Raw genomic sequence first — 144179 nt, 5'->3', positions numbered from 1 at the left:
AGCTCGTGTTCTTGGAGCCAACCAGGGGCATATGAGCTCTGGGCTGTTCCAACACCACAGCAAGAGTGATGGAAAGTGTGACCCTCAGCAGAAGATCATCTGCGACTCCATGGTTGACGTCACCAATGGGAAGCCATCGGTAAAAATTCAGGACACACGCACTCCAAGCATGTGTGCGGCGGAGAACTCATTCGAGGTTTGGCTCACGGAGCGTGGTGAGCACTGGGAAAGAGATCATCAACTCGAGCGTGTGGAGCTTGGTGAGTTCGAGCTGCTGGAGAGAGCGGCAGATGAGTTCTCCTTCTCCAGTAACTCCTCCTTCATCAACAATCTCCTGTGCAGAGATCAAAGACGCCTCTCCTCCACACCAGTCAAGCCACCACAGCGGCCTGTGTTACTGGGCCACCATCACGATGTCACAGCTAGCCCAATGCAGCCAAGGGATGAGAAGGCTCACAGTCCAGCAGTCCCTCCTGGAGGCACAGTGGCAGAGATCACAAAGTCTGCTGGAGTGACAAGCGAGTGCTCTGAAGATGAGGAGGATAAGAGGAGGGAGGAGTCTAATGCTTCATTTTGTAGCAGCGCAGAAATCCAGTGTCCTGTTGCCAGACCAAATCAACCCTTCAGACACTGCTTCCAAGTGCCTGCACCCCCCTATGATAAACACTCTTACCAGGACAGAGAGAGAGCTGGCAGTTCAGAGGGAGAAGAGGAAAACGATGAATCTCATACACTAGTGGGTATCAGAGGTCAGGTGGAGTTTGATGATGACGACACATGGAATGAGCCCGAGGATTTGACCTGCAGTTCGTCCAAGATGGACAGTCAGCCAGACAGGGCCCTGAACAGGAAAGTTGCAGGATCAAAGGGGACAGATTCTGACAGTTCCTCAGCCAGCCCAACAGCCCATGTGCCAGAAGCTCCACCCACATGCCAGTTGGTAGCCAAGCTGTTTCCAGCTCTGAAGCCTAAACCCTGCCCTCGTCCCCCTGTAGTGCAAGAAGCAGAGGACATGCACAGTGAAGAAGGAGCAGGTAGTAGTTTTTTTCTGAAATGTAAACAATCTTTCTTTATTAATAATAGCAATAATATTAATAGTCTATATAGTATTTTTAAACAAGGTTTACACAGTGCTTTACAGATAGTCAAGATGCAATGAAATGGAATAATTTAAAACTGAAGATGGTGTAAAACTAAATTAGAATAAAAATAAAGATTAAAATGCAAGACCAGCAGAAGACGGACATCCTTAATTATATTGTTAACATTTTAAACAAATCTGGGCACATATTTATAAACACAAGTTCCTGCTGTGCTGATCAGTACTCCAACTGACGCAAGGACACCTGTTAAATTAATTGATTCCTTTCCATGTCTGTGACACATAATCCAGTCCGGTCAAGGTTACTCCGTGAGCGGTTGGTGGAGCTGGAGACTGAGATTGAACGGTTCCGGAGAGAAAATGCAGCCTTGATCCGCCTCAGACAGGAAAACCAGGATGTCAGAGAAACCTTACAGTATGAAACAAACTAAAGTCTTAAGCAACAGCCCTAGTGATCAGATTTACCACCATTTGAAATGAGGAGGTGACCTTTTTCCCCTTTAGAAAGGAAAGGGCCGAGTTCCAGCAGAAAATGGCGGATGAGACTGCGGAGTGGGAGGAGCTTAAGCGCGAGGAAGGGCGGAAGCTGCAGCGCGACAAAAAGCTGTTTGAGAAACATGCTGCAGCTGTCAGGGCCAGGCCTGATAAACATGAGCGAGATGAGATACAGGTTCCCATCTCTTCCATTCCTCTCATCACTTTACAACTGAGATGATTTCCACTTATTTTAACCCTCATCTGATACTGTACATCAGTATAGGGCCTAACCTGTGAGTTTTAACTGATGGTGACTGTGCTTTAGTCTCTAAAGCAGCAGCTGAATGCTGTGCGTGAGGATTTAAGAAAACGGGAGGCTCGGTGGTCCAGCACCCACAGCCGCCTTAGGCAGCAGTTAGACGCCCTCAGCGCAGAGAATGCTACTCTCCGAGACCAGGTGCGCATGCTTGAGAAACTTCGCCTGAGCGCTTGGAAAACTGCAGAGAAGGAGAGGGGATGCTCCAACTCAGCTCCTAGGACAAAATCGAAGGTACAAAAACTTTCAATACATAAATGACTGTTACAATAAGAGTGAAGATGATGTTTAGCGCTTTTCTTTCTAGAGTCCTCTTTTCAGTAATCAGAACAGTGTACCTCAGAGCGACAGCAGCAGGAGAGAAAATCCAGAAGTTCAAAGTAAGTCCTCAAATGATTCTCTAGATTTGTAATTGGGTGGCAGTGATATTTTGTTATAGGGTAATGCTTTTGATGCAGATATCACAGTTATTTTTCCTCTAGCTTCCGTCTTGAAGAACGACTGCCCAAAGGAGCTATGCCCAGTGGCCACTCCATACCATGTGACCGATAAACTGACTCGTCCTGAGGCGAGCACCCATGATTCTCAGCTAATCAAAAGCTCTACCCACTTCTCAGTGAGTAAAAATATTGGTGCATGGGAGAGAGAAAAAATATCCCCCTCTTTAACCAGTTGTATTTAAAGGCTGAAATCTTAGTGAACCTATCCTGAAACCCTACTAAATTAGCACACCTTTTAATATGCCATCTTATTGTCCTGTTCATATTTGCTTATTTGTGACAGGAATTGCACAGTGCAGGGGTTGTTACAGAGCAGGCAGAGATGGAGCAGGAAGAGGTCACACACACAGATGGCAAGGTGAAAGAGTAAAAAAAAAAAAAAAAAAAAAACCTTTCTACTTTGCTGGCTGGGTCACTTATACTTAATATAAAACTTTCCTGCCCGTCAGATTGAGAAGGTGCTTCCAGATGGAGGTCGACTCATTGTTTTCCCAAACGGCACGCGCAAAGAGCTGTCTGCTGACGGACTCTCAGTCAGTGTCACTTTTTTCAACGGAGATATCAAACACATCATGCCGGATCAAAGAGTGGTGAGACAAACCCCTTAGCGAATTTTAAAAAATAATAAAAATAGCATCATCTCTGGTCATGTTGAATTGATTTGAAAAATTGTGTGGATGGATGGATGGACGAACAAGTATTTTAAATAGTCAACAATTTCCTGCTGCCTTGTAGATTTATTACCATGCAAGTGCTCAGACCACACACACCACATACCCTGATGGTATGGAAGTGCTGCAGTTCCCAAACAACCAAATAGGTAATAGATCATTTCAGAAACTGCTTGGGAGAACAGATAGGACATATTTCTGAAGCCTTACATCCTTCTGGTTCTATATTTCAGAAAAACACTTCCCTGACGGACATAAGGAAATCACGTTCCCTGATCAGACGGTTAAGAATCTCTACCCTGACGGGAGAGAGGAGAGTGTCCTAACAGATGGCACAATAATACAGCAAAACCCGTAAGTACTACTGTAGCACTAAATGTCAATTACCCTGACCTCGTGCGTGAGATTAGCAGTGTACCACACAAACTGTCCAATTTGGTGTCTTTCAACAAATTAATACAGATTTGGTGTGTATTGTTAACGTTGACTGGTATCAGTATGAAATGGTATACACCAAGAAGCGAGCGAAGAAGGGCAGCGGTCAGATGAGGAGTAGGAATCTATCACATCCTGTCGTCCTGTTTCTTAGAGATGGCAGCAAGCAGATCCAGTTCAACACAGGCCAGCGGGAGCTGCACACCGCAGACTTTAAAAGACGTCACTATCCAGATGGTACTGTTAAAACGGTTTACTCAGACGGACGACAGGAGACGCGCTACCCCACTGGCCGTGTGCGACTCAAAGATCCACAAGGACATGTCGTTATGGACACCAAGGCCTGAGCAATCATGGACCTTTTTGGGCAAACGGTGTAGTGGCTGCGTCTTGTATGTTTAGCTGTGAGCATGTCCATGTGTATATTATTTACATGTGAATGTCAAGTATTTATTTTTGAATGTACATTTTTGTAAAATAAATATTTTTGAGACTTAGTGGGAATGTTTGAGTCTTGGAATCAAGCATTTACTTGTTCTGTACCCATCATACAGAGAAGCAGACTGAAATCTGAGCTTTAGCACAGTTAACATAAGTACTATTGTTTAAGTTACTGTAATGAGTCCACACTAAACAAGTACTGTGAACTTAGAACATCAACCTGTGGTCTAATAAGACAAAAATGCCACTCTTCCTGGAGCAAACAAAACGTGGAAAATATTACTTTGCAGGCATTTAAAAGCCTCCTTCAGTTTACAAAAACAACATTGCGCAATAACAAAACAGACCCATTAAACGGGCAAGTCTCGTAGTTTGCTGTATGGTTATACTCTTATTCAGTATCAGGTCAGTCATATTCAGCAAGGCCTTTCTCCACCAGGGGCACATGCACCAACGTCCCATCTGCGTTGTACAAGTACACGATCAGCTGTGGCTCCACTGCCTGCAACAAGATCGTTCCTCACAGGTGAGGGGTTCCGGAAAGCTCTTATTTTATAGTGGGTCTCACTGGGCTTTGTGCAGGGAAGTCATTAAACACCAACAGTGCAAGTATTTACAATTTACATATCCTTGTTGCCTCTAATAATTCCCTTGGCCATTTGTAATACTTGGATAAAATTTGCAGCTTTTCTTCCCACAATTTCTTTAATAATCTAATCTATCCCTAAACTACTAGTTCCTAAGTACATCCAATAATATCACCATGTGTAGAGATTTACAGTTACAACTGGATCAATACTGTTAAAGCACAACGCTGTTTTTGAAATCCTTAGAGAATGATGCAGCGTTGCAGCCTACCGTCACCATGGCACTAAGGCAACCATGCAGCAGGTCGATCATCTCTAGCATGGCCCGCATGCTCCACTCTGGCCGGTAGGAGACGCGCTCCAACTCCACACACGCGCACTGCGGCTTGAAGCCCGCCAGCCACACACAGACCGCCCCACATGGGAAACGGAGGAGCGAGGAGGGAAGACAGCGCAGCCTGCCAGACACACGCACTCCAGTACATCACCCCGCACCTCCAAACATTTCTTAGATGCACGTAGGATTACAGTATACTATAATTCTTTCCTTTTGACATCAACATCCCTGGCATTTATTTATTTATTTATTTATACTAAAGTCTTGCAAGCTATTGCTGTACTCCTGTTGCAGCACGAGGTCCTAACTTGCAGCCTGCCACTTGCTGAAGTTGTGGTTGTGCATGAGCATCTGTTGGTGTGGGCCCTTACTCATATGGCAGTAGGATGTCATCTGAGCCAAAGTCCACATGTCTCACGAGAAGCCTGACACTGGGGCTGAGCTCGGCAAAACCCAACAGCTTTGCACGGTAATATTTGCCATCTCTGTACTGAGCTAGACATGGGCCCTCTGAACACACACAAAAAAAATGCAATTTTATCTTACTCGTTTAATATCTTGGAAGGGTGCAATTTAAAAGGCGGGGTGGCGCAACGACGACGTTACCGATGGGGAAGTCTGTGAGCTGGGCCAGAGAGGCAGCATCACTGTTCACTCGCTCCAGAGCTTCCTCCAGAGTCTCCCCCTCACACTCCTGTGTGTCCAACAAACTCAGGAACACCTGCCAACATGCCCAAATACAAGGACAGGGCCTTGAAAGCATGAAAATTGTTAAATTATGTTTACTTTTAGATTTCAAATGTGCATATTTTCTACGAGTATCTTGGTGCAGTACCTCGTTGGGGGCTCGAATGTGCTTAATCTGGACCTGGAATAGTTTGCCTTTATCAGGAAGTTTGGGGTTACTATACACCCCTAAAATAGCCGAGGGATCCTCCAAGCCCTGATGAAACAACAACAACTCACTAGTCAAAGGTTAATTGGTTAATTAGGTCTTTAGCACACTAGGTGATCACCCCACGAGTTGTCACATTGAATTACATCATGCAAGAGCTTCGTCATGATTTAATTTTTAGTAGACTAAATCATGACTGCCCCTTTGTGTTAGTGAGAAGGGAAGAGGCAGGCAGTATAAACTGAGCCCCATAAACAGTCCTGACTACCCACATATTACTCTTTGGAGCAGAAACAACCCACACCACTCAGGGGATCTACGATTAAAAGAGCGGAAGCATCAAATTGTATAAATGCACAAGTTCTTCATTTGGCATGAATGATTTGTAAAGACTTAATAGATTGTAGCAGAAAAGTAGTTTCACCTCTATGGTTATATCCCAGTCATCCAAATCTGGCACTGGAGCCTTCACCACGTAATCCTGGACACACACTTAGCATCAGATAAGGCTGGACCCAGCAATGACCATTCTGCCCCACACACACACACACACACACACACCTCAAGGCTGCTGCTGCCAGGGACAGCAGTGGCATGCTGGTGATACACCATGAGTCTGCTCAGCGGCATCCCATCCAACATTATCTCCACGGTAACCAAGCCTCGTGGGTCCTCCGGCAGTTCCTGGGAAAGACAGAAGTGAGGTGATGCGGGACTACACATCTGCCATGTGAGCCTGTCTGTGCACGTGAACCGCGTGTATTTCACTTTACCACGACCTGCACGTCAAAAGTACGGCCAAGCAATAACTCCTTCATCAGGGCCACTGCATCCCACTGCCACATTGTCCCTACCTGCACCCCACACACACACACACACACACACACACACACACACACACACACACACACACACACACACACACACACACACACACAGGGTGATGAGAAGGGTCTTTCACAGTGAAAGAAAGCTGATGGACAGTCAGTTATGTGCTCACCGGAATCACGCCATTTATCTGACAAGGCACGCAGAGCTGAGGAACAGTCTCACAAAGCACCTTGGGATAGACGTGGCATACGGGAATGTTCTCCACTATGCCCTGATCCACGTACTGCACCTGGAAAACACACACACACCATATCAAACGTGAGAACTACAGAGAGGCACACTGAGGCTAACTTCTGCAAGCCTAAATGCCAATAACGCAGTATGCTGAGTCAATGACTCAACGGGGTTAAGCTCTGCAGCATGCACTCGGACCTTCACATGACCGCCAATGACCTCCTGGACCTGCCCACGGTACCACAACATGTCGGAGCCCATGACAGCACAGCCCAGCACTTTCTTCCAGTTGTAGGACTTCTGGCGGGGAAGGGTCTTAATGTGCTGCTGCAGAGACTCCTGCAAGCGCTCAAATTCACACTCTACACACACACACACACACAGGAAGAATTTACAGGCACAGGGTAATTTTGGATCTGGACTCCTTATTAAAAAGCCAAACAAAAGCTGAATGCCATGACATTTCTATTGTAAGATGTTCTCTTACACACCAGTCTGTGGGGTCATGGTGTAGATGACCCCGTTGTCAGACACAGCGCAGATGCTCATGCGCGTGAGTCTGTGTGGCGGCAACTCGGGGGGCAGATAGGCCTGCGTCCTCACTGCTGGGGGAGAGGTTGGGGATGGGGCATGTTTGGGTGGAGAGGTGCACCACTGCTGGCTACGCTGATCACCGTCTTCACGCACGATGTCTTCCAAGGTCGAGACACACTCATCCTGACCTGCCAAAATGCCCTCTGGTGGACAGCTGATTTCCTCAGACAGGGTAGGGTCTGGTTTGCGTTGGGCAGCAGCTCTGAAACACAAACTCAAGTGAGGAACAGTAAAACACCTCTCCCTCTCTCTCTGACAGTAGGACACTGAAGTACTTGACACTTCTCTCTCTCAGGGCGAGTCCCTCGCTGATGAGGAAGTCTGCGATACTAACGTCCTGGCCTGCTCGGTTGGAGCAGTACAGAGAGATCGGCATTGGTCTGGCAACAGAGGGATCCTGCAGAGCACGCCCGCACACACACACACACACACACACACACACACAAGAATTGACAGAGGAAGAGATAGAAGGTGCAAGGTGTAATACCACATTAAAATACATGGTGTATAAAATGCTCTTGGTCACCTTAATGGTCATTATGGCCAAGGCTCCAGTCAGATAGTAGGAGATGAATTCACAAGCTGTGGCTGTCCAGGTGGAGCAACCACCAGCAGGTCTGATCAGTGAGGAGCAGGAGGGGGGTGGAGAGAGAAAGAAATCAAACAAACAGTCTAAATGACAAACGTCCCAACAACGAAGAAACCCCCTTGGAGCTCGTTTTACCTTACGTCACTGAGACAACACTCCAGCAGCAGGGAGCCAATCAGCTCAGGGACGAGTGGCCTCAGGTTACTGGTGTGGAGTTTAACCATATTCCCAAAGTCACAACGCAGCACCTGTAGACACACATTCACACTAAACACATATCGCAAAACTCTGTTCCTTTCCAACAAAGCTAGTACAGGTTCTAATGTTTTTTTGGTTTTTTTTATAAATAGATGGTTGATGTCATTTACAAGTTGCATGTTTATATCATAATATTGGTAAATATAGCATTTTTGAAGCTCAGACCCAAGGTTTGTATGCGCAAGTGTATGTACCTCTGCGAGACTGCCCGAAGACACACTGTACACCTTTCCTCTCTCCCACACTCCGTTGACATTGGCAGCACATGTCATCTCAGCTTTCCAGTTGACCTCTTTTGGCTCAGACTTTAAATACTCTCTACTGAGCAAGTCATGAATCCTAACATACACAAGCAGCACCTACAGTTATGACCGCAAAATACCTGAAGACCTACCACCTATTCATGGAGTGAGGCAACATTAAGATCACAATGACAGCCTGACAAAATTATTTTGGAAGAAAAGCCCTTTACAAGACCACCTTCCTCAGTACAACACTGCACTGGTCCTAAGGGAGTTGCAGGGGGTCAGTACCTCTTCAGCTGGGCATCAGACTGCAGTAGCTGCACACAGATGTTTCCAGGAGAGGTCACATGGGTGACCCTGACCCTCAGGTCCTTAAGGGAGGTTGGCAGGGTCAAGTTGGGCTGTACCTCCGACGGGTCAGGAATAAGGGGCACCGGCTCACCTGCAGCCAGCGGGCTCTCATCCAACGGGGGATCCCACACTACAGTCTCGAGCAGGGGAGGTTCTGTCACCAGGACTCTACAAGAAGCCAAAGCGGGAATGAACAGAAGCGGGTGCATGTACTGTGAGAGCCCGAGAGAGAGAGAGAAGCAAAAACTATATTGCACTTACTGTTTGCATAATGAGGCCAACCCTTTTCTGGCCAGGATCTCTCCAATACTGGCTAGATGTTCAGAAGAATGCTCGCGGACCTCACACACACACACAGGAATTGCTGTGTACTGGGACACATGCTCTGCCACACACGCACACAATAGAAAAAGGGGTAATGCAGGATTTGTATGCCAGCTCATTCATAGAACACAGGTACACAAATCCATTTGCGCTCACTTGTTGCCACTACAGTGACCAACTTGTTTTCTGTCAGTTCACGGAATACTCTGATGCTCTCATCGCTCCAGGTGTGTTCCAAACTCACAACATCTGCCAGAGAACACCAAAGCGCCTGAGGAAGAGATGGTCAGGTTTCAGTGCAGTTACAGGTCTACAGTACAGAGGGAACGAGGGCTTGCAGGACTCTCACCATAGCTGGCAGCGCAAAGAACTCATCCTTTATCTGTCTAAGGTTTGTAACGGGCAGAGTTGTTTTGTTGCCAAAGTCTACATACCGCACCTCCACCAGCTGTCCACCAGAAAAACCTGACACACACACACACACACACACACACACACACACACACACACACACACACACACACAGCTGTCTGTGATATACAGCCCAACAATACAACAGACTGTGGAATACATACACACCTGTACATACTGTGCAAGGACACACACCCCCACACACACACACACACACACACACCTGTAACCTGAGCCCTGCACCAGTCTTTGCTGTTGTAGAGGGCGATGCAGGCCTGGGCCAGAACAGGGCAGTAGATCTGCAGCTTACTCTCAGCTCCAGGAGACCCGTAATGGTTCTGCAGCTTTGTGTTCAGCAGCAGGAAATCACTACTGTCCACCTGCAGGACACAATCCTCACCATTAATATCAACAGAGGGGGCCAGATTTGTGGAGCTTAAACTTGACTCTCGACAAACCAAAACAAGTTCTCAGAATTAAACTAGTGCGCAGATGCATAAATGAAATATTAATGTCCCTTTAGTGGATGAAGCCATATGAAAAGGATCTGGGAAAATAATCCCTTTGCCAGACAACCCAACAGTCTCCAATTTTAAATGACCTGCAGTAGCATGAGAACACAGTAAAATTATTTACTAGTTGCACGTAGAAGTCTGACGGTGTGTTGACGTGGGAGACCACAGCGTTGAGCTCCATGTTCAGTCTGGGATGCACAGGAGGATAAAACTGCAGAGGCTTACTACCTCCAGAGATGGCAAGAGGGGAATAGAACCTGCTTACACACACACACACACCCTAAATTTCAAAGCTGTACACATTTAGAAGCCAGATGTATAAATTGTTCAGTGTTGGTGGCATGTCTTGCCTGGCCAGTTCCATGAACACGAGGTGCTCTCTCAGAGAGAGAGGGGTGTTCTTGGTGTTGTCTGTGGACACCTTCTTCAAATCCACCAGCAGGGTGTCTCCATCCTGATCAAACACTTGCATCTCCACAGCGTTTGAACCAATCACATGCTTCATCTCCTGACATGCCTCCTCGCTCCAACCCTTTACCTGCCCACCACACACACACACACACACACACACACACAAACACACACCTTTCATACATTAAAACATACTTCCGATGGCCCTGGGCAAGGCTAATATACTCAAACATAACATTGTTTAGGAATAAACCCATAATGCTTCTGGAGCCACTGGACAATGTGGGATAACACCTTTAATTTACATATTACCGCTAGTTAAAATGCTGAATCACTGATCAAAAATGGTAACATAAGACTAGTCCCAAACTGAAGATGCCCTTCAAACAACCACTGAATCATTCCAGCATAAAGGACAGTCTGTTCACAGTTTAAGCAGCAGTTTCGTGTGCTCTCACCAGGTCTGAAGGAATAATGTCTTTGAGTGAACACCTAATAGCCAGAGGAGCCCAGTGATGCAAATCTGACTGGGCAATCAGATCAGCTCTACGAAGACACCTATTCAGCTCGCTCAGATCTTCATCACTGAGAGAGAGAGGGGGGAGAATTATGACTCAGAGAAGGACATTCACATTTCAAAACAGCATCTTCAATCTTATTCACAGCGTGCATAAGGTAGGAGGACACTAATTTTTGTCCAGCCAAAATGTGAAAATCAGAAACTTTCAGAGATCTCGTCAGAGGATGAACACGCGCATGCATAAGGGATGTCTGTGTCCGATTTAGTGCCCGAGGACAGAGAGGAGACAGACACTAATTTTAGTCACTCAGTTGAGTGAACTTGGACCACTCTCTAGGTGTTAACTACATTTATCTATTTCTCCATGTGCTGCTCTACCTGTTCTGTTAGTTCATGTGGTGCCATGCATCACAAACACAGAGCCATCTCTCCTTACCCTGAGATGGTGAGCCCCTTGGAGAAGCCATAATCCTGGAAGAATACTTGTAGGCGAGCGACCTCAGAGATGGGGCACTGGGAAACACTCTCCAGACAGCCCTTTTGGAAGAGCTCACAAACCAGGGCCCTGCACCACACCTCTTCTTTCGACCTCACAAACACCATCATACCTGCGCGCGCGCACAAATGATTACCTATGAAAACTTGGCTAGTCTTCTGAACTGCATTACAGTCCTTACAGCAATTCCCCTTGATTTGCGGCTTTAACACAGCCACCAAGTAGACATTGAAAAATTCAGGTATTGGTAACTGTTACACCCATCTGACAGGCTTGTAAAACGTCCACATGTAGTCCAATACAAAAACCACAAATGCAGCAGCATATGGATTTGGATGATCCATGATGGTCAAGACTTCTCAAGTTTATAGGGGCACAGCTCTACTGATCGTTTAAAAATAGCTGGAAAGAGTCACACTTGTATATATTTTATGAGAAGTCGGAATTTGTTTATGATTGACTGACACACTGAAAGCACAGTGAGGCATGTCCCAGCCTGCTAAGTGAAATGCAGTTTGTAGCAATATATAAAATCCTGTTCAGAAAGGAGGATTTAAGTGTAGTCAAGTTTCTCAAATCTTACAATGCCAAATAATTCTCTGTGTATACCTGTGCTGAGTTGGTCTCTGACAACGAAGTGGCTACGTGCGTCAGAGCAGAACCTGTTAATCTTCCTGGCCAGCGCAACTCCTGCTTTCCGCTCCGTCATGTACCGCACATAGAAATGTGTTGGGTTGATTAAATGGCTTAGCACAACCCATACCTGCAATGCTGTGCACGCACGCACGCACACACACACACACACACACACACACACACACACACACACACAATATGGATAAATGGAAGATACTCAACTAAAAAAAAAAAAAAAAGGGGGGGGGGGGGGAGTCCAAGAAAATCCAGGCAAATCCAGGAAATCAGACTGAGCGCAGATACATTGGTTACCTTTCTGGTGGGATCCAGGCGTCCTGTCATGCAACACCTTATGGTTTCTCCTCTGCACTTTCTGTCCCTCCCTGTTCTTGGGCTCTAGGATTCAAGGTAACAAAAACATGACTCATCAGTGTGCAAGGCAAACAACCAGTGACCATCACATCCATCCCCCCCCCACACCCACACCGCACCTACCCATTCCATCTCTCTCTGCACCATTGTCTGCTTCCTCAATGATTTCCTCTATAATAAAACTGGGCAGGAGGTCAGTGTTGTGTCCATCAGCAGGGTCTACAGGGGTCCGGGTGTGCAGGTCTTCCTGTGCCATCTCGGGAGACGCAGATAGACCAGAGCTGCCTTGCCCTGTCCTCCTCTTCCCTGACCCCCCATTCCTCATCGGCTGACTGGGGTCCAGCTGTGCTGGTTCAGATGCCCTGAATTGGGGGGGGGGTGGGAGACGACAAAAACTGGCAGTGTCCCCATACGTACACAAAATTATTTCCCAGGTTCTGTGACATGTAGAAGGGAGCAGAGATGGCGATCTGAGTCACTCCTGATGCATTTTGAAAGACTCTGGAATCGACTCGGACTTTTGCTAAACTAACTCATGACTTACATTTAAGTGTAGGGGGAAAATAAAGAATATAACCATTAATTTGAATAAATCTAAACTCACGTGAGTGCTTTGCCTGTCAGTTCTGACACTGTCAAGCCCAATGGCCACAAAGTGAGCAGAAAACGTGTACGTGTTCCAGTTTATGGTTCTCCGAGTCTCACCCTTGCACTGCATCATCTTAAAATATTTCTAAATATTTTAGTGGTTAAAATAGTATTGTTGGGTACAAATCAGCTACAGCAATAATGTACCTGCAACTAGGCTTCCTTTCTAACAGAAAGCAGATTCTAGTCAGAGAAACTGCACACACTCCCATGGTCTCTTCCTCTCTTGTAGCAGGTCGATTCAATTCTTATGCACCAAGACAGGCCACTTACGTCAAAGGTCTCATTAATTTAACAAAATAGGTTTTTATATGATTGTTAGATAAACCAGAAGCTACACTGTAGACTTCTGTAGCTTACTCACAGATTAACCTTGCGGTCCATGATCTTCAGGCAGTTCCCCACACTCTCTGTCAGACTGTCCACATGGAGAACGCAGCTATACACAAACAACAATCTACAATCAAAACCACAGCTGCCCAGAATGTGTCGAGTTGAAAAGTGAAAAAGGGTCCCCAAGAAATAAGGTTAATAACCTTCCTCATCCAAGTAAATTTATTCTTACACCTACTTCAGAAAAACTTTTGAAATGTAAACTCCATTTAAATGTTTCACAACAACTGTGCAACTGGATAACACCATCAGAATGTCCTAAAACACCCCAAACATTTAACTTTGGAATGCTTGAAAACAGAAAAATGGCCTTTGTTAACTAATGCGATTAATCTTAACTGAGGTGGTCTATTAGCAGTAATCATACCTGAGTCCTGAACACAAGGTCAGGCAACTCCTGTCGAATGAGTCAGCATCAACAGGTTCCTGCAGAGTCTCCAGAATCTTAAAATTATACACACACAGTCAACCACTATGCAACAGCAGAACAGTAAATGAGAACAAGTTAAACTACATACACAAACATGCTGTACAAACACTTTTCCACATCATATACACTAAACATCTGGTAACAGACTTTTGCATGAATTAATGATTATTTTTCATCTCTTTGGATCTTTTCCAGTGCTCACCCAGTATTCCAATTTGCATCTCCTGATCATCGACAGAGAGTACATATTCTCATAGTTTGTCCAGATAATGTAATATTTGCAAAATAGATAAGTAAGGATTAGATACCGTCTCTGCATTGTGAAGTAGCAAGAACCTGACAAACCTTTGGGTCATTGATTATGACATCCGTTGTCTTTCATATTAATCATTTTAAAACAGCAAAATGTGTACTCATCAAGACCAAGAATACATAGCATATACTGAGTGATTAAGTGTCTACTTCATAACATAGGTGTATGGATGCCACAGGGTTCCTCTGAACGTTGGTCAAGTTTGTGTCATGATTTTAGAATATGTCTGTGTAAAAGAAAATAATAATAAAAATAAATAAATACATTAAAAATATATTATTATTATTATTTAATAATAATAAAAAATATTTCTCTCTCCCTAATTTAATTGTGGAGCCAACACCCAGTGTCTGTACCTGAGCTAAATGGCAGCAAGTCCTCAGTGAGGGCACCTGACGGATGTGTCGTGCTTTCTGCATGACCGTGAACAGCTCCTTGCGTCTTGCCTCCACCCTCCGACACTCCTCGCGGCCAGTGGAGAACAGCTGCTCCACCTGGTTCAGCTCAGACAGCAGCACACCACGTCTGCAAGCACACAGACCTCATGTGGCATATTATTAAAAAACAAGCCTTCTAAATTACACTTTAAATGTTCGCGCATACACACACACACACACAACCTTCTGTGCAATATGCCAGTTGCCTTGTCAATGCAGTCCTCAATTTCCTTGGTGATTCGAGTCTTTTCCCTTTTCAGCTCAGTCTGTATGCCTTGAACTACACTCTTGGGGAGAAAAAAAAAAAAATTTTTTGGGGAACAATTTGAGGCACCACCCAACTGTGTTAGACAGACGGGACAAAGTTTGGAAGATGCATCAATGAGTTGTAACCTGTGCATCTTACCTGGTGCAGGCTGTCAAGGGTATTAAGGTTTTCTGTTGCCTTACACAGAGCTTCATCCAGAACTTTCACCAAATCTTGATCCTACACAAATATACACAGACACTGCCAAATCCAGTATGAGATGATTATGTCTAGATTACAGCAGAGTAGTAGGCCAAGATTATGCCATAAATCAACCTGCCAAGAGAATTTTTATAGTGATTAGTTGTGAATCTCGCATGTACCGTTCCAGCATTCTGTGTTGGATGGGCAGGTGGAGGTGAGGGAAGACTCCCAACTCGTCGACCCCTCCATCTGTGTCTTCCATGGCAACTGTGAAGTGTGTAGTCCAGTGTGTGAAAAACCACATTTCTTCATTTAATTATGGACAAATATTTATATATAAGGGTATATAATTTACTTGTTAAGTGATGCAAAAAAATGTCCAAATACCTTCTCTTGGAGTTCATCTTGGCGGTATAAATGAGTCCAATGATCCTGCTATCCACCTGCAACCCATCCACCCCTTCTTCATCAACTTTGGTGCCCATCTGCAATAGATGTCTAATGTGACTGCAAATACAGACTTGGTCAACCACCCCCCCCAATATCAAGAAGAGTAATTAAATCATCAAGAAGGTTAAAGAGCACCATTTTTAGATACATAATAGAAAGCACAAATATTAGGAGAGCTTTAAAACTGCCTGTCCACAGGAATTAAAATCTTACAAACAATTTCTGCATTTTCTTGAAAGATAATAGGCTACTCCTTTCAATTTCATATAGCCTCACCAAGTCACAACTATACTGACGTATGCAACCGAACATAAAGAAAGGACGCGCAAACCTCACATGAAGAAAACCGTAAAACAGGTTAGAGGACACAAGTTATTCCTTTTAAAACAACGCAAAATTATATTTTAATCAAGACCAGCATGTAACTTATTTCCACTGAGTGTATGTAGAGTAACACAACACATACGATCACGTTAAGCTGCTGTTGTGAAACTCCTAGCCAACATTAACTTCGTTCACCTGGCAATCCGGGCACGTGATGACGCCCTGCGGAGATACCAGCGCGCGAAGGCACGGCACGCAGAATATGTGACCGCACAGGAGCACGTGCGGGAGGTTTCCCACAACTTCGTCTTCTGTTCAGTCACAGACGTCAGAAAGAATAAGTATAACTTTGCATCGGCTACATAATCTTAGAAGCACAAATTCAGAAAGACAAAGGAAACTGACCTACGTTGGTTATGCATTTTGTATACAGTTTGGACACAAACATTAACTTTCGTAGCTAGCTAGGTTAGCTTAGCTAGCCACATAGTCTTATCCGATCTTAGCGTTACCAACCTACGTAGGAGCTAGCTCCCCACACGGCAAACATGTCAGGTTCTCCTCTAGAAAGACATCATCATAGATAACAAATTTCTCAAGTTTACCTGGTAAGGTATATGGCGAGCCACAAACATTACAAGTCATCGCGGAGTCCGTCATGAGGCTTTTCCACCGGGGTGCACGCGCTAGATGAACGCGTGCGTTCGATTAATAAATTCGCCCAATCAGAGCTCTTCTCTAGGCTGTCTAATCAGTTTCCCGCCACAAAAAGACATTCAAGAGTTTTCGCTAGTATAAATAAATATAAACCTAATTTGCCTTACAGCTTTGTGTTTTTACAGCTATTTTATGTCTACTAATGATTATATGGGACTAAATAGCTTGGAACTAAAGAGCTTGTATGCATGCCAACTTGCATAAACCTTGTTACACAAGCTTCCCTTAAGCACAGAGCAAACAGATTAAGGTCATCTACACTGAAACACCACAGCGCCTTTAACACCTGAATATGCTGTCCTAACAAAAATTTGACTTGTATTGTGTGCTATATGTTTGGGTTTTTCCCCTTTGTTTATGTTGTCTTGGGATGGGGGTGAAGTGCAAAATATGATTTCATAATGCAGACCCTCTGAAGATGTAGCTGTGATCCATGTGCACTGCAAAGCATCCTGAGCAGAGCAAAGCTGCAGAGCATTGACTTCAGCATGTCTATTTGGTAGGTTTTAGTAGAACAGATGATGAGGGGTGATGGAATATGTATTTGCATATGTATTTGTATATGTGTGATATGCATTTCTCAATTACACTGATCATACTGTCTTAGATTTGATAAAGATTAATATTATCTCACCAGCATAATCATCTCAGACCACAGCAGTGCCTCTTGCCTCGTCCCACACATGCAGCACACATGTTCACTCTCTGTGAAATACATAAGAATGGAAACCAAGATATGTCTCATTTAGACTTCTCTGCCCACAAGGTTTACTTTTCTCTTTTGATTTCCCTGTCCCTCCTATTCTATTCTATTTGTGTGTGTGTGTGTGTGTGTCTTGGTGAACATGGACCTTGATGTGTTAACAATAATTTGTAGCCAAAGATTAATAAGCAAACATTTTAGAATGAATTACATGCATAAAGTACTGTGAAAACTGAATTATACAGGTTACAACTTATGCAAGATTGTAAACTTTAAAGGAATGATAATTAAATAAAGTAAGTTTCAATCAGGTGTCTCATGGTTACCTTTGCTCTCAGTGCCATGCAATTATAAATATATTTCTTAAAGGACCAAGCTCTTTACAACACTGATCAGTTTTTACTCCTGTAGTTCTTTAAAAAGTTCTTTTTTAACTACCCTAATGAATGTAGTGCAGCCTGTCCAGTTGTATTTCACATACTGATAGAGCTGCAGTGAGCACACACAGTCAGTTGCAATACTGCAGATTGGGACGTGATTCTGGATCTTGATTCTGAGAGGTTATAGTGAAAAAGAACAGAAAGCAGTGCAGTGTGACTGGAGTCAGTTGAAAGTTTCAGCTGTGTGAAAAGTTAAGTGTTGCCTTCGCATTGTTGCCAAGGAAGAAAAGAGGGACAGGTGTTTAACAATACTCAAGAAAACTGGAGACCCTAGAGAAAGGAAAGACACCAAAGTGGAGAATGACTCATATGTACTGCTTGTGTGCAGCCATCTGGTGCTTTCCACTACTGCAGGTTTATGAGTGTTTGGAGATTTTAGGAGGACTGATTTTGTTATCAGTCTACTAGGTCATATGGAACCCAGGATGCATTTTAACAGCTTTTCTAAAATTATTTGTCTGCAGGCTGAGACACGCTAAAGAGTTATATTTAGTTCATCCCTAATTTTGAGGAATGTTGGCATGGATTGTTACGAATTAGTATTAAGATGACAACCCTGTTCATTTTTTAACTTTAATGTATTACAACTCAAATGTCTGTAGAACTTAGGAAAAAGTCATTGTGATTTGCATTACTTTACACAGTGAGGTGGCTATGTACACTAAGGAGATTGGTTGGACTTGGGTCCTCTTTTGTAAGCTAAGCTAAAGACTGAAGTGCACACACTTAAAACAACATGGTAGCTGCACAGCCGTATATAGTGCAGAGAGATGGCTGTCTGCCCATCTCTCATTCTCAGTAAGGCGCTTCCCAAGACTAGCTACTGCACTCGGAGTTTTCGGTCCATGTCAAAAGGTGTCATAGCTGTTAACCTTGCTATATCAGTTTTAAGTCTATATTAGTTTTATGTCTTTGGCCTCTCTTTGGTAAGTTCACACACATTACAAGGTGTGTTAGAGTGAGTGACTGAGTGTTTGGGAAAGGGAGAGAGAGTGACCATCTATGTCTGTGAACCTCTTAAAGATGCATTGTTTTTGGTCAGAGTCTGATCCTCCAACAGTTTCTTCTTGGCTTTGAGTCTAGTCCTGCCAAGGGAGTTTTCCTTGCTGCTTTCACTTGTGGCATGCTCATTAGAGGCCTAGGCTTGGTTCCTGTAATCCTGTAAAGCTCCTTTGAGACAACATTTATTGTTAAAAGCATTATATAAATAAATCTGAAGTGAGCTGTCTGAATTAATCAATGTGAAAAATCAGACTTCACAGCACTTGATTAATTAAAACGAATAAACTTGTAGTTCTTTGGCTCAATATTGCAAGTCTTTACAGGACAAACATTGATCAGGAGAATGTTTGTGTGTGGGTGTACACTTATGTGTATGCATGTTGGTATGTGTGTGTAGCAGTGATTGTGGGTCTCACATTAGCCCAGACTCCTGCGCCCAGGTGCGGTCCCTGCTTGGTTCCAAGATGTGTGAAGACTTACCACAAGGTGGCACTGTTGCTCGATGACACCCCATGTTAGTTCATCCTACGGCCTTGTAATATAAATTCCATGCACCAATTTGCAGGTGAGAACACAATGAATGCAATACAATGTAATACAATCTCTTTAACAATTTAATAATTTAGTTTTCTAAATTTCTATTTAATATTCAACTGTTCTGCAATAACCAAACAAATGACCAACAACTTAAGTACACAGACGGAGTGCATATCTGAGCACCCATACTCTTTCTGTCTGGTTCTCTCTCCATCTGTTTCTTTTTGTTCTTCACTGAGATGAACACAAGGGCAAGAGAAAGATGCTGTTTAGATGGACATTTAGAAGCAACTCAGTGGCAGAAGTTCATGACCAACTACAGTCATCAGATTTTCCTGACCATGCTGAGTCACTGAGTGATATAGTTGTGGACCACTCCCTCCCTGCTCTCATTGAAGTTAGAAGCAAGAAATGTGTTATTTAAGAAATTGTCTATATATTAGCTCTTTATACAGTACTACATTAATTGTTCTGGTATTCATCTAATTGTTTCTATGTGCATCCTCAAGGGAAACTACTAGTAAATCAACAGGTCTGGATACCATAGTATAAAAAACAAATAAATAATTTTGTGTCTCTGTTTGCTATATAGGACTTGCTGGTGTACTTGTATAATAAGGGGCCTGCATCTCATGCAATGTTCCTGCACTCAGCAGGGGTAAAGGCTTGCTGGGAGTGAAAAATAGATTCCATTGACCATTGCACCTCACTAAATAGAGAGCCTATATATGTTACTGCTGCAGTTTTTAAGGTACCCCGTGGTGTATATGTTGGGGGAATGGGGACTTTTTCAATCAAATTATTAAGATGATATGAACATGAGGAACACACACACACAAACAAAGTGCTGCCCCTACTTTGACCATCTGTGCTGTGGCAAATGTTCTGAGAGTTTAGTTCCAAGCCTAATGTAACACAACTAATCCAGTTAATCAAGTCCTTCAGTAGCATCTTAGTATCAGTCTGTGTTTCTGTGCTAACTCAAGTTTAGATCAGTTTAAAACGGTAAGCAAGTACTTTCGGTCCATCAAGATGTCCACTACCTCATAAAAAGTTCTTGCAGAATATTCCAGGCAGTTTGTAAAGACCTCAAAGCAGTTCTGCTAAAGGCAGAGCAAGGTGAGGGCCTGGACAAAGACAGACAGGGAGAGTAGAACAGGGTACAGGCAGTGGAGCAGTGAGGTCAACACATCCAGTTGTGTGCGTAATGGAGATGATGGTGCCTGTGTCCGCAGCAGTAAGATGAAAGCCATGTTATGTGCCTCATGCTCATGCTGGTCCAGCATTTGCTTGAGGAGAAGTATCTTCTGCTGGGACACGTGGCTACACTGCTACACTACATCCAGAGCCACACCCACCTCCTCTAACTCGGCTGTGTGCATCGCACCTAGTCTCTTCTATCGAAGAGGCAGCATAAGTAGTCACACTCGTAGTCACATGACCAACCATATAGCTAAACCTACTGCACACATGGCTAGAGTTACAGGTCTATAATTCGTGATTAACAGACAGGACCTTTTTGTATCTCTCTCTCTCATTATTTATATATATATATATATATATATATATATATATATATATATATATATAAAAAAGGATCAGAATCCCAACATGACTTGTGTAAATAGCTCTCACTGAAATCTAAAGGAGAGCACTAACCAGAGAGAAGAAAGGGAGTGAGCACTTTCACTAGTTCAAGCGAATGGAGTACAGACATCTTCACAACAACGTTTTAAATCACATATTAAAAATCTGGAAAATTATACTCTGTTACACTGGTTCCACTTCATCACTGGTTTAGAGATTAAGATGACAATAAGAAAAGCAAATGGCAGAGACTCTGTTTGCAGTTTTTATTCAGCCCTTACTTTATTTCAGTATCTTTTTGGTGTAGTAATTAAATGTTTCAGCACATATTTCCAGTAGAAGATTGGAGACCCTTGCAGATTTGGTGGATTTAGTAGATTTTTTCCAATCTTGAAAGGGGATGCTGAGAGATGGTGGTAATTGAAAGTCCTTTTGCTAAAAGTGCTCCTTTGTTTGCCTCAATCTCCCTTTTTTTTTTTCATTTTTCTCTTTCACTATCTCTGGTGGGGTCTTTACAGCGGATCTCAGACTCGTGTTATTAGAGTCCTGAGAATGACGGTGCATGCGCACGAAAATAGGTCTTAAACGTGCAAACTCCTGAGCAGAAACAGGGATTTAGAAAGAAGTACTTGGCGGGAAATTGAACCCATATTTCTGGAAGCTCTGACCCAAGCATAAAGCCATAGGCAACGCTTATAGAGAGTGGGAAATGACGACACCCTGGGGTAAAGTAGGTAACTACATCAATATGCTCAAATCACACTTGCATGTAACAGTCCAAATTAAATTATGCAGACTGCTATACCAGCAAGAATAAATCTGCAAGCTCTCCCCCACAGTTCCACAGGCTCTCTTCTGCAGTTACATTCTTACATTCACTTCCTTGCATCAATTTTCTGACCACATTTTTTTTTTACCTCACATTGTGCAAACTTCCTATTTTTTGCCATTGTCACCACTATCTCAGACAATATTAAATGGGTCATCCCACATTTAAGTATTCATAAGTACTGCTGAGATAATTGGCATTAACCATTAAGTAGGTTGTAACAAGGATTAAGATTAAGATTTATAAAGAGGAAATGGCGTGCAAATGTGCATACTTGAGTTTTTGTAAATCTGATTTTTGTGGCGTACACCATTTCCTGGTATATGGAAACTTTCAGTCTGGAAACCTTTATAAATGAGGCCCCTGGATTCTTATTATCAGGGGCCAGCAAAACCAGAATCCACATGAGTGACTGGGACCTTGTCCAATTGCACCCTTGGAAATGGAGCCCTCCAATTACTTTGTGATTGTAAGGCATCGTTTGGACATGCCCCTTCCCTCTAAGATGTAATGGACTGAAATATATGAAGGGAAGTCTTTCTATCAGCACCATGCTAACAACGAAGATAGATGAGGACGATAAAGATGATGGCTTCCTGGAACATCTGAAGAGGCTGGACTCAGTCAGCAGAACCACAGAAATTATACTCCTTCTTCTTAACTGCAGTTTGTCATCCTCAGCAACTTTTCTCTGACAGCCTCATCTAGGAGCTCACTGGGCAGAGAATAATTATGCTTCTAAATAACTCCAGTCGCTGCATGTGTCTGACAAGATGCATCAGTTGGAGTTGTTTGGACTATTTTTTAGTGCTCCTTTTTATGTGTGCATAAAGCACAGGGCATATTAAAATGCCGAAAGTTGGCGAAGAGAGGAAAGGCAGGGAGCATGAGCATACTTCTGTCTAGAACCAATCAACCACTCAACATCGTTAAGCCGTCCCAGCCGTATGGTTCTACGGCTCTGAGCACGGCTAGCTAGCCGTGCTCAGAAAACCATGCTGAGCATGTTTTATAAGTGCCAAAATATGTTTGTGTGGAAATGCGGCTGGAACGGTCGCTGTGCGTACACAGAACAGTTCGGCCTTACAGTGGAAAAGAGGCTATTGCTTATGCCCAATTACCTGAATTAAGTGGAATCTTTCGCAACATCCAGACAGCAACAAGTTCACGCATCATGCCTCAAAAGGCATTTCTGAAACGCCAGCACAGTGGCCACTGGAGGGAACCCCGGTCTACTCAGCTCTCTTTGAAGCTGAGGGCCAAGAACTGCAGCACAGATCAGGACCATTGGACAGTTTATTACCTCACAGTGTGTTTTAGATATAGTTATCCATGCTTCTGTACTGGCAGGACAGAGAACTCCATTTATAGTCTTCCACCAGAAAAAAACAAAAACAAAACCATGGCCAGGACTATTTTATAGAGGTTGTCTTGGACAGACTAGAAGTGAGGAGGGGGACAGGAGGAAGTGGTAGGGGCAGTGAGCCAGTGCCTACCTGGAGCCAGGATTTCCTGCAAACAGGTCTTATGTTTGAAGAGGGTAATAAACACATACATTGTACCTTCCCAAAGACATCAACAAAAACTTTCGCTATTAGCCAAAAGTCTGAATGTTCCTTTCTCTGCAGTAGTATTCTATGTATAAAAGTACATTTTGACACCTTACTTTAAAGCACTCTTGGAGGTTACATAAAAAATGTATTGTGTGAATGAAATATAATGTGTATTTCGCAATATTTAATTTAGTCTTATCACTGTTATGCCCACCTGTGTGTCTGTCTCCCCCTGTGTTCCAGGGTTCGCCTCTGACTCTCCAGTGTTACCCATCCCGATCCACACCAGGGTTTCCAGTGAGTAAAGGACCATATAAAAGGAAGAGGATGAGAAGATGGGCTCAGCTTAGGGATAGTTAGAGAAGATGTTGCTGTTACCCATTTTTTTAACTTGTTTCTGTATTTTGTTGTCGTGATTGCTTGGATTTGTGTGTATGACTTTGGATTCTGCCCTTGAGTTACGGTCTGATTTGTCCTTTACTGGTTTGGTTGCTGGATAATATGTCTCTTGTATCTTGAATATATTGTCCTGTATATAGTAGTTACACATTGGTGGTAGAGAGTGACTGCCATTTATTTGGGGTGTGGGTTTATCTCTGTTAATACCATTGTAGTCAGTGTAGTCATTGTATGTTTCATTTTGTTAGCTTAGTCAGTTGTCTTTTTGTTTCTAGTGTGGTTTTTGTTTGTTGCGTTGGCCTGGGCCACACCTGATGCTATTGCACCAGTTTCTTGTATCCGAACACCAAAACTTGTAAATACACTTGACCTTTGCTATCAACCTATTTGTCTAGTTTGCATTCTATTATTAATTATTACTGCTGTTACACTCAAACCCTATGTTACGGCCTCCCAGCCTAGACAGGGTCGTAACATCACCATAAAAAAATTTGCCCAAGCCTAATATAAACCTAATATTGTTTTCTTACCATTCAACATCAGTGAACAGCACAGGAAGAAATTATTGTCCTTGCATGACCACTGTGCCCACTGACAAGGTAAAGTTTTACATTTTCAGCATTTAGCAGATGTTTTCATCCAAAAAACAATTGTGACCAAAAAATTGAAGGCCTTATTATGGGCCTTGCACAGGGGCCCAATGGTGGTATCTTGGCAAAGGTGTGGCTTGAACCAGCATCTGTCTGATTACTAGTCCAGTAGCTTAATTTCTGAAATAAGCATTAATTCAATAAGTGGTAACTATTTTTTGAGTCTTTTTTCAAATCTTTTTTGCAGGCCTATTTTAATTTCATTCAAGACTGTCACAGTTACAGTTCTCTGTCCAGACCATGTTATAACGTAACCCAGTACCCTGACATTACTTTTACTGGTCTAATGACTAACAATCACTGGAAATGAATGAGAAATGTTTAACCAAAGTAAATATTCAGGAATACTTGTTGCATATAGAATCTCTCACACTACTCTGCAGTTGTTTGTCTTTACCTGTGAAATCTCTCTCAGTCAATGCAAAAGAATGATGGTCATTTCAGAAAACTTTCATTTGTCTGACAATCCATTTTCGATTTATTTATGTTTGCTTCAAATGGGTTATGAATGAATGGTCAGTTCCAGAGGTCAGTTCGTCTTGGTGATTAAAGTGTGGTCAGTCACAGACCGTCTCAGTGCATCGTGGGGGCTTCACAGGGCGCTGTATTTGTTTTTAATCTTGCTGTCTAGACCGTCAGACACAGCCTCTGGCACCTGTACAGTCATTCCATCCAGAGCTTTACTCAGACACACCTAAAACCACAGACGAGACCAGAAACACACACACACACACACACACACACACGTTGCCGCAAGTGTAAAATGGCTATACTAAGGTAAAATGAGTCCAAAGTAAGAATGTGATGATGCTGGAAATGGTTGGCTGACAGAAGCATGTTCTCTCACATACAAACTAATACACAAACCTAAAAAAAACTAATTTTATTATTTGTTCATGTGTATTTCAAATGTCGTAATGACTTACCAAACCCGTGATAACCTAAAGTCATATTGATCATTTCACGTACTGTAAACTCTGGTTGAGTTTGTGGAGATTTGCTTTCCATCGTTTTTTAAATAAAGGGAAAAGTTATTTCATCTATTTATTGGAAAGAAATAGGTGAGGGAATTAAATAAATATTTACTCATGTCATTTTTACAGCTTTTTGCACATACCCTTATAATATAATTTACAGCAGTCACAACCTGAAAAGCATAAAAATTGTCATTTAAATCTAATTAAATCAAGTCTGGACAGTTTTTTGAATTCCAAAGAAAACCCTAGGACATTTTGCCGTTTCCTCAAGATACAAATCCCACAAATCTACATTCCAGGATTTGGATCTGAGGTTTCCAAGCTCAGACTGCCTAGTCAGAATGTCTCACACACACACCTTAAAACTCTCAACATGTTTGCTGTTTGCTTCATTATTGATGCTTAAACACAATTCCAATTTTTAATTTAAAAAAATGACAAGTCTTTATGCTCACATCTATCAGAATACATAAAAATATTTAGTTACCTGTGGTCATATGTTTTTATGCTGCCCTTGGGTGTTTATGTCAGTAATAGCATTATGTCAGTATTTAAGTAGCATACAGAACATTTAAGGGCTCAAAATGCACATTAAAATCACAATATGGGATCAGTGTCCTTGTCTGGTTGTCTTTAAATAATGCACCCTAAAACCTTGGTGTATTTATAATGATCAGAAAAGAAATCACACATGAAATGAATCCTAGAAGGTTTATATGAACTGACTGTGGCAAAAGACACATACAACACGTGTGTGTGTGTGTGTGTGTGTGTGTGTGTGTGTGTGTGTGTGTGTGTGTGTGTTTTAGGTGGTAGACATTTACTATGAACTGGGATTCCAGGAGCAGCACTATAGGAAACAGGGCTATAAGATGTAGAAGAATCTTAGTCTAATCCATCTTTCTCATATTGAAGAAAGGCTCATTTCAGTGTGAAGAGAAAATTAAGCTTTTGCCTATTTCTAAGTACAAAGAATATAGTATTTTATTACCTATATCAGGTTTTTAATAAAGCACTCTTCTTAAATCATTATCTTACTATCTGAATCAACTTAGTTAAAATAGACACAATAAAAGCGCATATTGCACTCGAAAACAAATGTCCGTAGCATGTGTTTGAATTCATTTTTTTTTTCATTATGCTTTCATTCAAATCCCAACACAAAATAAAATATAATATATTTACCTAATGGGAGCTGCAGAAGTGCTCATCAGAAGTGCCTCTTGCGTCGCTGCAAATAAAGTTTAAACTTCGGGACTACGCAGGTGTCACGCAGGCAGCAAATCTACAACGCACCAGAGTTTGTCATAGTAAAAGAAGTCTTAACTTTAACGGTAATGTTGACATTGCAGCACCCGTAAAAATGCTAATTATATTCAAATCGTGCAAGGAAAACGATGAAAGTGGAACTCTCCCTTCTCGGACAGTCGTTTTATTTCGAAATTAAACATTAGTCGCAAATCCTTCACAGCGGAACTTTCCCTGTCTCTCTCTCGCTCGCCCGCTGTCTCTCTTCCAACACACAAAACTGCATTGTTTTAAAAAAGTTATCACTAGGCCTGACAGCTTAAACGTGAGGCATTTCATGTGAGTAATAGCTTTCCAAAAAAAGCTTACACAAAGCAGGTAATGGATGTCAAGGCTTTAAAAAAAAAAAAGTTTTGATGTCAACATTAAATAATTGAGATCGCCTGCCCTGTACAGGTTAAAGAGAGGTCATGAGCCATTTAAAACCAGTCCAAGAGGATTACAGACAAAGACAATGGTCTCAGCAAAAACTCTTATTATAGACTCTGGACCACAGAGCTGCTTCTTCTTGTGAAGTGACAACAAACTTAAGTAAATTCAAACATTAAAACCAGGGCCAATGGACGTGAGCCCTTTCAACATATAAAATACCATTCTGAACATCATCTTTATATAAATATAAAATAACTAAATAAAATTGACCTTTACTTTGTAAAATAAAACACCGAGGAGCCCAGAATGTTTTTTTTTTTTTAAATACTTGCCACATCGATGAACACGACGCCCGCAAGGATGCCGTGGCCGGTCTCTGTTGAACAAGACCTGGTGGGCGGGGTTTCGAGCATGATGAACCAATCAGAGCGCCCCACGACCAATGGTCGGCGTCGGATAGAGTGAGTCAGTGAACGGCACGCAGCGGGTATCTAGCGCACCGTGCAGAAGCAGTAGCGTTAGCCTGTAGCGCAGAGCAAAATATAGGCGAAAGCTCATATAACGAGGGTAACGGGGAAAAAGAAAATATGGTCACAGTAACGCCAGTCGTGCACAAATTGATAAGCTATGTCCCATTTGTGTTCGTTTTGCTCGATCTTCGATATGAAGGTAATCACATTTTGCTTTCATTTTTCTTAAGGTTGGCTAAGTTTGCTAGGTTAACTTGGGAGCTGTTTAGCCGGCTAGCTACCACCCAATGCGGAACTGAACTGTTCATGGCTTTAGACGACTGACAATATGCTTCCTAAAGAGCTACCTAGAGAAATAGTATAATAAAGTCTCAGCTGTCCTCAGTACGACTGACAGGCTAGCCAGACGGTCCGCAGTACGGTGGAAAGTGGAAATGGCCGCATTCAACTTTTGTTGATCCAGTGGTCCACAGCAGTTATTCTAATAAGCAGTAACATAGATATTAGAAGCATGACTTGTGACTGGCAGGCTGCCCTTTGCTCCGTGTTTACTGCCATGTATCACAGGGGTGATATGCGGAAAAGATAACAGCGTTGAGAACCACCTGGAGATGGGAAAGAAGCTTCTCGCTGCCGGACAGCTGGCCGACGCGCTTTCGCATTTCCACGCAGCTGTGGGTGAGTTGTTGAGGTTTTGCAGAGCCCGGGCGAAGCCTCCTGCGCAGTATCACCTCGTCGCGATCTGCATCACTAGTTGTACGTGTTGTCTTTAGCGTCATCGCTTTCTGTGCACGTGTAGACGGAGACCCCAAGAGCTACGTGGCTTACTATAGGAGAGCCACGGTCTACTTGGCCATGGGAAAATCAAAATCCGCGCTACCCGATCTCACCAAAGTTATCGAACTTAAGCCCGATTTCACGTCGGTAGGTTTTGTTCCATACTGAGACTCATGAGCCGATAACGGAAGTTGCAAAACGTAACCCTCTACTAGAGCTGGCGATCTGTGTCGTTCATAAGGCAAGACTTCAAAGAGGGAACCTACTTCTGAAGCAGGGGAGGCTGGATGAGGCGGAGGGTGATTTCAAGAAAGTGGTGAGTGTCTCTTCTTGAAAGCCTTGCCTTGTTTATATAGAAACACATTTCCCCCCTCAATCATTACCTTATGACGTTATAGCCCTTCTGCATATTAAAGCATCCTTCGTGTATTATCTTCTTCACTTCATCGGTGTGTGGTTAGGTTTGGTATTTGCAGATGGTTCAGCACTTTAGAGCATGCGGACTAGGCCTACTTTCACTTTTTGGCTGGATTATGGAGAAATGTAGCTACATATTAAGATAACCCTTTATTAATCCCAAAAGGAAACTAAAGAATGTTGTTGCCCTGTTTTGGTGGTTCTTGTGAAGCCTTGGGTAATGTAGAGCATTGGGGTGTGGTGGTGTAATGCTTGCTGATGTGCTATTTTAAGGTTGCCCTTTACAAAATACCAAAAATCGTCATGTAGAAAACAGTTTTTGGTTTGTTGTATGGATAAGACGGTATGAACGTTATTTCCTAACATGATATCAGTGTTCAAATGTATCATGGTTTTATGCATTAGTAAAATATAATGAAAATGTTTTCAAAGAACTTGTACAAATTGAAATATTACACATCAGATCTGTTAATTTAATACGTTTTAGTTAAAATCTCATTTCTTTATAATGCCAGACTGAAGGAGTCCAGAGATATGACACACACTGAAATAATGTTTTTGTCTAACATGTCTTTTAAAAAAAAGTTGTGTTTATATGTGGTTGCAATTATTCAGTTTGAAATGGACAGGCTTTGATTGTGTATGTATATAGTTAATGGTGTATATGATCCACATTTATAGTGCTTGTGCATGCAGTGTACAGACTTTTATTCCCGAATTTGAGAGTGAAATATATGTGCTTCATATGACACAGCAGTTAATCTTTGAGTGGTTTATGGCATTGTAAACCATGATTTATCTTTGTGCTGCAGAAATGCTTTAGCCCTCTGGTCTTTCAATCACTCTTTGGATTAAATGATTTGAAGATTTAAACCAAACTGCACTAAACAAAAAGAACATCATAACATCCCTTTTTGGCTTCCTCCAAAAGGAGAAGTGATGACCTCTTACTTCTTCAGACTGAGAATAACCAAATGCCAGCAGGTACTGAGTAGGCCTCTCCCTTTACTGTGCTCTCCAGCTGAAGTCCAGTCCCAGCAGCAGAGAGGAGCAGGAAGCCCAGAGCCAGCTGAAGAAATCAGACGAAATCCAAAGGCTGGTGACGCAGGCCCGTAGTGATTTTGGCCATGAGGACTACAGCTCAGCAGCATCGCACCTAGACACCATCATCGACGTGAGTTAGTAGCTGCGCTGCTGCTTTTGGCTCGGTTAGTGCACCTTTGAAAGCTTGCCGAGAAGAGCAGTCTTTTTGCTGTGATCAAGCTTTTCTCAAAAGCTTTTTCTCAGGCACTGAGGCAGGCCACTGCACAGGACAGAGAGGGGTGTGAAGAAATGAGGTCAACAGGCTTACACCTGATTGGAACACATCACAGTCTGGATTTTTACATTAAAAAAAACAGTTAAGATGCGTTGTATTGCTCAGCCTATTCTTTCATAAGGCAAAACCTTTGAAGAATTATTTACATGGGGTTAAGAATGCATCTCGTCAACTAGACCAACAGAACCTGTCTGACACGACTAGTCACTCAGCTGGATGAGGCAGCGTTTCTGTCACAGTGAGGTGGCCATTAACTGAGCATTTGAAGGCACACCATCAGGCAGATCAGTGGCAGACGCTGGGATGGGTGCTTGGGCAGAGGTTGCCGGAACCCGAGCTTGATGTCGCTTCCTCTGCCTGACTGTGTCTGTGCTCCCTGCTCTGCTTAGACGTGCGTGTGGGACGTGGACTCCCGGGAGCTGCGGGCTGAGTGCTTCATTCAGATGAGGGAGATGGGCAAAGCCATCAGCGACCTCAAAGCTGCCTCCAAGTTGAGGAATGACAACACTCAGGCCTTCTACAAGCTCAGCACCATCTATTATAACCTAGGAGACCACGAGATGTCCCTCAGGTGAGGCCGTGTGGGGTTCTTTTCCATTTGCAGTGGGAACACTTAAGGTGCCGTGAGAAAGGGAGTGCAATTAATTTATGCATACAGGAGCAATGCTATGCTGTAGTACAGATTTCTTCTAGATGCGGTCAGACCTTTAACCATCCAGGCTGTAGTTACAGTGGTAAAGAGGTTTTCAGAGAAGACGGCAGCGCAACTAGCCTAAGATCTATCTTAGAATTAACAGATCATTGCAATCACAACATATTGTACTCTATGTTGTAGTGATGTTATCCAGTATTTAAAATTTTTTTTGGTAGTGTTGCACTCATATATTCCAAGCAGTTGACGCTGCAACTTGCAGACGTTCCTAACTGGGGCAGTGACTGCCTCCAAAGCGTGCTGTCAGATGGAACACAGAATGATGAGCGTGCTCACGGGTTGTGTTTCCATGGGCAGCGAGGTGCGAGAGTGTCTGAAGCTGGACCCCGACCACAAGCAGTGCTTCAGCCACTACAAGCAGGTGAAGAAGCTCAACAAGCAGATCATGTCGGCAGAGGAGCTAATCCAGCAGCAGAGGTGCGACCAGCAACCGCCATACACTAATGCCGCACAAACATTAATGCCGAACTACTACACTAATGCCACGCTAACCGACAAAGAAGGGAAAGGCAGTTTAGTACAGTGAAAAGCAAGAGTATCTGCTAATCCTGATGAATCCAAAAAGAATAACTTATTTCTTCAATGAAGTGTGAATTTGATGGCAATATCGGTGACTGGCTAATGAGGTGGTGAAAGAATAAGCTCAATTCTTGTCAGGACTACAGCAGAAACTGCTGTTTTCAAGCTTACAAAGAAATATGGATAATGATGGCCACCAGTGACAGTACAGCAAAGGTAGCTGTGATGTGAAGAGAAGGGTGGGAGGAAGTAGAAGCGGAATGCTTCCTTGTGTTGCTGTTGGATCCGTTTCATTTCCGCTGTATTGTTGGCCTTCTCTTGAAGCTTGCTGGTCTTTGTGATTTTGCTTTTTATTTCCAATATGCGAGCCAGTAGTGGGGCTAAGAAGAGGCAGGAACAGGTTAAAAGAAAGGAAGAACATTTTATAAACAGGTGGCTCATGTACTGGTGCTAGAAAGGGCATTAATGACTCTTTGCATGCTTTTGACCACTGTTATCACATTAGGGAGTTCTCAGGAAATTAGTTAACTGTTATTCCATTGTTCGAATGCACTGTATTAAAGCGGTCTATAATTTAACCTGGTGATTGTGCAGAAGGCCTCTTTAAAAGTCTGCACATTGCCAGGAAAGACAATGTGAACCAAATCCAAGTATACACCTTTCTGATAGCTCAGCACCCAACACTCATTAAGTTACTAAATGCTCTAGATCCTCTTTTGTTCACATGCATGTTAAAATTGCAAAGAATCACTTAGCTGTACATTGACAGCATTATGAATGACCAACTTTACTGACTTATGAATACTTTTGAATGGCCTCAATACATAATTAGATATCATAAATGAAATGCTCCTTTTCTATATGGAAACTATAGAACAAAGGCTCAAATATGTTGCTTACTTTGAACAGTATTATCGTGCCTACTTCAGTAGGTTGGTCCAGAATGTGAGGAGCTTCCATGCCTAGCACATACATCCTTTACATAGAAGGCTTCAAAATCTATGACCTAGACTTGTTTACATCAAACGAGCCTGCTTCAGAGTAGGGTTGAAGGTAGGGAGTTGTTTGAACCTAATCACCCACTAGTCTACTACCAGTAGTGACAATGTAAACACACAACATAGGTGAGTTATATTAAATAAATATTAAATATTACTCCTGCATTAATGCATCCTGCATTTTCTGTCCATTTCTGTTTATTTATTTTTTTATTATTTATTTTAAATTGGGATAAAAGTAATCAGTAAAAACAGTTGAATGTCCATATCAGTTTAATAGAAACAGGAGTGTCTATTTTTGACAGTACTAAAAATCATACCTTTGGGAATACTAAATACTCTGGTATACTGTGATACTGCCATAATCTACTTACTATTGTAATGTAAAGAACAGCCATGATGGTTTAAAGTTCCATTGGTAGTGTTTTGCTGCTTGCAGCTTAAGACCTATGGTTTTCATCAGAGAATGTACCCAAGTTTACCGACTGATTCTAAATTGGAGTAATCCAAGTCATGTGGGCAGATCTCCTACCTGTGTATGTCATATACAAGGAAATGCTCAAGACATGCACTTGGGATATACCTGCTCTACAACCTTACCAAATTGACTTCAGATATTTTATAGTCAGTTGCTGGCATCAGTATTTGTACTCTGTAGTCAGCTGGCTGACTATACTGGAGTACTGTCCTCTGTCTGTTTTGTCTACCTTTATTGGACTCTTGTGAATGACCTTGCTTTGACAATAGAGCAAGTGTTATGTTCTTTTTATCTTTCAATGTACTGTAATTGCCCTTGGAAATACTGTTCATGCAAATACATATGAATACAGCATAATCAGCTGCCCTGATTTCAGAGCAGCTTATTCATGGAAGAGGCCACTGGAAACATGGCACCACTGTGCTGAATACAAGACCATAAGTCAGTTAACCCAAGATTACAGTGGCCGCAAGAACCGGCTGACAGGAGGTTAACCTATAGATGCAGCAATAGAGTAGATGTCATTTAATAAAGTGATCACTCCGTATAAATGCCTACAACAGACCAAGTCCAATCAACCTTGGTTGTCAGACTAGCATTTTGACACAGATCCCATAGGCCAACAGTACGGGTGGATGTCTTTTCTGCTAAAGCAAATACAAAATCCTCTGTGGCTCCTATCGGAGCGCAAACGCATGTAAATGTTACGACTTTTGAGCAGCATACGTGAGCTACGCAGCACAGCTGTTACTACGCTCGGAGTGTTGGAAGTGACAGCCGGCTTTCTCCCTCCTGCTGATTGACAGCAGGGCGGGACTTTTCTGGGTCCCTCCCACCTCACATACACCATTCAGCTGCTGATGCTATGATGCCGTGTGAGCAGCACTGGCTAGTTCCACGTGTCTCACGTGTCTCCCTGCCCTTTTTAGGGACGTGATCTCATAAAAGATGGGCTGTATGATGAGTAATTGATTCTCCTTCCATCTTGTTGACCATGGTCCCTTCTCAGGTATGGCGATGCAGTGAGTAAATACGAGGCTGTTATGAAGACGGAACCAGACGTGCCCCAGTACACATTCCTTGCCAAAGAGCGCATTTGCCACTGTCTTTCTAAGGTGAGTGGCTATTCTATTCCTGGCCACCAGGTGTCTCTGCCTGCCACAACGTTGATAAATGTTTATTTATACATTCATGCCAAAAGTTTTCAAAGCTGTCAACAAAGCAAAGAATTGCCAAATATAAAATAAATAAGCTTTTAGATTTGTTGAACACTTTTTGGTCACTACATAATTTCAGTGTAATAGTATGGATGTCTGGACTCCAAAAAGTGAAAATGCATTCAGAATAATAGTAGATTGGGAAAAACTGCAGTAAAGTACACAAGATTTTCCAGGGAAACGACATATTTTGGATAGAGGCCCTTCATCAGCTGTGCCATTTTGACTATCTACATCATCTATAGGCCACTGTAGTTTCTAGTGGTAAGCGTTTGATTTTGTATGGCCACAGGATCAGCAGGGTGCTAAAGCTATCCCAGTGTGCAGTGAGGTACTGCAGTCAGACCCGCAGAACGGGAATGTCCTGAAGGACCGGGCGGAAGCCTACCTCCAAGATGAGCAGTATGAAGAAGGTAACTTAGAATTGGGTTGCTGGTACCCTCTTCAGCACTGCGCTTAGGGGATACTCCCTGAAAGATAGCTTGTGAGCGCCACCCAAGGTTCCATTTGGCTCCCATCTATTTGTGAATATTGGAGCAATCACATATAAGATGGCCTATAGGCATCTCCATGGCAACAAACATCTTAGCAGTGGAAATGAATGACTTGTGATTTGTTATTAAAGCACTTCGTGAGTTATTGTTAGTTGCAGGGAAAAGCAGGCTCTGGAAGTATTGATACATTGAGCCTGTTATGTTGTTGGGGAGAAAAGCAACACAAAAAAAAGCATATCTTTTTCATCCCAGGCTTTAGACTCTGTAGCTGATCACTGGGTGTGAACTCACTTAATCCTTCAGAAACCCACGATAAGGCACCTTTTCAAAAACTCTCCGTGCAGTTAAGCTTTACACTAGATGCTCCAACAAGTAAGATGCTGTCCAAATCCTTGATGAACTGAATTTTCTTAATGAGCTGAATTAGCTTAATTTAGCTCCTCAAGGTCTTAAGCAGCATATGAACGAAGGCTGCAGGAACGTGATTCCAGAGCTGCTTTAGGTAAGCAGATGGATGTTCCTGTCTTTGGAATAGTTCCCTAAACCTGCCTTGATTCTGTAGCCATTAAGGGCTTTGAGAGTGCCAAAGAGTTCAGCGAGAACGACCGGGAGGTGATTGAGGGCTTGGAGAGAGCCCAGCGTCTCCTCAAACAGTCCCAGAAGAGAGACTACTACAAGATCCTTGGCGTGAAGAGGTGAGATCTGACACACTACCTCCTTTTGATATTAGGTTAAGGGTAATTAACTGAATGGCTTCTGTGGCTCCTAGGACAGCCCAGAAGAAGGAAATCATCAAAGCCTACAGGAAGCTGGCTCAGCAGTGGCACCCAGACAATTTCCAGGACCCTGAAGACAAGAAGAAGGCAGAAAAGAAATTCATAGACATTGCACAGGCCAAGGAAGTGCTCACTGACCCAGGTAACTACTCAAATCAGTATGCCTGTTCCTGGCATTTACTGCGTCTGTGGGGATTTATTTTAATTTAGAACCCATGATTTATGTACATAATCTGCATTTTCCAGTAGTCCTAAATACTGGTCTAGACATTCCACTATAATTATAATCGGATTGTCTTTCTGTATGTATGCTGTACCAGTTTTACTTTAAAAAGGGGATAACATGTTGTTTAATCTCACTGCTGTCTCATTTCTGAAATTATATATGGTGCAAGTACCTACTTTTACATTTATGGCATTTAGCTGACACTTATCCAAAGCAACTTACAATTATGAGTGAGTACAGATGAGCAATTGAGGGTTAAGGGCCTTGCTCAGGGGTCCAACAGTGGCAACTTGGCAGCGGTGGGGCTTGAACCAACAACCTTCTGATTACAAGTAATGTACCTTAACCACTGAGCTACCATTGCCCAATGACCCTAATGAACCAGATATATGATAAAATAAAAGTAATAAGACTGAAATGCAGATCAAAGTGAGATCAGTTACTGCTGCTGGATTATGTTAGACTGGTTGGTGATTAGTGGGGGAGTGAAGAGAGAAATGCTGTTTATAAATGTGAATAACATCAAGAAACCAATTTAATATTGAAACCCTTTCAAAAGCAGTTGTACGTTCTGATAGGGGTTGGGGGTGTTTCCTGTTGGTCTGCAGAGATGAGGAGCAAATTCGACCAGGGCGAGGACCCTCTGGATCCGGAGAGCCAGCAGGGAGGTGGTCACCACCACTTCCATGGAGCCTGGGAGAGCTTCCAGGGCTTTAACCCGTTCGGCTCTGGACCCTTCAGCTTCAAATTCAACTTCAATTGAGCCCAGCCTGGAGGAGGGCAGGTCGGCCTGGCCCGAACCGGACACGTGTTCGGGTGCCAGTTCCCTCTGGTGACGCTAATTGACACTAAATGTCACTGTGGCTACAGCTACTGCTGTGGCATTGAGATGTGTCCCACGCTGTTACAGTCATCTATCCTGGGGTGGATGGATAGCCCCCCCATCCGTATTATTTACATCCGTCAGCGGTGTTATTTAAAGCGACTCCTTTTTTTGCCTTCTTCAGGGATCTTATGATTGTGGGGTTCATTCCAAAGCAACCACTACGCACATGTGGTGACCTTTGATCCATTCCTGAGACCATCTTGTACATATAATATGGCACTATTTTTCTATAAATTAAGCAATGCTGCCTTGTAAATACAGAAATAAAGAGATGATTGTCTATTTAATTAATAGGGGACTATCAGATTTATTTATTTTAAGCAAAAATAAATGGTATAGATCACTCATTACAGCAGTGAGAGGTATTGCTATATTGCCTCAAAACTGGCATTTTGGAGTCAAAGGGGGTAGTATCTGTCCACTTTACAGCTTGGAATCCATTTGGGCCGCTGTCTTACATGCTATAAAGGTGCCATAAACCGCTTAAGAATAATACTTATTATTGAACAATGCAGCAGTTAACCATGGATTTCACAGTCACTCAGTGGTGATCCATAATTCTTTGTCCTAAGGAACTCATCAATACACTTAATTATGTAGCCATGGCTCTTGTTATAACAGGCACTTCACATGTTCTCCAGGGAACGTTACAGTTTATTCCTGAGCAAATCCATATTTTCCAACATCGAGGCTTAATAACAAAGGTTGAGGCAGCTTCCTTAGTGTCAGCTGCACTGTAAAAAGGAACAGCAGCATTTCACTTGAAACAGCTGGAAACCATAATCGCTAATGGAATGGTAAGTGGTTCATTTGGTAATGAGAATAATTTGGACTTTCTGTAGTGGTTGAGGGAGTTAGGACTAAAATGTGGCATTGACTACAGCTTTGCTTGTCAAATGGTTAAAGTAATGACTAACCTCAAATGTTAACCTTTTTGTTTAAAATATGGAAAATGTATTTTCTGAGCAGATATGCAAATTCAGTGCAGAATCAAGAGCATGAGTGCAAAAGTACCAAATGTGGAACAATTGACAAACATCACTTAAGCATCCTTTCTTTTATAAACATTGAACACTAATGAGCACAACAGTAGTTTATAATAAGCTTGTAAAATGCAATGACTTACAAAACCTACTGACATGCAGTCTTGATGAGTGGTTATACTTTGCCCCAGTGTGTCCACCAGTGCAGTTAATTCTTAAACTGACCACAAGTCAAGCACAGTACTGAACCCATTCTGTCCTTTAACATCAACCTTCTCTGAAAGGCATTTGGTAATGTTCAGCAGAGCAGACTTCTAAAAGAGGGTTTTAAATGACATCTTTGCACATTACTGTCTCATTGAAAGTTACATGGCAGTGGAATTCTTTATTATAGAAAACAAAAAAGTATTGGTCGTCTTTGCCTTTACATATCGTCACCTTGCATCATTCTTGAAGTACCACCCCAGTGTAACACTCCCTTTTATCATATGTTGATGCTGGAAAAATATCGATCATTCCTTTAAAATACAGACTCTGTTGACCGACACTCATAAATAGAAAATGGCACGAAGGCATGTCTCTTAGTGTTCATCTCTCCTCGCAGTCCTGGCAGAGCTGAGGTACAGTGCAACACTGGTTCTGTGTAGCTGTAGACATCAGCCTCCACGAAAGGATTCACGGAACACACTCTCCTCTCCTCTCTGACAGGCGCTAAAGTTCATCTCGCTGATGGCCTGTGAAAACAACCCCACCCCCAAAAGCAAAAACAGATGAATTAGACTTCACTAGCCTCCACATCTCATCAAGTGGCTTAAGTGTCCACAGACACCAGCTGTGACCAGGCCTTGTTCCTGTAGCTGAAATGGAGACCCTCCCTGCAACTCACCAGCATGCTGTGCTGGCGAGCCAGCCAAACCCTCCTTCCCTGCCTGCAGCTGTCTGAGGAGACGCTTGATCTCGCCGTCGTACGCGGTCCACTCAGGCACAATGCGCGCGGCCGCGCTCAGCTTGGGCTCTTTGGTCTTGGGGTTGTTACACTGTGGAGAGGCAGCAGAAGCGGCTTGACCTCAGAGATTGTAGTGCCACAGCAGTGTCCCTACGATCATGCCTGCAACTGAGGGGGCCTCTCAGGCTTCTCTTATTTCCTGGCTAGAGGAAGCGATGTATTAACCTGTGTTTAGTGGGGCTCTGAAAGTGGCGCTGCTGTGGTATATAACTGTACAGGTGGCTGTATCGCTTGGACAAACGGCACTGCTATACAGAAAAGGACAAAAGCATCCATCCAATATTATGAAAAAGCAATACAGAAATCACTGTAATCAGTCAATAGAATATGATCTAATTTGATAAATATCCAAAAGTAGATAAACATGCAAAGGTGGATATACACGTACATTTTAAAAAGTGCAAAAAGTCATATTAGCTGGCCAGCATAGTTGGCTGCTGGCCAATTTTCTTATAAATTACCAGATGACATCAAGGTAGATTAGACGACGCGCTGGGCTAGGCCCAGAAACAAAGCCACGCAGGAAGTCAGTGCTGCTCATCAGGCTCCAGACATCTAATGAGACATTTCCCAGCACAGCTTCTGAGGCGGTGTGTGTAGGAGGGGGGCAGGGTGTAAATGAGACTGCTATTCTTGTCTGTGCGCGCACTGCCCAGCTAGTGCCGATGAGGATATGTGGTCCTTAATTAGTTCATTTCCTTCCTGATCAGACTGAAAGAACCAAAAAATTTAAAATAAATAAATAAAATCCCTTCCTGCAGAACTGCTGCTCCACTGTAGGATGTCATGATACTCCATCTGTAGGATTTATTGTTGATGGTAGATGTTTAAATGTTTAGAGTGAGGTGAAATCCTTCACAAGAGTTACTGTGATTAAGCGCTAACTGGATCCCTAGAGGGCAAATTTGACAGGCACAAATCAAAGTTTTAAATCATTTGGTAGTAAATAAAGGGTAAGGCCAGGCTGGAGACGTATGTAAACCTGAAAGCTAATGACTAGTGTGTCAGGAGTTCCAGTCAATGAGATCTGAGGTGTGTGCTGAAGGTGCCCTGCCCTATAATAAGGAAACACAGTGTGTGGTTTTTTGTAGTCTACACTCCTCAAGAATTGTAGAAATGCCTAGAGCCCTAAAATGCTTTTATGAGGGCCTGGGTGTTCAACAGTCCACAAGAGGATTAATTTTATATAAACGGAGGAAATTTTATATTGTATTTGCTCTCCCTTGCAGTGCACATCACAACATGAATCTCCCTAGATGCAAGAATGCAGGGCCTGGGCAGCTCAAGATCATGGAGAGAAGAATAAAATCAAAACCATCAAGAAATCTTACAAAAGGTCAGGGCAGCAGTCTGACACCTGAAGCTTAATTAAGGTTGGGTCTTGCAGTAATGACCCAACGCGGGGGTAAATCAATGGAAGCACAACTAGTGTGGCTGTGTTATATAGTCATTAGCTTTAAAGTACGCTAGGGGGAAATGTGGCCATTTTCAGTCCAAATACCCAATATCTTAAACATGACGCACATCAGTACAAGAAGCTTACTAGTGTAAAGCGTATAATCAAAGGGCGTGAAAATGAAGACCCAGGGGGCTCTAGCATTATGCATCTCCATGATTTGTCTGATTCAACCCAGTTAGATCCTCTTCCTTTAGACTTGAACTACATAGTCTTGTGTTCATTCATCATTTGGGTATCATGTCATGATAAGTCAAGGAAAGTCTGTTGGGCCATGCTAAGGCAAATGGTGATCTGGCTGTAGGTGGACATCAGTAAGAACATGTGGCACTGATCAGGTGCTCCGCAAAGTCAAGATGCCTCACGTTGCTAGTTTGCTGGGTTCTGACAAGGGAGATACTGCTAACTTGTCCATGGTTGTACACTGAACCCACATGTGAGCTTGAGGTTTCCTTAAGCTGGTGAGAACTCAAGAGTCTTCTCACTGAAACGAAACCAAGAAGTGATTGGAAGTCCACGTGAACTTGAGATATGACAACTATCAGTATTTATTTTATAAAGAAAAATGCGCAGAAACCAATTTGTTCCAATTCCTGTAATGTTCTTTAAAGCAGTGTTATTAGCCGGTGTTGCCCAGACGTGGTGAATGCGCCCTCACGGCTCGCTCGGGTGCTCTCTCCCTTCTGATAATTTACAGGTGCGTTGCATTGGATCAAATGTCTGATACATTGCCTCCTCTCAGCATTCCTGCTGATGAGATACTGCCATCCACAGTGCAATGGGACCTTTTGTGTAACTTGCCAGTATGTTTATGTTTGCCTGTATTTGACTAGAACAGAAAAACAGGGGGACTCGAGCCCATTTTCTTTCGATCGTGTATACCGTGGTTTTGTTAGGGAATTTGTTAATTTTTTTTTCTTTTCTTGTTTTTTTTTTTTTTTTTTTTGGCTATGATCGCTCTTGAAGCTGTACATACGAAACTTCCAAGAGCAAACAAATTATTTGTGGCTAGAATTTTGAAAGATTCTTTTCTTCACTTGGTCTGGCGGTGAGAGACAAGAAGGTGGGGGGGATTCGGACTAATGTTGTAGCCTACACAGACAGAGCGCAACAGTCTGCAGCTGAAATGACTACATCCAAGCACTTCTTTTAGTTACTGCGCAGGCTGCCGTGCCGCTGTCGAGAAGCCGTTCTGCTCAACTGCTTTAACTGCCACGTCGGTTGGATTATGTGCAGGAGGTGCTCATTTCAGTTCTGTCAACTGCATCTACATGGGGGTTTACAATCACACTTGACATCACACTCCTAGTCCAAATTAGATCTGGTTGTTTTCCAAAAGGTTTTCAACAGATTGACCCTAATTACCCCCAGAATTTCAACAGATCTGGGGCCTCAAGAGAGACGAAGGGTGGAAATTGTTGTCTTTTTCCCCTCGTCAGACTCCACCTACTTATTCCAGCGACTGACAAAAAACCGAAAAAGTTCAATGTGAAAAATGTCCAAAAATAACTGAACAATACATGTGCAGAAGATCCAAACAATAGTGACAGTGACGCACACAATCCTGATTGCTGGTTTGGTCCATGGAGAAATTGTAATGCACAAAAACCAACAGGACGTGGATTATTGATGCCTAAAAGAACATTTCCAGCGACTGTGGTACTTTGTACTGTAAATCCAATCGGACGATGCGTCAGCTGGAAAAGCAAGTGATCCAGGGACAGCGCTGATTTGAATGACATCTACGAAGTCCAGAGAGACTTACCAGGTCGATTGTCCTGGCGGTAGCCTTGGACGCGTCATCGCACCATGTCTCACACCACAGCCAGTCCTGAGGCAGGGACTTGATGGCTACTTGATGGATCATGTTGTTGGGTAGGTCCTGTCACCGTCACACCGTAAGGGACACAACAACAAAAATCACACCAGTTACAATAACGAGACTCTCGAGAAACAAGTTCGTTTAGCATTCAAGCCCATGTACAAGTAGTGACCTGGTCGAGGTTGGAAAGACTGTTGGGGTCTTGACTTAAGGCTTGGTACTGGCCGCGAAGACGGTCTCCTGCTGCAATCTTTCTGAACTTCTTCAGGTCCACCACGTACAGCGCACTGTATTTACAGAGAAGAGTCAGGCAGCATGAAACTGCACCATCATCTTGACAATAGCAATTAAATCATCAGCAAGTTAAAGTCCCTATTTTTTCCGGCCCCAGTTTCAATGACAAAAAAGCTGAATGTCCATGACATAAAATGAATGGAATAATCTTTGTTAAATTAGCATGGAAAAATCAAGTGACCATAACAACCACTCAGAATATGTAAAAAAGGCATGAAAATAAAACATTTAAAATTTAAAAGATGCTACAAGCAAAATTCCCTGATATTCTATGACTTGACCCAAAAAAATGAATCAAATATCCTGACTTTCTATGTCTGGCATAGACTTTTAAAAATTCCGTGATATTCCAGAAATCCCACGACCTGTGAGCACCCTGTACAGAAGCCACAAAAATTCATTACTGCACACTAAGAATTGTTTTTAAAATATGTTTCCTCAATCTAACCTGATATGGTATTTCCTATGACCCAGATGTGAAGCCCAGTAACCGGTCTTCCAGAAACGGTAACCTTCCATTTCTCTTCGGCTGTCGCAGAATGGTGTGTACCCATAGGGGGCGCCTTCCAGGTCCAAGTCCCTCAGCTCCTTCAGATCTGCCCTGACTATCTGCAAAAAGGAGAAATTCAATTAATGCAACTGCTAAAGAACCCAAGCCACCAGCTCTCTGGACTTTATTACCCATTCTACCCTAGCCTGTCGTTAAGAGTTTTGGGATGGCCGTAAAGCTCTTTTTCAGTCTGTCATTGTCAACCTTGTCTCGGTGTGAGTGTGTTGGAATGTGCTTTTTCTCAGTTTATTTAGTCCTTTAATCATGATTTTTTTGACGACTGCCAACTAGGATGATGGACATGAATATGGATGTCTGACAAGAACATGCACAGTAACTGAAGGGTTTAACTGCGCTTACTGGATACTGAGAACTCCAGCATTTGGGAGGAATGCAACTCCCCGCGTAGTCCAAACATGTAGACTCATGACACGTTGGCTGAAATTCTGCAGCACGAATATAAGGATGGCTGTATGAGAGGGTAAAGGCTGCTCATGCGTCCTCTGAGATTCAGGAGACCTGCTGTAGGGTCGTTTTGAGAGGATAGGCTGCAGAAAGCCTGGGAGTCAGTGGTGTGGGATGCAGCCCCATGTCAGCTATGTGCTGTAAGCCACGGGGCACATACCACGTCCGAGTTCCCGCCCACCTGATCAGCGTCCACGAAGATGATCTTATCTACGGCCAGTGGGAAGAGCACGTCCAGGAAGAGGATCTTGTAGCCCCAGATAATGCGCTGCTTCTCCATCTGCTGGTGCAGCCAGCGCGGCCACTTATACTGAACCAGCTCGTACTGGAAACTATACGCTTCGGCCATGTGGGGAATGGACTCCTACACACACAAACACACACACGTGCACCAGGACAAACACGTGCATAAACATGCATGCAATACACAACCACACATGCGTGTGTGAACAGACACAAACATCAGAAAAGTCTTCATATCACATGGTAAAGAAAAAAAGAATCTTTGCAACATGCCTCCTACAAACACTCATTTCATATAATTTTAAATATTTCATCACACACTATTGATTTGACATCCAACCAACAGGAGTTTTTGTCCTCTGCGGATTGTTGGTAGTCTGTGCTTTATGCCAGAAAGACCAGAGAGGTTAGAGGTTTGTTCTGACCCAAAGGTGATACACCAATGCAGCAGTAATAGGATGAGTGATAAATGTAAATAAGAAACAGACCCCATCCATCTGCTCCAGCATAGGAGAGGGATGTGGAGGGGTACGCACACATACACACACACACACACACACACACACACACACACACTTCACCTTAAAGGAGGGAGAGAGGTAGTTTTTCAGGAACCAAAACTTGACGGGTGTTTTGGTGTGCTGGAGGACAGAGAGCATCATTATTCTGAAAAACACACACAGAGTAGAGGCTGAGGCGTGAAGCAGGGAGAGAAGATGAAAGCCAGCAGTGGCGGTCGTGGGTGGATGGGCGTCTTACCTCAGGAAGCGCTCATATAGATGTCCAGAGGCCACTGAGAAGATGTTAAGCACGTCTTCTTTCTTCGAATCTCCTTCCTCCGCACTGGAACTGCCTGTTAGACTACAAGACACACACACACACACACACACACACACATATTCCATGAATGCTTCAGCAGCACAAGCACTGTTCAGAAGCACTGGGTGTGTCAAACTCTGTCCAGGTGATGTGCTGGTACATAACTGGAGACACCAGGCTGAGACACCCAAGTAGGCTTGAACCAGATGCACCTCTCTTGAAAACCAAAACAATCAATCCAACATGCACGCACACACTTGCTAAGTCTCGCAAACATGCGTATATAGAGTATAGCTCTAAACACAGCTCTAATTTCAGTTTTTTCACAGCAGATATTGAACCCTCTTCGTAATTGCTCTCTGAGGCTGAGAATTTGATCATAAGGTTTCAGCTCAGTAATTAAAAATAAATACATAAAAATTATAAATGGCTGGCACAGACTGCAGGGTTGCTGCAGGGCAGCACTACACAGCTTCAGGCCATGAAAGCATGTTGGAGTGGTAAGAGCAGAAAAAAACGAAAAGCCTTCAATCCATATCCCGCAATATGTAGCACTACATAATCCAGCTGTGCAAACCTAAGAAATACAACTTCCAGCACACACAGCCTAAAGAAAACTCCCTCTCATAGGCTTCTAACAAAGGAGCTGTTGCTGTGAGCTGTCAGTAGAGGGCAGCAGTCTGCAAAGCTACCCTATAGGACCCGGGGGGGGGGGGGGGGGGTGTCAGTGCGACAGTGGCCGTCTCATCACTGACGCCGACATGAGTGATTACAGAAAGAAGTTGGGACAAGAGACACGATGAGAAAGACCACTGACCTACAATAAAGACCCATGTAACAGTGTGAGCTCCTAAACTGTCTCATAGGTTAAATAATTATTGTCAGGTCATTAGACTTTACCAGGCATGTTTGCACACAAAACTGCTCAAGCATGACATCTGTGCAGAGGCATAATTTATGTGGACTAAAACTGGAGCAACATCATCCTCGGACACTGGGGGTGGGGGGTGGGGGCTGATGAGATTGAAAGTTTTAGCTCCCTACCTTTTCTCCAAAGAACTCCACACACTTCACATAGACAGCCGTGAAGAGACAGATCACAAAATTAATATTGTTTTCATTGCAATGACACCCCTCCCCCCCTCCCCCCCCAACACACACACTTCGTGACCATACCTTGAAAAGTATCCAGGGAGCAGAATTTAAAAGCCAATATTATACATACTGATCTCATTGGTAATAAAAAAAAAAATAAAATAAAAAAATAAAAAAAAAACAACTCTCTCTTGTCCTGTAGCTCACCTGGTAGGGCAGGTAGAGCAACGTGCTACCACCACCAAGGTCAAGGGTTCAGTAGCCATGGAGCCCATGTACTGTCATTTACATTTATGGCATTTATCTGACGCATTTATACAAAAAGACTTACAATTATGACCGACTACAACTTGAGCAATTGAGGGTTAAGGGCCTTGCTCAGTTACCCAACAGTGGCGGTCAACAGTGGTGGAGACTGAACTGGCAACCTTCTGATCACAAGTACCTTAACCACTGAGCTACCACTGTTGTTAATGTAAATTAACGGTCTAGACAGTCTGTCCTAAAGTGCCTAAAGACAAGAGAACCCGCTTTGGACCACTGAGTGAAAACACGATATCTCTCCAGTGTCCAGATGCCAAACAGGAGAACCCCATCTGGAGCAGGCTGCGGCCACCGCACCAGAGTCTACGCTGCGCTCACCTTGTGATGGATTCCCACAGGCCCTTGTTTTCTGTGGCTTCGCTTAGAAGGTCTTCGTTCACTTGGTCGGGCTTTTTCTGGACCTGTTGGCCACAGGCAGATGTTATAGCACAAACTCTCATGCGTGGAGTGCAATGTAATTACGCTGCCTTCTACTCTGCTCCTCCTGTACTGAGACCCAGTTCCTGACAGACTCTGCCAGCCTCCGGCATCACATAGCAGGAAGGGTGGGACAAACGGACACGGTGAGAACGTTTACGCAGAAGATCTGCTCGTATCCGGATTAACGAGACACTCCTGCGTACATGTCCTCACCGAGTAGGAACTGGTGATGCTGCTACTCACTCGGACTTTGATGATCTTGCTGTGGAAGCTGTTAAGGACCACTAGAATGTCTCCAGCGTCTGCGGGCGAGTCCGTGCCGTCGTGCCTATGGCAAAGATGCACATGGGATTAACGCGAGCACATGCCGGACTGCCATCAAGACGGGTAGGATAGCTACAGAAACGTGATATAGAATGACAGCCCTCCTGTCATTCCAGACTGAGCATAACATTTCGCAGATGGAAAGGTGTGAAGAGTCACAGTAGTGTGCTCCTGTCAGGCTCCAGCTGCAGCTTGCCGTGAAGAGGCTTCATTTCTGTAGTATGGTACATGCCCAGCCAGGCCGGGTGCAGGGCATCATTTTAGTCAGCATTCAGCTTCTCCCAGTAACCATGGAGGCATCGATTAGACTGGAGTGATTAATTAGATGGCAAAGCGCAGGATGTCGGTATGCAAGTCTCTACAGGGTCATCCCTCATCTCACAGCCTGCCAAAGCTGACCAAGAACGAGGGAGTGCAGTTTTGACTCTGTCTGCCTCAACACACACACACACACACACACACACACACACACACTTGATATCACAGTTGCGTCTGGACTTGTGCTGACCTCACCATGACAGGAGTGAAGCCCAGTAATATGGAAATGGAGAGTGTGACTAGTGGAGAGGGTCTGGAGAACAGTAGCACATTAAAGTAGTTACAATTCCACATTTCCCAGGGCCTCGACTATTTGTTTGTTACGCGCACACACAAACACACAGACACGCACACACACACTTACTTGTGGGAGGCCTCTTAACCAGGCTGCACTGGTGTTAACAAGATGAATAACGACGCTGTCAGAGTGAAAAATGACATTGCCTTTTACTTTTACCTGCAGGAGTTGAGAATCAATGGGGGATGAATTGTAAAATTTCAGATGGTTTTGGAGCATACCAAGGATTCTGATACCATATCCCCACCCAATCCCATAGCAACTCCCCTCAACCCACTCCAAAACAAACAAGCAAACAATCAATCAATCGAGGCCCTGGAATTGGAGCTACTTTAATGTGCTACTGTTCTCCAGACCCTCTTCACTGGTCACACTCTCCATTTCCATATTACTGGACTTCACTCCTTTCACGGAGTTTCACTGATTCTCTCACGCACGTGCAGCCGTGCGCACACATGCGCGCGTGCAAAAGTGCACACCACTACTCTTCAGTCTCTGTCCTTCACATTTAGAGTCGTGTGTGGGCAGTTATAGAAAATGTCTCCACTGGGGTTGAGTTTTAATAACTATTACTATTAAAAAGGTTTGCAGGTGCCTGGTTGTCTAACAGGTAAGGTAAGGCAAGCTGAGCTCCACTCACGCCTGGATCTGGTAGATGTCCTCAGAGCGACCCTTACGCAGCCTTAGGGTCCAGGCACCTGGGTTGGCCTTCAGCTGGAAGTAACCCTACAGGACGTAACGCAGAATTATACTTGTGTGCGCACACATACTACCAATTCACAGCTCACCATTCAAATCCGTATACACGGAAAACCGATTTGGATTGTTTGGAAAACAATCTAAAATACAAACTAATGTAAACATCATCTGCATTAGTGGTGTTGTTTTAAAGGATCAGAGTGGTAAGCAGTGGGGGCTCACCAGGTTGGCCATGACGATAGTGTCCTGCATGAGGGGCTGCTGCCTCATGCCCAAGGTGAACTGCAGGCCACGGGGGGGCTGTCCTGTGGACAGGTCGAAACAGTGCCCCTCCAACAGCAGGTACTCCAGCTCATACTCTGCATTCACCACACCGTTCACCTGACACACACATGCGCGCGCACACACACACACACACACACACACACACACACACACACATCTTTTACATCCTATGACATTTGTGATATTATGAGAAGTCTAATAATACCTACACGCGCACTTTGGGCTCAAAAACCTTCGTGCCAAGTGCCGGTGTGAGTACCTCCTGTAGGTGGATGTTGTCAAGGTCATGGGGGCTCCGGACAGCTTCAACCATCCAGCTCTCTGGTGTGATCATGTTTAGAGTGAGCAGAGGTGACTCTGGGATCTCTGTGAAGCGAGCCACAGGGCCTGGAGAGAGGGTGTCATTGCCCAGGATGGATATCTCAGCCTCCATGACAAAACGGTAGAAGCTGCCGGAATCCAATCAGAACAAAGAAGGCATGTTATGCAAATGTGAATATTTTGCATGTATGTATATGCATTAAATGTCACTATAGTGTTTGGTGAATGAAAGAGGAAAAAAGAACCCCCCCCCACCCCCACATACTAGGAAAATATGCAGTAAATACCTTAGGCTATACCTCTGCAAGTTAGACGTTATTAGTTATTCTGAAGATTCTGTATTTACTCATTTTAAGGGGGAGGGGATGAGCTAAAACACTAACATTTGTGGAGAGGACGGTGGCCTCTTGTAACAAGGCCTAAATGTGAACAGCTGGTATTCTGCCATGAGGACTGTGTGTGTGTGTGTGTGTGTGTGTGTGTTTGTGTGAGAGAAAGGGGAGGAGGGGGCTGGAACAAGCAAACGAGAACAGAATACACAGAACAGGACAGAGTGTCTAATGAGGCGCTGTCTCTCACCTCTTTAGGGGTGTTTCAGACAGCTTGGCTCGGCAGTTCATGAAAACTTGCACTCTCACATTGACCACTCGACCAAGCACCTGCAGGAAGAGCACGCACACACACACACACACACACACACACACACACACACACACACACACACACACACACACACACTCTAACTGGATACTCAGCAGGAACAGGGGGTTTACTCTGTGGTGAATACATCCCTCTTATTTTAATGCCTGTGCGAATTTAGAGGACAAAGTGGATCGCAGAGTGAAAAGCAGAGCGGTGCTGATGCTAACAGCCAGTGGAGAACTGGGAGACTGTGCAGTAAGTACTCCACCAGCACGCTCACAGTACACAGGCCTAGAACAGACAGACACTACAGCACTAGAAAGCAGCGCACTCACTCTCACAAACACGCATGTGCACATACACACAGCTCTTACAATTAATAACGGAGCCAACTTCTGTGCATCTCTTGTAAGCGGGTCCACAATGGCAACCACATCATAGAAGACCTCGTCTTCCCGAGGAGCAAGATGCAAAACGCTGCAGACGTGGGCAAAATCACACAGGTCCTTCATACTAGGGAAACCACTCAACAAAAGAAAATGCAGAGAGAGAAGGGCTGTGGAACGGGAATTCACCTGAACTTGTCCTTCGCGAACTGAACGTCCTTCCGGGCCTCGTCTTTGGGAGCAGCTGAGAGGAGTGCGTCCACCTTCATAATGAGATCGGCTGCCCTGGGGAGAAATCGCCCATGCCCAGTTCATCAGAGAGAACCTCCACCACCTCCACTCCACGCACATCTGTGTCATTGGCTAAGAATGCACCAGCATGCTCTGGGTGACCAGACCGTGATAGCAGCATCTTCCATCAAGAGCGCAGAAACGAAGCACAGCTCTGGGCTCGTGTTTGATGGGCGACAGACCAGGGAGAATTTATTGCTCAGGCTGAGGAGTATTTGTTTAGATTGTGGAGTAATTGTTGTTTAGCATGGGGAATATTTATTGTTCAGCACTAAGAATGGTTTGAAATTTTCACAGTATGATAACCTAGTATAAAAACATCACAGCTTCACAGTATTAATCATCCAAACCAGCAGTGAAAAATAAAGGAAAATCTGTACAAAGCTCTCCTTGGACATTATATATATAACAAATGAAAACCACAAGGAAACAGAACAATTAAATGCCCTAACTGTTCTTTTTTCTTGAACCTTAGAAAGGTTGTTGTGCAAAAAGCAGAGCATGTTCGCATGTTCCATGTTTAATTGGGAACGATAGGGAGAGAGGATCCTGCCGCTTGAGCCAACGCCCTTTCCAATGGCACACAGGTGGCTGCCGTGCAGGCGTTTGTGTACCACGCTTGCTAGCGGCAGCATCCCGGTTCGCCAACAAATGTGGCATGTGCATAAGCTTTGTCTGCATGTGAAAGACAGATCACAGCCAGAATTACACTGTTTATGTAACACTTATTAAATAATGGCAAAAACCAATTTGCTGACTGACCAAACATTCGTGGCAGGGAGATACACCATGAATACATTAAACAACATAGCCTGTAAACTACTTTTCAGTTGCAATATAATTTTAGAGGGCAACAGGCAGGCTGCTGAAAAAAAGTCCATAATCCCGTACAGGTAACATTTAATAATCCTGTACGTGAAACATTGTTTCCCGAAAATCTCACATACTTATATTACACTATCACTATAACATTTTAGCACATGCGAGCAGAAGCCGAAAAACATCCCCCAAAGAACTGAGCAGTACGTCAGCATACAGATTTGCTTCGCCAAAGTGCTAACTTCACTAGCTATAGGCCAAAAACAGATGTTTAGTTGTGGTCAGCCTTCGTGTATGACAAACATGCTAGGATCGGCTGCAGGTTTAGCAAAGGACAATGTTTACAGCAGTACCGTGTTTATAACAGTACCATGTTCACAGCTATAGTGGACTATAGAGGCAAAAGAGCTTTCCAGTGCAGTCCACATCCCCTGCACAGAGAAACAGAGGTGCCCTAACATGATTTAGGAGTCCAGAGAGAGAGAGAGAGAGAGAGAGAGAGAGAGAGAGAGAGAGAGAGAGAGAGAGAGAGGACTGCAAAGGCAGCCAACATTTTGGTGAGTCTCTGGACAGAACAGGGAGTGCTACTCACTGGTATAAGGATTGCGAATGGGTAAAAAAAAAAAAATTAATTAATGAGTGAGCTGTAAAAGATGGAAATACATTTTAGCCAGTGTTTTGCAACGATGTGGGTTAACCGTCCTATAATATGGCGATTAACTGTGAAACCATGACATTGTAACAACCCTATACAACACCATAAAGAAAAGGTATGCATACTTTTTAGGAGGCAGGTTCATTTGCTTGACTTTAGCTCGTATTTTGTCTGCCGTGGTGCTGAGCGTGATCTTCTCCAGTAAGTGGAAATCATCTGTACTAAACTCCTCCCCTTCCTCAAATGGCCCTAGGATCTAGTGACGGACGAAAACGCACACAAAAACATTAAAGAGCATCGACACAATGGGCCTGTATAGAATCCGAGAGAAAACGGAATCAGGGAAAATGAGCAACGCTTGGTGTAACTATCAACTTCTCTCTGTTGTCTAAGCTGCAGAGAGCAAAGGGAACAAACATCCTTGGGAAGCAACAACGGAAGTTTATTTCCAGCCAGAAGTATTAGCTGTAGGTTCCCAGCAGTCACAGACCCTCCCCCCTCCAGATGAGGGAGCCGGTAATCAGTATGCAGGCCTGGTTTTTAATGCTAATCAGTGAGATGCTGCCTGCCATATTCTCTCTCCCTCTGAGAGTGTGTGGGTGTGGGTGTGTGTCTGTGTGGGGCACGTGTGCCAGATGGCCATTCTGCATAGCTACACATCTGCTGGTACTCTGCTTTAACAAGAGACGCTCCAGGGCACTCCAGGACGTTATGACCACTGTGTTCTGGCCTCGACCACTAAGCAGTGGGGACGAAACCACAAACCACCTTTCTAAAGATGGATCTAGCCAATGTTAGGACAGATTTGACAGGCCTCCATTTTGGACCACACACACACACACACGCGCGCACACACACACCTGGAAGTTCTCTCTGTGTGATCTTGGCCTTCACAGCCCCTAGTCCCATTACTGTCTTTAAACACCTTGTGCATCTATAATTACCATTTACAAATATTGCAACAACAAATGGGCATTTAACAACCCAGGGACACAGCCCAAGGAATGCGCGACTCAGTTTCACCAACCCTGTTACGGAAAGCAACTCCAGAGAAATTTGGTAACGTGGGGTGAGTAAAAGGAGAGGCGCGACGGCTGGCTCAAGCTGGAGCACGCTCGCCTGCACCTGCCTGCTGCAAGCCTGCCGGGACAGCAGCGGGGGGCCTGCTTGCACCTGCCGCCCTGACAGACGAGCGAGGGTGAGAGTGCGGCAGTGCCAGCCTGTAGAGCGGTGCGGGTCGGCCCGCTGCACTTTACACCGTCACTGGTGATCCGCCACACACAGGGACCACAGCAGAGACCGCAGCTGCTGCCGGACTCCTCGGTCTGGTTGTTTGCATAAATATTAATAGTGTAACACAGTTTAATGTCGGCGAGTCCGCAACTCCTGTGAACCTGCAGCTTCAATTTACATGCGGATATAAAGTCTTCAGATCGTCTAGAAACTACGTTACGGCATGCAGGTTCTTTAGTAGAAGCGTTCATGAAGGCACCGAGGTTTGGCTGAGAGAGAAAACGAAGTAATCCAGGATTTGAATACTGTGTGTAAGAGGCTGAGTCTGTGGTTAACCAAGGGCCCTGTAACGGGTGTATAGAAGAGGTGTGTATACGGCGAGTGGTGGCATCTCACCCGGCCATTGCTAACCACACCCCTTTGGCCTGCTTTTAGCTTCAAAACCTCCTGACAGAACAGGTGCTGGCTACGCAGGAAGTCTACCTCCAGTGTGTTGAACTTCTTCTCAAAAGCATCTTGATCCATGCCCTAGATCACAGCAACACACACGCGCGCGTGCACACACACACACACACACACACACAGATATGATAACACAGACATGCAAACGTGCACATGCAAGGATATGCACGCACATACACGCAGACAGACGCACACGTACAGACACACACATGGGCGTGCAGACTCACATATATGCAGACAAGGACAAACACTTGTTTGAGCTTTTGCTACATTATGTGGGTATAACTATTGTGCTATAGCTGAAAAGACTGGGTCCTACATATCACAGATTGCCAATATCAAGATGTTTAAAAGGAAATTAACTGTGCGATTACTCTGCATCTCTGCATGGAACGGAGGAGTAATTAGTTCAGTTAATTACTGTTCGGAGGCGAACATTAAACTGGATGAAACTATAAAAGATGCACAGCCATGAAAAGCATCTGACAATCAATCAAGGTGTTATGCTGATTATACTGGCAATGGGAAACTGGTTTTCATAACAACGTGTGCAAAGAAGAGTTAGATTTTCAGCGTATCTAAAAATTCTGCAAAGGAGAGAGAGAATGAAAAAAAATAGCAGTATCAGCATAGCAAGTTTTACTGACATCCTGTAATAAAATCTCACAGGGCTGCAGCAGAAGTGCTCTCTCTCTCTCGCTCTCTCTCTCACACACACACACACACACACACACACACACACACACACACACACACACACACACACACACACACACACATATATATATATGCACGCACAGAGGTGAGTATAGTCAATTACACAACTTAGAGAGACTGGGTGAAAGAGAAAAGCAAAAAAGAGACAGAAGGGAAAAAAAAAAGAAAAGGACAGATGGCTAGAGAGTCCTGATTAATTTTGGTGGGAGTCATTTTAAGACAGTGATATGCTGATTAATGTCTTATGTCCACATGCAGAGCGCCTATTCGTTCCACACCTCATCAGACATGGTGAATTCATGCTAATTCTGCACAGGGGCCACATCACATGTCTCAAAAACATTCTGTATTCTACAGGCTGCACAGGGAATACAGGAAAAAATACGAATAATCCAAGTTTACACAATACAAGAAAGATGCGAAGTTTATAAAGCAACGCCATGTTCAAGATGACCAGAATAGAATGGGATTCAAAGCCAAACGTAATGATGTTAAAAAATATAATAAAACACGCAAGATAAATGGATTAGTTAGTACTGTTCAATGAGCAATGTGAGCACTTCATGCATGCTGACCTGTAAAAGCAGATCTTTAATTTTGGTGCCCTGTGTGAGGAGCTGTACGGTCTCTTCCTTGAGGAGCTTGAGGGTGAAGTCGAGGGTGTTCTTGCTGCTCTGGGTGAGGAGGGAAGCCCATATGGCCCTGTAGAATTTGCTGTTGTCTTCTGTGGGCTTGGCACCTGGGTTACTAATAACCGCAACACGACTACTGGAACTACTGGACTTCTGCAGATGGGCAAATCAGACCGAAGCGCTACAGATTCATTTTTAACAAACTTTTTTTTTTTTCCATATAAATGAATAAAACACAAAAACAAATAAATAAATCCTAATTATTTAAAAAGTCTCTCCAGTGTACCACTAAAAATGCCTTTTGAAGACATCACTGGGCAGAACTTTCTTGCTAGATCATTGCCAGTGCCACATGCATGAAGGGGTTCTGAATAAGTGGTTTTCAGATTAAATCACTAGAGGGTGGGCGGCCTGCGCTCTTCAAAGACGATGAGATTCCTGCATCCTACAGCTAAGTGGAAACACGAGCAGCAGTAGCTCACCATATGCTTCAGCGCACCAAGCAGCGCCTTCCTCCCTCGGGCCTGCTCCAAGTCTGCAATAATCCAAATGGTCACTCCGTAAACCATCTCCCCTTCTAGAAAAAAATGGCAACTGATCAAAAACACTGCTGCAGAATTCACTTGAAAGAACACGCATTTCCACAACCATAAAAAAAAAAGGCTTACAAATTGCGGGGGGGGGGGGGGGGTGTCATAGTATTCGGATATAGCATGAATCAATATTCTAAAATCTACAGAGGAACGTGTGAACTAGGCATACAAACATCACACACTGCACAGACTAGTGCTAGTTGTGACAACAGGTTCACAAAGGAAACGTGGATTAAAGCTTGCAAAAAGGGGATCAGTTTAAGCTTGGTTTTCATGTAGGTACATCTGAAACATGTTAGCAGGTGCTCACCATGCTTGGTTAAATACTTCATACGCTTGGAAACAACAGCTGTCTTGTCCTTAGCATCCAGAAATGAGAACATTGTCGAGTCATTCCAGTCATCTGCAACTGTCAATTTTGCAGAAATGTGCAAGAATATGTGAAACAGGTCTGCACGAGCAGAGAGATTCCAATGCTATTTGTGTGAGCAGTGCCAGCTTTCCATCACTCGTCAGTGATACCTGGAGATGCAGTGAAGTCCAGATACCTCCTGTCAGCACTCAGGATTAGAGGGTTGATGCGTGGCACGACATTAGCCTGCTCCATCAGGAAGTCCACCACATCCATGCTGTCAGAAATCTGACCCTGGGGATTTAAAGACCGTGTGGAAACTTAATGAACTCAAAGCATAACCGACTGATCCCAGCAAAGTACCATCTCAAAAACATACTCAAGACACAAACAAATCAATGACAATAAACGAGAATGGAAACCCAGGCTAGGCAACTAAACCTCTAACCTTCTTTGGCATAGATGAGCACATATTTATTAGCTGGTTTGAAGGCAATTCTAATGCCAAAGTATGTCATGCTGCAAAAAAAGAACTTCACTGAAGCCTCTCGACATAAACACAACCGTACCATGAAAACAGCCCTCTGGAAGAAGCTGGTGGCATCCATGATGCGCTGGAGCAGGAGCGTCTCCAGCTCATCTGGGTCCATCTCTTCAGGGCTGAGTGGAATCCCATTAAACAGAGCCACAGGAAGAGTGCCCAGCCCTGTCTTCCTGTAGAACACTCCACCGGCCTGAAGCAACATGCCAGCGTGTATTGATCAGAAGGATGTAATGTAATGCATTCTAAAACATCCAAATACTTTAGTATACACTGGGTGTGAATTATGTTTGGAGGTCTAAGAATATTTATCTGTTCAATTAAAACAAACACTGAACATCTGGAAAATACGCATTGAATATGTTTGAAATGAATTTATTTGGCAGGCCTGTGCTTGTGTGGAAGAACTTGATTGCAAGAATACATAAGGGATTATTTCTTTTTTAAAAAAGGTAAATATTATTTTTTCAAACATTTTCTCCCTCAATCAGAATTTTAAGTAATCCAGAGACACTATATTTGTATTTGACCAACTGATGGGGCATTTTTATAATCCTTATTTAACACTACTGGATTATTCATTTCAGAAATTTGCTTACAAGGCTTGCACAATTAATACAAATGAAACCATCTACAGATGCCACATGTAAATCTGGCCAAATATGATCTTAACTATTCAGTTATTACATGGCAGAGTAAGACTAGTGTCAGGATGTTTCACCTACTCATCCTGTTAATGCAAGTCCAATTAGCTACATGATAAAAGTAGCCAGGCATGACTGCATAGACAAACAAACATTCTTACTCAAAAGTCTACAGGTAACCTCTTGTGATCATAACTTAATGAAGCAATAGACAATTACACACGCACGCACGCACACACACACACACAAATTACCCCCCCCCACACACACACACACATGCACAAAAAAGATCATACCTTTCTTTGGTCATCATAGCTGGAGTCCACCCCAAGAATTTTGGCAGCATTAGCTTTTGGAAATTTCTTTTTGAGATACGCAGTCACTGCATCAACTGATAAGGAATCTCCAACATCGACTTTGTTATACATCTGCAAGAAGGGATCGTTTAGATGTCACAATCATTGTCCATTACAGTCGACAGCACTATTGATATCAGTCCCGTGGGTGTAAGGTCTCAGACACGCCCACTTTTTGCTTTTATGCAGATGTGTAGGACAGCAGCTCCTTAGGGAGCACAAATGAATATCTCCGTACACATCAAAGTGAACTACATTCTAGATTTAAAGCGAAAGGAAAATACTCGCAAAAAGGGCATTTTCACCGTTGGTCAAAGCAGAGGAAAATGTGTGGGCTACTTACAGATATCATGGATAAGAAAGCCTGTGTTATGTCATACTCTTCTGTTATGTAATTTAGCACTCTGAAGAAAGCAACACCAGCATCCCCATATCCATCCACTTTTTCATCTGTATTAACTACAAACACAAATCCAATCCTAAAAGAAGAAAAGGCAACAGTGACTTTTACACAATAAATACATTTGCATATTTAGAACCTAACTGCAAATTATAGCTGTAAAATAGCTATAGCAGCAGTTAAGTTAAAAATATGAAGCAATTGTTGGCAACATTTTCACATACAATAAGAGTGACTAGTAATTACAGACAGGCATTTTCTAATGGGGGCACACGGCTCAAAGGGGAAGAGATCACATAATATGTTCAGATAATAACAGGGTAATTAGACTGGTAGGTTATTACTGTGTAACTGAATACTCACCTGAGAGGAATCTTGTGCTTGTAAAAGAGCTCGGCTAGTTTGACCAGCTCAGCGCTGTCTTCCTGAGCTGGGTCAAGAAACATAATCTGGAAAAAAAAAATTTAAATGTTGTTAATGTCTATAAAAACTACATTTCCTTCCAAAAACAACTAGACTGGAGGAAAGTGGTGGAGCAGCAGTTCTTGATGCTTTTTGCAATATCAGACTTAGGTGAGCTTCAGGAGGAAGATACGTATGCTCCAAAGTTTGACTCACTAAATTGAAGAAGTTCCGTCTGATCTGTCGAATCACACCAGGAAACGTGGCTCTGAGGAGCTCCTGCAGGCTAAAGGGCCAACTCTGATAGGTGGAGTCCTTCTCAATGTCATTAATCCACTGGATTGGAGAGGAATAAGATCAACATTGGCCTTAAAAGGTTAAATGTATTCTAATTTGTGTCACTTCACAAGTGGAATATTCTTACTTAAATAGGTAAACACACAATTCATAACTACGTGAGTCTCATGCATCAAATTAAAAAATTTCAAGACCTGCCAGATGCATACGCTTTGCGTCCAGAATGAAGAGACTAACCTAAAATACTGTAATTACTGTAACAGTTTAAGTTATTAAGGGAATTTCTTTGCCCATGCTCAAACCTAAGTAGTTTTGATGCTGACCATTATAGAGTCATGCCGGATGTCCAGAGCATAACTGTCCTCCACTGAAGTCACTGGGAGCCGCAGAAATTTGCTCACGTTGGGCCCTTTGATTCCCAGATTATGCAGGCCCTCCAGGATCTTAGCCTCTCCACGGATGATGTCTAGTATACTTCCCAAAGGAAAGAAAAAAATGCAGCTGGGTCATGGATTTAATGCATAGACATGAAGTTGCTTGATGGCACAGGAGACCGTTGCCTTACAGAATTCCTACCTGAAGGGGTTGTGAACATCCAGATCAATGTGCATTCCATTAATGAAGAGGCTGGAATCTCCAGGGTGGATTCCCATTGTCTCACTCAGTCTCTACACAACAGAAAAGACCATCTTAATGGCACAGCACATAGAGAAACATCCAGTCTCCAGTTTATGGCTAGCCCTGTCCTCTAGTTCAACAAGTTAAACATTTATGCATGGCACAGAGTGGTCTCAGATATCCAAGGTGTTGAATATTTCAAAAACACTTCAAGGATGTTTCAACAGCTTATTTAGCTCATGCCTAAGGGAATGGGAATATAAATTAGGTTTATGTTATACCTAGCCCTATCTAAAACTGAGTGAAAATATGCCCTGGAGACGAAAAACGCAGTAGGAACAACGTCCCAAGGTTCATCATAAGTGCTGTTTAGAACTGCACCTTTTGGTTCTCCTCAATCTCTTTTCTCATTTCTTGGTTTACAGCCACTCTCGTCAGTGATCTGTGGGGACAGTAAAACATGCACAGCCATTCTCAGCATTTTCCAATGTCCCAGGCCAGTCATAAAAACCCATTTTAATCTTCAAAATCTGTGCACCTTAACGTGCTATATCTGCTGAGCTGACTCACTGTAAACTCTAACAGCAACTCTGACTCAGCACTTTTCCACATATACCACATAAAGCTGCCTTGAGTCCCAGTAGCCCAAAATCACAGACGCATTACAAAAGCCCTGAAGTCACTGTGTACGCTTTCAAACATCCAACATGGCAGCAGGAAACCTGCAAGAAAATTTCTTCAAAATGCAAGCTTTAAAGCTTTTGAATGCTTTAATGTGAATTCAACACAAAAGACATGTCATAACAGAACACAAGCAGGTAAACAGAGCTTTTCAGAAGCCTTTTACCTTGCTTTGCTGGGGAAATTTTGGCTAAGATCTTGCATTAGTTTGAGGGAGTCAAACTTTGGCACCGACATGATCCGAGCTGCTGCCTGGTAACTCAGATCTGTGGATACCGAGAAATTTCCAGAACATGCTTAGGAAAAGACAATTACCCACCCAGAGCACCAGCTGCATTAAGCACATGAAGCATGTGTTCTTAAAAAAAATAAAAACCCACAATCAATTACATAATTAAATTAAATATTTGCATAATGGAATCATTACTGATGGGTTTTCCAATATTCACTCTTAAAAAATAATGCAAATCAGGAAGTGAGAATGAGCTCATTAACATGTTTAAGTGGTGCATATGCTGAGCCTTTATAACTGGATTTGACATAAAAACAAAATAACAATTCTTATAAAACATGTCCTTACAACATACATTATGAACAGCTATATTTTGAACAACTGCCTCGTTTTAGTGTCTTTCAGGTTTTATGAAAACGGAGGACTGTTACTACTGTTTTTCACCCCCCATGACAAAGCTCAAAGAACAAATACAGCCAAGAAATGTCGTCTTAGGCCTTAGCATCTGTTTAGCAGTTGACATGTAGCATCAGAATGAATAACTGCACCAAACTTGGGCAGCAAACACACCACTCCTACAGTTTATCCATTCATCATCCAGAAGTGGGTCTCGGGCCAGTACTGAACACTCTCTACTACTTGCTTGACACACTCTGAGACCACCGAGAGCCCATGAGTGTGGGTTTTAGCGAGAGCCATTAAGAAAAGCCACACGGCTACCTTGCAGTTCCCACACTTTGAGAGGGGCCATGTCATTGGAGCCCTCCAGGAGATGTTTCTTCAAGTCCCTCAACTGCTCCTGCAGCTCAGGGTGAGACTCCCTACAATCAGTGGATAAGGCATCATAATTTGGTTTCATCTGTATTCATTATAATCTAAACACGAATGCATAAGTAAGGAAACGTGAACAGCATTTTTTTTTGTCATTACATTTCATTCAAATACTAACACTCATTTCAGAACAGCACATGTAAAGGTTATCGTTACTTAATTAACTTGCAGCACATATTAGAAAATTTAAATGTACTTACTTTAATTTCCCAAACAAAAACCCTTGGACCTCATCTGTGTCATCATCCTCAGAGGTTGTTGCTGATTTTGAATCTAAATAAGAAAATTCAGATTTTCTCCAATAGAACAATAACAGACAATACTCTAGACAATCAGATGGTTACAGATCCGCAACTGGATCCCATGATAGGTACCTTTTACTTGCGTGTCATCCACAGCTTTGTACTCAGTGCTTTTAATGGCCAGTTCCACCCCATATCCAGACAGAAGCATGGACTCTCGTCTCGGCTCCTGTAAGCAGACAAACCACTTCCAATGGGCCACATATTATCACAGATTAACCATGTTCCCAAAGTCCCAACTGAACAAATACAGGATGTCTAAATAAAATAAAAATCTAAATTTATTGAAATGAAAGCAAAACTCCACCTACAGCAACAAAGTGACGTAGCACGTAGATTATCTTGCCTTCTTCTGCCCTCTCGGACAGAACCTTATGGAATGTGTTGAACGTTTTGGTGCCGATCTCAGCATAGAGAATGGCTACAGGAAGATCAGTGCCATTGACTCCTGGGTACCTGTGATCGTTCTTATACAGGTACGGCCTTGGTCTGGAAATACAGAGCAATTACTGAGGCATGACAAAGGAACCCCAACCTACTTTGCTCAAAGGTTCTGAACATCTTACAGCCACTTGGAGCATTTTTTGGTCAACTCACATTCTATAGTTTAATACAAGATGACACGATTCTTAATTTATGCTACTGAAGTAATTGGCCTCTCTAATCAGCTATTCCGCAACACACGGCGGAACCCAAAATCCATACCGCACACACAGCGTACCTAATCTGCCATTAATGAACACATGGATTTCCAGTCTGCAGATCACTGCTGTTTATTGGGGTGAGAGTGTAGGGTACTGCAAGCAAGTGGCAGGACTAGCAGAGCATGAACAAATTTAATTTCTGATTTAAGAGGCTTACTGTAATACTCAGGCATGCCACTGTTTCAAAAATCCAGTAATGATGATGATAATGCTTGGAAAAAGACTCACAAAGACGAGCTTCTTCATCATGTAAAGTCTGTATGGGCAGCAGCGTGTTACCTGCCTGCAGCTGTCTTCAGGAGCCTCTTCATGTCCTTGGTGCTGCAGGCGTGCTGGCCATGCACAGCCACAAATGCCAAGCACGCCTCAGGTGGAGGCTCATCACTGGCCACCTGCACAATGCAAGCTAATGTTGCTAACTCAGCAATGGAAGAAAGCTACTTGGGACCACTTAGTATGCTAACTGGCATTAATTCATTATTAGGAATGTGTGGACTCCCAGTTGTCGCTGTTTGTTGTTGTTTTGCGCACAGTGTCACACTCAAAGAACAGTAAGCACAATGACAAGCACAGTACAATAACAACCAAGTTGAGTCAGTCTAAGTGTGAGGGCCACTGTTGACTGTAGAGTGAGGTTACCTGTGCCTAAAGACTCACTTGTTGGAAGGCATGCACCGCAGGCGAGTATGCTCTGAGGGACAGGGCAAACTTCAGCAGACTGACCTGAAGATCAGTCAGGAATTGACCAGCCTTTTTAAGGATGAGGTTATAATACGATCGGACAGATTCTGTCGGGGGGGGGGGCAAATGAAAGTAGACAATAAACATATCCTTTGTTTGAGACTCCCATTCATTCCACTGGCCAGTGAACCGACCAACCAATATCAATACAGTACTTGTTAACACATTTGTAGCACAACAAGCATACATAAAAATTACAACAGAAGACTGCCGACAATCAAGATTTGCAATTTGCCTAAAAATCTGCCGTCTGCAACATGCAATATGAGCACTTTATAGCCATTTTTAAAATATTTACATTCACAAATATTAGGCAACTGCAAATCTATTGTCTGCAATCCAATCAGCAATTATGACATTTTCTAACCCCATTATAGCCTGATTGGTTGCATCTTAAACACAAGACATAGAAAATCACCAAACAATTAGGACCAAGATTAATTCATCATCTAGACATAATTAGGTGGTCATGCAACTGAATTAACTAAATTGTGCAACCAGAGTGAATGAGAACACAGACCTCACCTCCATTTTTGTACACTGATAACTCCTTCACAGTATCAACAAACTGCCAAAACTTTTCATCACTACCTTCACCAATGAATTCACTGGGGATTTAAGACAAGATTAAAACAATATGTTTGTGAGAACACCCAAGTACCTTTATAGCAAAAGCAGTACTTAAGATCAGTAATGTTGTGTGCACATCAGTTTAAGCACTTGTCCGATTACTATCAAGGACACCGTGCTTTATTGAAAAAGACCAAACTGACCCACTGGAATCAAAAGATCGTAAGATCACCTCGTCTCTAGTAAAAGAGGGGACACGGGCCACTTTGCCTTCAGACTGGTAGTAACTCCTTTCGGCGAAGAGTACGCGTACCGAAGCTGCACCAGAGTTACCAAAAAACACAGAGTCCTCATTGTCTGAAGCTGTTAAAATCAAAACACAATTCGGACACGTGATTACTTGAACATTCAAATACAAAATGCGTGAAAACGTGGAGCGCTACGTTTATCCTGGTCGTAGGAAAGCACTCATTACTGGCATAAGATTCAGTTTGATGGAGATTGCTTGTAGTGCATTTGGAATGGTTTGTAAAGGCAAACTGTAATGGTTCCATATCTACTAAAATTATTTAATGCGGACTTTTGATATTTTACTACGTTATCCAATGTGCCAAGCATACCAAAGGATGTAAACACAAGATTGTGCCACGTTGTTGGCCACCTACAATGTTACGCTAACTAGAAGCATCAACCGTGTCAGTAAATACTCTGCTTCCTGAGCGATGTAGCTACACCTTTCTTTTTGTTCTGTTCTATTCTATTCTATTCTATTCTATTCTATTCTATTCTATTTTATTCTATTCTCTCTCTCTTTCTTTCTCTCTCTCTCTCTCTCTCTCTCTCTTTCTCTCTCGGCAAATCTGAGAAATTAAAGAAAAGAAACCATCTATCTCAGAGGAAACGTAAGTTGACTTCTTTAAAATGACTATATAAAAGCGGTTACACATATTATGGTATTTACATGCACTACAGCACTATCGACTGTAACATTATGGAACAATAAAAAACCAAAGCAGAGCCGAATATCCGTAATTAATCTAAGCCAGTTTTCCTAACATCCGTTCTTACCCTGATTTTACTGGAAGCCGCCATTGAGGGGTCCTACAACTTTAATTCCTAGTCAGTGTAAAAAAAAACAGCCTCCGCCAGAACCTGTGTGATAAACAAAGACAGAACATATGCAATTTACAGTCATTTGAGGTTTAGACTTTCTCTGCGGCTAAAATATCCTACCTTAAATTTGGATCACGGTTTCTCGAGTGTGATTTTCAGGCACAATTGAAGACACCCAATCCTTAAATCAAGCGTTTAGAGAGCTCGCCTACAGCCCACCCAGCGCGCTGTGTCAGCGGAGGAAACATTTCATGAGTTTTATTTTATGTAATATTTCGTGTTTTCCTGTATCAACCTACATTGTTTTGCGAATTAACCAATAAAAGACTAAATGGCTGAGACTGTTCGATACAAAATAGCCTATGTTCGTCTCAGCGCGTCTCACATCACATCCGCGAGTACTTCACTGGGAACCAAAAAAAGGGGGTTAGGCAGCAAGAATAAACGAAATATCCTACAGTGTTGTGACTCATAGTGGCAGGGATCGCAATGGGTGATCGTATCCTCAGTAATGACAGCAATGCGTTATGCAGTCATTTCGGCGAACAGACAAAAAGAAAAGCGTTGGTAGTGGTGGTGATGGTGATGGTGACCAGTGTTCGGTTGCCAAGTTACCTGAGCCTTCGGCGGTAATGTGTGAACGTCTCTAGCCTACACTCTCGAAAGGGTTCACTGAAAGATTCAATAGGACATTGAAATTCCTGATGTTCCAGACGCTTTCCCATCATCCTCATATATATGTATGTTTTGGGGGGTATTTGGGGGGTGGTGCCATGCAGCCTGAAGTCCTGCAAAGTGTGGGGTGGGGTTAGGGGTTGTCTGTAGCAGAAAGCCTTTTAATCTTGATCAAAATAAATAAGCAGAGATTCATTAACTAAAATAATTCAGGGTTATTGGATCTTCTGAGTCTTTCATGTGCCTGGTCAGCATGAATTGGACTTAAAACCACACGTGGCAGTGATTTTGCATGGTGTCTGGAGTCACCATCAGACCTTTAAGACCCTGAAATGTATATTTCAGGATTCCGAACATCATCTTTGTCTGTGCCCTGAGGTTCAATCCGGTCGGGGCTCTAAGGTCATCATCAGAAGAGTCACACAGACACAACCCCTGCCTACCATAAGGACCCCATCAAAGTGCCTGATAACATGGAAATGAGCATAGTGAGTGTTATGACTTAAACACTTTAAAGATGACTTTTCCTCTTCGTACCTTGTTCAAATTTGACACAAATACTATAGGAAGATTTTCCATAGGAAAAGTATTTGAAAATGTTTCATTCCGATTGTAATATTCATACTGACATTGCGCACCTGTACATAAGCAATTGCTCAGCATATTTTAGCCCTATTGGGGATTTAAAGGGACGCGTGCAGGCATGCAGGCGTGCAGACCTTTACCTTTGGGAATCCAAATAAACAAATGATTCAATTAATAAGGCAAACAAAGCCTGTTCGTAGACAGTGTATTTGCAGTTTTACTGAAGCTTAATGCCATTTCATGATGCTTGGAACTTTGTGAATGAGGGTATAAATCTGAGCAGTCAGGAATAGTTTTCTTACCGCTCGGCAAACACATCCTCCATAAATCACCCAAAAGGTATAAATAATGCTCCACTGTCGAGGAATCTGAAACCAGCGCAGAGTGTGCGGTTAACACACAAGACGGGAATGCTACTGTGAAAGTTTGTCCTCCCTTATTGCGAATTTAGTTTAGGATGGCTTGTCTTAGTAATACAAGAAAAAACGAACAACGAAATGAAAAACTAGAATGCCACATGCTTTGAAGATTTGTTTCCACTGGGCAACATTTATCCCTATAATAACGTATAGGCTACCCAGGTTGGCGATGAGACTGTCCACAACATATTTTTTATTGAGCTGGGTGTCTTCGCTACGTTTTTAGATTATTAAATAAGCAATAAACGCAACTCTCTTCGATTGCGTCCCCCTCGGTATATATTTCAATCCTTCACTCATCTGTCACAATACGTGCATTGGTGCCGAATGATAACAGTGATACCAACCGGTTGCAGGCTCACAGGGAGCGGGGCTAGTGAGTTTTGCTTCACGTCTTACTGCTGATGCACAGAGCAAACGCGTTCGTAGCCCACTGACATCACGCAGTGCATTGTAGCTATCCCGCTGGCGTGCGCCGATGAGCCCGCGTTTTGGTCGGAGGCTTGGAAGGAGACTGCTGAGCTTCGCAAGAACGAGCATGATTCGCGCTCAGAGGCGCGCGCAGGGAGCAAACCGCGGAGGGGTGATGTAAGAAACTGCTGTTTTTTTTTCTCGACAGGGAGTAACCTTTTTTTCACCCTCGTACTTTATGAATGTATTGACGTTTATGCAATTACTGAGAAGAATTACGCACTGTAGGACTGGTTCAACATATTTTTTCGACCTCTCAATGCTTTTGCAGTTGCTTTAAAACTTTGTCCTGTTGCGTTACTGCATCGTCGTTTATTGACCAGTGAAGGTTTAGACAGAGATGAAAACAGACTTTTTCTAGTTTTTTCTTTTCTTTTCTTTTGATCATATCAACATGTAGTATGGGTCTTTTTCTCCCTAAGAAAGGATATCTTCAAGGAGAAACTGGTAAGAGGATAATGATTCATATTAACTGCATGAACCAGCCCCTCTTGTTATAATGAATGATAAACCTAATAAGTTGGTTTTAATACCAATCTTAGTTATTCTTTTTGTAATGATAGGTTATCAGTACATCTGCCCGGCAGGCAGTCAGTCTTGCCATTTTAGAACTGCGGACAAACTGAGAGGCATCGGTGCCCTCTCTACCCAATATCCAACTATCGATGACCTATACAGGGACCCAGAGCTTGAAGAAGATAGCCCGCCTAAATTTATCTCGAAATTCAACTTCACTGAACGAGACCTCATGCGCCACGTGGATTTCAACATAAAGGGAGACGACGTAATTGTTTTTCTTCATATTCAAAAGACCGGGGGGACCACATTTGGCAGGCACCTGGTAAGGAATATTCGTCTAGAGCAGCCCTGTGACTGCAAACTGGGACAGAAGAAATGCAATTGTCACCGGCCAGGCAAAGACGAGTCCTGGCTGTTCTCTAGGTTTTCTACAGGCTGGAGTTGTGGGTTGCATGCGGACTGGACTGAATTAACCAGCTGCGTACCTGTCATCATGGGGAAGAAGCAAGCTCAGAAGCGAAAAAGGTAACTCAGTGCACACCTACGTCGTACACGTGCGGGCGCGCGAGCGCTGCTGACAAGACGAGGCGGGGTCGAATGCTGTTGCATTTTTAATTTCTGAGGCATATAATCGTGTGATTTTGTACCCATTGAAAGGGATAAATGCAAAAAGCAAACCAAATAACAAAGCTTACTTCGAAAAACGAGTGCAAAAAACAAACAAAAAACGGGCTAAACCTTGCCGTTGCATGATATATCTTCTGTTTTGCTAAGGCGGATTCACGTGAATAAAAAGGGATATGGGTATAACTCCGTGGGTTAACTGAATGGCATGTCTTTGACAGCAGTGCTAGACACTCAACACACAGCAACTGTGCTTTCAGAATGATATACGGCATGCAGATATGCTAGTGAAAGTTGAGAAATTCAGTAGATGAGTCATAACCAAATCCACAGTCGGGCAGGCAAGAAATGATATAAATAGCCAGGTTGTTATTTTTCTTATGCCAAATGTCCATAATCGAACAGACATATATTCGTTTGCTAGTCTTATGTAAAAATCAAGCCATTTTTTCATTAAAAACTGATGGACGCGATTCTCTGGAAAAACAAATTCCTTAATGTGGCAAAAATCTAGATTTTTAAAATTCAGTATTAATCTACTACATTATTCACACGAAGACTGTTATCTCTAGACTCTTACTAAAATAACACGTGCTAGGCAATCGCACTTCACTGCTTTCTAGACGCACGAGTCAAAATTCTCTATAATCAGAAGGGTTAAAGCAACAATAAAGTCAGTTTTACTTCTCGAGAGACAAACCCAGAAAGTTAAATGGACACTTTAATATTTATACGTAGTTTATTCTCTAGTACATTTTCTCAGCAAGATGCCACGTTCCCCTGTTTTGATGATGGAGAGGGTGTGTGGTAATGAACTTTAAATGAGGCACCGTAAATACAAGCTGAGCTCTGGAAGAGACCTGAGTATAGCCATCTATAATTTTGACAGTTCCAGTCTGCATACGTGCGCTATTAAAATGTTATTTTAGTTGTTTACTGGGCATAATGAGGATTAAATGTATAGTGAATGTGCAAACCTTCACTTGTAGGAATGTGTGTGTGTGTGTGTGTGTGTGTGTGTGTGTGTGTGTGTGTGTGTGTGTGTGTGAGAGAGAGAGAGAGAGAGAGGGTTTGTGTGTGCGTGTTTGTATGTGTGTTTATATCCATTCATGTACTGAGATATTTTAAAGTAATGTTATTAATCTTCTTAGAAAACAATCAGATACTTTTAGACTTACTTTCCAGCTTGTTCGGTATGCTTCCAATTCATTCTGATGGTCTTTTTGTTGTTGTTGTTGTTGGGTAAAGGACTGTGGTGTAAAATACATAAACACATAGGTTTCAGTGGAGGCATTGCATTAAAAACTCCAAATTCTGAATAGTCAGGTTATCCACTAGTGATTGTACAATTCATGTTTGGTAAGTGCACTCAAGAGTAAATTATGCGTAATATTACAACTCTTGTGTACCTCAGATAAACTATTCAAGGGAATCTTTTTAAATTCTCACTTGACGAGCAGGGGAGCCAATGTTTTTCACTACAAAAGTAATGTGGTTAGTGTGGCAGTGAATTGTGCTGAAAGGAGATGACATTACATTTGTTGAGCCCATTAAGTTTCCCTCCAGTTTCTAGTTGTTTTTTGGTATTAGCTGTGATGCCACTCATTTAAATACCAAAAATCTGAATGCATTATCTAAAAACAAACATTTTTAAAATGTGTGAAATAGTGTAGGCACATAATGGACAGTATGAATATTAATGAAATTATTAGCAGTCATTCTCAGTCTTAGAGACTTAGAAATCCATGGAAGTACACACATTAAAAAAAAAAAAAATTCAGCTTGTGCGTGTATATGAGAGAGAGAGAAAGTGAGAAAGAGCAAGTTTACACTGTGAATGGTTGTACTGACATATTAGTGGCAGAGATCCTTTATTTAATTAGCAGATTCTCTATATTGAACTATTCAGCTTGAGGAAGATACACTAGTGTTGAAATATTATTGTTTCAAGGCCACACTAAAAGTAAGGTTTAATACTCTTACATCAGTGCATGTTTGAGAAACATCTGGTGTTGTCACTGTGTTCTGGGCAATTACGCAAACATCCGTTCATGCATTATGATTTACAGACTTGAATAAATCTATAACTTGTTTTTGGTTTTTTGTTTTTTTTCTCAAGAAATACTCAATCTTCTTCTATTGTTTGGCTTCTGTGTATTCCCGGCCCAGAAAAGGCTAGTTTAATTAGGTGCTGATCTGAAAGTTAAGCTCATGTGGCAGAAATCAAAGGCTACAAATAAGGCAGTAATTGTTCAGAAATGATTTGTCTGGGAGTTGGGAAGCACTGCAAACAGCTGGAGACAAAACTACCTGTCAGAGAGGTGTGTTCTAGGCTGAGAAATCCCCTCTTTGAAGATGAAAAATTGACCCATGAGCCCCAAACCACAAGGCCGTGGCCATATGATTCATCTCTGCAGTGCCAGGTTCTCTTTCCTCTGAGAGAGTGGGGCATGTGCTGCACTCTCCTTGCCAACTGCAACATTAATTCATCCTCTCTCTCTCTCTCTCTCTCTCTCTCTCTCTCACACTCTCTCTCTCTCGCTCTCTCGCTCTCTCTCTCTCTCTCTCTCTCTCTTTCTCTCTCTCTCTCTCTCTCTCTCTCTCTTTCTCTTGCCATTCTTAACTGTCCCTCCTTTAGTCATTCACACAGCATGCTTCCATTTCCTCATAAAACCATCCAAGCCAAAATAAATCTTGTCTGACAATAGGCATGGCTGGGACTCCACATGTTAAGTGTAAGTGGTGACTTTCTGAAATTTTCATCCTGATCCCTGCACTTCCGGAACCGGTCTTGCCATGGTCGATGGCTCACATAAACAATAAAGAACTTATCCATTCTTTATGTTTATGGGTGAGACTCTTTAGATATTACATTTCCCCCTTTTTTTTTTTTTTTTTTTTTACACCTTTGCACGTATTTGTATGAAGATGGCACATTCTGTTACATGATTTCACATATGATACATGATTTCAAGGCACGGTAAGGTGTGTCAGAGGAACCGACCCACCCTGAGTGCACAGAGCTGCTGCCCACGTGGCTGTTTGCGCTGTGAGGTGGCATTGAGGAGGAAGAGGTGTAGGAAGCGTGGTTTGTTTTGCATGACTTGGCCTTTTCGCAGCAGCTAGAGAAGGAAGCAGGAGCCAGAAAGGTCAGGCATGTCAGAGAAGATCAGCAGGCACTCCTGCAGCAGAGGATGAGGGACAGGGGAGGGGGGAGAGAGAGAGAGAGAGAGAGAGAGAGAGAGAGAGAGAGAGAGAATGCTCTTCTCCACTTGGCTTAAGGAAGAGGGCCTCTCTTCCTCACCACATCACAGAACTCTCTCCTCCATTGGGGCTCTTGAGAGCTGCATGTTAATATGAGAGAGAGAAAGATGCATGATTGACCACTACTATGTTGCTGTGAAGAAAATACGCATAGTTAAAGCATGTAGTCCTCATTTTACAGATTGGGAATAAAAGATCATTTGAAGTGATCTGTGGCAATGTGTGATAATTAGCCATGATGCTGTGAGATCTTTGTGGTCCAGCCAGCTGAGCATCGAACAAACACCATTTATGCACCATACTCTTACACCTTTAGCAATGTAACAAGGAAGTTAATATGCATTTGATTGACTTTCACCTAGTGAATTGTTGTGCTAGTCGTACAAAATGCTTGATGACAGTAAGTGATCGTTGTCATTGAATTAATTTGTTTTGTGAAGAATTAAAATCACATATGAACGGAGCAGGGATCTCGCCTCTGCGCCACCTTTCCTTCTCTCTTAGCTCTGCCACTTTCTGTGACTGTGTGCGCCTCTTTCTTTTAGCGCTAATTAAATCAATCAGGTTCATCAGTACCCTGCTATTAGGAACAAATGCATTTTCTGGGCATCCGCGTAGATATGATCTGCCAAAGTAAACTGTAATTAACTATGCCAAATGCACTCAAGTTAGAAAATTTAAGGGACTAAGAATGACTGAAGCTTCTTTACCTGCCAAGACTTATGACAAGTTGCTCATAATTCATTAGTACTATTCTTTCACTATTTTCTTACCCATTTTTCGCATTTATTTGAGGCTTAAGGCTGTTGATTAGAGGCAGCACTGAACTATTTTGCCCTTTGCTGGTCAGTTTAAGGAGACTCTTTAAGGAGACTATTGACTGCTCTGTGACTGATCTACTTAATGGACTTATCCTTAGTTTAAAGGGTGTGAAGATAGCTTTTATGCAACTTTAGCTCGTCTGTAAATATTTTCATTTTATACACCAAAATATTCAGAACAACAATTTTGATCATGTGTAGTTTGCTAATTTACTCATCCAATTAAGCTATTGTATTTAAAATAATTCTCCTGTTCAACATCATTATGACAGCTTTGTCAGTGTATTGTTATCTACATTTCTGTTAGTTTGTCTCAAAGCTTATTTGTGGATACACAACCCGTATCCAGTCTGCAATAACCATGAGATCAACGGCCACAATAATCGCAGGGTGTGTGCTTAACAGAGTGTGTCTCCACTGAAGCCCAAATGACTTTTACACATGCTGGCTCAGTTCTCGCCTCTGCTATCAGAATGCAAGTAGGTCCACAAGTTCCTCATTTCCCAGACAATCAGAGTAATGAGCAACCTGCAGCAGCAGTAATGGCCCATTATTACTCTTATGGAGCGAGTGATGACATGCTCCTGGCCCAATAATACCCTCACATCATTTTTTATTCATTATACTCAGCGCAGTGAGCACTACGATTGCTGTCTGGGTCTGTGTATGTGTGGGCCCTGATCAGAATGCAGCATGCCTCCTTTGCTTCCAAGTTATGAGACATCTTCATGGCTTTGCCGCTTTCGCTTTATGGCTTTGGACGTAACGAAAGCACCTTCACCGAGCCTTGCCGAGCCTGTCTGCGCCTTCCTCTCCTTTAGCCTCTTCTGTTCTAATGTTGATTAGACCTCATAAGAATTCCGCCCGGGTTCCGTCTGGATTGCAAGTGCTCGCATTTCCAAAAAATAGACTGCTGGTCTCTTCTAACTGATTAGTGGAAGTGGACCTCATCGAACAGCGACAACCAGCAGGCCCGCCTCTTAACGCAGATGAGGTTGCACGGGCTTAATAGGAGGGATTTACTGCCCCTCAGGCTTGACAAAGCCACACAGTTCCTTAGCATTATAGGATCTTTATTACATGTTGGGGCTGAGAATACCCTTGTGGTCCGGAGACAGTGGGGCCTGGAGATTTCTTTCCATTCATCATTCATCCTGCTCGTCGTTGTCGCTGAGGCGAAGCTGTTATCCAGTTGGTGTGATAATGAAGTGCTACCAGAGGGGGGGGTGTTGCTGCATTGCTCTAACAATCAGTAGGAGAGAGAAAATGCACTCATTTTGCTTCATTTTGAGAGCAGGAGGAGGTTGGCTTTTGTCGTGATTCACTTATTTGTTTGACTGATGTGATTTCACATTGGGTTATTTTATTTTTTTCAATCAGTAAACTATGATTTTAAGCTTCCACAAATTTGATGTTATTCCCAGCAATGATTTCGATTTACATTTATATTTGCAGTGTGTAGTAGACACTTGTACAAAAAAAACCCCAAAAAAAAACCTGACCATCAAACTTAAAATATGTTGGCGACAGGGCCCAGTATAAACACACACAGTACATGGCTTTTTTTAAAGTGTAAATTTAAGTGTAACAATGTATGCTTTCTTATTTATGGAACTGTCTCTTTGTGACCGAGCCAAATGTACTGAGCATACTCACTGCCAGTGTTCAAGTTGCTTCTTCATCTTATTTTATATAGTCTGACTCCAGATTGCAGTCACTTTTCCAATGCACTTTTCCCAGTCCATTTCCACATAGACTGAACTTTAGCTGTTTTTGTGCTGGTGGCGTTCCTCTATAAAACTTGATGAAGTGAAGCACCCACGGACAAAGCCACTAAGGGTAATAGAGTGTGAAGCTGAAACAGCTCTTTTGACGCCGCTGTCAAGTTGACTTGCAGCTCTGGCGAATAGGAATCTCAGGTGGTGAGCTTCAGCTCTTGTTCCAGTGTTGTCTCTTTAGTTGGACAGGCTGGGATTGGCACTCTTTAGTTGGACAGACTGGGACCAGAGCTTTTTACTCAGACAGGCTAGGATCAGAGCTCTTTAATTGGACAGGCTGGGATCGGAGCTCTTTACCCTGGCATGCTGGGATTGGAAGTCTTTACTTGCAAAGGCTGGGATCGGAGCTCTTTACTCGGACAGGCTGGGATCAAAGCTGGCTCTTACAGTTGCTGGGTTTGACATTGCTTTAGCTGATACAGGCAACTTTTTGTAATAAAAGTCAAATTTGTAACAGTTCCATTACTGTATTGAAAAAATGAATGTTTGAAATTGAACAATGTAATGAAGATATGTGTCTTCCAACGGTCATCTGGGGGAGACTATGCTATATAATGTTTAATATGAGGCAGTTCAGTTTTTCGTATTGTTTATAGCCCAGTTGCACTTTTTTTTATAAGATCACATTTTTTTGCATGAGAATCAAAGATTATATCAGAATGGGTGTTTTGTTACACCCTCAGGGAAAAAATACAAGAATTCCTTTTCATACAAATGAGACAGATTTATGCTTGGAAAAAAAGTATGTGCATGGGAAACCCTTTATTTAAGCAATTGTGTCCTGGAGCAGTTGACAAGGGTCTAACTTTAAGGACCGAATATGTATAGTGTATGAATAATACACTAAATTCTCAGCCAAAGCCGAATGTAAAGTAACAACTTTGATGATCGTAATTTGTGGATTCCCCGGTATTGCAAGCATTAAAAGCAATGCCCTATGTAGCAGTAAACACCTAAATCAACCAGTGATTTTTAAATGAACCTAATCATAAAAAGAGAGTTGGGTTTAGATACATGGAAATATTAAAGGAACCATGAAAGTACATCCAGGTAAATACTTCTGGGTCACAACACGTGGTCCTGCTATGGGACGTAAAACATTCCTGGCCATTAGTGAGAGCATGCACTGTGTGCAGAATATTAACACTGTACTCTCTGCTGAGTGTGCAGTATGTAATCTGCAGCCAAACTCTGTATACAGGACTATGACAGCACAGTGGACATGTCATAACTCACTCTTTCAAATTCTATCAGAGAAGCATTGTGGGGTAGCACACCAGTTGCAAAACAATATCTTTGAAAGCTCAAGAGACCTGACCATAAAGCTCATTCACCTTTTCTTTAAATATCAACTTAAATATCACAGATGTTTATGCCAAAATTTCTTAGGTGCATCAGACCAAAAATCCAAAATATTTGAGAACTGAAGAGCATATTAAAAAGAGGCAAATCACTTTTTTGTGCTTTTGGTCCTCTTTCCTTTAGTGTAGCAATGGTTCGATAAACAGGGGGTGGAATGGGGCTGGGGCATGACTCACAAATGTAATAGTGTTTAAAATACAAACTCAATGAATGTATTAAACTTAGCATGTATAAATGAGCGTATTAAAGGTCCTGTGTCTATAATGAGTGTGAAATGATGAGCATGTACACTATGGTAAAAAAGATAAAAGACAAAATGTTTCTAGCATCTTCCCAATAATAATTATTACAGCAAATACTTTTGTATGAAGAATATTTGATTTCATATATAAGATCTATTTTTAATAAAATGCAGGCAAGCATGGGATTAATTATTTTAGTATTATCCTTCTCATACATATATGAGCACAGTATGTATCTGTTGCGATTGACGTTGAAACTCAAGAGGAACCATATGAGATTAAAGGAGGTATTGAGATAAGAGACTTAATCCGAAGTCTGTTTCCGTCTGACCTCACTGCTCATCTGGGAGCAGCTGCAAAGATATTAGGAGTCTTTTCTTTCTTTCCTTTGCTGTGGATGCTAGGGTATAGTAAACAAGTGTCCTCAACTGCATAGAATTGTGACCTTTTGTGTGGAGCCAGTGCTTCCATTTTTAGGTACTTTAACCATTGGAAAGTGAATTGTGCAACTGCACACTAAACATGATGCCTTGTCTCATGTTAATGTCGGTTTGCTAGCCATAACTAGGCATGATCTTGTACATTGCAAAGTGACAAGAGAGAAAGTTAATCGATACTTGCAATCAAGATGTATTGTTATCGTGATAATCAAGGTATATTGATTTCATGATTTAACCAATCAGTCTGATGTATTGTTCCAAGTTTGTAAGAAAGTACAGAGATTCACTTTTATGAAAATGTACACGTAGTTAAGGTTCGTAGCTATTCTTTATGATATATTCACATGAAATCCTGCAATGTCACTGTCCTTTGGTTAAGACAGAGTAGCATTTACCTCAAAGACAAAAGTGCTGAAAATATTTGTTTTCCATTTTGCCTTTCTGCTATTCTGCTCATGCACGTTTCAAACGAGCATTGGTACATAGTCTAACGATAATCATATAGCAACTTTATTCCTCAATTTAGAACAGTGCATAGAGTAGAATAGTCAGGGTGGCTAAAATAAGATGTTTGGCCTAAAAAGCACTGATACTGAGGTTGACAGACAGTGTACAGAATTGTCTTTTAATCATATGCTGTTCTTGTGAGGCCTCTGAACTGTGGAAGTGTGTTTTTTATGTTGAAATCACTGGGTGGGGATGTCTCTTTCTCTCTCTCTCTCTCTCTCTTTCACACAGCCCTCGTGTACTCTGTTATTTGACAGATTGACAGATTGAACAGTGACAGGGAAAATGCCCGCTCAGAAGCTTGCTGCGTGTTATTTTTCAGTTGCGAGAAGTTGGTCCTGACCAAAGCTATCTGTATAGAATAAGTACAGGCTTTATTCATCATGGCCCCACAGGGAAATGTCATATTTCCTTATTTGGCACGGGCTGGCTGACAGGTAAGTTATGTGGCTGGAAGGAAGGGCTGCACACAGCGAGCAGGCGGATGGAGTCACCTTCATAATGCCTAATCTCCTCAGCAGGGCTGCAGGCTCCCGCCTCAGTTGCCACTGCCTTGTTCACCGCTCTTCTGCCATCATTGTTCTGTCCCTCAGGGCACGGGACTGACAATACAGCATCCCAGGAATGACGCCTTGGTGCCCTATTGTGCTTTGAGTCTCTCCATTGCAGACCGGAATTGAAATCAACACAAATGCAGTTACGGGGATGGGGATATGTCAGCAGACACATGTTGTCATGTGTATGTAGCACTAATGCATTAGCTTGCACACTTACCACTTTAAGATGTTAATGCACTTATCTCTTTACAGTGTACACGCTGGAGGGAGGATTGGCTTGTTTTTGGTGTGCTGATGGCTTGAGGCTGAACCGGCAAGCATGTTCTCGGTGAACAGATTGTGGGCCAGATTGCACCCAAAACGCAAGTGCTTATAAATAGGGGAATCTGTTCTAGTGCTGCTTAAACTTGCAAAATCACCTCATATCACCTGTCTTTTTGAAAGTGGCGGGCTCCAAGTAGTGAAACGTCACCGCAGTTAACCTCATGGCCTTTACACTTTTGTTGTGTTTGAAAGGAGGACTCAATATGATATAACTGAGTGTTCAGTGTATGTATTTAAAAAAAAAAAAAAACATTGCAAGAAAATAACAGCTTCGTTGGTTGAATTAGTGCAGTGCGTACATTAGATCCTTCAGTGTGGCTAAAATGGGCTGTTTGGCTCAAAAATGTTAGTGCTACTAAAGCGTCCTCCAGACCCCAGGAGCCTCTGTTGTCATTGAGAGAAAAGTGGTGTGGGGTTCTCAACTTAATCACTGAAACTGGAACCTTTGCAATGCTTGGCTCGTCCGCGGCTGGTGGTTTCGTGGACTTATCTTGCAAAGCAGCAGCTCTGTTTTAAGTCCTGCTACTGCCTTGTTTCAATGAAAGGGATTTCCTCACCTAATCTGTTTATGCTTTGTGCTGGCTGCTTGGAATGTCCTTATAGAGGAGGCCAGTTCAGCTTTTCTTCACTGCGGCACTAGCCAGCCTCTCAGGGCTCACTCTCTCACTGTTCCCTGCACACTATGCTCACAATGTTTTTTTTCTGAAAATGTGCTGGGGCAAAAGTCATGTCCATTACACTTAATAATGGAGGTCACTGACATGCTGGGACTGTGTGCCCCAGTGTTCAGACATTGTTATGGCTGTGTGTGTGCGTAGTTTGACAGAGACAGCATTCCATAGGGGGATCTTTTAAAACGACACTGCCACATACAGGTGCCATTGCTATAGTCTTGGGCTGCTAGTGTTACAAATATATATATAATCTGTAAAAGCAGGCTAATACAACATTAAAAAGATTTCTGGTTAAATCTAGATTTCTGTAGCCTTTGCTAAAGATAATTACTCCTGTCTAAATGAAACACCCTGAAGCGATACAGCTTTGTCAGTGCTGGTAGCTTTAGGAGTCCACAGTACAGTTCACCACTTTGTTTTGCAGAATTTGCAGCTATGACCAAAGTCCAAGCATATTGTGGAATCTGCCATAAATTTGGGCTGTGGGCCTTTGGGGTGGAGTGGAACACAGTGAGGATTCCCAGGATGCTGTTCACCTCTCCACAGCCTTGTTCATTTAAATGTAACGTTTAGTTATTGTTTGTTAAATGATCATGTTAATGTGTTTAGTTATTGTCTCCTTTTTCAGCTGTTTTTGTGATGTGTTGTGTGGTCACTCCCCTGCCCCCTCCATTTCACCCCCATAGTTCTTCTGCTTTCTATTGTTGGTTTCTTTCACAGAAGATGGCATTCTCTGGGTCCATACTGAAACTACAATATGGTGAAGGTGCTACCTGTGTTTGACTGTGTGAAAGCTCCTTGTTTCTTTAGCAGTTAAGAGGAGGGGAGACCACCACAGACAGCACCGTTTTCTTGAATAAAAGAAAAGAGAAAAGAAAATTATTAAAATGAGTTTATTACTATTAAAATTTGTATTAAAATTATGAAAAGGTTGTTAAAACACCCCGGGGCTAAACACCTCGGTAAAACTATACATGGGAAATACTGGCTGCCTTCTCCTAAAACCTTCGCAGCACCACAGGCACAGAGTAGAGGCAGTGTGTAGAGATTTTGGGAATCACAGCCAGGGTTAGCTGAACACAAACACCTAGTGCAGGAGTGCAGGGCACACCACTGGCTTTAAAGTAGAAGCCGGAGTCTATATGAAAGAGAGGCAGTAATCGGCAGCTGAAATCCCCTCCCAATATCCTTGGGTGTGTTCACTTTCATCTCCACGGGCACGGTAATCAGCAGGACGTTTTTCAAATGGTGCCTTCCTATTTTAGGATGAAAGTCCTTTCTACATTCTTCTTTCCTCTGTCCATATCTCAGAGGAGGCCTATAAAGCTTCAGTTAAACCTTTCTCTTTTTTTAACAGATATGATACTTTATCAAACGCTAGCAAAACTGTCAGTGTGCCCACTGATATTTTTCAGATGATAGGCATCTAGGCTGGGGTGCCACAATCAGGGCCTGACATGGTGTGGACTGAAGGTCAGATATAGTATGACCTCATTCTTCATGTGGTTTCAGTCAGTGGAGGTGATGTGTAAAACTATGATCCTGGCAGCTCGATGGTCCCTGCCAGGTTGAGTGAATGTCTCCAGAGCTCAGCTATTGACTGGAGCAGAGGTGACCATGCTAAGACATTATAGATCTTTTCTATGATGTCACAAAAAAAGGTTTATAAAATTAAATGTGTAATATTTTATTTACTTCTCTTAACTGTCTTATTCCAAATGGATATCTTGAGATAGAAAGTCTTAACCTTCATTACTATTTCATTGAGCAGTGATTTCTTGAAGATCGTCACAATCTGATGTAATTTTTTTCATAAAAGCCCATGGAAGCACAAGCAATTTTAATCCAATGATGCTGTGCATCTTTGGGGTTCAAAGACACTTCAGAATATGCTTTGTTTTCAGTGCAGCAAAACTATATATTTATTGAAAAAGCATCTACATTATAGCATTTAGCTGACACTTCTGTCGGCTTGAACCACCAACCTTCCAATTACAAATCAACTACCTTAACCACCACTGCCCCATCTGCATGATTATTGGATAGCAGGCTTGATTTTGTGTGACCAGAATGCTGGGCTACTATATATGGTGTTTGGAGGAATTCTCAAAGGGGTTCAACCTCTTTTAAACACCATGGCAATGAACATGACTTACAGCATTTTTTGAGCATTTCAAGCTGAGACTATGTGGAATGCTGACAAACAAAGTTGAGACATAAACTTCTGCTCATTTATTCTGCTAAACCATTTCTATTTTTATATATTGCAAATACAATTGTAAATATGGAGTGCATGTGTTTGTAACTTGCTTTCATTTCACTCTAAATAAAGGTCAGAATTTAACCACCTAGTGAAATTGTGCGAAATGTTAGATGTTGCTAATGTCTTCAACCGGATTTTGATGAAGCTCCTAGGTGGTCTTCCTGTCAGAGAGTGAAAACACTCCTGCTTTGACACAGAGAACTGGCTGAGTGGAAGAGCATTGACTAACAGAATGTACTGTTGACCATGTCACTTAATGAAACCATTTTCGGGGATGTATTGTTTTGACATGGCATACATAAGATATGACAAAGGCAAGGAACATTTGAGTACATATGCATAGTTTACTTGGCAGGGTCAGAGTATAACGTGGAATTCTTGAAGGTCTATGGCTCTACACATTCAGATGGAAAAACTAAATGAGTCACTTCACTGCTTTGCTGTCAAGAGCTTCCTTTCTGTGGCCATGTCGAGTGGCATCTGATCACATGGGTAATTATAGAATTCACTGAAATGTTAGCCAAGTACAATAATGTCTTAGCCACTCACTTCCAGTTACCCTCTGTGTTTTCTGGCATGTCCCATTTCCATTGAGAATGATTTCATGTCTGCCGTTGCAACCACTGTACTTGATGAACTCATAGACAAAGTTCTAACTCTGCCCTTTTTTGCGTGGCAAGTAGATAACTGACATTTCATTTCGTGCACAGATGTGTGTGAAAGTTCGTTATGTTGGTACTGCAAGCCAAATTAAGGAGAAATTTGTTGCACTTTCTGATGATTAAGGGGGGAGAGATGCTCAGTCTTTCTTTGATGTTTTATATGACACACACAGGACTACAATTACAAAGAAAAACCTGTGGCTCAGACGTATTATGGGGCTACTGTCATCGCTTCCTCTTTGAATAGATTTACTGGCAAAATGTTTGTACCCTACTATACACAGATTAAACCCGGTGAATCCAGAGTGTTTCTTGGAAGACTCTAAGTTTGTTGCTTTGTCTTTTTTGCTAATTTCACTAAGAGGATAGCCTTTCCAGTCTGCAGGATGTTCATGGTTTTCCAGAAATGCTCCTGCTTGGTGGAACTTTACATCATGGGTAGTAAGCAGTGTGGCTAATAACTACGATTGGCTTTTGCGTTTGTTTTTATGTTTAATACATATGAAGAAATCTTCTCAAAAACTGAAGTGGTTTCCTACCATAGAAGGGGGCTATGGATGTTCTATATTTCAGACACAGAATCGAGAGTCTTCTTGCTTTTGCAAAGGAACAGAGATAAGGGGATGCTTTCAAAGCTTTGTATGCAAAAGCAGCAAATCTTACGTCAGATCCAGAAATCTATTCATGGCCATTAGACTATTAGTTAGACTATTTACCATGAGGATTTCTCTATGCTTTTCCAATTTGAAAAGTGTGCACGTTCTTGAACTAATCAATCCAAACAAATTTGATTAAATGAGTTGGGTGTTTCCTGAGGAGACATTCCAAAATATGTTTAAAAGTTATGGCCATGTCTTTGATGCAGGGAGACTGAAATCTGAGGTTCAATCCTATGCTAATGTTCCATCCTAACTAAAAGTCTAATGGCCATGAATAGATTTCTGGATCTGAGAGGCCGTGGAGAGGAGAGGCTGTGTGACATGGAGACATTTTTAAAGACATGGAGTTGGATAAAGTAATTCCTCAGCTATACAGCTTATGCCTTTAGCTACAAAGATTGGATCTGCATCAGTGGCTGTAGAGAAGAGTTTTTCATATTGGACCATAACCAATTAAGCAACCTTGCTCTGCTGGTCATTGAGAGGAAACTGCTCATTAGACCATTGTTATGACAGGAAAAGAGGAAAGAATTCAAATGTAAATATAAAAAAATGTAATAATTGCCTAAAATATTTGCTGTATAAGTCTTATTGGGATTTATACTGATGTCGACTGTATAGAGCTACATTTTCTACTGGACAGTCTATACTTTTGATTTACATTGTGCAACTCATTGAAACATAATGTTTTGTGAAATGTCCTGCAGAATTTTATGCTTTCTGAAAAATAAAGCAAACCTTCTTTCCTATTCCCAGTCTTTTGAATGTATTATTTATGTTTGTTTTTTTCTGTTCTTATTATACTATAAACTGAATGCTTCACTTAACACTGCATAATATGGTCTACTGACACTACAAAATAGGTTGCTGAATGGAGTATCTTAGTGGAGTAATGGGATCTCACTGGCCCTCTGTATTGTGGTCTGTATGGCACAGGGGGAGAGTGTCAGCCCCCCATGGAAGATGTTAGGCACTTTACTGCTCTGTGCTCAGTCAGGTGGGAGGCAGCAAAGCTTTTAATTGTAGGATGAAATCATCTTTTTTCCTCCACTTGAGGGAGGCACCAGGCACGGCAGAAATAAATCTTCGCAGGTATTGATTAGGGGACATATTAGACTGCCACAGACGGTGGATTGGGAGAGATCGCAAGTATGTGGTTTGCTTTCAGATGTGATTAGCAAAGAAAAACAGCAGCTGTTGACATAAAACAACTCTGACACATTCGTTCTGTAATTGACTTCTATGGTCAAGCAATCTGTCTATTTTTAAGCACATGTCTTAAAAATATGCAAATGTACCATAGATCTGTTTACTCAGTACTGTGACGTAGACCCTTTGACATTCTTGAAGCAGCCAAAGCTACGCCTAGCAACCAAAGTGAGCTATAATTGCTCATGTGAGCAGCATCAGTGAGTAGCTGGTGTTTTGGCTTTTTTTATCTACCAGACCACCAAATGTCACCAGTTTCTCCTTTTTAACATTTGTTTTGGTTGTTGTTGGCTCAAGGAATTTCCTGACACAGCTCACCTTGTCAAATTTTTCCACGGCATGATTTTTAGGAAAAGCCATTTTAATTTTCATCATCAGGAAAATATTTTGTATGTGGTTAGGTTAAACATTTTAACTTTAACTAAATCAATATCCAGCTAACAATATTGAAGGTGACATCTGCTGATATTTCTATCCTTTTTGTTTCCTAAAAACATGAATAATTGAGGGTAAAGAGAAAACTTAAAAAATAAACAATTTCTGTCACAGTGAGAAACAGATTTATATCGCAGAAATAAATGAAAGAATGTAGCAGATGACTGTGCATTGTAATATGTAATAAACTTGACATTAGGAATATCTACTTAATTAAGAACTAAAATAAACTTTAATACTGCAATAGGCAGATTTAAATGGTCACACTCAATGACACTCCGAAAATTATGTTTCAACATGATTTGTACCATAATTTGAGGACATGTGTCAACAGGGAGGCATTTTGTGCCACAGAGTAGAAAAATTGCCTTACTACTGGAGTAAAACAGACCCTATATTTTAGTTTTTTACAAGTACTTTTTGTTTAAAAAAATAGAAGGAAAGAGAAAAGTCTGCTGCTATTGGCCAGCTGTTCCAACAGCAAAGCCACACTCCCTGAAGGCCTTGCCTAAGGCCTTGCTCCAAAAAGTGGGAAGCAGCTTGTTTACATGTAGCTGTGATGAACGGTGAATCCCTCCATCCATTAGAAGAAGAAACAATCTTCTTTGGGGGGAGGGGGAGCGGGGGGGTCAGGTAACCACGGCTGCTTCTAATTACCCTCCCGCTCATGTGTTTGCAGCAATCAGCCTGTCAGCCAGGCCTCTCTAATGAAGGCACCTCAGAGGCAGAACATGGCTGCTCTGTTGTGGTGAGGTTGCAGGAAGGGAAATATCACCTGCTTGCGCTTTGTCGCGTCATGTTTGGAGGTGTCATCTCTGATGGCATGCTTCTTCAGCTCAAGCTGCAGGCCTTCTCCACATTTGAGTTCACACAGAGTGTTTGGAGTGAGATAGAAGAGTGGCATTTAATGGTGAGGAGTGGGAGTGTGATGATGGCACTCCACTGTAAATGCTGCAGCAGAACCCAACGGCACACCGGCACTGCCAGAAACGCAACATTTAATTACCTCAAGGACCCTGTAAGGTGCAAATATGTAAGGTGCGAGTATGAGCTGGACTCTTGTCCCAGCTATCAGAGCTCAATAAACATGGATTCTTTTGTTCTGTTCAGTGGAACTGTTTCTTGCTGCAGCCCAAAGGAAGTGCATACCATAGAATTACCGTCTCACAGGAAGTGCTTACCACAGAGCTGCCAGCCCACATAAAGCGCTGACCACTGGTGGCCCTTTCACCACCAGGCAGAGAGGCAGAGAGAGAGTTTGAGCTTCAACCATGGAACAGTTTTGGTTGATGACAGACATAATCTCAGTTTGTTTCTTCTAGATTTGTTTTTTCTACTTTTCAAAATGTTATTGTTATTTTTATCACAGCACTTGTTATCCCACTTAAAATTCTCAAACTTGTTTGATATGCTGTTTACATCTGCTTTTTATTTGTAAATGATAGTTTGTTGCAGTTGCTTAGCAGAATACAGTCAAACGCCTCTCCACTGCCTTCAATATGGTGTGAAAGGGCCCAAAAGAGACGTGGCAGTGATAATGAAGTCACCACTATGAATGGCCCTGACGCTCAAGATTAAGTGGCATGTCATGCTCGGAGTAATTGCCTTAATTAGCTATTGAACAGGTTTCAGGGTTAATGGGACAACAGGTTGGTGTGATTTACTGGTGGAAGTTAATGATTTTGCTCTCATCTTCCACACTCGTTTCTTGAAAATTATTTGATTAACACTATGGGTGGACCAGATCCCCCTTGTTTGTTATTACCAAATCAATTTCATGCCTGGATGCCTGGATCTCTCATGTTGTTTATGTTGAGCACCACACGAACCCCCTTGCTCAACAGCTATGAAAAAAACCGCAGAGCAAGCTTGTCTGGGGAAGGCAGCAAATGTCTTCCTTTACTCCTTAAACCAACCCTGAGGCCTGCCCCCTCCCCAGCTGTCATACTGCAGCATGTATCCAGTCTGAAAGCCCACTTCAGTTTAATAAGCCTGTTTTAGACTGACCTCTCAGCCAACTAGTCAACTGTCTGAAAAGCTGGAAGCAGAAAGTAAGTGGGGAGGTTTCTCCAGCCGGTTTGGGTGAGACGGCATCAGTGGGTCAGACGGAATCAGTGAGTCAGACAGAATCAGTGGGTCAGACAGAATCAGTGAGTCAGACAGAATCAGGGGGTCAGACAGAATCAGTGAGTCAGACAGAGTCAGTGGGTCAGACAGAATCAGTGGGTCAGACAGAATCAGTGAGTCAGACAATCAGTGGGCTTTGAAAAACCAGGTAAGCCTGCAGCACAGAGGCAGACATTATCAGAGTGCTTTCACTTAATCTGTACTTGCCCAGACAAGTTAAGTGGGAGAACTGTGCCCTCAGGAATTTGAAAACGATATATTTTCTGCTAATCCCAGGGTTTCGAGGACTTCTCTATAGTACTAATTAATAGTGAGAGGGTAGGAAAGCAGTAAGTGTTGGGCAGAAAGTGTGGTCTGTTCCTTTAAGGACTGTTTACTTCTCGATATATATATGAAAAGAGTAAATATAATGGGGCATAAGAAACATTCTGGCTTTAATATGAATTCACAGTAAACATTATCCTGTTACCCTTATTATTTTCAACTGTATTAGTATTGCTAATATAAGTTATTTACCTAAATACAATTCACAGCCAAAATGGTTTTAGTTTGAATTACAGTTGTAAAGTCTCACAAATTTGATTATTTCTATTTGTTTATATATATATAAAGCTGGTGAGAAGCTGGTGTGGCGTGATAACCTTAACCTTAGCTATCTTTTTATATAATCAGATTATTATGCTAATGGTGATGACCTTTATTTGATCTCTTATGGCATTTTTCATCAAGTTAAGCATTACAAATAAACATAGAGTCACATGACAGAGTTGTCACATGGAGTTAACAATTTGCTCATCCTCCATTGAGCTGTGCATTAAAGGTTTTCTGTCAATCCAAATGTGTAAGCTATAATCACTTGTTAGTCATAAAGGCTTTAAAGGCAATGAGCTATGGGGCTAGAGGTTTGTCTGGATGGAAAAACAGTGCAGTTCTATTTGTTTATCCATTCATATTTTGTTAGATTATGGATGGAAACTTAAGAAATGATGCTAACTGATTCTACCTTTGCAACCTTTAATTGTGTATATACTTATTTACTTATTTAAGAAGGTACGCCCTTCAGAAATCATTGTGTCATTGTCAGCGGGGCCCTGCGTACTGCAGGAGTTCAAAAATCAAAATAACATTCCAGACTTGCAAGACCATATGCGCCTGTTGACCTTTAGGTCGTGTGACACAGCATCTGCTGATACATCTGAAGGTCGAATACACATCCGTAAGGTTCTGTTCCTCCTGCAAGGTGACCCAGCTTCGTTGAGCTGGCCCCAGCTCCCTCTTCATTTCGTTTGGAACCCCCCCAGCAGCACCTGTTTCCACTGATCTCAATCCTACAACAGTAGGATCAGCAGGAGTAACCACCCCCCCTCCGCCCACCTACCCACCCCTCATGATTAACACAATTCATTTTGCCACCAGAGTAATTTAGAATCACTTTACTAATGATTCTTTATTTAGCATGCACAAAGCTGCTTGTCAGAAGCTGTGATTTAAAGCAGTGTCACCGAAAGGTGGACAGTAATTGCAGCGTTTCGCCTCAGCCAGCCACACCTCATTAATCCCGTGTTTAACCATGCACAAGTGTCTACATTTAACAGGGATCTGTAAAGGGTGCCATTGGCTCGAATTTCACCCACCAAATGATGCCGCAGCCGCTGGTCCAGGCATGAGATGACACCCGATTAGTTGCAGATGAGGCTTGGTGCTAGTCCATGTTATTGGCCTCTGGTCTGCGACTGGAGATAAACACTAATGCAGCAGTATTAGAGAAGGCTGTGTTGTTGATGATAGTAAATCGATGGAGTGTTGCGTTACCCCTCGGCTTGTTTCCTCAGCCTTTCTGCTTTGTATGAAGGAGTGACACAGTGGATCGGTGACCATACAGATGCTGTTGGGCAATTGCTTAGATCCAAAGCACCCTCGTTTGGGAACGCGAGGTCCTGCTTGGATGCACTGTCACATGTCTAGTACCTGTCCTTTCATGCGCATTAAGTGTGTAGCAATGTGTTATGAAAAAGACACCTTTCAAGCATGTTTTGCTTCAAGATGCAGTGAGCAAGGTGTTCTCACTATTCTTGAGCCTTGACAGCTTGTGACATTCCTGTTTTATTGTCTGTCATCAGGGTCATATCAAATTAGTTGTTTCAGTACAAACAAATGACCTAATTCCGGTCTTTGGCTGCATTTTGAGTGATGCTAGACTGCGGAGTGGCACGCTGGCTGCAGTGTGAGCTTAAGGGCCTGTCAGATATGGCGGAATCCATCTACGTGTCCATCTGGTGCGGTGGGTCAGACACAGCAGGTTGACTGTGTGCACACAGCTCCACAGCATGCAAGAGAAAGGTCACACAGAGCCAGCGAGCCATTTTCCACCATAAGGCTGCACCCAACCAGCCTGGTCTATGCCTGGTTTCCCACTGCTGACTGCAGGAAGATCCTTTTCAGAGGTGTAATTGTTTTACTCAGCCAGGAACATGCCTACAAGTTCTTAGTAAAGTGGCACTTTGCAGAAAGGTAGCATTAGTAAGCAATCTTCTGACCTCTGATTTGGATAATAGTTCTCTATCATGTTGGTTGCAGGAAGAGAAGCCTGGTCACAGAGACCATCGTTAATTAGCCATTCATGGACCATTTCCTCAGTTTCTATAGTTACAGTATTTCATTGCATCTGGGCTTTGTCCCTGGGAGAAAAACTCCAAGGAACAGCTGTGGATTTGTCACCCTTGACCAGGGATGAAGTCTCAGGACAACCTTACTGTACTGCCATGTCACCGTATTCTGAAGCGAAGCCCAGCCCTGTCTCCCAGAGCCACATACCATGTCAGGGTGTCAGACACTCCACATACATCTATATATACTATATTGACTTTCTGAGTTGTTCTGGGTCACATTCATTGCAGCAGGCTTTTTCTCACCATTTCAGTCGCTCCGCCCCCTGTGTACGTCGTGAGGTATTGATTCTCTTGAGTCAGGAGGTTTGATCTGGCTGGATTGTGTTCCTCTCTTGCACAGTGTTTTTGAGAGGGAGCAGTAACGGTAATCTGAGAATGACTCTTCACAGATCGAGTCACTATTGTATTTCATATTTATTACTGGAATGCTAAAAGAGTAAGCTGATGACCTTATTAATGAGAACTCCCATTCAGAAACACTTGTGTGAGGCTTTCGAGCTGTCCTTGTATTTACTATAAGCAGTGTTGAGAAGTGAGGGGTGGTAAGACGTAGAATGAGGAAATTCTTCCATGATGGCATCGTGACTTGTCATGTTGTCAGGAGCGAGGTGGCTGTTAGCTAAGGGATGGATTTGTGTAATGAGGTAAGGAAAAGCAGAAATGGGAGACTGTGCTAGTGGTTTTTACTGGCATGCACAAACACACACACACACACGCACACACACACCCACACACACACACACACACACATGCACACACAAGGCAAAGACTGTGACACTGTGATGGGGAACCGGAGCAGGCACCAGATGCACATGCAGTAGTGTCATGCATCATGCTCTCATTTGGAGCTGGACTCTTTATCCTGAGCTGATTTATGTTTCGTGTGTGGGTGGTGCAGGGATGCATATGTATATGTTTCTGTACCATGAGCATGGGATTATGTGTGTGTGTGTGTGTGTGTGTGTGTGTGTGTGTGTGTGTGTGGAGTTCAACTGAGAGGTTATGTATGTATACTGTATGTGCTTGTTGCTCAGATATAGTGATGTAGTGTGTGTGTGTGTGTGTGTGACAGGCTGTGATCTGGCCCTACATGACTATAAAAATCATGAATGCAGCAGGATTATCTGGAGCAAAAAGCAAAGAGCAGAGCAGGCTTCTTATTGCTCTGCATTGACTACTTCACACACACACACACACACACACACACACACACACACACACACACACAGATACACACACACACACACACACACACAGATACACACACACACACACACACACACACACACACACACACACACACACATACATACACACACACACACATACTATAAAACCTACAAAGATTGAACATATTTATTCATACCCTCTGTACTGTTTATCTCATTATCAAATTATCTCAACGTGAAAATAAAATGTTCCTATTATACCTCGTTGTAATACTATTATACATTCATAATGGTAATCAGCACCATTATCTATTAATTTATTTTAAAATCTTATTTGTGGTTCTTGTTTTTTTTTTCCATTTATTTAGTTTTTGCAGTTATTCTTTTTGATTCTTTTTTTAAACATTGGTGTTTTTGGTTATGTTAGTATAGTTGCCTAATCAATTGAACTGAGTTTTGTGATTTGTGACCATAGTCTACAGTGAAGTGTGTGAGAAGTGAGGTAGAAACTCATTGCTGCTCATAAGTGGTCATCAAGCACATCCAGCAAAGCAGTCATGTTAAGAGTATTCTCCAATGGAAATGGTCTTATATAGAAAACATCTCAGCAAACGTCCGCAAGAACTGGAACACGCACAGAAGCTACTGTTCTCTTCAGACTGTACCCCCCCATCTTCCAAAGCAGTTTGGATACGCTACATTTGGAAATCATTGGTCAAATGAGCACTCATATAGGCTTGATCTGGTGAGGTAATAAAAAGAGTGTTAACAGGGAAAAGAGGCCTAACAGTGCATTAGACAGATTAATAACATAAAACATAAGGGAGTATAGAGATTCTGTGCCCTTTCAGAATGATTTGCGTACAGGGCAGAGGCCTCTGTAGAGGCCTCTGTAGGCTTCACCAAAGGATCCTGGGTAGGCTTTGGTGGATCTCAGGGTAAGATATATGACCTCTCCACCAGATTCATGACTCTATAGAAAAACAATCTTCTTTAGGACAACGTGAAGAGAAGTCTTCACTTGGAATGTGGTTGTAACAGGTTCCAACTGGTGTGGGTGTTGAATATCAGTTTGCATTATGTTGACTAATGTATGGTTTGGATATAATGGTGGCAAATGCAAACACTAGTATGTAAAAAGTTTGGGTGAATACATAATCACTTCTGACAAATGCATAAAAATGTGGGTTCTTTGTTTGATTGTTAGACATTCTCCAGAGGTTGTCTCAATAATGCTTGTTAACACAGAAGATAGGACCAGCTATTCTCTTGAACTAATTCTGAAGTCTGCATCTTCATTTTATATTTGAATGTTTAACTTTATGACTAGCTGACTGGGGATTTAGGAACGACACCTACATGTTCATATCAAACCTGCTGTCTCTGAATGGAATATGAAATGTCTCACTGCACACCACATTAATCAAACTCTTGTTTAGTTAATCGGTGGGTAAGCAGTCCTGCTGCAATAATAGGTTTTTTGAGCATGAAATGCGATGGCAGGTCTTAACTATTTTGAAGGGAAGACAGTTGGTAATATTCTGTGTCATGGTACTGTCCAGCTGAAAGTTTTAGGAGAATGTCGTTTCAGACAGACACCCACACACGTTTGCTTCCTTTCCGTCGGGTCCTTCCATCCCGAAGGCTGGAGGGAGTTCACGACCAAAACAGGAAATCAAAGATGAATTCGAGATTTTTTTTGCTGGCAGAGGGCAAAAGGCATGGAGAGAGGTAATCCAGTTTGCGTGAAAGCGAATGAAAACGATCATTCAGCCGCAGCCTGAAGTAATCCCCCGAAATAACAAGCTTAAGTGCCAAAGCCTCCATAATTTTATCTGGAATCTTCAGAACAGTGGCATTAGAGTGACATCAAAGCTGGACCGCTAAATCGTGGCTAACAAATCAATAGGCAGATGAGCCGTATTCATTCTTAATACGCTGCAGGGTGCGGTAGGTGGGAGGGTCAATGGCACAGTCTGTGGTTCGCGCAGGGTTTGGCTCAGAAAGCTGGCTAGTTGCGGTGTGCCTAGCAGTGGGGGGCTATGCCTTCCAGCTGACTGCTGTGGGTGTAGTGTGATGGCTTATTGTTTGGGATGAAAATGGGCTTCTGTGAGTGTGGCAGTGCAACGTTTACAAATACTCCATTTTCCTTCATGCGTACTTTCTGGCTCAGTAATACCGTTCCAAAACTGGTGTTGATGTAGATAAGCAACCTTGATAAGGCTTTTAATAGATGAGCCTTCTTATGACAAGTTGTTAAATTAGGAGAGGTGTTTAGGAGACATTTCGAAATGTACTGGGGTGATTGTAAGGCTCCGTAAAACACGTTCCATTAAGTTCTATTGTAGTTTCATGATGGGACTTACTGATGTGGTAAATTACTGAATACAGACCCAATCATCCAAATGGGAAAACCATGAGCACTCTGGTAACTTGATCAGAAAGTAATAGGGTTTGGAATAAGGTACCTTTAGTTTTAATTTTGAAACAAGTTCTTGTTTGGCTCTAATAAATGAACAGGGGAATAGGATTGTGATTTTGCATACTAAAATTCACTGGCAAATGATGTCCCCAGGGCTTTCATTTAAGAATTAATTCACCTAAATAATTAACAAAACATTCATTTGTGTTGCTCATTTAGCGAAGTGACCTTCTGACTCAGCTGCCACATGTGTTGTGTGCTGTTAGTATAGCGTACTGATAACCACCAGCTATGGCTCCTTCAGGAATAGACAATATCCACAGAGGAAGAAATAAAAGAAACTAGAATGGAGAGAGAGCAGGAAAGAGAAAGGGAGATGAAAGTGAAAGTGACAAGGAAAGCAAAAAACAATACGGGAACTGCAAAGCGTGAGGAAGGACGGAAGAGAGGTGTGAGAAGAAAGGGATAAAATATGGCCTCTGAGGGCTCAGAGCTAGTGTAACTCAAGGACATGGTCAAGGAGGGGAGTGCTGCTGTTCCCTCACCACTACTTCCTCTCGCTCCTTTGCTTTTTTGAGGGACTTTCGAATTGCTTTCGTAATTTTATTTTTGCAATGTCATGCACAAGGCACCGTTCTTTGTCACCTCATGTGTGAAACATAAACTGTTGGACTTCTAGTACAGACACAGCCCATTGTCCAGTTATCCAATGCGAAGTCCAATCAGGACTGGTTTTGGATTAGCACCAGCTCCAAATCTATCTTAATATGGAAAATCAAATGCACCCCTGTTTAGTTATCCAAGCTTGAGCTGTAGTCTGTCGCTTGAGCTCAGCGAAAATGTTAAAAACAACTCACATCATGTGACCCTGTTTCGTAGGTGACCACGTGTGTCCTTTAGGCCTTTGGCCCTTCCTTCTCTTCCTTGTAGTTCACAGAAGCAGATAGATTTGGGGCACATGTGGCTCTGAGCTGTGGTGCTGTCACAAAGTGGAGGGCAGGGTGGGGCACAGATGACCCTTCTGATTATGGTAATATGATTATATGGTAGTTCATTTCTGATTATATGGTAATACCATGATTATGGTAATATGATTATATGGTAGTTCATTTCTGATTATATGGTAATACCATGATTATGGTAATATGATTATATGGTAGTTCATTTCTGATTATATGGTAATACCATGATTATGGTAATATGATTATATGGTAGTACATTTCTGATTATATGGTAATACCATGATTATGGTAATATGATTATATGGTAGTTCATTTCTGATTATATGGTAATACCATGATTATGGTAATATGATTATATGGTAGTACATTTCTGATTATATGGTAATACCATGATTATGGTAATATGATTATATGGTAGTTCATTTCTGATTATATGGTAATACCATGATTATGGTAATATGATTATATGGTAGTTCATTTCTGATTATATGGTAATACCATGATTATGGTAATATGATTATATGGTAGTTCATTTCTGATTATATGGTAATACCATGATTATGGTAATATGATTATATGGTAGTACATTTCTGATTATATGGTAATACCATGATTATGGTAATATGATTATATGGTAGTTCATTTCTGATTATATGGTAATACCATGATTATGGTAATATGATTATATGGTAGTACATTTCTGATTATATGGTAATACCATGATTATGGTAATATGATTATATGGTAGTTCATTTCTGATTATATGGTAATACCATGATTATGGTAATATGATTATATGGTAGTACATTTCTGATTATATGGTAATACCATGATTATGGTAATATGATTATATGGTAGTTCATTTCTGATTATATGGTAATACCATGATTATGGTAATATGGTTGGACATGCAATTCTTTCTTCATGTTCCATGTGTCCTGTGATGGCTGGCATTGCCACTTGTCCACTTGCTGCATGGCATGATTTGACAACCCAAGTTAAATTTTCCGACTTTTTTCATTTCATGTTATTTTATGCTACAATATATCAGAGCACGTTGTGTGGAGAACACATTGAACTATCACTGTCATGAACTGTCACTGTCGTCAGCCCTAAATTAGTCGAAATCTGACCCCTGGCCCTGATGATGTCCCTTTGAATAGCATGCTGCCGGGGTCACATGAACCTACCTCACTTAGCTCTGTGTCCTAACTGCTCTCGGGTCCAGGTCACCATCAATGAACGTTAATATGGCCCCATGCACTGCCTGCAAGGAGCATGGTGCTGGAGTCCTACGCTTCAAAGCTTTCTGGAAAACCAGCTTTCTTTATGAAAGCTTATTCATTTTGTGCCTGAGACACATATTGAGTTAAATTGGATGTGTGTTACTTATGAAAATTGAAAATTGATTGTGAGATTATCAGTGTGTGGTATTACTCTTATGCGGCTGTGTTTTTAGAGTTTGCATCATACTTAGCCAAGTTCTCACATGCATTGGAAGGAAATTTTGAATGTGGATCTTCCAAAAGGTAAGCATGTGGTCTGACCATCTGACCAACGAAGCAGCTGACACAGCAGTGAGAACACACATTTCACCTTGGTGGACTCCATCACGCTGCTACCTCCTTCATGGGTGACATTCTTCATCACACAAGCTTTAGCTATTCCTCATGCATCTCTTTAGGTTCCTCCTGTCTTGATTTAGAACCTTGCCAACTGTGTAGCACCTCACACTCTATCAAGAGTGGTGTAACTTGACCACAGAGTACAGCCACTCTTAGAGGACATTTCTTTGGCTTCTGTTACAGAAGCTGTATGTTAGGCTATGGTCCAGATCACGACAGCGTGGTAACCGCTAGTGAGTCCCATCCATTTGCAATCCAAAAAAGCTCCAATTATTGATCCTTGTATTAAAAAAGCACAGTGTTTTAAATTCATGATTTGTTCTCGCCTATACAGACTTTTTAATATCAGGATATCAGGGCATACCATTATGTGAAGAAAAGCGAAGGGACTACCATCTGCTGGTAGAGTGTGTGTGTGTGTGTGTGTGTGTGTGTGTGTGTGTGTGTGTATGTACAAGTGAGAGGTTATGTGTGTATATGTGCATGTTGCTCATATGTAGTGTTCATTTTGTAAGGTCACTCATTTTTTGTATGGTTTGTATTTTGGTGTATTTCTTTTGGTATATATATATTGCTGTTGATAAGTAATTTGTGACAGTCTTTTGTCTGTTGTTTCTCCAACACTTTGGATATGGAATGAAACAGTGACTGTCTGATCAGTGTGCAGACTGGCAGCTCCAGTTTAGGGGTATTTATGTTTATACTCGGTGAGCCGTCTTGAAATCAGAGTTCATGTTTTAGACATGAACCCCCTGTTCTAGGGAGCAAATATAATTATCTCATATTATCTTAAATACATTTTCATTTCTAATACTTGGTTTGAAATCCTTTGCAATCTGTGTCAAGTCTGAAGTCTGCAATCCACAGGCATCATTAGCCATTGAGTCCATCCTAACGTCAGTACTACTCTGACGTTATTGTTGGTAAGGCACTCATCTTCTGTTTGTTCTTGTCTCAGAGGCTTTTTGCCCTTAGGACCGTCTACAGTGCCTTTCAAATGATTGCGCCTGGTAAATTCCATTTTTCCAGTTTTGAGTGTGTTTGGGGACTGAAGTGCTATACCTTGAGTTTTGAGGGCTTTCCTAGATTTCAGAGTTCATTCTACTGTTGGCATGTGTACTATTAGTAATATTGGTAATATTTTGGAGATGGTAAAAATATATGTTGTGTTAGAAGGTTAGATTTTAGGCTTAGGCTTTTTAATGTGTGTTTTAGTAAACTATAACCTGGCCGTTTTCTTCTCGAATTCGATGTGCTCGCATCACAAAGAGCACTCTTGATTTTTTTTCCCCTTCATGACATTATTTTTCCATAATCTATCAAAATGTGCTGTTAAAATATTTTTGGATGTATATTTATGAAATATAATTGCATGACATGCCGTTAATTGAGTGTTTCAGTGATGTGAAGCACCATCTCTTAATCATATGGCACTACACAAATCACTTGATTAACCAGTAGTCTTTTGGTAGTGCATTTTTCTCACAATGCAAGAAATACTGATACAGCTGAAATTATCATGAGAAATCAAAGTGGGATTTGTTGAGTTGTTTACTAAGAATATGTTGCAGAACATAGATGTATGTGTGTCTCTGTGTGTTTGCATTCACATTTGCAATACAAGTCCAGCTCTATCACTCTGAAGACTAGAGACAAACTCCTGGATGAGTCAAATTTACAGTGGTAATGAAGACAAGGATGAATAGATCAGTGGATTAGAGCACAGACAACAGATCAACTGTTACTAAAAGCCCATGCTACTCACAGTGTTCTAACCTGAGGGCATACATCACTGCATTCTATCTGTTTCGCTAAAGCTCATGTAAATACCTACATAATGTGGCAGTGAAGACTCACACAGGCTAGTCTATCTTCCAGACTGAAGGACTTTGATAAAGTATCATTCTGGCCTATGGTTTGCCCGTATATCTGAACACATGTGTTCATTCCCCTTCCAAGATCACTGCTGTGTTTGTACTCGTCCATCATTGTCTCTGTATGGCAGAACCTTTAACGCAGTGGACCAGGGACACTGTGAGGACCTACATGGAGCCTCACAGCCCAGATTTATGACTTATATCCTACAGACAGACAGACAGAAAGAAAGCATGAAGGAATGAATGAATACATGAATGGATCCATTTATTAAAAAAAAAAAGAAAAAAAAAGATGCTTCTTGGCTGAATATGAGTTGTGCATCGCATGAGTGCTAATATGGCTGAAACAGACACTTATGAATTATTAACACAGGGGTAAAAGCATCCCAGAGGTTAAGTCCAACAGAGTGAGAAAAGTGTATTAAAATGGAAAAAAATAATAGTTTAGTTATTGAACCTCTGACTTTATGGAATTTGAAAAGTGTTGGTTTTGGGTTTTCCTTTTCATTTGTTTATTAATATTGGTAGTTATATTTTCAGTCAAGTTTTTAGAAAGGATGTCAAGTCTATATCACAGCATATCATTCATTACATCAGACATGATTTTTAAAGGCTTATGAAACTGATTAGAATTTCCAAAGAATAATGTCATGCCCTGGCCAGTATCCAGCCAGCATTCACACAACACACACAAGACACACATCAATCACAGCACTCAGACACACCCTTAGTCCCAATCACCCTTTTATTGGATCATCACTTTTATTTAAACCTCACAGGAGCTCAAGTTCAGTGGTTTGCACTGAAGGTCCCTAATGTACCATAGATTGTTCAAGCTTGATTCTCCACTCCTGTTTATGAAGCATTTTTTCTTATTTTGTGTTATAGCATTCTGCAAATAAACATTTTTGTATTTGCACTTGCATTTCACTCCTGCTTCCAAAAATGTCACAGATAACCATTAATTGAACAAGTTTCCTTTTAAGCTGAAATGGATCTACTTTTAGATTTGTTTTTTAACAAACTTTTTGAGATGACATATAAATCAAAGAGATGAAACCAAATGCTGCCGCCTTGAAACGTGTTGAACTGTGGTAAGCGCCACTGTAGCTGGTGCTCTGGGCACAGAGGTGGCAGAGGTGTGTGCGTGTTCTCTAGGCTAAAGAGCAAAGGCCAGTGGCTAAGCTTTGATAACTGAGAGATGAAGAGGCCATCCAGTGTACAAGTGTTTGTGTGTGTGTGTGAAAGTGAGAGTGTGAGTAAGTTCAAGGGGTTGGATAAATGACTGCATGTACCCTGCACTTTCCTTGCCTCTCCAGAAACACACATTCACACACACACACACACACACACACACACACACACACACACACACACACACACACACATTTTCCAGCCCATCAGCAGGGTGCGGATTATCCCATTCAGTGTGCCCTGCAGCTTCCTGGACCTGCCAAGCCAAACAACAGATCTGAGATTAACCTCTGCTTCCTCACACACACACACACACACACACACACACACACACACACACACACACACACACACACACACACACACACACACACACACACGCACACGCACACATCCCCATTCCCTCACATATGAGCAACACACATATGCACACAGACACATACACACATACTTGTGTGTCCATCACCAACCCTGACCTCACAGCCTGGACTGACAGCTTGACTTGGGGAGGGCTGTAGCCTTCTCTACCAGGCAAGCAGAGACCTGAGCGCTGACTCTCACACCCACAGGCTCTTTAAGGTCTAATACAGCAAACCCAAATAGTATGTTTTAGATGCCCAGGAGGCGGCATGCTCGCTCAATCAAATCGAGTGCTTGGACTGCTGGGAAATGTGCCTTGATCATTTTCTCCAACTGAATACTGTGCCAACCTCAACAAGCTTAAATGACCTCAGAAGTAATTACATTAAGGTTATGCATTAGAGAAGGTAACAGCAGTGAAAAGCTCTGCATATTGTTTCGTACATTACAGCGTAAACGATGGAAACTTTTGTGAAAACTACAGTAAGCACAGCACACACCGGTGAATCTGATGAAGTTTTATAACTAAAGTATATTTTACATGTTTGTTTCAAATACAGAATGATTTTATTTTTATTGCTTTTTTCCCCTTACACCTAGCAGCAAATACCAAGATGGTTTTCAGCATCTTAATATCCACTGAAAAGATACACTGATAGGCATTTTGATGATCTGTTTGCCCATTGAACTAAATGCCTAACAAGTTCACCCATAGCTAAAGGAGCCTTTGGTGTATCTATGGCACACTGCTGCTTATACTGAATGAGAAATCATTGTAGTTGCGGAGCAAGACCAGCAGCTCTATGTAACTGTGACTATTTTTACAGTGTAGTACAGCCTCTTCTGACTTAACACTAAAATACAGAGAAGACAGGCAGGATACTCACACTCACTGTGTTGGACCGACAAAAAGTCCCAGTCATATATAACTGTAAATGCAGGAGCTGGGTCTATGCTGCGTGTGTAAAAGCACCTTCCTTTCCTTCTTAATAACTCTTATGTACATCTGTGTCTGGGTTACTGAATTCCATTTCCTTACACTGAAAAAAATAATAATTAACTTTTGGCTCTCAGCACCCATTTTCTAATGAGTAAGCTTCATATTATATCGCATTGTGCTATCTGACCGAACATGTCTACCATATTGAGAATGAACCTCAGTAGACTTTGATCTGTGTTCTCTAAACTGTGGGTCAGTTGATAACATGAACAAGAAGGTCCAGCTCTGGCTATTAAACTGAGCCAGTGAGGGGTTTGACCACCTAGCAAGCTATTTTTTTGCTCTTCAGCCACAGGCGGTGCTCATACAGCTCTACCTCACGCAGCTGCCGGTTTGAAAGCACACATCTCAGGGTAGGTTTTTGACCTTCGTGATGCCTGTGAGTTCCCTAATGCTTCACCAGCTGCCTGGTGATGTAACCAGCGGTTAACCCTGCGGGACAAGCCATTGGCACGGTACCCGCCCGCAAGCCTCCGCCACTCGCCTCCAAACACCAAGCGACACATCGCAAAGTGCTCCTGCTGTGAGGCGCTGTTTGCTTCCTCCCCTGTCTCAGCAGGTGTCACGGGCCCCGACGCCGGCTCCACGGCCAGCCTGCAAGGGTCTTCTCGATCCTCTCCCTTCACTTCTTCCCAGGTGACACTCTGTCCCCATTCCGTCACCATCCGAGAGACAGAACGAGATGCAGAGAGGCAGGAACACTGTCCATTATGGTCCGCCAGAGGGAACGCAGACACCATTAAGGGATGATATCTGTTACAAATAATGCATGTTTCCAGGCTTGCCTGCTCTGTCTTGTCAAGAAGGCAGACGTAGTACAGATATAAAGTCATACCACACAGACTCAGCATGTTCTGTCTCTCTCCTTTCATCTCTGTGTCTTTCTGCGTATCTGTGCTACTGACAAATTTGCATTTCTTTACTTATTGCTTTGGTTTAATATCCAGTGTAAGAGTCCAAGTTTGATTTTGGTATGAGCTGAATATGCAGGTAGGGGTTAATTGCAACAATAATATATTACACATTGTGTTCACACAGTATAATAAAAGATTTTCAAAATGCATGCAGAAATAATTGCAGGTATGTGTTTAAGTAATTATAGATCAGTCTCGCCAGAATCCTCCTGATTCTATTCAGTTTTGAGATATGGTGAAATGACAAAAATGATCCCTGATGCCTAAAAATCGTTTATCTTTTACTTAAGAATGAAAATATTTTTTTTCTACTCTGCACATGGACACAGTGTCAGAAACAAAAGTAGCCTTCCCTGTAAAACAAAGACTTCATTTAAATTTATGGCTGGTGTGAACCTTACTTCTGTAACATTCTATACATGTCTCTTGTAAGGGAAATAAAATTCATATAGCTTTAGCATTAAAATGCCTGCATATATTTAAATATTTGCATTAGGTCTGTGATGCATCTGCTATTTTATATATGGGAGACCTCACAGACCACTGATTGAGGAGAATAGGCCATGCAAAAAAGGTATGACCAACTGCTAGAAGTGGGACACAGGGATTTATCGTAGAACAGAAGTGCCAACAACCTCAATATGTATTTCTCATTTTTTTCATTAGGACTAAATCGCACGAAGAGTCTATTTTAAATATATTTTTACATATATTTAAATTTAGAATGGTTTGAATGGAATGTTGCGATAGGTTTAATGGCAAGAATGCGTATTAAAGATCCAGTGCTGCTTTGTTTTTATTGTTTATAAGACTCATTTTGAAATTCTGACATGTAGTATTCTGATATGAACTTTAATTAATGTAAAGTGATATAAATTATAGCCTACATAACAAGACTGGAGAGGATCTTTAAATTATACATGATGCAAGATTACTAAATACAGGAAAATTACTATTCATATATGACTTCCCCTATTATTAAAAACACTGTAGCCAAGCAATAAAACTTCAGAAACCATTCTAGTCATCTATCATTCTGTTCATTCTTAATACGCTGTATGAAAAGCACTTACCAGATGGCTATTTAAATCATGCTGATATTCATTCTTAAATGGCAATAACACACTCATGCTGAGGGGGAAATAATGCCTTACTGCTGTAATGATCTTGAAATTTAATAGCAAAATTCAGATAATTCTGCTTTAGTCATTAGATGTCACTAAGCTTGGAGCCATTTATGTGTATTTAATGGCTGAGCTCAATTGCTTTCAATTAACTGATTTGGTATGAATTAAATTTTCCTGTTGAGTGAAGAAAATGAGGTAAACTAAGCAAGTGCTTTAGGAATGACATCTTTTTTTATATAGGCCTGCAGGTTAAGTGTCGAGGTTATCATTAGACCTTACATAAGTAAAATAGGGAGTGGTCACTGACATTCATTGTGTATTATACCATCCTGAACTGCTATTAATCAGGTGGCTTTCCCACTCAAATGTGTAATTTAGGCACAGAAAATAAGACACATGCAGTTTTCTAGTGATTTAGGACAATGTTTCTTTGCTTCATTTCTTGAGAAAATGAACTGTGGCTGGTGGTGTGGTTCACAAAATAACATCAAGATGCTTAAAATGTGAACTCTGTTTGAGTATTCTGTATAAATCCAGACAAAATGTCTCTCATTAAGATGTTGCATCGTTGAGTGTTTATTTCTGTGTATAAAGATTTGGGATGTGCCCATAGGGAGAAGGAACTTACACTGGTTTACAGCCACACCAAACCACATGTGCTTAAGATACTCTACATGATTAGAAAATGTGTAAATGTGTGTGTGTGCGTGTGTGCGTTTTAGTGTGTGCGTGTGTGTGTGTGTGTGTGTGTGTATGTGTGGGTGTGGGTGTGTGTGTGTGTGTATGTGTGTGTGGGTGTGTGTGTGTGTATGTGTGTGTGTGTGTGTGTGTGGGTGTGTGTGTGTGTGTGTGTGGGGTGTGTGTGTGTGTATGTGTGTGTGTGTGTGTGTGTGTGTGTGTGTGTGTGTGTGTGTGTGGGGTGTGTGTGTGTGTATGTGTGTGTGTGTGTGTGTGTGTGTGTGTGTGTGTGTGTGTGTGGGGTGTGTGTGTGTGTGTGTGTGTGTGTGTGTGTGTGTGTGCTATAGTATCACACTGATCTTACAGTCACTGACCAGCATCAGGCTGCAGTGGACCCAGCCACTCTTTTCTGTCCTCCTATTTTGTTCCTGTGACTTCACATCTCACCACATCTGCACCCCAAATGACTTCAGCAAGTGATTATTAAGATGCTAGCAATGTTAAATGAGCATCATTGCCATGCACACTGCATTGTAACTCATCATCTTTCATTATTTACTGTAACAAATATGGCGAAAGCAGTGGCCAGACAAAAGAAGGCTCCAACCATTTGTTTCGATGGAGCACAGGAGTGATAGACTATGCAAACAAACCCATTAGTGCTTATTTATCACTTTTAGACCTTTAGAAAATTGCTGTTGGGATAGAGAATCAGGCTGTTCTCTTCTTAAGAAAGAAATATGGAGAGGTCTTCAGACTGTTGTCAGCAACTTTAGAGGTGTAAGGGCAACTTAGCCTGTGCTGTCTGAACCACTCACATCATTGTGATGAAAAGCTGATAAAAGCACACAGCTGATGAAGGCGAGAAGGACAGTTTTAAATAATAAGATGACGAAATGCCTTGTTTGCATTACTCTGTTTCTTTTCACAGGCTTTCATGGATGTATTCAATGTATTTTGGCATAGGGAACATTCAATTTTATAAATAATGTGTTAAATACACATTATGTATAAAATAGAATGTTCTCTGTGCCAAAATACAAAGTAAGACCACTGACAAAGCTATGCTGAATTGATATGTATACACATATCATTTGAAATACTAAATACTAAGTTCAGATTCTCAAGGTGTTGATTACATTGATATGTGAAGCTAAGACATTGTAGAATAATCTCCCACTGATCTGCCAGTGTTCTGATAAAAAATTAACAGTTAACTTAACTATATTTGTAGAGAGTGTTTCAATTATGAGAGAAGGCTTTATCACTTGCAGTTTTATATACTTTTTGTTATCAGAGAGAGTGCACGACAAGCAATTTCCAGCCTTTTATTTTACTGCTTTAATGGTTTTAGGACATTACTTTTAGCAGTGCTTGCAGTGAAGAACTGATGTGAATTCAGTATAACTTATTGTTCATAATTCTGTACTGAAAAAAAAAATCCAGTATTCTATTACTTAGGAAAAAATTGCAACATTTTATCTCCAAAATTACATGGAGATAAAATGTAATTAAGTATCTATGACAGGGAGCAGAAAGGAGAGGGGGTATTAAGGACAGAGTCTGGGGGAGACAGACAGTAAAGTGAAAGTGGATGCTGCAAATGAGTTATAAAGTCTGTTAAAATCACAGGCATAAGAAAGCCAGTAACCTTTCGAGGGAAGACCTGTGCTCTCCGAGGACAGCTGGCGTTTGGGAGACGTGAGCCACATACTGAGGGACAGCAGAGAGGAACGTCCGTACTGAGTGTGTGGATGGAATGTGTCTTTTTTGTTATCATTAAGAATAAGTGTATGAAACTGACATTAAGATAAAAAATGAGCATTCATTTGAAAAAATTGTGTCTTTTTCATTGACTATGTGTCATATGTAAATTAAGTCTAGTCTGGAACGCCAGATGGTTCTGGTTTTGGGAGGTAAGTGGTTAATCGGTTTAACTCTCTGCACTCCAATTCGAGTTCTACAAGGAGCTGCATTTCCTGACTGCTGCCAAACCATAACATGCATTACAATAACAGTCAGTGGCCGACAGTTTTGTCCCAATGGATGAATGAGACTATAGTCATTTTGGACTAATAGCTGCTCCATCTAACTGATGTAGAGAGAGTGAGTGTTCCCTCAGTTCCTGGTGGGTCCTCCATATGATGAAGGTCTCAGACAAAGCTTGTTATTTGCAACTGAATGACACTCAATGACACTTATTTTTTCAAAATAGAAAATACTAGTAATTCCAGTCATTTCATAGTTCCAGTAGTATCATCATTCAGGTTTCCTTTATCAGGTTTTGGATGGATTAGTGGATATTTCTCTTTTTTAAATCAAAAAGGGCAAACAGAAGTAACTTAGGACTGAAGTAACTTAAAAACATTCACATAGCTCTGATGCAGTCCAGTGCAGTTGTTGTCTCTTTGGGCAGATGGTCATCATAGCCTTCTCTTGTGCTTGGAACACTTTTCTGCAACATATCCGGAGAAGTGAATACTCAAGCTGCATACCTGTATAATTCAGCCTGATGAATGCTGCTCACAAACGGTAACGGCTCTGTCTAAAATGTATTTAGATATTTATTATTATTTTATTTATCTTTGGGCCTTACCTACTACCGATTCCTTTATCCGGTCCTCCATGGGATGTATGTTGTCCCTAACCACTGAGAGGTCTGTTGGGTCAAATAAGGCAACAAACAAAAACCTTAACAGGATATAACTCTACTCTGCTTGTTGTAAATGGCCCTATGTGGGAGGGGGCTGCTCTCCTGGGATGCAACTTCCTTCAGCACATCCTCAGACTGTTCAGCCCTAAGGGACTCCATCACAATCTCATCTCCACATTTATCTCCACATTTATCTCCACATTCATCTCCACATTCATCTCCACACTCATCTCCACACATCTCCACAGAGCCTTGTATGCTACTGAAGCCACTTTTGACTGCCAGATTTGCAGAAGCTGGAACTCTTGTAAACTGGAACTCTTGTAAAACATTGCTGACAAACTGTATGTAATCTGATGTAACGCACTATGTCTCTACACCTGTAAAGAGTATCTGTAATGTGCATGTAATTAATAAGGATAAACTATATCTGCACACATGCAAAGAGTAACTTCAGTAAACTTGTAATAAATAACAATGCCACTGAGCATAATTACAAGGTAATTGTTTATAATAAAGAGATTGTTAAGTGTATATTAAACTTTATTCCAGGATTTTGTTTGTTTTTTTCTTTGGCCTATTCTCTGTCAAGGCAAATAAACATTTTTTCTAGTAGACATGAGTTATTTTTAACCCCATGGAGCCTAGATGTGTTAATGTGAAATATTAGACCATTTCAATGTAGATCCTTCCCAGTTCCTGATGTTTGTGGAGCCCAGTGTGAAAACTAGGCAATGTAGCAGAACTCATACATGAGCAGTGTAAGTCCAACTTTCCTGACACTTTTAGTCAGTTTGTTGGACCCTGCAGCGAGGGGGCTGCTCCATGCTCACACAAAGCTTCCCCAGTCGTGGCTCTGCCCATGCTCTGCTGCTTACTTTTCTGTTGAACATCCTCCAGCTCAACAGCTTTCAGCTCCTTATCTTCCTCCCGCTCCACTGTGCGACCTCAGTTTCCACATTTACCTTCAGAGCATTCACCACCAGCATGTGCTAACAAGGCCTACTCTCTGCATGGCCACATTTTCTAACATCACATCCAGAAGCGGCTCTGCTACTTTGTCCCATATCATCTTCAGGTTTTCTCTTCCACACTCTTTCTGTCTTTCACTCTCGAGGTCCTTCCTTTCCCTATTCATTTGCTGCCTTTCGCTCTCTAGATCCTCTCTTTCACTTTTCAGGTGCTGTCGTTCACTCATTTATGTCTCCTTCTGCTTCTCCTCCTCCTCCTTCCCACTGCCTTCCTCCTCATCTTTTCCTATATTAAAACCGTGCAGTTTTCCAAATGCCTCCATGTCTGCTCTGTCTAGTAGTTCTTGTTGCAAGTTCCCCATTGCTTTTTGTGTGTTCATGTCCGGCAAAATCCTCTTTTCCTTCTTCTCAAGATCTTCTGTAAGGGCAGCAGAACTGCATTTCGCTGCTGCAGCCTCCTGTTTCTGTCAGCAGATTGACCAGTTTTACCTTTATCAAGCAAGGTTACAGGCTGTGAGTAGCTATTTTGACATTTAGTTCGATGTGATGCCACAATTCCATTGGCATCACGCGGAATAGAATAGAATAGAATAGAATAGAATAGAATAAACGTATTGTGGTCTTACATTATCACTTTGACCTTAATTAGATGAATTAGGTTCTGTTGAGATTTCATAGGTTTGCTTTAAATTTGCCTTTTTACATTTTATTTTACCGTGAAAAACAACGCAGAAATAATTAAAAAGGTGTTGAAGTCGAAGTCTCTGTCACAGTCCCTCCAGACATGCCTTTCTCTGGATGTCAGTCAGACAAAAGAGATGACAGAGGACTACAGAAGGATGCAAATGCCTCACTCCCAATACATACAATAAACAGTGGGAACATACACTGTCTTCATTTCCTGGACTGCACATCACAAACAACCTCTCATGTTCCCTGAACACTTCCTCCTTAATGAAGAAAACTCAACAGGACCTCTACTTCCTGAGGAGACTGAAGAAGGACAGCATGTCCACATATCCTGATCTGGTCTGCAGAAGCATCATAGAGTGTATCCTGACCTGCGGCATCACTGTCTGGTACAGGAACTGCTCCGCCTCAGACAGGAAATCACTGCAGCGCTTGGTGAAGACACCTCTGCTCGTTACTGGGTCAAGGTTTCCTGACATCAAGGACATTTACACAGTGTGATGTATAAGAAAGGCTTGTAGCATCAGGGAAGGTCTCTCTCACACCTCACATAGACTGTTTCCAATGCTCCCATCCACACGTAGGCTACAGAGAATCTGGGTCCGCTACTCTTAAGTCCCCTAGACTTATAAACAGTTTCCCCTGCCTGCTGTCAGATCAACCAAAGAACTCTTCTGTTCACTTTATACTTCACTTCAAACCAAACTGCTACCTCAGACTTCTTCTCACATCTATCGCACTATTTAACAGCTGAAATTATGTTTTGCTCACTTTAATCTGTAGACACTGTCCTGTGCTTAATGAATCTTTAATCTATTGTATATTAATCTGTACTGTGTATTGTATTGCATACACACACACACACACACACACACACACACACACACACACGCACACACATATACACACACACAGGGCTAGAAGAGACATTTTCACTGACCGACTGCCTGACAAACTGATTATCACTTTTGTTGAGTAGTCTTTGTGCATCTTAACTAGTCTTAGTAGTCACTGTGCATCTTAATCGTAGTAGTTAGTCATGATTTTTGGACACTGCAATCAAGAACCGTAGGGACAAGAATCCCACTCTAATGATTTTTCCTCTCAAGTGTAATGCAAGACTGTTTGATATGAGTGACTTCCTCCCTGATGCTGAAAAGAGCATAAACAAGCGATCTAAGGAAATTCATTCTTAACATTTATTGTTAGCTGTAGCTATAACTAACTTTTGCAAAGTACAAAGTGGACTAATATATATGGAACAGTATACAGCAGATTCGCTTGCAAGATAGGAGGCTTACTGTGGCATTTTTCACAGCAGTAAGACACAGATATCTGCTTAAACCAAGCATTTGAGATGTTGTACTAATGGCACTTGCTGTGCGAAACATGCTGTGTGGTGGATGTCAGTTGGGTGAAGCTACGATAACCTGCATTTCTGGGCTGTTTGCGAATTGTTTAGGATTATAGTTTTCTTGACCTTTCCATTCTTTGTGTGTGTGGGGGGGGGGGGGGGGGGGGAGTCCACTCGATTGGACTGTTTAGTTGAATTTAGCAGTATTCTCTCAAATGTTCTGTGCTGACCCTGCCTGTTTTATGGGATTATGAAATTCAGGCGATGTTTTTTTTGGTACTTGTGCAAAACTATTAAAACTCTGAACTCCTTGAACTATTTTACTGTGCAGTGGAGAAAAAACTTCTCTAAGTAAATATGTCACATGTATTTGTAGAGTATAGATTTCTTTGTAGATATATTTCTGACCATAAGCAAGATACATACATCACTTTTTTATATAAATAGTAGATAATTACAATTCTGCTTATTGATTTATTTATATTACAATCCCCAGTATTAATAAAGATGACTGATATTGGAAAATAATTACAAGGAGTTGGAATCAGAGGACACTAAATTTGATTCCTACCTCTTGAGCCGGGGAGCACTTGATGTGGCAACTGAACAAACCTGATTGAATGCTCGCTCTGAGCACCAGTCAGGCTGGAGATAAAAGCTCGGCACCCATCTGAGACAGCTTTAACTTCTGATCTGGGCAAGAGACTCCTTCGCATGTTCACAATTTCACTGGTGATGAAAGAGGACAAACAGGTGGTCTACAAAACTGAGCCTAGGACACAATTTATACTGTGTTCACTGTTCTTACCAACAGCAGGCAGATGTATGCATAAACTGTCTAACTCAGATCAGAGGCACCTCTTTCGCATTGCATGCAACCTATAATGGCTAGAGGTTGAAGCTTTCTAAACTGATAAATCAATTCTTACCATTTAGCATTAGCTAGCTGAAATCCCAGTAAATGTCTCCTATGTGTGTGGTTTCTTTATAGCAGGAGAACAGTATTTCCTGCAAATCCCCCTCCATTTAGAAGGCTCTGATCCATGGTGGTATAATGAATGCAGCCTCAGATTAGACTTTCAGGCTCCTTTTCAATGACATGGTATCAACTAGTAGTAGATCAAGAGATCATTTTAAAGGCATTAAAAATTCCTTTATTTCTTGAGTCATTACAATTTAGACATAGTATCAACAACATTCTAGTATCTAGTACATTTCTCACAATTATACACACATTTTGCATGCATGTTACATGTTAACAAAATAAAGAGCTGATTTAAAAAACACTCATTAACATGAAGCAATCTGATGGCATTCCTAGTCACAATGGCCCATTTCCTTATGGTTATGATACTATGCTGCCATGTCCTAACAATTCCCTCATTTCTTTCTCATTCCTAACTCAAAATAATGAGAGTTGACCAGACTATTCTAATATTTGATTGAGGCTGATTCTAGGTTAGCAATTAATGTGTTAAACTCAATGGCGGTTTGTGTCCTCAGTCTTATCTGTTTCCAATGATTTTAATGGTTTGATCTCAGGTTATATAGCACTGGCACACATTGTTCTATATCTAGTCATACATTTCCTTTCAAAGTCTGTTGTTGCATTTAATGAAGATCCTGACACTGCTGAGATAGTGACTGTGTCACATTAATCACTGGCTGACTGCACTTCAGGTGACTTAAAATCATACATCAGCATATATCCCTGAATGTCTGTGGAATCAGAAATTGCCTCTGTGGGACACCCGCACTCACAAGGACATGTGCTTATAAGACCACAACCAATAGGAGGTCAGTTCAAATTCCCCAGAGGGACAGTTTTATTATGGCTTTCACAGGTGGTAAGATCTTTGGTCGTTCTCAGGTATCAAAACGTAGATTGTCATGTGTAGTTCCAGTTTTCGGAGCTGTCTGACCGGATATGGTATTGTTCAGGTCTGATACATTGTCTGTAAAGCTGGTGGATGAAGGATAATAGTGCCTACAGGTGTGCTTGCAGGTGTATCAGGCTCCTCCCTACTTAGTGCACCAGCACTGGCAGAGGTGCTGAAGGAAGTTGGTCTTCAGCACGTTGGAGAGCATCCAGCTTTTGGTTCTGGGAACACGAGTGCAACATCCTGTTACGCATGTTTTATGCTTATATAGAAAATGTGTTCTAGCTAAAACCTGAACATTTTCTTTAAAAAATTAATGAATTGTAGAATGACAGGAAGGTCTGGGAGACCTGCATAACACATTTTGGACAAGCTATAAAATTTTCTAACTTAACACCTTATGTTTGAAGTATAAGGTCCATTTCTTTGGTTTAGATAGCTATTCCAACAGAAATATCTTTTCATTCATTTTGCTTCACCTAATGGCTTTTTGACTTGAATCTGCAATTAGGCAGAAAGAATTAGTGAATTGATCTGACTGGGTAAGCACACAAAAGGTTATATTGTCAAAATATTGAACTCTTATATTGATCTCTTGAATGTGAGTATTTGTCGTCATTCCATGTGTCGAAGGTTTTACTCTCAGACAGGGCAAGCAGCAGGCTTGGAATAACTTGAGGCTAATGCATGGTGACACTGATGGTGTTCAGCAGTGCATTTTATTTCCTTCTCTACTCAGTCGCCTTGCTCTGGCAACACTTGCTGCATGTGTTTTTGTCCCGAAGACAGCCTAATGAGAGTGTGTCTGCTGTTCACCCACTCTAGGACGAAGACCCAGGATACAGCTGCCGGCAGCACTGCACTAATCACAGACTAGCGGTTGACATCGCTGTTTTGTGTGTGTGTGTGTGTGTGTGTGTGTGTGTGTGTGTGTGTGTGTGTGTGTGTGTGTGTGTGTGTTAGACTCACTTCCTTCACTTTTCCTGTTCCTGTAGTGATGGCTATGGTCTCTAGAAGTGACAGTTATAAGTATCAGTTAACCTTTCATAAGCTGTTCTTCAGAGAGTCCACCATCAGCACAGGAGAACATAGAGCTACACAGAGCTCTGCAGTTGAGTACCTGTGCCAGGTTCTTGGCTTCTGACATCAGTTATTGTGTCTAATGGCATTTAAATTTTGACACAAACTGATACACAAATCGGTAAAGCATCAATCAAGAACCTTTGTCCTATAATTCTGTTCAGGCAGTTCACTAGGCAGCTGAAATGGCCTGACAGTGAGATTTGGTCCAAAGCCTAGTTTACTCAAAGGTGGAAAGCAGCTGTTTGAGAGGGCAGTGACGTCATTGTTTTCACCCCTGCAAGGATCCTGGGGGAGACAGAGATGGAGAGGGGAGTATAGTTCTCTCCCAGTCATTATCTCCTCTCTGGGGAGACATAGTACTGCATTCTGCCCCCTCAAGAGCAGCCACTGCTCCTTAGGAGTTCAGCTGGGTGGTCGTGTCACCGAGCCTGACGTTTCTGCCTTCCAGCCATCAGTCATCAGTCCACTGCTCATAGGCCAACACTGACATCTGCATTCTTAGGGCCAGAAGTCCTACGGCTTCTGGCTCTAGGCGAACATATTTTGGCTTCAGGTAGAGAAACATGGTGAAATAACAAGGACACACAATAGTGGGTTTTTGTGAATTTTGAAAATTGATAATGCGCAAAAATAAATAAATCAATAAAAATGGAAAAAGTCCAAAGTTTTTTTTAAAAAAGCCCAGATATTTACTCTAGGATGAGGTGGAAAACACAGAATATTGCTAAAGTCAAAATGTGAAAAGAGTGATGGAAAAAAGGTCTTTTAAATAAACGATGACGTATTAAGCCATAAGACCGAGTTAAATCTCTCCAATTTGCTTGTTTCAATGCCCCCACAATCACAGTAGCCTACGTCATCTAAAGTTTCTTCGCATAATCATAGTGGATGGACACACAATATAATTCTCATTTTTTTCGTGCATAACATTTGTGAAACATTTGATTGGAAACCTGGCTACTGTCATTGATTCAAAGCACTACTGTCACGGTGCCCCCTTGTGAAACATTTCCTACTCGTAACTGTGAGTGAGTGAATGAGAAAGTTACAATCCAGTTTCAAGAGGTGGTTTGCATCTAAAAAAAAACCCTCTTTTTTGGTTTCATAGAAGTTCAGATAGAGTTCCACTTGGCCTACATTTAGTAATCTGAAAGTGGAAACGGGCTTATTTTGTCATAACACTGAGATGGTTCAACATTGCACTCTCCTTTCTATTGTCATCCCCTTGACATGTCTCTGTGACACCTACACAGTGTATTGTTATGCCAAATATGTTATTTTAATTCTGATCTGTGTCTACACTTGACAAGGCTGCATTCTAAGTAATAACCTTTTCCTAATTCAATGGTAAAACAATATACTTGTACATTTAACAAGATAAATAGTAGTTTTTTATATTTAATATTGTTTCTTTGGTATACTCTGCATGTCTGGGATATAAGTCAGGAATATGAGATAATTTACTACAGGAATGCTGTCCTCACATATAAAACCAACTGTCTTATTATTTTGTAAGTGCTATATGGATTTGCTACTTGGAACTGTAAAAATAAGGAGCAAATTATAAAGATGTCTCTAGGAATAATATAGGAAGCAAATGAGGTTTTTCATGACCACATTGAGAAGCATTTTGCATCCCTCCTTTTTTACGCAGAAATGTGCTGTCTTTGTTTTGCTTAGCATTTTTGGTCAACTATAGGTTTTGGGTTATTACAGAGTATATCAAATTGATTTTGCTGCAAGATTATATTATATTTTAAATCTAACATCTAATCACAACTTTAAGTATTAACTTTGGAAAATTGACCTCAGTATGCTTTGGAGCTTCATGAATCAATATTGCTAAGAAGATGATTGCCTTGTTAAGGTTCATTTTCATTCCACTAGAGAAACTATTATGATATGGTTCATTTACTTCAATGTATTTAAGAAAAATAGCCAAAGCATCCAATGTAAATTCTAATAGCACAGTCTAAAGAGGTTGGTTTATAGTACTGCAGCAAAATGTTTTCCTGTTGGATTGTTCTAGGAATTTGTTTATTTTTGTTGTTTATATTTAATACAATTACTATCTTCATTTTGTCATCAATTTTAGTTTTCTGAATTTTACGCAGGACTATGTGATATGGAGAAAATGGTATATTTTGCTAGTGCAATATACAAAATACATAATTGTAAAGAGTAACCACTTGATATGACATAATTAAAGACTGGCCAGTGATATATTTCCCAAATCATTTACACTTGTTGAATTGAATGTAGTGATTCATCAAAACAACTATAAAACGCTCATCAGCGGTGAGTCTGGGCAGCGTGCTCTCAGCATACATGAATGATTGAGAACTCATTTGCAATAAAGATATCAATTACATTATATATTTCGCAGTCCTAATTTGAAGTTCATGGTGAAGTCCTCTGTCTTACTCTGTGTCCTGGCGAAAGGTCTGCTGGATCGAAATGAAAATTGTCATCCCTGTTAAGTAGGGTTGGACAGTCTGTCTCCACAAGGGATGTATTGATCATGTGTGTAAAAAGAATGTTATATTTCACAACTTCTCCCTACTGAAAGTCTTTATAGATTACCGTTCCTCTCAACAGAGACAGTGGAACAACTTGATACAGTTATCATAAGGACATTCTGCAAACATTCAGAAGTCAAGATGTCCTTCAGTCTGTCACTGAAGCCCAACTGTATTAATTCATATTCATTGAACGTTTTTTTGCTATGGGGTTCACAAGGTTTACAGTGCTTTAAGATTGTTCAGGAGTCCTCAAATGTCAGGCAGATTGCTGAATTGTGTTTACTTTTTCAGGAACTTCTACTATATCACCATGCTGCGGGACCCTGTGTCCCGCTACCTGAGTGAGTGGAAGCACGTGCAACGTGGCGCTACCTGGAAGACATCGCTGCACATGTGTGATGGGCGGGCACCCACACCCGACGAGCTGCCAGCTTGTTACCCAGGCGACGACTGGTCAGGCGTGATGCTTCGCGACTTCATGGCGTGCCCGCACAACCTGGCCAACAACCGGCAGACGCGCATGCTGGCCGACCTCAGCCTGGTGGGCTGCTACAACCTATCATCCATGAATGAGAGTGCACGGGATGCTGCCCTGCTTGCCAGTGCCACGCGCAACCTGAGGGGCATGGCCTTCTACGGCCTGACCGAGTTCCAACGCAAGACGCAGTACCTGTTTGAGCGCACCTTCCGCTTGCGCTTCATCTCAGCGTTCACGCAGCTCAACAGCACGCGCGCCGCCAGCGTGGAACTGCGGGAGGACGTGCGTCGGCACATTGAAGGCCTCAATGCGCTTGATGTGCAGCTCTATGACTTTGCCAGGGACCTGTTCCTGCAGCGTGTGCAATTCGCCCACCGCCAGGAGCGGATCCAGCACCGCCAGGAGCGGCGGAGGCGGAGCCGGCAGCACAAGGCCCCACCCCCTGGGCAGCGGCTGCGGCGGAAGGAGGAGCCAATGCCGTCTCTGCAGGCTGCTACCACTGAAGATTACGCAAGCCAGGTAGCTCACTGGTGATACCTCATGCCATGACGAACGCTCTGAGAGGGGGAGGAATGGTGTTCACTTCTTCTTCATCTTTCCCTTTCGTTTTCTTTCTGAGGATGCAGTGTGAAATTGTAATGCAATTCACAAGACAGTGAAGACTGACAATCTGAAACATGTACATTTACATGTTCATGGCCAGTATATGGAATGCAGAGAACTCAGTCTGCCCTTAGAGGTTTTGGAGTATTCGGAGTATTGAATATTTTATGGATGCAGCCTACCGTGCTAGCTTGCTAAATGTGACATTTAGCAAGTAAGCTAGCTTCAATTATGAAGAATTTGGCATTAATCTCAAGATGTAAGGTTAAAAACTAAACCAATCTATCACTCAAATATTTTCCTTTAGAAGAACAGTTTGCATTAAAAATAGTAACAAAATGGCAAAGTGACAAATTTGCTGGTGAAAGCAAATTCCTGACTTGTTTTTATTTATTATGGACCCATTATCTTGAAAGTGTGTGTTCCACACCACAACAAGGTGTTTGGTGACTGCGTATGTGGTGTACTGTGCAGGTCTAATGAATGACTTTCACATTCTTACCAAGGTCAAATGTATACAGCCTTGAAAGGGTTAGTGACAATGGAGACAATATGACAATATATCTGGAATGGATATAATATGGCCATATATATGGAATATGTCTATTGTATGTTTTAGACCTGAGATCCACTTATTTGGCTCAAATATCAAAATGCAGGTTGTCACTGGTGCGGTAAAATGTTAGTCCAAATCGTCTGCTCTGTCCTTGGTCATGTGTGTCATTGCAAAGTCTATTTGCAAGTTGCAATATAAAGTACAGAAAACCAATCCCAAGAAGATAAGACACTACTGCCAGCATGCAATCTTCCATATTTTCAGATTCTCTGTCTACATAATAATAATAATAATAATATTCCTCATATACCTACTCTAGTTGTGGAAGTCTTGCTATATACTAAACTATTCCCACCGTATGAATGAAAAGAAACAAGTCATGCCTCCACGCAGTATAATGGATTATCCACTGAGGCAAATCAGGTTTACCAAGAGTGAAGATGGGGTGTCCTCAATTCTTGAAGAAGCACTTTGCAAGCAGCCCCTTTTTCCTGAAGTTAGGTGGATAAAAATACAATGGATATGCATGAAAGCATTAGAATAAACTGAGAAAAGTGATCCAGAGGGGGTCAGGTTATGAAAGTGAAGCTGGGTGCCATCTCATCATCTCTGTCACACTTAGGGATGTTAGACATTTCTGGAGATGACATGGAGTGGTGTTTGTGAGAAAAGAGGAAGTCCTGCTTTTGAGCATCGTGCCCTCATTCGCCTGAAGGGGGCGCAATGTTTTCTGTGGCTGCTCTGATGCAAGTTTTTTTAACTCGAGTCATGTTGGCACCCTCCTGTCTGTTGTAGATTTTAATCAAACTAGTCTCAGTCATTCTTGTGCCGTTAAATTTTTTGTTTGTGTTGCTTTAGTTGCTGAGATATAAAACTTTGTTTACGTAGCTGGCATGGCATCATGAAAATGATGTAACCAGTGTAAACAAACCTTAATATCTCCCTTGTTTACAATTATGGGACATGTTTTGGACAATCTCCATCTTATGCAAGATCCCTGAAAATTCTCACAATAAAACAGGATTGGTTTTTATTTTTGAAAATCCCCAAAATGTTTGAAAATGAATCATACGCCGCTTTTCCGTGTTTGTGAGTTTTGTTTACTTTGCTCGCATTGTGTGAGGCTTGTGGTCTGGCCCTCAGTGCATTGAGGTTCGTCCTGATGCACATCGGTGTGTTTGAGCATGCGTATATGTGCATAATGTATGTGTATGTGTGATGAAATGGGTAGTATTAATGTTTTTTATTTGCTTGGTTTACTAAAGTGCAATAATATATAAAAGGAATGTCCTTTTGAAATAAATGCAAAATAAACATTATGCCATAATTTGACAGTATTCTCATTCAGCAATTTAACTGTCATGTAAAGAGATATGAATAGAAAAAAAACCTGCCATAGTATAAAGTTGCTGTTTTTGGTTGTAAAATTAAACTCAAACTGCACCACAAAAATCTTAAAAGTTTTTTTTTTTTTTTCCCCCATGACTGTTTGCCCTATCTGTTTCAAGTGTTATTCTCCTCAATAAATTCTGAAGGTTATCCTTCTGAATGAATTCTGAAGGTTATTCTTCTGAATTCATTCTGAATGTTATTTTTCTGAATTAATTACACCCAATGTGTTGGAAGACTTGACGCTCAAGTGTGGAGCTATGTGTGTCACTGAATTGGAGACACAATAAAACTTAAACAGGCAGGCAGATATGGTGTTGTGAAATACTTGACTGAAGTTGTACTCTTAGCCTTAGCCATGACTTCTTCTTCTTCACTGTCATATGAGGCTCTGAGTGCTTGTAATGTGTAGGCCTAGAGTAGTTAAAGCCTAAAGGCAATCTTGATATATTTCAGCAATTAATTACTCTGAGATTGAAGTCATACTTCACCCCAAAATGCTAACAAGCTAACAGCTATAGTACACATGATTCATTAACTGTCATCAACAGTGTCAAATATGCGTCAGGGTGAATTATTTATTCACACAAAACAAGTACAAACCTCAAGCCTGCAGTTCCAATGGATTCTTTATTTCCTTAATGTGTGAGAGGGCAGATCGTAGCAATAATGGTTTGTCCCTGTCTAGCCTGGACAACACTGTGCGTCCTGGCCCATACTGTTTGTCCTAGACCACACTGTCCAACTCGGATCATGCTGTCTGTTCTGGAACATGCTGTCTATCCTGGACCATGTGGTCAGTGTGGGACTACACTGTTCCTCCTGGACCACACTGTGTAACTTGGACCGCACTATCATTTACAGACCACACTGATTGCCGTGGACAACACTGTCATTCCTGGACCACACTGTCATTCCTGGACCACTCTGTCCTTTCTGGACCACACTGTTTTTCCTGGACCTCTCTGTTGTTCCTGGACCACACTGTGTGTCCTGGACCACACTGTCTGTCCTAGACCACATTGTCTGTCCTGGACTACTCTGTTGATCCTGTACTATACTGTCTGTCCTGGATCATTCTGTCGATCCTGGACTGCACTGTCTGTCCTGGACTACTCTGTCTGTCTTGGACCACAATGTCATTCCTGCACCACACTGTCCGTCCTAGACCACGTTGTCTGTCCTGGACCAATCTGTCTACCCTGGACCGCACTGTCTGTCCTGGACCACACTGTTGGCTCAGTTCTATACCCTGCTACTGGAATGCAACCTCTGTTGTCCTTCACTGTAAAGTCTGCTTCTGCCCCCTAGTGTGCACATGGCATCTATATAGCATATTACTGTTTTATTTTAACTTACATTTGTTTTTACAGTAAATTTGTTTGGAGCTGGGTATTATTTTTGTGTGATGACTTATTGTTTTGTCAGATGATTTTCCAGTGAATAAAAAAGTTAAATCTTCCAGCAGGGACAATATTCTTGCCTAGCTGATAAAGTAGAGGGCAGTAACTTTTGATGGTGTAATCTCAAAATGGAAGCAGAGTTGGTCTGATCACACCCCTTAGGATTTGTTGATGCTGTAAATTAAAAAAAGAAAGGAAATTGGGCTCTGTTTAACATGTATGTTTATTTGGGTTACCTTCCCACAATGGCTATAGCGATCTGCTCCTGCAGGAAATTACACTTAGCAGTAACACACTGCAATTAATAACCACAGTGGATGCATGTCAGCTCCTCATACGGTCTGATTTATGTGCCATGAGGAATTTAACTGAAAAGGTTGCTTGTTGGACCATAGTGTGGGAACATGTGTTGTTCCCATAGCCAGGCTGTTGGAAAGGAATCATCACCCTGAAAGTGAAGGCTTAAAGAGAATACAGCAAATAAGAATCATGATCAGAGGCCCTCACCACTGTTCACTTGTTTAGAGTGAAAGGACCTTTTACAGTGATCCTCGCAATACAAAAAATATGCAGTTGTATGTAACTTAAAATCAGCAAATACAGGCCTCAAAGTGGTTTGTCAGGTTCAATTACTCATTAATAAATGTAAACCATTCTGTTATCATTTTGAATGATTCATTAAACAGAAATTGCAAAGTGCAAAATAAGACTATATTACAAGGGGGAGATGATAATCAGTTCTCCCATATGTGTAAATATATAACTTTAATGAAAGGCAAAAGTCTTCCTTGTATTAGTCAAAGATAATTCACCAACACAAGATATGGCTGAGGTTTTGCGAAATTGTACCAGGAAATTGTAGTTCAGGTAAACACTTGCATAGCCTACTGAACAACACAGTAAGGACGTTCTACCAAATTTAAATAACATAACAGTATCTGATGACATGAAGGAATACATGAAGTGTCATTAAAAAATCTTTACAATTGGGTATAGTGCATATATGCATGGATAATTTTATGTAGTATTTACCCATTCATCTTAAAAGAATTCACATTACACAGGTTTAAGGAAACATTTGCATCACACACAAATGGAATGAGTAAACATATATGTGTGTGTGAAAAAGAATTGTAGGTAAATTACAATTGAATGCACAATCATTTATTTTGGAAATCTGAAGGAAGACTGTACATCCGTTTGTGGTTAGTTTTTTTTTCTTCTTTTTTTCTAGGGCCTCCTGTTCTAGACTCTTGAACTGAGACATCTAATAACTGATTAAGTGGTTCTCATAGGAAAGAGGCATTTGCTTGACAGTGTTAGTGAGGTACATTGCAGTCAGATGCACTGTAATGGCCAACCAGCTTCATCCACTATTCTGCAACATGCTGTGATGCAGATGCCGAGTACTCAAGAAGCTGTGGAGCAGGACTCCACATCCCAGACTCCCCAGGAACCAATTTGTAACGTCAGATCATCCCCCCCTGCATATTGATCAGCCTCACATGTTTCTTATCAGAAAGTTTACAAATATCAGAACGTTTAGAAATTTTCTAGCCTGTTGCAAAGTATTACCACTTAATTTCCAAGTGCTTACTGAGTGTGTCCTTGTATTCTGTCTGTCTCTATATTAATTGCATCCCTCACGTTTCTGGTTTTTGCAATGTTGGATTGCTCCTCTGGATTTTTAACGACCTGAGTTTCTTCCTTTTGTTGGTCTGGTTTTTGACTCTTTTGTGGTGTTTTTTACAACAGCTTTGGATCTTATTTTGGCTTAATGTTTGTGCCTTTATAATAAAAATAACTGTTCTGGCTATTCCGCAAGCATCTGCCTACTCGCATCACATTACACATGCCAGTAAAGAGTACAGCAGGCAAGCAACAGATTGACCACCACTGCACTGGGGCCTAGTCAATGCCTAATCTCACATTAACACTTATAACAAAGAACATCTACAGGATGAAACATTCACTGCTTGGGCCAAAAACCTGGCTGTAAAGTATGCTTTAAGGACAAATCAACAAAACAATCAAACACCACCACCCCTAACAGACACTTCTATATTATGACTTGTAGATTGGTTTAGCAAAACAATAGTGAATAATAAAAATAGCCAATAGTGAATGATATAAAAATCTAATTTTTTTGTCAAATGATGGCAAACAAATGCAATAAGTTGTAGCTATAGACATGGGAGCGCTACCTGATAAGCAGAAGCTCTATATATCACGTGTGTGTTTCCTGTTTCCTGTGAACACTGAACACACTGAATACAAAGCTCAGGTAGGTCTCTAGAGACTCTAAAACAATTTCCTGTATATTTGATTGCTAAAGGCTAAATGCTTCTCATTTCAACAGTATATTTCGTTTTTCACTTTCCATTTTCAAAGTGCTTTGGGCTTTTTGTTGACAACGCAATTCACAGTAACTGATGGTCCTTTAAGAGAAATGCAGTGTATGAGGAGTGCTGTTTTCAAACATTCAGTGGGTCTTCAAAAGACTGCATGGTGAGCGAATCACAGCCGCCATTCTGCTGGTAGACCTCCTCTGCCATACCAGGCTACAGAAAGCCTGCTGGAACTTGTCTCCAGACAGTGTGTACAGCACCAGGTTGTAGAAGGCGTCGAGGCCTGCCAAGGGCCGTGACAGCATGTAGGCGGAGTTGACGATTCTCTTCAGTCCACAGGACATTGTGCTGCCCTTCAAGCTCACTACCCTCAATGCCCTCAGGAAATGATAGGGCAGAAAGCAGCCAATCAACATGGCCAACACCACAATGGTGAGAAGGTAGGCTTGGAACCGGCTTGGCCTTCTGGCTGACAGGCTCCAGCCCAGGGTGCCACCAATGTGGGAGTAGCACTAGCACACCACCACCATGGGCAGCAAGAAACCCAGCGCAGTAAGCGGCCAGCTATACCACCAAACCTGCTCAGGGTCGTTGCTGGCGAAGTCCAGACACATCGTGCTGGTGCCCTCCATCTGGGTCGTGATCATGCCAAGCATGGGAGTGATCTCAGCAAGTGAGACCACCCACACCGCCATGCAGGCCCAGATGCCCCAGTACTTACTTCCTCTGGACATGAGCCGCCCAGAGCGGATAAACCACGGCCTCGTGACGGAACACGCTGAAGCAAGCGAGGAAGAGGACGCTGCTGTACATGTTGAAGTGGAAGCAGGAATGCAGGAAGCGGCACATGAACTCGCACAGGGTCCAGTCCCCTGTGCTGTAGAAGTGAACCAGGAAGGGCAAGCTGAGGGCATAGAGCAGGTCTGCCATGGTCAGGTTCACCATGACAACGCTTCCACTCTTCCAAGGCCTCAACTTCACCACGTAGACGGTGATGGCTGTCAGGTTGCCCATGAGGCCCACCACAGAAATGATCCCATACATAGCCGGAAGATAGAGATGCTTTATGTGCAAATGAACAGGCAAACAGTCTTCAGATCCATTCCCATATGCTTTCATGGTTAATTTCTCATAATCCACAGACCTAAGAATGCAAATTAAGGGTTAGATTTGCTATTATTTCAGCATCAGGAAAGATCTCAAGCTTAGTATCAATTCAAGAGGGACAGAGCAGTTCAGCCACATGATGATAACTGTGGCTCTCCCTAAAATATCTTTTTCAACTTTAATTTTCACTGTAATTGAGCTGCCATAGGAATGCAAGGAGCCAGAAGAAAGACTACTGAAATCTGATTTGATCACAGAATCTTTATATACGTTTCACCTTGAAATGAAAAATGGATAATAAATAAATAAATGAATAAATAAATGGTCAGTAAAAAATAAGATATGTGCCAGTAGTAAAATAATGTGTTGAATCATTTTCAATATATTAAAATAATGTTAATGTCACGGAATGCTCGCCTCCCGCGAGTCACGGGGTTTGGCCCGGCACGTGACTTGGGAAGATTTGTTTGTGGCCACGCCTGCAGACACCTGCACCTTGTCTATATATTTAAACCCGTGTCAACGTGTGCAGTGCGTGGGTCATTGTTAGTCTAGCGTGTTGGTAACTATATATATCGAGTCTTGACTGTTTAATATCGTGTTAAATGTTAAAAGTTGTTTGTGTGTTCACGTGAGTGCCACATTTGTCCTTTATGTTGTGTTTGAATAAATTCGTCCGTGTCGAGGAAGTCTGTGCGTCCTGCTCCACGCCCTTCAGCACTCGGGCTACCACATTACAGTTAATGCTCACTATAATATACAAGCTTTTGCAAATTCATTTCACCTTGAGTAGCAGCATGAAAATATTTGTTGAATAAATTGAGAAGTTTCCTTACAAATACCTTTTGTGTGCTTAGCATATGCAGAAGGCTTTTCCCAGATCTTCATTTGCTTTTGCCACCCTTGGGATGTGTACAGTCTTTAAAATGTCCCAGAAACTACGCTGATCCTCACAATTTTCTCTTCAAAGTACACTCCAAATCACAAGCTTTCATAACACATTTAGACTCAACCCCCATCATTTTGAAACATACCCCATCCTTTAGAGACAAACCACAAGTTTTTTTTTTATCATTGATTTGCAGTAAAAAAAAAAAAAGTCCCACAAATGCGACTGCCATCTTTTCAGTGTTGGGCACTACATAACCTGTTCTGGTTTCCAATAGCACATGCTTACCATCTGAGTCATGCTGGGAACTTCAGGTATTGAAGTCATGATTTACTTTTTTAGTTACTCTTCAATCCTTAACCTACTTTGAGATTTTTAATTAGTTTCTGAAACATTTCCCCTCACATTCCCTTTTGCAGATATACTGTAAATTAAGGTTTTCTCATAAAAATTGCAACTTCGATAAAAGCATCTCTACACAGAGATGACACTCCAATGCTGCTCTCTGGCTGACCCAACCCAAGCAGAATTCACATCATCACAATGACAATGTTGCATCTCATGCTTTAAATATGTCAAAGTAGTTTGAAAAATAGTTCTACTACAAAGTTAAAAAGACAAAATAAAATCTATATAAAAACCTTAACACTTTACATTTAACAAATTAACTACTCCTTTTCCACTTGTGTTTAGGGTAGTTTATTTTCAATCTTTGTATTCCATGTAATCTGTGTTCAGCTATCTATGCAAAAGCTGAACAACAAGGAAGAGAATTGAGGAAATAAAAAGTTCCTGGTCAATTCAGTCAAGGAAAAATGTCTAAATATTGCGTAGGTGTGGCAGCTGCCTATGACAAGCCACATTAAATCTTTGCATTCCAACCTTCAACTTAGCTTCGAAAGGACAGACTGTCTGTGTGCACAAATAGCCTAAGCTTTAAAAAGTAATGGTTGTAGTCAAACCGCACATGTCCGTATGCCTATGACACCGAAACAGAAGACAGATGAAAGGAAAATTCCTCCAACCTTGAAAGATGAGATGTGGTTGTATTTATGATAACCACGTATAAACGCTTTCTTTCCTAGTCATAACAGGTGTTTTGAATGCATATTACAAGATGTCCTTTTTGTCTTCTGCTTGAGTCTTTTCACAAGCATACACGTTACAGAAAGTGTCATACAGGACACCTGCCGGTATCCAACTGATCAAAAATTGTTCTGTTAATTCCGGGCATGAACAAGTCAGGAACATACTGAGTAAAAGAATATATAAATGTTTTGAAATGAAAATTATACTGCATGACACAGAACTGCAGAAGAGACATTATTCAAGAGAAAGAGGGTGACGCTTATGACATCAGACTCAGCAGTTCTGGTCTTTAACCACAGACTACTGATAAGAAATATAGACTCATTTCCTATGCTCCATTACCATGCAGGATTTAGGAATGGATTGGAAATAGTTGCAGCAGATGAATCCAGGTGGCATCTAGGATCCCTAACGGTTTCTAAACATTAAATCTACTCCAGCAGATCAGGACGAAGGGGAGGGTAATGGCTGAAGAAACTTCGGCCTGCTGAGACATGTTTCCTAGGAAGAACGGACAAATAAACAACATTCAAGTGCCTTTAAACATTGGTGTTAAGCCTTTTGATTCAAGTGTTTCCAGATCCGTAAACCTCCTGCGCATTTTAGGCTCAACAGAGTCCTGCTTAACATTGTCTTGCCCTTATGTGTCTGGAGTTTTTCAAAAACCAAAATCCATCCTGCCCCGATCTGGCATGTGAAAATAGCTCGCAGAGGAAAAGGGACCGGATGCTGAGCCGAATCATGTGGATCAGCAGATGGTGTACAGCTAGTTAAATGACAACACCGATGACCCATAAAAGAATCCACACACTGCGGCTTCCGTGTGCTAAGGAACAAGAACCCTGCACACTGAGGGTTTGGAGAAATCATTGCCTGGACTTATGACATCTGGCCCTTACTGCTTCATGCTGATGAGAGGACACGGATACAAATACATCGGATAAGTCTGTGTAAGCCCTTTGTTATCACTAAAAGGTGGTATAAGTGATATAATGATGTCAGGGACACATGTTAGCACCAAGTTTTATAATAGAGTGACATTTGCATGCTAGAGGATATTGCATCCCTTCATTGCAGTATGTCTAAATTACATTTATTCCCATTACGATATTGCCCTGAGCTGCTGTGACAAGATTGGCCAGGATTGGGTCCAGGATTGGTTCTATGGACATTGATCTGTGTTGAATGTTGTGGTCTGCCCAACCACCATAGTTCAACCCAAATGATCACCTATGGGATTAAATGGAACAACTGTGGGACAACTGTGGAATTTACCACAGCTGAACTGTCCCTATGTATTACCACATCTGAACTGTCCCTATGGATTACCACAGCTGAACTGTCCCTATGTATTACCACAGCTGAACTGTCCCTATGGATTACCACAGTTGAACTGTCCCTATGTATTACCACAGCTGAACTGTCCCTATGTGTTACCACATCTGAATTGTCCCTATGGATTACCACATCTGAACTGTCCCTATGGATTACCACAGCTGAACTGTCCCTATGTATTACCACAACTGAACTGTCCCTATGTATTATCACAGCTGAACTGTCCCTATGTATTACCACATCTGAACTGTCCCTATGGATTACCACAGATGGACTGTCCTTTTTCATTTAATTTATTACTTTATTGAGATCAAGGGTTTTTGCCCACTCCCTAGTAGGATGGGGAGAAACAGCTGCCAAAAACATATAAGAACAAAATATATTGTCAAAGAAGTATTGAATCCAGGGTGTCTACAGAATCATCCACATAAATCTTGAAGATAGAGAGTAGTAGTGCAGTCTGTAAGTAATTGGAGTGAGATTTGATGTTTTGGCTACATACCCAAACACACTGGTTTCATTGACTCAGATTTAAGTGCAGATCTTTTTTAATTTCAAGGATATTTTAAACCTATATTAGCCATTTTATACATACTCAGGAAACATGTTCCTTTTTATATATACCTCCCATTTGAAGTGGATCTGTGCAGTTGTGTAGATAGGTGTTTATAATAATCTTGCACAATCTAAAGACCTATCACATTTTTTTTCAAGGGGTCTTCTTGTAATTTAAAACTCTACTACTTATAAATGTAAAAATAAAATAGTGCTAATGGCAACAAACCAACAAATACAATAATAAAATGTGCAGAATGGAGACAACTGGAGAAAAAAAAAATCTCATCTAACCACCACAGTAGTCTGTAAAGGCTGCTGCTGAATGGCAGCACAACCAGACAGTTATGGTTGGTTGCCAAATGTTTATGAAAAGTTATTTTCCACAACAATAGACACATAACAAGGTCTATTGAGAAAGAATGTGGTAGGTTCAGTTTCTAGAATAGTTTTTGTTAGTTTCCATGCATCAGCAAAATGACCCTCTCTGTAGACATCTAGAACCTACACAGGCATGCAATATCCCACTTGGAAAGGGTTCTGTTGCAATATAAAGTAAATAAAAAATACGGAAATTGCTTTATATTTAAGACTAGATAATCTACGTGTCCAAAAGTTTGGGTGTGTTAAAACATTTTTTGAAACTATCAGGCCTCTCTTCTCTGTGGTCTTATTGAGGAGTGAATCACATTCAAGCCTGAGTTGAGTAATAATATCCATCTACTCTTTTTAGTGCTCTGCTGTCATCTAGTGGACTGAAGATCATTATCACCCCCTGCCTGAAGAAAATAAAAAAGAGCTATTAATTTTTTAACACCAGACTGACATCCGATTGTTGATGGCCTGTCTGTCTGCATTGAGTATGGTGGCCTTTTCTTTGGCAATATGCCTGAAACAACCTGTACCATCCAACTTTCTGGCCTTTCTTTCCAGTGTGAAGTCACTAAAATGTCATACAACTTTCACAATCTGCAACAATCTGGTCAGCCGAGGACAGCTGCAGTTGAAAAAAAAAGATTTTGCAGAATAAGCCCCTTCACACAGCTATCTATGAAATCACCATTCAGCGAAATATTCTCATAATCTGCAGACGTATGCATTTATGTAAATCCTTAATGTTCTCTATCTCAGAGCACGAAACATGAAATTTGTGTTTAGACTGTCCTGCCTGTCACCTGTTCAGGGAAGGTTTGGGAAATTAGATGTAAGGAGCAGAACATGCCCTCTCTTTGGATCTGCTGTTGCAGAGGTCCATGAGGGAGGGCGGGTTGCAGCCAGTGACCGGAAAATACCCTGCTGATTCAGCTTCCACAGGGCTGGGGTTGACCCACAAGGTTGGGAGGTTGGGAGAACATTATGGCAGAGTAGAGCTGCAACATTATTGTATGTGGCAGATGCTGCCTTCTATTCTTGGGTTTATGTCTTCTATTGTAACTGCTTGAATTCAAAGCTAAATGCATACACATTATCCAATGCAATGTTGATGCCAATATTGTATGGTGCATACACACCATTGCATCTGCATAAACACAACTAATGTCACATGCATCTCCATAAACACCACTAATACCACATGCATCTTTATAAACACCACTAATGCCACATGCATCTCCATAAACACCACTAATGTCACATGCATCTCCATAAACACCACTAATACCACATGCATCTTTATAAACACCACTAATGCCACATGCATCTCCATAAACACCACTAATGCCACATGCTTTTACAGTTTCAAAGTCTTGAGTGCTTTATATATATTGCCCATTTCTTCCAAAGTCAAGGTGATATGTAGAAGGTGTCCTTTGTAGAAGGTGTCCTTTGCAGAAAGTGTGTGTGCAATTTCTACATCAAAGGTGTGCATGTGCATGTCCTGTGTAGGAGATGTGCGTATATGGGTCTTATGCAGAATGTGTTTGTGTGACAGGTTATGTATTTATTCTGCATGATTTCTTCCTAAATTAAGAAGGCTGATTCTACACAGTTTTTCATTTTATCTGAGACAAAAATTTCAGACCCCGCAAGGCTACATATTATAGAGCATATACAGCATAATTACTCTGTGCACTCAAGCAGCAAGACAATTCATTTCTTCTTTCTTTCTCTCACTTAACCAGTTTAATACGATCAACTGCACTATAAAGCAATTATATATCATTGGAATATAAAGATTGAGTTATATGAATTCCCATTACATGGAATGCTTTCAGGAAATCGGTGAGCATTACACTTTAAAGGAATAAAATACCAATATGTGCAAATGTTTGTTCTGCCTCAATGAACACTTGCAACCAGTTCAGGCTTCAGCAAAATTGATAAGCCACCTTTATATAATTAATCTTTAGGCTATTAATACATGCAATCTTAAGAAATATGTTTAAAAGAAATAGATAAAAGACTTAATGTACTTGGTCTTTAATCAAGTAGGTTTTTGTGCTACAGATGTGGCAATGCAATTGTAGAACCAGCACCAAGGGTTTCCACTTCTGCACTGGTCTGTTCACTTTCCCAAAACTGACCTCCCCTGAAAAGATCGCAAAAGTTTACTCTCTTCCACATTTCCTACATGAACAAGCAAAACAAGAACAAGAAAAAAAAAACGTCACATTGCAGATGATATTAATTTAATATTTTTGTATAATCTTACAAATGAAGTGCTGAGATGCAAAATATTTGAACTTACATGGGTGATATTTCTTTTGACTTGCTCTTTAGGGTTGTCAAAAACCTGTTCATTACTTTTTTTCTTGTTACAGATGTTCTTACAGGTCTACTAACTAGTTGGTATTGGCAGTACACTTGCTGCTGCAGGCTCAGAACAAGGGTTCTTTAATGAACAATTCCTTGTTTAATGGTCCCTTGTGAAACATACACACATCCATAAATGTCCATTCCATCCTGCAATCCCTCATTTATCTGACAAACAGACGACAGATCCTGCTCTATGTCCAATGATGGGTTTCCCCGCACTTTAGGAACTGTTGGGCTAATGAATTTTACACCTTTTATTGTGAGTAGTCAGGTGATTGTTTTGTATTTAAATCCCAAATGTTTACAAATGTTCCCATGTTTTTGTTAATGCTCTTAATAATAGATTATTAGTGAGAATCTGAAGAATGATTTTCTAAAAACTGATCCTTTATTTGAAACATCCTATATGTGTGTGTGTGTGTGTGTGTGTGTGTGTGTGTGTATGTATATATATATATATATATATATATATATATATATATATATATATATATATATATATATACATACACACACACACACACACACACACACACATATATATATATATATATATATATATATATATATATAAACAATAACACCAATAACACCTATAAAGTCCCTTGTATGATTAAATGTATTAGAGTTCAGGTATCTTTTGCTATAGTTGATCATCCCTGTAATTCAGAATACTGAAGTTCAAATATTCAGATATCAACTTTACAAAGAAATATGTTTAGTATTTGAAATGCCAGCCTTATGCAGTACTGAACTGACCTTTTAAAAAATTCCACTCCTTCATTGTCCTTTACTGTAATTGCCCAGCTATGCTGCTGACACCGTGTGGCCACTAGAGGCCAGTAATGGTCATATTTTTAAATTGAATGACACGTTTTTCTCCATGGTATATTCTTATGGTTCACATCAGAAATGCGTGCAGCCAGTCTTCAGAGGACCTTTGTTTTTCTTTATTTTCAAAATTACAGTGAGCGTAAGCAAATATATTTCTCAACTTCCCTCTACCCACTTATTGCCTTGTTCTGACAGTGGTTAGATAGCATCAAAAATGACATTTACTTTCATTAAAAGGAGTGTAAACAAACACAATAAATTAGAAATGTAACTACCTGCTGGCACCTAGGTGTAGTCCATATTATTTAGATGGAGAGTTCACAAGAGAATTCTAAATTAAATTTTCTTTAGTGAGTACAATAGATTGACTTGTATTGTAGTTACACTCCTTTGAATGAGATTAGGACCTCTGCATGAAGTCAATAAATATAACCTGTATATACAGATGAGTGCAAAGATTTGCATTCACCTTACAGTATCTGTAAATAATCCAAACATTTACCTTTATCATACCATACATTTTCAAAATAACATTAAATAATTATAAGCAATTACTAACTTTAAAAATCAATGCCAGCACTTAGTCTTCAACGAATGGCATCGGGTGTATTAGGTCAGGATTGCAGTTTAAATTTGCAGGTAAGTAGGTCTTCAAGAGCAGTCTCCAGCAGTTTTCTGAGGGCTACAAAGAAGGGCTCTACATCAGTAAGGGGAAAACCAAAAAATAAAGAATAAAAATGACCAGGAAGTGTCAGGAAAATAGAACTGCCAGGAAAGTTGTTCAAGAGTGCCACAAGAATCCAAACCAAACATCAGGGGATATGAAAAGTCCGTAGAGGTAAATGGAATAAAAGTCCACATATCCACAATGAAGTGCAGTCTACACAATCTAGTCTTGTTTGGGAAGAACGCATACAGACAGCCCTTCCTTTCTTCTAGGCACAAGACATCACGCTACAGAGCATATTAACAAACCAGATTAATTTTAGAACAATATTATGTGGTCTGAACCTTTTGGTCATAATTCACACAGGTACATGCCTTAGAAGAGAACACCATTCTTACAGTAAAATACGGTGGCAGAGCACTGATGTTTTTGGGGTATACAACAGGAACTAGAGCTCTACTGAAACTGGGAGGAAGAATGAATACCAGTATCATCAGTTTTTCCAGTAAAGCCTCCTCAGAATAAAAGCTACAAATGAGGCGTGTATGGTTCCTGCAACATGAAAATGACGCAAAGCATAAAGCAAAGTCAACATGGGTTAAAAAGAATGTGGACATTTTGCCATGGCCTTCAGTCTCTAGGTTTGTATGTAATACATCTGTGGATAGATATGAAGAAAGCAGTACAAGACAGCCTACAGATCTGGTGGAAATAGAGCAAACATGCCAGCAAGAAAGAATTGAAATGACACCTCTGAAGACCCAAAGAGGCTGAAGGAGGTTTCAAGGGCAAAGGGTGAACATAGAAAATATTAGACCGTATGTCATAAAAGAGAGATGAAAACTTTTGAAATGACATAATTTTATGACACTATCATTTCCCTGGAGTATACATTTTGATCAGATTTCTTACTTTTGATGACTCAAAGGGATATTTGTGAAATCTGAACTTTCATTAAATTTTGTATCCATTGCAAAACTTTCTTTGTTTTACTCCTTTTGTCCTTTCAGAGTAAGATGATGGAAACATTGCACTCAACCGTAACATCACCCGTAACATCTCCTGCTGTCCAATCCAACTTGTAGCAATAGAGTCTGCTTGTATCAGAGCTGCCCTGCGCGAACGAAGGTGTTGATGTGTCAGCAGTTTTAGCCCGCTTGGCCTCATAAGACACCATGCTGCAGCATATTGGTAAAATTACTTGAACATGTCACTGGACTGGGATCCTGTGGGACTCCTCAGCTTACTGTCAGATGTGCTGAGAGAGCTCTCTTAGCTCATCTGACCCTCACAGCAGAAGAAATGGACCAATCATCCAGTGGGTCTGCAGAGCTGAGCGGGAAACACAAAGCAATTGACGACGCCGACACAGGCTGACGCAAGCCTCAGTCCCGACACCTTTACTTCCACCAGGGTACAGGAAAGTTTTATTTTGACATCGCAAATATTGGTATCTTGTCATCTGCAATGGCTTCCATCACTTAGATGTCAGCGGACAGGCCCAGTTAATGTTTCGGATGGTTCTGAGGGTCTGGCCTCCAATAAGCCACAATAAGCCAAAAGAGTTAGCTTTAGCAGCCACAGTGAAGACATTTACTTTATGCTAATATTTTGGGGTCCAAAGTATTGGATTAATTTGAATGACTTGTTAGTAAACAATTTTATACCCTCTGGCAGTTTCAGGGTTCTGTATGATTCGTCTGTCTGAATGTGTGTGAATTATTGGTTGTCTGTATGCCCAGTGGTGGGTGGTCCACTCTCCCCTCCCTGCACCTGATTAAGCCCCCCAGGGGGCTGAGGTTTCTGGTTGAGAGTATGCTGTGTGCAGCTAGCTGCTGCTTCTCATTGGCATGTGACCAGAGGTATAAACTGTGTGTGTTAATTACATTAAATTACATTAGCTAAAACAAAAAGGAACACATTTATCTCTCTCCTTTCTGAGAAGATTCAGTAAGTTATCACAATGTGAACAAAGTTATTAATACCTCTTCTTTGTTACTCACTAGTGCACCACAGAAACTAAACAAGTGCAAAAGAAAATGTTATATGGAGACTCCAGGCATCTCATATCTAATTAATAGTATGTTGCTACAGCAAAAGTAACAAACAAGGTGGTGCAGTTATTGTGCAGATTTAAGGGGACAAACATGACGTCAACAATTAAGGCAATGCAGCCAAAAGGCTGGGCCAGTGTTGCTGAGAAAAAGTTTGAAGTGGCAGGTCACAAACAACCTTTGCTTGAGATGCAACACTTTTTTGTAATTTGAATAGATAGTTGTTGATTGATTTTTTGCTTAAAACCCCAAATAAAGGCATAGAATAAGAGCACAGACAAAAGCAGTAGAAAAGTGTGCAGCGTGTTTGTTTAACGTCAATTGTTACACAAACAAAGCAATAACTCCCAGAAAACCAGTTCAGTGACATCAGCATTTATGAAATTTGGATAGTGTTATCCAATGGGACTGCTTGCTAACTACACTGTCAGCTATCTTAAGTCACCTAGTTTCACTGCTAGCCTCGAAGAATAATGCATGAATTATCAATTTTGCTGTGGCAACTTCTTTTTCTCTGCCACATCTCTTATTTTCCTCCACATGCTCAAGCACAGCTCCCTTCAGGGAGATCAAAATGATTACCACAGTCAGCACATAATGACCAGAAAGGGCGTATTCACCCCTTTTCTTTGTGCCTTTGGTATAAATGCCATGGAATAGTCCTTTAAGCTCACTGTAGCAGCTGAGGGCCAGAACTATATGAAAGAAAGGCTCATTTGTGTGTTCCAGTACATTTCGAAATTAATGCTGTCACACCCAAACATAAACATTTTTGAAGAAACAATGCCATATTTACCTGACACTTTTATTCAAAACAACTGACAAGTATGACTGAACACACCTTGAGCAATTTAGGGTTAAGGGTCTTGCTCAGGGGCCCGACAGTGGCAACGGTAAAGGTTGAACCGCCAACCTTCCGAGTACAAGTGAAGCACCTTAACCACTGAGCTACCACTGCCTGTAACTCTTATTGACTCAGCTGCTTTCGAACCTATTCCATGTTTAAAGGAAATCCCTTGTGCTCTCCAATTACAATGTACTGTTTGCGGAGAAGAAACAAAAATTCAATACATTGTTCATATATATGGAATTGTGACTTGTTGTTGAGAGAAGAGCAAGGAAAGAATTGAAAGAGTCAAGCAGATTTATTGAGAAGCAAAGCAAAAAAGCATTCGAACGACAGAAAGAAGAAGAAGAATCAACAACAACACAGTGTCATTCACCCTGTCACACATTGAGAAATCCAAATGTTGATATGGTAAATGCTGTAGCTGTAGAGTGTGGGAAATGGAGATATATGAAATTGGCCTGATATATTGTGCAATCTGTTTTATTCAGTCAGTATACTGAATGATCAACATACCCTTGTAGCTCAGTTCAACAAATGAAGAGGCATTTCCACAGTATTGCACAGTAGGACATGCACTAGCAAATGGCAACTCTAATTATAGCAGTATAACTATTATTTAGCAGATGATGCTAATACACTCAGGTTTTGCTATTACAAATCAGCATCCATACAAGAAACATACAGGCTTGATCCAACTCATCTGGTAACTGTCAAAACTGTGTGTTAAAGAAAAAGTTTTAAAAGGTTTATGGTAGTGGGTCCACAGCTAAATACATATATAAAAACAAATAAAAAACATCCAACCAAACAAAATAACTAATTAACCATCAAATCAACAAACACAAATATTAAGAAAATAGCTTATGTCATTCAGAAACACAGACACTCAAAGAAGAAAGGATTCAATTTGATGTTCGGATGTGTGATGGGTGCAGGGAGGGATCGAGATGTAAGTGGAAGATTGGAGCATTGTTATTTTCAACTAGCAAAAGGAAACAAACATAATGTAGTGAGCTAGCTAAAAGCTGAAAGTATATCTCATGGCATTTTAAGATGCATCAGCGCACCGGTCAAACTTGGCTGAACACAGTAGCAAGGAGCAATGCACAGCGCTGGACGAGCATTCCTGTGGGCTTAAGTAGGCAGAGAACTGTGGCAAGCCTTACAACATTTGTGCCTGAGGCTGATAGCAAAAATGCCAGTGATATGGCTTTTAATGTCAGCTACACTAGTGAATTTAATACACTATAAAAAGGAAGTCGTGTAAAGAAATTTAAATGAAGCAGCATTATGCTAGATCTAGGATGAACACACACACACACACACACACACACACACTGTATACAGACAGTCAGAAAATATGACAAGATTCAGGTAGACATCTGCATTGCTACTTGTCGGAGAAAATGGCCATACATGAAAGTGAAACAATTAATTAATGATTGATCTGACAGAGTGGCCAGTTTAGCACTGTTAGATGTGCATAACTGACTAAACCAAGGTGCTTCAATGATCACTGGGTTATATGGAGTGAATGATGTTATGACACTGACAGCCTTACATTCACTGGCATGCAAAGGCACAATGTCTTGGTGTCTTTGCAACTGTGGAATGTCCCAAGTTTTCGGTCATCTTGTTTGAGTTTTTCTGCAGTTGGCCATGGAAAATTCATGTATAATTATATATGGCAGTAGCTTGATATGACTATTAGGCTATGACTATTAGGCTATGACTATTAGGCTATGACTATTAGGAGTTTGCTTTGTGTTATAGCTCAACCACCTTCTTACTTGTAGGCTGACGTATTTAAGGAGGGAACGAAGGTATAAACCCCACATGTTGCTTTTATAGTTGCCTGAAAAAACACACAGATGTGACCTTTAATTAATTTTAATTAACATCAAACCCTATACACGTGTGTGCAATCCCGGCAGGCATAGTTACAAAAACAAAGACACAGTACATTTGTGAATCCCCCTGCACACGTCGGGCCATACCACATAACTATGGGGGGAGGAGCAGTCCGTGACAATTGCAATCAGTCAAATGTTACTGGACTCCACACTCACGTCTGCTTATATGCATGTGGCTTTCATCTATCAGGCCTTAACCCTCAATTGCTCAGATGAGCTCTTCTTCTGGTCTTTTCGCTGAGGTTATAGTTAATAAGTGAAAATCATTTTGGTCTGTAGGGGATTTTTTTTCTCATGCTGAGGCTACGTGTCAAAGTGGAGCCTTTTGTGCTAAAATGACAATTTAAATATTCTTGTCCTTTTTCACAGACTTGTACTATTTCTATTTTATCAGGTTCTATTTCTGGTTCTGTCTTATCAGGTTCTGTTTTATAGAGTTTCATGAATTATGGAATCCAGGGAATGTACATCAGCCTTTCTGTTCAGTTAAAATCTCAGATTACGTCCATAGCAAAGAGTACAATGAAAGTCACAGGAAAAAAAGAATTCAGGTTTCTCCAGGTCACCTGTGAATGTACTTTGCTCAAAGGAGCACAGAAAATAGGAGCACAGAAAAAAGGAGCAGAGCCAGACTCACTCACTGGCCTGCACTTTGACAGCAGAAGATACCATGTGCCAAGGTGCAGTTGAAATCGTTTTAAAAATGTGCTTGTGCCTGCTCCAATAAAAATGCACTTAAATAGCTAGGTCTTAGGAACTGTGTATTCTTTGAGAATGTGAAATTATATTTAGAATAATTGTGGGATTTTAACATTTTTGTTTATTTATTTTTTTATTCGTGTATTTATTCAGCTGTGAGGCGCAATATCTTTGGGACTGTGAAATAGCTGCAGGTTGGTTTATGAGACTGTGCTGATTGTGCACAATTGTGCAACACTTATGGAGCTTTGGAACCATGTTTGGATTGTGATGGGACTATGCAGTAATAATAGAAATGTGCACCTAACTGGAGTGGGTATTTTTAAGGCTGGTAGACTGAAACATTGTCGATTTAATCTCAAATTATGACAGTAGAATATATTATGTATGCATGTGCATGTGTGATTAAATATTCTATGACAATATATAATAAATATCATATAACTGCACCACATAGTTAAATATTTATCAATTGTTATTAATGCATTATAATAATATTATAACAATACAAATATATATATATATATATTGAAGTGAAGCGGCAATGTTTCTAGAGAAACAGGAAATTTCAGAAGCTGAAGGTGTGTGTTGTCTAGATAGTGCTGTTAAAAAAATTCCAGATTGTATGTTATTTGGAGCTATGGCATATGCTGACTCAAGGCTATAGAAGATCCAGAAGTATATACATTCCACAAGCAAAATGTTATGTCAGATGGATATGGTCTGAGTGTTGATATCTCCCTTTTAATCTTTCTTGCCACATTTATACTTGCTTTCCATAATCTAATTAATTTGAATATAAATGACTTGACATTAATATAAAACTAATTAAATGAATATAAAGCAGGTATGGGTCACATGCCTTTCTTCTGAGAGGACTGTTGGTGGTTGGCATTTCAGAGAGTGTGAACTGAATCTGAATCTTTGTGGGGTGTGTGCGCACCACTGACAGTGATTGTCACAGAGGCATACTGGTATAGCATCCTTGACAAAAGTCATGTATAATAGAGACTTGTCTTTTCCCTTTTTGTCTCTTCTCTTCCCCTTCTCCTTAAATCTACAATGCACATATATAGTCAGAATATCTTTAAAGGGTAGTGCAGAAAGACTGAAAGTCAGTTCTTTGGAAAGCAGACATCAGTCAGATAAAAGGAAGATTTCCTTAATCATGATATGTTTTTATGTATAATTGGCAGAAACCTGCAAATCCGATCAAAGAGCAAGTGCTTATGTCACTCTAGAACAGAATTACAGTGGAAAATGTGTTTGTGTATTATGTCTTGAGATAGCGAGGGAGAGAACAGACTGTAAGTTAGCAGCTGGAGCCTACTTGACTAGGGATTGGGGTGAAAATGCAAAGAAAAGCAGCACGTCGTCCATAGTTGTACTCAGCCATCACAACAGAGATCTTGGAAAACTAACCTACACTCCAAACAGTAACTTTAAAACAGCATTTGCTGTAGTTCAGCCTGTGATTACAGTGCCTCATCACTGCCTTGTTGGATATGCAGTGGGTGGGTGTGGGAGCGAGGCATAACTGATCAAAGTAGAGGAATGGAAATTAAGCCAGGGGTCATTGATAAAGCTGTGACAGAATATGATGCCTCGCAATTGACAGAGGCTGATACTGTAACAGACCAGGGAGAATAATGAGAGGCTGATCGTGAGAGCCCCGAAACAGCCTGTCAGAAGAGAGATGGCTGAAGTGATGCACCCATCATGCCTTGTGCCTACAGTGCTATGGTCTGGGGTTGCTGCAGTTGGTCAGGTCTAGGTTCAGCAACATTATCTGCCCAAAGAATGAGGTCAGCTGACTACCTAAATATACTGAACGACCAGGATATTCCATCAATGGATTTTTTCTTTCCTGATGGCACAGGTATATTCCAAGATGACAATGCCAGGATTTATCAGCTCAAATTGTAAAAGAGTGGTTCAAGGAGCATGAGACATCATTTTCACACATGGATTGGCCACCACAGAGTCCAGACCTGAACCCCATTGAGAATATTTGGGATGTGCTGGAGAAGACTTTGCGCAGTGGTCCAAATCTCCCATCATCAATACAAGATCTCGGGGAAAAATTAATGCAGCTCTGGACAGAAATAAATGTTGTGTCACAGAAGGCCAGTCCCTCAGCAGGGGGACCACGCCCACTCGCGGCAACTACCAATGTAAACACCTACCCCGTTCCCAATCACCAGCTTACTAACCATGTGCACACCTGTTCCGTGTTTCTCCCGTCACCTATTTCAACCCGCAGGCCGGCAGGGATAGATTACCTGTTGGGGAGCCGACTAGGAATACCGTGACAAGCACCTACCTTTGTTTCATTTATGTTGCTACATGTCCGTGCCTTTACTTATGGAGAATAAAGAGCACTTTCTAGCCACCTCGCCTCTTGCTCCCTCTGTGCCGCTGATGTCACAGAGAGTGCTTGCCGTAACCAAAGCTAAAGGCGGTCCAATGAAATATTAAAGTGTATGACCTTTTTTTTTGGCCAGGCAGTGTACTAAACTATTCCTAAACAGGTCTATCACACTAATCTGCACCTGTTAGATGCTCAAAAGGGCTGCAACATGTGGAGTAACCCCAGAGATATGAATCTGCTGCCCCAGACAAGTACATAGTCAACATGTCCTCTTGCTGTGTATTGAACTGCTTTTTGACTGACAGTCCACACTGGGGATCTGCCTTTTTCTCCAAGGTTTTGGAATTGCTTGCAGTATCAGCTCAGGGTTACATGGCAGACAGTGTTATTTGGTGACAGTCTTGACTGTCCTCACCTCATCTGATGCAGATTTAAGTATGCATGCGTGCAGCCCCATATCAGTTTCTCACCTACTGTCTTGGAATTGCTGAAAAAACAAATATGAGAAAAAGGAGTAACAACCACCCTCACCCCTGTCAACAATTGTTAAGCCTACGGTTGCAGAATGGTGGTCTGAAATTTGCATAGGTGAAATGCTTCATATTTTACCTGAAAGACTGCTCTTTATTATTATACAAGTTACATAATTCCAACTTCAACAGTATTAGTATTAATCAAAATATAGATTTGCTCCAAAATGTACTTTCTTACCTGAAAATCTGTTTTTGGCTGTAAAATCTACATACTTCTTCACACAGTTATGTAATTTCATATGCAAGGTTAGGCAGAAAGTGGAGGTCATACATGAAATTGATCGTACATGAGGTTGTACATGAAATTCAAATTAACCAGTTTATTTTTTTTTAAATGCATATCCCCACAGCAAACAAGCAGTACAGAGTTTCTAAACCAGAGAACATGCCATATGTGAAAAATAAGAAAGCAATCCTAACAGGCAACTAACCATACATGGAGTAGACAGGATCAGTAACCAGAAGGCAAAAACAGGTTGGAAGCCAGAGAGACAAACAGAGAAACTATCCGGTATGCCATGGCAATACTTCACAGAGGATAAGTGATCAATAATCAGGGAAGGCAAATCTGAGGAGCTAATCTGAATTGGTGGAACCATGTGGAGTGGCTGGAGAGCTGCTGGTGGAGTGATAGTCACTTTCTGTGTATGCAATGTTTATATTTGTTTATATTTATAATTATGTGTCATTTTGACACATAACTGGAAAGTCAGCTATGAGTGCCTGATATTGTGTCTAATTAATTGTTGGTACTTGAGGACTTGCCATTTTTACTTAAAAAAAAAAAGACATCTGAAGAATTAATATACTCTTTCAAAATTTGAATTTCTATGATTATTTCAACTAAATAGATATTAAGTGTACAAGGCATCTAAGAATTTTCACTACCCTTTGAAAGTACTAAAAAGCCTCCAAAGCTCTTGAAATCTTGCCACTGCTTTGTGTGATACATCCTGTAAGACTTTGTGTGCTGTTTCTCATTAGGCTTCATGCGTATATCCCATTATACTTTGTTTATGTTCTAAATTGCCCAGGTGGCTCTGGCACACTAATCTCCCACTAACCCACTAACACTCAGAACACTTTTGTGCATTCTTGAACGCTCTTCCAATGTATTGCAGGAGGTCTGAGTGAATTATTACTCTTATTTAATATGTTAGGAGTTATCATTATTGATAACGTGTGTTATGATTTATAGTACTGTTGGCATGCTCACATCTGTTTCTCCACATTGACAGGTTCTCCTTTCAGCAGAACTGGCCTATGGGCCAACACGCATCTGTGGGCCTGTTCTTTTATAATTGAACATTAAGCTTCATATAGAATGTAACAGGTATGCTATATCAGACAATTTTGAAAATTATCTCATTGTCTCATGCAGGATTTCACATTTAATTCAACATATTACAACAATAGCCTTTCAGAAGTTTTAGAACATGGACAGAATCTGTACTAAAGGACAACACTGCTACTAATAAAAGAATACTGTGGAAAAGCAATCTGATTGCTCGTGACGATTTGCAACTTGTGATCTTCTACATTGGCAAACTTTGGATTTGCATCACATATGAGGTTGTTCAGTTCATATGTCTTGTCCATCTTCTCTTTGTCTGTCCATCTGTCAGTCTGTCCATTTTGCTTTCTCTCTCTCTCTCTCTCTCTCTCTCTCTCTCTCTCTCTCTCTCTCTCTCTCTCTCTCTCTCTCTCTCACTTTCACTCTCAAAGACAGACAGACAGACACACACACACACACACACACACACATTCTTTCTCAATGTCTCTGCAGTTAGCTAATTAGACAGCGGTAGCTGGCTAGCATTTTGTGATATGTGCAGTTTCATATGTGTTTTGTAGCCCAGCAGAGGTTAACTGAAGAAATACTGCATAAACCTATAGACGCAGTTGAAGCCATCTCTGTTCTTTAACCCATATGAAAACATATCTTAATACATTTCAATTTACACTATACTTGATTGTTTTGAGAAGTTGTTCCATTCATAGCAAATGGAACTGCATGGTTGGCAGTTACTGCTCAGGAAAGCTATTACTTGGTAATGTGTCACATTGGCACAAAGGAGCAAACAACAAAGTTGTATATCTGACATTTCTTTTTTCTTTTTCTTTTTTTTTTCAATTTTACACATTTACAATAACAAAGCTCTGTGATTTGTGAAAAAGTCACGACTCGACTCTTGCGCTCACTGAACTGCATGGGCCAACTGACCAGTTCATAGGGTGAAGGGGGCTCCATGTAGGTAAGGGCAGAAATGGCATAACCCCACTCTGTCCTCTTCACTCAGCAGTTGCGTTTTGACTTGTTGAAATGCCGGCTTGTGACAGGACAGCACTAATGCTTTTATCACTAATAAACTGACAACTGATAATCCGTTCACTGCCAACCCTGGGTAATGCCAGCACCGGTCTTGCACACAGATGAGCAGCAACCTCCTTGTCCCACTGGAGAACAGCCCTTCACAGTAAGTTGGTCTAGCGGAGGGAATATATACTGGCCAACTCGTGCATGATGCGCTGATAGTACCAAGCCGAATGCAGGAAGTTCTGCAGCTTACCCACATTCTGCAGCATGTACCACTGCTGCAATGTGTCCACCTTCACTGCATCCATTTCCACACCAGTCCCAATTACAAGACGTCCCAGGAAGCTCATGCACCACTGAAGGTTACAGTTTTTGGAATCTTGTTGGCGGTCTGCAGATTAATAGCCTGGAAATCCTGGACCAGAATATCATATAGGTAGACTATTCAGTGATCCATGCGGACAGTGGTTGATCACTTGCTTCATCTGGCACTCAAACATGACTGGTGCATTATAAAATCCCAAAGCCATCACTATGAACTGCCACTCACACTGTCTTCACTTTGGCATCTGAAGTGAGTGCCACTTGCCAGTATACACTCTGTAGATGCAGCGAGTGGAACCACACAGAGCTGGCAAGCTGATCCGAGGCATTATCGATGTATAGAAGTGGATACAAATCTGGATTAGTAACAGCGCTGAGCTGCCGGCAACCCACACAGAAGAAGCAGCTGTTATCCTTTTTCTTTGCCAGGACCTCCGGTGCTGCCCAGGGGCTGTTTGACTGCTTGAAGACTCCTGCTGCCATCTCTTTCACTTTCTGCTCCTCAGCTCCTTTCTCAGCCATTGGAAGTCAGTGGGGATGGAGCCAAATCAGCGTAGCATTGCTGATGTTGGAGTCTTTCTTCATGACCACAAAGATGTCACAGTGACAGTGTAGAAGCTCCCACAGCCACTCTTCATGCTCTTCTGTTAAACCTCTGCTTCCAGTATCGGGCAAACCTCCTCATTATTCGCCGATGCTGCCTCAATTTCCATCTGATTTATTTGCAAATAACATTTATTTTATCATGTTTATTGTTTGCAGTAGTTTAAGCTGTTAACAAGATTGACATAACTGTTATCATACAGAGTTGTCACTTATTTGTATACTGATGACTATCCATTTAAATATCACTCAGCCTGACAAGTTGATACAAATATCTCCTGCTACTAGGATATCCTTGCCCCCAACCCAGTCTGAAGAACAGTAATCAGTTTTTTGTACAGATTACAGACAATACCTTGCAATGATAACATGACAATTTAACCAATCAGCTATCTCTAACTGTTATTTTCACTCTTCCTTGTATGATACACAACCTTACCACCAGATTATTTATCATGATATCTTGACTAGTGTGACTATATCACTGTGCTGTGTACTTAATTCCTTGTGTATTTGTTATATTTACTGTGTTCTGCCATCATCTCATATTGTTCTATTGTTGATTTTGATTATGAATCAAATTGACTCGTATCAAGCAAACTTAGCTGACAACTTCAAATTGAAGTTGTGGACAAGTGTGTAAAGTTTAGTGATAACTGAACTAAGTGAATGAAAGGGTAGGTGTTTGAAAGTGGTTACATTTAACAACTAAATTACACTGACTTATTCATGTTCAGATTACTATCTTGTGGACTTTTCTGCTGTTAGAGACAAAGCTTAGCATGCTGAGATGTCTGTAAATGTATACATTCACACTTTAAATCTAATGAGAAAAGCTGGTAACTTTTTGAGAGTTTTTGGTGATGGTATTAAAAGCTAAAAATATCCTTCGCTGCTCTATTGTTGTTAGACCATGTAAGAAATAGTGACAGCTTTGCAATGCCATTAAATTCCAATTTAACTGTTACACTGAATCATGTTGATTAATATGAACAAGACTTAATGGAGAGCTTCAGCAAGTTGTTGCGAAGAAGTATCTGAAGTCTGTTGTACATTGACCTAAGCATACTAAACTTTTTCTGGTGTGATCAAAATATCTGGATGGAAGATTTGTGCAGGTTTGGTAAAACTCTCTTTGCAAGATGTTAAAGACAAGGTTTTAACTTTTACAAACTGGTATATTTCCATGATTCTGACTGGTGTTTTGCATGGCTACCTGAAAAAATTGCAAACTGACTTGACATTAAAACTTACCTCTTCTTTCATCAGTCATTAGAGATTTGCAAAAACTGGCTCTAGATGGAAATGATTCCTTTAACTAAATACTGGAATGTTTCAGTATTGACTCCCTTTCCAAGACGTTCCCACAGTATATAAGTAGAATAGTTAGATCTAACAGCAGCTAGTCTTGGTAGAGTAAGGCAGTCATTGGACATGAGCAACAGCTTCCACTGATTTGCTGGTTGCTGGATTTTATGTGAAAGGAGTTAGAAGAAAACCTTCAATTGCTTAGCTTGCCTCTAGATCTAACTTGTAATTTTGGTGCCCTGAACTAGTTCATGTAATTTATAATATATCTTTGATCCTGGGATTGAATTTAAGCACAAGAGAAACAAAAACAAGATTTGTTTTGACAAGTGAAATAAGTGAAATAATAGAGTTAATGTAAAAGCTTGGTGCACAAAATAATGTATTGCATATCTCAAGATACAAATACATGTGTAACGTATTATGAACATAGTGTGATATGAACATAGCACATTAGCAACATTGTTTAGTGGTTAAGGTACTTCAGTTTTAATCAGATGGTTACTGGTTCAAGCCCCACTATTGCCTTGAGAAAGGCCCTTAACCCTCAAGTTGTACTCACTCATAATTGCTAGTTGCTTTGGATAAAAGTGCCATGCAAATGCAATTCTTTAGAAGAAGGAATACATTAAATAGAACCCATTTGTTCTATCTACTGAAGTGTTTGTGTATAATTGCTTCTCAGTAAGCATACACACATCACTAAGTAAATACAAACTGGATTAATAGCAGCAAAGGTTGAGTATGTATTGCTGATATACTGTGAGAAAAAAAGTCAGAATGACTTGTTAACCTTTATTGGTCGAATGAGTTATAACTATCGATCAGAATTCCCATGGCTATGTTCCAAATAGACGGCTATCTATTATAAATCCTTAAGTTTCTTTTGCATCACTGCAATTTTCAGAGCAGGTCTGTTGGTCTTACATTAGGCTTAACTGAAATCAAAATAAATGTACACCTGTGAGTGGGTGAAGAACGTGCAGAAAAAAATGGTGAAGGAAGCAAACGAGAGTCTCCAACTCAGCGGTTTATCGAAATTCATGAAAACAAAACTGAACCAAAAAGTGCAATAACAATAAACCAGGAAAGCCAGCGCAACATTAATGAATGACCACGCTTACGCAAACACAGGGCTTAACTAAGGCATAACATAATAACACGCAGGTGGTAAGGCCAATGAGGCAGACACTCAGCACCTGGGATAGGGGTGGCGAACATTCAATACAATTAACATGAGACTGTCACGATTAGTCCCTCCCAGCTTCCGTGTTCCGTGTTTTCCCTGTCTTGTGTATTTTAGTTCCATGCCATAGTTTCGTTTTCTCCGCCCCTCGTTTGATTTTCCACACCGGTCACTCTTTTAGTTCATGTATTTAAACACTGCGTTGTTTCCTTGGTCTTCATACACTTATTCTTAATGGGAGGGACTAATCGTGACAGACAAACACATGATCAAAACAAACACAAACCACGTGCATTTGTAGGAGGCTACTGGCAGGGTGTTGTGTAGAATGCCTGAAAGAACTGATTCAGAGTAATCACTTTGAAAAAGGTGTGAAGGTAGACGCTATTTGATATAAAGCTTTTATGATAATGAGGCCTAGCCAATAATAGACCAAAAAAAAAAAAAAGTATGAAAAAGTTTGTGAATTGTGTTCACTTTCTTGGATCTCTACATAAATGGAACCTACTATATGAGCTTATCAGAAGTAAAAATGATAAATGGATACTAAAATAGTAATATAAAACAAGTGCTTTATGTGAGCATAGAGCAGCCCCCTCACTCCAGGGTCCAACAAACTGACTAAAAGTGTCAGGAAAGTTGGACTTACACTGCTCATGTCTGAGTACCACTACATTGCCTAGTTTGTAAATCGGGCTTCACAAATCTCAGGAACTGGGAAGGATCTACATTGAAATGGTTTAATATTTCAAAACATTAAAACATCTAGGGGTTAAAAATAACTAATTTCTACAAAGAAAAAAAAAAGTATTTTTCCTTGACAGAGAACAGGCCAATGAAAAAACAAACAAACAAAAACTTGGAATAAAGTTTAATATACACTTAACAATCTCTTTATTAGAAACAATTACCTTGTACTTATGCTCAGTGGCATTGTTATTTATTACAAGTTTACTGAAGAAACCATTTGCATGTGTAAAGTTATGGTTTATCCTCATTAATTACATGTACATTTCAGATACTTTTTTTTACATGTGTAGAGACATAGTGTGTTACATCAGATTTCATACAATTTGTAATTTGTCAGCAATGTTTTATAAGGGTTCCAGCTTCTGCAAATCTGGCAGTCAAAAGTGGCTTCAGCAGCATACAAGGCTCTGTGGAGATGTGTGTGGAGATGACTGTGGTTATGATTGTAAAGATGATTGTGAAGATGAGTGTGGAGGTGAGATTGTGATGGAGTCCCTTAGGGCTGAACAGTCTGAGGATGTGCTGAAGGAAGCTGCAGCCCAGGAGAGCAGCCCCCTCCCACATAGGGCCATTTACAACAAGCAGAGTAGAGTTATATCCTGTTAAGGTTTTTGTTTGTTGCCTTATTTGACCCAACAGACCTCTCAGTGGTTAGGGACACTATACATCCCATGGAGGACCGGATAAAGGAATCGGTAGTAGGTAAGGCCCAAAGATAAATAAAATAATAATAAATATCTAAATACATTTTAGACAGAGCCGTTACCGTTTGTGAGCAGCATTCATTAGGCTGAATTATACAGGTATGCAGCTTGAGTATTCTCTTCTCCAGATATGTTGCAGAAAAGTGTCCCAAGCACAAGAGAAGGCTATGATGACCATCTGCCCAAAGAGACAACATCTGCGCTGGACTGCATCAGAGCTATGTGAATGTTTTTAAGTTACTTCAGTCCTAAGTTACTTCTATTTGCCCTTTTTGATTTAAAAAAGAGAAATATCCACTAATCCATCCGAAACCTGATAAAGGAAACCTGAATGATGATACTACTGGAACTATGAAATGACTGGAATTACTAGTATTTTCTATTTTGAAAAAATAAGTGTCATTGAGTGTCATTCAGTTGCAAATAACAAGCTTTGTCTGAGACCTTCATCATATGGAGGACCCACCAGGAACTGAGGGAACACTCACTCTCTCTACATCAGTTAGATGGAGCAGCTATTAGTCCAAAATGACTATAGTCTCATTCATCCATTGGGACAAAACTGTCGGCCACTGACTGTTATTGTAATGCATGTTATGGTTTGGCAGCAGTCAGGAAATGCAGCTCCTTGTAGAACTCGAATTGGAGTGCAGAGAGTTAAACCGATTAACCACTTACCTCCCAAAAACAGAACCATCTGGCGTTCCAGACTAGACTTAATTTATATATGACACATAGTCAATGAAAAAGACACAATTTTTTCAAATGAATGCTCATTTTTTATCTTAATGTCAGTTTCATACACTTATTCTTAATGATAACAAAAAAGACACATTCCATCCATATACTCAGTACGGACGTTCCTCTCTGCTGTCCCTCAGTATGTGGCTCATGTCTCCCAAACGCCAGCTGTCCTCGGAGAGCACAGGTCTTCCCTCGAAAGGTTACTGGCTTTCTTATGCCTGTGATTTTAACAGACTTTATAACTCATTTGCAGCATCCACTTTCACTTTACTGTCTGTCTCCCCCAGACTCTGTCCTTAATACCCCCTCTCCTTTCTGCTCCCTGTCATAGATACTTAATTACATTTTATCTCCATGTAATTTTGGAGATAAAATGTTGCAATTTTTTCCTAAGTAATAGAATACTGGATTTTTTTTTTCAGTACAGAATTATGAACAATAAGTTATACTGAATTCACATCAGTTCTTCACTGCAAGCACTGCTAAAAGTAATGTCCTAAAACCATTAAAGCAGTAAAATAAAAGGCTGGAAATTGCTTGTCGTGCACTCTCTCTGATAACAAAAAGTATATAAAACTGCAAGTGATAAAGCCTTCTCTCATAATTGAAACACTGTCTATAAATATAGTTAAGTTAACTGTTAATTTTTTATCAGAACACTGGCAGATCAGTGGGAGATTATTCTACAATGTCTTAGCTTCACATATCAAGGTAATCAACACCTTGAGAATCTTAGCATTTAGTATTTCAAATAATA

General features: G+C 41.4%; 6 protein-coding genes and 1 long non-coding RNA gene across 10 annotated transcripts in view; 3 read left to right on the top strand and 4 right to left on the bottom strand.

Annotated features, from left to right (window-relative positions):
• The window catches only part of cenpj (centromere protein J), a 6849-nt gene extending 2851 nt beyond the window's left edge, over nucleotides 1-3998 (top strand). The window contains exons 7-17 of the mRNA XM_027018160.2: nucleotides 1-1034; nucleotides 1394-1517; nucleotides 1607-1772; nucleotides 1905-2129; nucleotides 2203-2275; nucleotides 2378-2511; nucleotides 2679-2753; nucleotides 2845-2985; nucleotides 3131-3215; nucleotides 3300-3420; nucleotides 3656-3998. The exon at nucleotides 1-1034 is cut by the window's left edge and continues 308 nt beyond it. Of these exons, the coding sequence (XP_026873961.2) occupies nucleotides 1-1034; nucleotides 1394-1517; nucleotides 1607-1772; nucleotides 1905-2129; nucleotides 2203-2275; nucleotides 2378-2511; nucleotides 2679-2753; nucleotides 2845-2985; nucleotides 3131-3215; nucleotides 3300-3420; nucleotides 3656-3848 (2371 nt within the window). The 3' untranslated portion in view covers nucleotides 3849-3998. The remainder of the gene's footprint in view (nucleotides 1035-1393; nucleotides 1518-1606; nucleotides 1773-1904; nucleotides 2130-2202; nucleotides 2276-2377; nucleotides 2512-2678; nucleotides 2754-2844; nucleotides 2986-3130; nucleotides 3216-3299; nucleotides 3421-3655) is intronic.
• Nucleotides 3999-4059: 61 nt separating this feature from the next.
• Nucleotides 4060-16654, bottom strand: rnf17 (ring finger protein 17). Its single transcript, XM_035522976.1, has 36 exons — nucleotides 16600-16654; nucleotides 16190-16305; nucleotides 15608-15705; nucleotides 15400-15487; nucleotides 15176-15256; nucleotides 14953-15056; nucleotides 14689-14857; nucleotides 13957-14033; nucleotides 13561-13635; nucleotides 12672-12910; nucleotides 12489-12572; nucleotides 12150-12311; nucleotides 11481-11652; nucleotides 10983-11109; nucleotides 10464-10651; nucleotides 10235-10370; nucleotides 9822-9978; nucleotides 9537-9652; nucleotides 9344-9458; nucleotides 9125-9248; nucleotides 8801-9031; nucleotides 8462-8606; nucleotides 8145-8257; nucleotides 7947-8037; nucleotides 7696-7817; nucleotides 7318-7622; nucleotides 7019-7188; nucleotides 6762-6875; nucleotides 6535-6615; nucleotides 6323-6445; nucleotides 6186-6242; nucleotides 5702-5809; nucleotides 5473-5587; nucleotides 5238-5376; nucleotides 4801-4987; nucleotides 4060-4444 (listed from the first exon to the last, which is right to left on the bottom strand). The coding sequence occupies exons 1-36, from the start codon at nucleotides 16652-16654 to the stop codon at nucleotides 4349-4351; spliced, it is 4680 nt and encodes a 1559-aa protein (XP_035378869.1). The 3' UTR covers nucleotides 4060-4348.
• An 8206-nt stretch (nucleotides 16655-24860) lies between these two features.
• On the bottom strand, nucleotides 24861-28230 carry LOC113582420. The gene is made up of 4 exons (XR_004775611.1): nucleotides 28144-28230; nucleotides 27339-27591; nucleotides 26574-26673; nucleotides 24861-25105 (listed from the first exon to the last, which is right to left on the bottom strand). It is a non-coding gene; the product is annotated as an uncharacterized LOC113582420 (long non-coding RNA).
• Nucleotides 27591-36647, top strand: dnajc3a (DnaJ (Hsp40) homolog, subfamily C, member 3a). Its single transcript, XM_027018166.2, has 12 exons — nucleotides 27591-27737; nucleotides 28106-28216; nucleotides 28338-28462; nucleotides 28557-28631; nucleotides 29754-29906; nucleotides 30440-30621; nucleotides 31060-31179; nucleotides 33767-33872; nucleotides 34267-34387; nucleotides 35031-35163; nucleotides 35238-35386; nucleotides 36079-36647. The coding sequence occupies exons 1-12, from the start codon at nucleotides 27656-27658 to the stop codon at nucleotides 36231-36233; spliced, it is 1512 nt and encodes a 503-aa protein (XP_026873967.2). The 5' UTR covers nucleotides 27591-27655; the 3' UTR covers nucleotides 36234-36647.
• Nucleotides 36648-37711: 1064 nt separating this feature from the next.
• On the bottom strand, nucleotides 37712-63521 carry uggt2 (UDP-glucose glycoprotein glucosyltransferase 2). 4 transcript variants are annotated; one of them, XM_027018165.2, is made up of 42 exons: nucleotides 63413-63521; nucleotides 63248-63331; nucleotides 62412-62542; nucleotides 62135-62217; nucleotides 61526-61656; nucleotides 61148-61260; nucleotides 60476-60653; nucleotides 60237-60333; nucleotides 60063-60135; nucleotides 59752-59852; nucleotides 58966-59065; nucleotides 58500-58560; nucleotides 58077-58168; nucleotides 57824-57974; nucleotides 57420-57539; nucleotides 57165-57250; nucleotides 56745-56880; nucleotides 56342-56473; nucleotides 55430-55594; nucleotides 55031-55154; nucleotides 54819-54917; nucleotides 54398-54492; nucleotides 53859-54068; nucleotides 52501-52632; nucleotides 50997-51127; nucleotides 49296-49391; nucleotides 49095-49197; nucleotides 48658-48737; nucleotides 48017-48206; nucleotides 47695-47853; nucleotides 47414-47499; nucleotides 46077-46161; nucleotides 45732-45814; nucleotides 45039-45062; nucleotides 43935-44036; nucleotides 43757-43841; nucleotides 43114-43296; nucleotides 42366-42526; nucleotides 41796-41910; nucleotides 41567-41683; nucleotides 38226-38376; nucleotides 37712-38073 (listed from the first exon to the last, which is right to left on the bottom strand). In XM_027018165.2, the coding sequence occupies exons 2-42, from the start codon at nucleotides 63269-63271 to the stop codon at nucleotides 38051-38053; spliced, it is 4608 nt and encodes a 1535-aa protein (XP_026873966.2). In that variant the 5' UTR covers nucleotides 63272-63331; nucleotides 63413-63521; the 3' UTR covers nucleotides 37712-38050. The 4 variants fall into 4 exon arrangements, with proteins under 4 accessions (XP_026873966.2, XP_026873963.2, XP_035378695.1 ...); XM_027018162.2 differs by having other exon boundaries at nucleotides 54398-54489; XM_035522802.1 differs by lacking the exon at nucleotides 45039-45062.
• A 1975-nt stretch (nucleotides 63522-65496) lies between these two features.
• Nucleotides 65497-112071, top strand: hs6st3b (heparan sulfate 6-O-sulfotransferase 3b). Its single transcript, XM_027018159.2, has 3 exons — nucleotides 65497-65889; nucleotides 66006-66486; nucleotides 111351-112071. The coding sequence occupies exons 1-3, from the start codon at nucleotides 65844-65846 to the stop codon at nucleotides 112069-112071; spliced, it is 1248 nt and encodes a 415-aa protein (XP_026873960.2). The 5' UTR covers nucleotides 65497-65843.
• A 5899-nt stretch (nucleotides 112072-117970) lies between these two features.
• LOC113582421 (2-oxoglutarate receptor 1) lies at nucleotides 117971-118955 on the bottom strand. Its single transcript, XM_035522730.1, is given in 2 exon segments — nucleotides 117971-118558; nucleotides 118560-118955. Coding segments are annotated over 2 exon segments (984 nt in total).
• Nucleotides 118956-144179: the final 25224 nt, after the last annotated feature.

This window comes from Electrophorus electricus, chromosome 25, assembly GCF_013358815.1.
Source record: "Electrophorus electricus isolate fEleEle1 chromosome 25, fEleEle1.pri, whole genome shotgun sequence".
NCBI lineage: Eukaryota > Metazoa > Chordata > Actinopteri > Gymnotiformes > Gymnotidae > Electrophorus > Electrophorus electricus.
This window is presented reverse-complemented; position numbering and strand designations above follow the sequence as displayed.

What these genes read in the sequence shown, in the direction of transcription:
- dnajc3a (XM_027018166.2), top strand. Translation starts at nt 27,656, where the DNA reads ATGGTCACAGTAACGCCAGTCGTGCACAAATTGATAAGCTATGTCCCA. An exon ending in TTTGCCACTGTCTTTCTAAG is followed by an intron (nt 33,873 to 34,266) that starts GTGAGTGGCTAT and finishes GTATGGCCACAG; the next exon opens with GATCAGCAGGGTGCTAAAGC. An exon ending in AGATGAGCAGTATGAAGAAG is followed by an intron (nt 34,388 to 35,030) that starts GTAACTTAGAAT and finishes TTGATTCTGTAG; the next exon opens with CCATTAAGGGCTTTGAGAGT.
- uggt2 (XM_027018165.2), bottom strand. Translation starts at nt 63,271, where the DNA reads ATGGCGGCTTCCAGTAAAATCAGG. An exon ending in GCAAGATCATCAAAGTCCGA is followed by an intron (nt 45,815 to 46,076) that starts GTGAGTAGCAGC and finishes TGTGGCCAACAG; the next exon opens with GTCCAGAAAAAGCCCGACCA. An exon ending in CCGCCAGGACAATCGACCTG is followed by an intron (nt 38,377 to 41,566) that starts GTAAGTCTCTCT and finishes GCCTCTCCACAG; the next exon opens with TGTAACAACCCCAAGACCAA.
- rnf17 (XM_035522976.1), bottom strand. Translation starts at nt 16,654, where the DNA reads ATGACGGACTCCGCGATGACTTGTAATGTTTGTGGCTCGCCATATACC. An exon ending in CTTCGGGCAGTCTCGCAGAG is followed by an intron (nt 8,258 to 8,461) that starts GTACATACACTT and finishes GTGTGTCTACAG; the next exon opens with GTGCTGCGTTGTGACTTTGG. An exon ending in CTGAGAGAGAGAAGTGTCAA is followed by an intron (nt 7,623 to 7,695) that starts GTACTTCAGTGT and finishes TTTGTGTTTCAG; the next exon opens with AGCTGCTGCCCAACGCAAAC.
- hs6st3b (XM_027018159.2), top strand. Translation starts at nt 65,844, where the DNA reads ATGGGTCTTTTTCTCCCTAAGAAAGGATATCTTCAAGGAGAAACTG. An exon ending in ATATCTTCAAGGAGAAACTG is followed by an intron (nt 65,890 to 66,005) that starts GTAAGAGGATAA and finishes TTGTAATGATAG; the next exon opens with GTTATCAGTACATCTGCCCG. An exon ending in CAAGCTCAGAAGCGAAAAAG is followed by an intron (nt 66,487 to 111,350) that starts GTAACTCAGTGC and finishes TTACTTTTTCAG; the next exon opens with GAACTTCTACTATATCACCA.